Raw genomic sequence first — 144179 nt, forward strand, 5'->3', positions numbered from 1 at the left:
TACCATAGAAGGTAATCACTGAGGAGACATAGCGTAGAGCCTGCAATTCCCAGTGCTTGAAGTTTTGCTAAGAGGCCCTGGTGCCACACCCGGTCGAAAGCGCCAGCAATGTCCAGTGCTACCACACAGCTGACTTTGGATTCATCCAGTGACTGGTGCCACTTAGTGGAGAGGTTTAACAACAGATCAGCAGCAGAGTAACCTTTCCTGAAGCCATATTGACGATCACAAAGTAGTGAGTGGTAGTCAAAAAAATCTGTCATTTGTCTTGAGATTATTGTCTCAAGGATCTTACCAGTGATTGACAGGAGTGACACTGGTCTGTAGTTGCTGATTTCTGCTCTGCTCTTCTTTTTGTGAACAGGGACTACATTTGCCTCTTTCCATGGAGAGGGCCATTTACACTGTACTAGGCAGTGCTGAAAGATGCGAGTTAGAGGTGCTGCTAGCTGGTCTGCACATCTTCTCAACAATCTTGGGCTCAACTTGTCTGGGCCCACAGCCTTTTCTTGGTCAAGTGATTTAAGAAGGAAATGCACCTCCTCCTGCCTTATTGTCACCACTGACAGTTTTGACACAGTTCTTGCAGCTAGCCAAGGAGGGTCCCTTGCTGGATCAGGAACTTGCATTTTGGTAGCAAAGTGTTCAGCAAAGAGGTCTGCCTTCTCTTGACTACTAGTAGAGGTGGTCCCATCCTGTCGATTTAGAGGTGGAATAAGTTCATCAGGCAGATAACCTTGTCTGTCCTTGACCAGGGACCACCAGGTTTTGGAGCCTACCCTACCTGATGCTAACTTTCTTTTAGTGTCCACCTCCCATTTAGTAATGGCCCACTTTTGAACATCACCCATATGCCTACAGGCTTGCATGTGCAAGTTCCTGTTATAGGTGGTAGGATGTCTCTTATACCTTCGCCATGCTTTGTACTTAGCAGTAGCAGCCTCTCTACAACGAAAGCCAAACCAAGGCTGATCTGTAGGCTTTGTCACATATTGCCGGTGAGGAATGTGTTCTTGTTGCAGATTAAGGATGTGTCCAGTGAAGGCTTTCACTTGGTTGTCAACATCCCCCTGGAGAAGAGCATTCCAGTCGGTGGTGGCGAGCTCAGAGCAAAGGGCTGGCCAATTACCTCTTTCCCATAGCCAGGTTGTGCGTGTGGACTCCTCACCTCGTTCTGTTGGGATCTTAAGTGTGGTAAAAACAGCCTTGTGGTCAGACGATCCAACGTAGCCGAGGGGTTGACAAGTGACTATGCCTTCTGCCAGATCACTCACTACTGGGTCAAGGGAGGAGCCAGAGATATGAGTAGGGAAATCAACAAAGTTTCTCATGTCAAACACTGCAAGAAGGTCATCAAAGTCCCTCTGTATAAGGTGCTGGTTGAGGTCACCAACAATTATAATATGTTGACAGTTGTGTTGTAGCAGAAGGGAGTCAATATTTTCCATTAGGAAGTTGATAGGGTCTGCATGTTGCCACTGAGGTCTGTACATTGCACATGCTAGTACAGAGGTACTAGTGTTTATACAGAGCTTGAAGAACATCATTTCAAGATGTGTAGGGGTGGCAACATCTATGTGCTGGGCATGAACACTTTTAGAGAAGCACACAGCAACACCACCTCCTTGCCCTTGCCTGTCTCTTCTCATCCATGAGGTGTAGCCAGCAATTCTTGCAAAATTTTCTGGAGTCCTGTCATCCAAAAATGTTTCAACAACAGCTATCATGTCGGGACGTCGAGTGTTCACAAAGCTATGTGTGAGCTCTCCAACATTAGTAATGAAACCTCTAATGTTGGCCGACAGGATGCTGATAGACTGGCTCCTCATGATGAAGTGGTCAGCTTGAGGTGGTGGGTGTGTAGGGAATGTAAGGTGCCTGCCTGCTCTCTCTTTTTCTCTCTCTCTTTCTCTCTCTCTTTCTCTCTTTCTCTCTCTCTTTCTCTCTCTCTGCTTCCTGAGCTTTCTTATACCTTGCCTTAAGGCTATGTATGGTTCCTGCCTCCACTACAGTACTTGCTAGGCTATTCCACTTCCTGACGACTCTATGACTGAAGGAATACTTCCTAACATCCCTGTTACTCGTCTGAGTCTTCAGCTTCCAATTGTGACCTTGTTTCTGTGTGCCCTCTCTGGAACATCCTGTCTGTCCACCTTATCTATTCCACGCAGTACTTTGTATGTCGTTATCAAGTCACACCTTGACCAGGTGTGAGTTCCAAACTGGTGCTGTATACTCCAGTATGGGCCTGACGTACACAGTGTACAGTGTCTTGAACGATTACTTACTAAGGTATCGGAACGCTATTCTCAGGTTTGCCAGGTGGCCATATGCTGCAGTAGTTATCTGGTTGATGTGTGCCTCCGGAGACGTGTTCGGTGCTATGGTCACCCCATGATCTTTCTCCTTGAGTGAAGTTTGCAGTCTTTGCCCACCTAGCCTATACTCTGTGGTCTTCTTTGTCCTTCCCCAATCTTCATGACTTTGCATTTGGAAGGGTTGAATTCAAGGAGCCAGTTGCTGGACCACGTGTCCAGCCTGTCCAGGTCTCTCAGTAGTCCTGCCTGATCCTCATCTGATTTAATTCTTCTCATTAACTTCACATCATCTGTGAACAGGAACACTTCAGAGTCTATCCCTTCCATCATGTCATTCACATATATAAAAAATAGCACTGGTCCTATCACTGACTCCTGTTGGACCCCACTAGTCACAGGCACCCACTGTGATACCTCTTCACGTACCATGACTCGTTGTTGCCTCCCTGTCAGGTGTTCTCTGATCCACCGCAGTGCCCTTCCTGTTATACACACCTGATCCAGCTTCTGCACTAATGTGAGGAACCGTGTCGAAGGCCTTCCTTTAGTCCAGGAAGATGCAATCAACCCACCCCTCTCTCTCTCGTGTCTTACTTCTGTTACCTCGTCATAAAACACCAGAAGGTTTGTCACACAGGATTTGCCTTCCATGAATCCATGCTGGTTGTCGTTTATAATTTTGTTCCGTTCCAGGTGCTCCACCACTCGCCTCCTGATAATCTTCTCCGTGACTTTGCTTACTATACACGTTAGTGAAACAGGTCTGTAGTTTAATGCCTTATGCCTGTGTCATTTTAAAAAAATTGGGACTACATTTGCCATCTTCCATACCTCAGTTTCAATGGATGTGTTAAGATCTTTGTTAATGGCAGAAACACCATCTCTGCTCCCTCTCTAAGGACCCACGGAGAGATGTCTGCTTTCATCGCCTTTGAGGTATCATGTTTACATAGAAGCTCCTGTACTTCCTCCTCGGTTATGTATACCTCATCCAGCACTTGTTTGTGTACCTCCCTGTTCAAGTTTTACCTGTTTCCACTGTAAATACTTCTTTAAATCTTATGTTGAGCTCCTCACATACCTCTTGGTCGTTTCTTGTGAACTCCCCACCATCCTTCTTCAGCCTGATAACCTGCTCCTTGACTGTTGTTTTCCTCCTGATGTGTCTATACAACAGCTTCGGGTCAGACTTAACTTTCAATGCTATGTCATTTTCGTATTGTAGTTGAGCTTCCCTTCTTATCTGTGCATATTCGTTTCTGGCTCTAACATGTTGATGCATGAGGTTTTCCAGTACCACATCCATCATGGCTCTCCTTGTTTTGGGACCCCCATGGGGCTTGAGGTTTTCCCAATCTCCTTGTGATTGAAATCACCCATAGCTAGTAACTTCGCTCCTCCCCATGCGAGCTCTTCTGGCCACATTGGCTAGTGTGTTAACCATTACTCTGTTGCTCTCGTCGTATTCTTCTTTTGGCCTCCTGCAGTTCTGTGGTGGGTTGTACATTACTGCAATTACCACCTTATGGCCCTCAGACTGGATTGTTCTTACTTTCCCAAATTCCATCCATTCCATCCATTTCCTCAAATACCCACCGGTTTTAATGAGCAGTGCAACGTCTCCTCCCCCTCTCCTCCCTCTATCTTTCCTGCGGATTTGATATCCAGTTGGGAAGATTGCATCTGTTATCTTCCTGGTGATTTTCGTTTCTATGAGTGCTATCATGTCTGGGGATGTCTTCTTGATTCTTTCATGGCACTCCTCGCACTTATTTGTTATTCTGTCTGCATTTGTATATCAAACCTTCAACTTCTTTTCTAAAACTGTGGTCTGGGGGTTCCGTTGGGGTTGGGAAAGTGGGAGATCTTATAAGGAACTGAGTGGTTGCTGTGAAGGCGGAGTTTGTAATGAGGTGGGTGGGGGAATTGGATATGGCATGTGTTTTTTTTTGGGGGGGGGATTAGAATGTTTGGTTTTACCCCCTGGACCTCTATAACTTCGTATTGAAGGGAAATACACCTGTTGAATATACTAGGTAAAGAGTTTGGTAGAATAATTATGGAAAGAATGTAGAGTATGACGACTGCCTGAAGCACCGCATTATGGAACTTGAGGGAATTTCAAGTCCCGGTGAGAGGCACGTCTGTGTGATCCTTCAAGTATAATTAAATGAGAGATCTAATCATGTGTACTTATAAGCCTCAACAGTATATAAGTATGAAAATATATATTGTTACCATGTTAGTGGTATTCGAACCTACTATTTTATATCACTAAAAATATGTGAAGGATATGGTAATATTAAAGCTGTGGTAAACTAATGTAGTAAATTAAAAGAACTAACCTGTATGTCCACCTTCTGAGCTAGTTTGAGGAGAGCCAGGTCATGGTATGCCTGTGGAAACGTATAGTCAGGGTACAAAATAGTTTCAGCCACCTCAAAGTCCATAGGTTCTGCACTGTCATTGTTGTTGTTGTAGTCGTGTTCACCAAGACGCACAATATTTGCCTCTCTGAAAAATTAGCATCAATCAGTGACTCGCAGAATTTGTTCCATAAACATGGAGCATGTTGTGAGTGCAAGAGAAGAGAGTGGTGAATCAGTGTAAAAGGAAAGTGAAAGAGAGTATACCTGGAGCGGGTTTAGGGGGTCAACGTCCCCGTGGCTTGGTCTGAGACCAGGTTCTTTGTACATATTTTAGTGAGTATAAGAAAAAGGTCTTGGAGTGAGATAAATAAGTTGAAAAAGCCCAAGGAACGAAAGAATTTAACCATTAAAAAAAAACAGTTATTAGATGAAGAGATGAAAGTATAAGAAAGATAGAGGGAGGTATCGACTTTATGTAGTGGCCAGGAAAGTATAACATACTTTAGGAGTGAGGAAGAGCCAGATATGAGTGTGGGAGAGGTGCACGATGCAGTTGATAAAATAAAACGGGGTAAAGATGCTGGGATTGAATGGATCGAGACAGAAATAATAACAGAGGGTAAAGATATAGAATTTGAATGGTTTTGTGCTTTTGTTCAATAAATGAATGAAAGAGGGAAAGGTATCTATGGACTGGCAGAAAGTGTACATAGTGTTAGCGCAAAGGAAAAGAAAGATCAAGAATTATAAGGCGTATGCAGGCTACTGCCTAATTGTGATAAATTATATTATAAAGTGTTTATTGTGTGAGAAAAAGTGGTCTATAATTTTGTAAATCATATCGGTTTTTTGTGGACGTTTTTAGTGAGTGGTCGCACCTTACATGATGAGATCTGGGACACATCGCAAGTGAGGATGCAGATAAGTAGTGTTCGGTGTTTTTTGCTCAAGCAGTAGGTTGTTTGAGTGCTGTTTTGCACTTATGTGGGTCCTGGACCTATTGTTCGAGTGGGGGCTGTGTGAGGTGCAAATATACATAAATAATAGCGTATTTATCTGCTGGCTGGAAGCCGACCTTGGAGTATGGCGGCACACTGGCGTCATTAACTAATAATTTCTAGCGTATTAACTATGGTTTTGTAACATGTGCTGATGGCATTCTCAGTGTATCTATACCGCTTGTACAATATATATGTTTATTTTTGTAAAGGACAGTTTCACTGGTCTTTCTGAAGGACCAAACCTAAGATGATTAAGAAATAAGTGTTAACCACCTGTTTAGCACTCTGAGTTTACGAGCCTCTGGCCATACGGTGGTTTATTTTAATAATTTTCTGTTTACCTCAACGCAAGTATTTTACCCCCTGAACCTCTATAACTTCGTATCAAAGGGAAATACACCTGCTGAATATACTATGTAAAGAGTTTGGTAGAATAATTATTGAAAGAACGTAGAGTAAGTAGGAGAGCAGGATCGTAGATGACCAAGGAAGTTGAGGGAAGGGCCATGTGTTTGCACTGAATCATGTAAGGAAGTTTTCTTTCTATTTATGAATTTAGACAAGGCATATATAAGGGTGAAGAGGGGAGTAATGTGGCAAATATATGGAAAAGATGGTAGGTTACTTAAAGCAGCTAAGAAATTTTATGAGGATAATGAGGCTCAGCTGAGGGTATGTATGAGCGAGGAAGATTATATACCAGCAAATGTAGACCATAGACACAGATGCATGATGTCATAATGGTTAGTAACATATTTATAGATAGAGTTGTAAATGAAGTAAATGGTATGGTGTTGGGGAGTGATGTGGGATAAAAGATAAATAATCTAATACAAAGTGAGAGTTCTCACAGCTGCTTCTCACTGATGACATGGAACTTTTTGGAAGATTCTGATGAGAAGTTTCAAAGGTCGATGGAAGAATTTGGGAAGGTATGTAAAAGAAGGAAATTAAACGTGAACATATGAAAGATCAAGGAGATGATGGTAACACAAAATTTAGGTCATGAAAGATTAGATACCAGATTGTGTTCATATATTCAGCGTTAACTTGTCAGTAAATGAGTTAATGAAAGACGAGGTGAATCATAGAAATGATGAGACAAAGAACGTTGTCCATGGAAGCAAAAAGGGGAATGTCTGAGAGTATGATGTACTACCAGTTTTTTATGGGTGTGAAACATGGGTTTTGAATGATGTCACCAGGAGTAGACTGGAGGCAGTGGAGACATCGTGTCTGAGGGCAATATGTGGTGTGAATATTATGCAGAAAATTTATTGTATTGAAATTGGAAGGAGGCATGGAGTTATTGTAAATAGTTTCCAGGAGGGATGAGGAAAATTGTTGAGGTGGATTGGACATTTAAAGAGGGTGGGGGAAAAGAAGATGACTTAGGGTGAAGGGAAGGATAAAGGAGGATTTGTATATGTGGAGCTTCGACATCCAACAAGCATGTGTATGCGATCGTGTTAGATAGGAGTGGAGGCAAGCAGTTTTAATGACCTGTTTTCCCTGGACACTCAGGGAAAACAGCTGAACTTGAGTCCTGGAAGTGGAAAGTACTGTGGCTGCACTCTGAAGAAGTCACCTGAACTATAGTATCGGCGTGTCTCCGGCAAGGCAGTGATTGAGTGATTGTGAAATTGTTTCTTTTTTTTAGGGTCACTAGCGTGGTGGGAGATGGTTGTTGAGTTACAACAAAATACACGCATTGAGCATTAGAATAAAAGTGGGATATGAAAAGTGGGTTATAGTAAATGTTTATGTATCTCGCAGCTAGAAAAATCTAAGAGAGAGAGAGAGAGAGAGAGATTTGAAGGAGTTTTGAACTAAGTGAAAGTGCAACTAATTGTTTTGAGTGACAAATGCTAAAATCGGAGCTACTGTTACAGGCATCAAAGGTAAGTTTGGAGTGCCTGGAGTGAATGATAAAGGAAGGCCTCTTAATGAATTATGTATATGAAAATGTTTGTTTAAACAAAACTCTTTTTTTTTTTAAATGAAACGCATAAAATATTTATGATGTAGTGCACATTGGAAGCGGTTTTGTAGACATTGTATTGAAGCATAAAATATTGGCGAGTTAACTAGCGTTAAGAGGAAAAGAAGGATTGCAGAGGAACGAGCAGGATTTAGGAAGGGTAGATGAGGTATATACCAAGTATTTACCTAAAAACTTTATAAGTACATAATAATAATGGTAAGAAATTGATTATCTCATGAATTAAGAATAAAACAATTGAGAGGTCTGATGGGGATTCAAAGTGGAAAATGATGCAAATGTATGGACCCCTCAAGGAAGGTTCCTTGATGTTGGTGAGGGGCTCTTGATTTAGGGAATTGGATCTGTGCTCCAGTTCCCCGAATTAAGCCTGAATGCCTTCCACCTCCACCCCCAGGCGCTGTATAATCCTACGGGTTTAGCGCTTCCCTTTGATTATAATAATAATGTATGGAAATAGTAGTAGGTTATTACAAGCAGTAATAATTATAATGGAGAGTATATAGCTCAGGTTAAGGTACAACACTGAGAACGGAACAATTTTCCAGTAAAATTAAGCCTTGAGCAGATGTGTGTTAGGTTAGGTTAGGTAAGGTTCGTCAGGAAACAGGACAAATGTTTCCTGACGCGGGTCTTAGTCAGATGATGACCCGCCTTTGGAGCTTTTGGTCATCTGACCGAGGCCTTCCGCTGGCTTACCGGTCCACCCCTTTAAAAATTATGGTCATTTATAACCATTGTTATAACAGATGTGTGTGATGGTGGGGCGTAGCGGCGAAATATCTTGGAAATATATCAAGACAAGATGAAATTTTGCAAATGTTAGTGGTCGAGTTTGGAAGATGTGTAAAAGAAAAACAATGAAAAGAGTGAGGTGATTAATTAGAAACAATTACGTAATGAAAAACTGAATATGAGACCGGGAGGAGGAGGGAGCATAAATTTAGAAAAAAAAAATACATTCTTTTAGGTAAGTAACTATGTTCATAATTAGATTTTCAAATTAACAGATCCAAAGTAGAGAAAAAGTATGAGGGTCAGCCTAGGCAAACTTACGAATATAATAAATTAGTATCTAACACTCAACGTCCGACTTATTATGTAAAAGAGTATATGGAACTAAGAATATCCTCAGAATTTCTTATAATGGACCTGATCTGGCCAACTAACACTTTAGTTTTCTCTCATTACAAATACTCCATCAGAATCTGTGTTGTTCTACCGCAGTTGTCTTCCTTAAGTCAATTATCACAACCAAAGGAAATTATCAAAACTATCGCATACTGTAATATAAGGATAAACACTTTATTCTTATTCTAGTCACTAAATTCAATAAATATTAAAGCTATAAATGCCTCTAACTATTCACTCCACATATTTAAAACTCTTCACTGTAATATTGTGGCTGATGGAAGACACTGTTAGGAAAACTATTTAATAACACAAAAACATCACTTAAAAAAAAAGTCTCTCATATTGCTAGTGATAGTCTAAAACGCTATAGAAAAACAGCATAGATAAAAGGGCTAACAATATAGAACAGTTTGCATAAGAAATATAAAAATCACAACTTAATGAATTTAAGAAATTAAAAAACTTAACGAAATTTCTTAGCGTAATGTACTTCCTTTGAATCATTTTCTACATTGATCTTATACCTTTATGTCCACGTTAAAAACTGCACTGTGTTCCTTGGTATTTTTAATGTCAATGATATATCTCCAACCATTATTAAATTATTATTACTTTATTTGCTTTATAGTTCTCCTAAAGTTAAGTTTCAGTTTAGTAATAAATAGTTATTAACGGCTTCATTTAAATGCTAGAATTTCACTAAAATTTGTTTTATAATATTTCGTAATTTTATGTTTAAATTTCAGTGTGTACTACATATATACATATTGTCTACTTTTAAATTCTTCTACTATTAGTTCTAGCTTAAACCTATGCTAGATATGTCCTAGTAAGACTTAAACTTGTATTTCAGAAGTGTATAACTCTAATGCATCTTCTTGAAAAGTAAGTTACCACATTACATCCTGAGAGCAAGTGAGGGTTTGTTAAGGTGGTTTAGGTATTTAGTGAAGATGGATCATAATAGGATGACTGAGAGGGCACATAAATCAGTGTTGGAAGAAAGAAGGGGTAGGGAGTCGCCTCAGGAAAGGACGGAGCAATGCTGTGATGGTTTGAAATGACAGGTGTTTGATCATCAAGTAGGTGTGTGAGTCTGGTTGATCGGGTTGAAAGAAGTGGTTTTAGGGATTTGGCGTATTGTTGGAGTGTTAGAAAAGTAACATTTTGAAGGGATTCAGAGAAAACCAGTTAGCCGAGTCTTGCAAGTGAGAAGTGGTGTCTGGACTCTTCCAGAGGGATTGGAATGTTCCAGTTTAGATGCCAATTTGAGTTGTGATGTTTACACACTTCCAGCAAGTGTGTTATTGAATGAATAACGGTCGTCTTTTTTTAATTTCCGTAATTTGACTGGAGATGGACGATGCGTTAAATTCACTAAAAAATAGAACTATTATACCTAATAGCTAGAATCTTAAGGTTACTTAGAATATCTCATTATGACTTCTAACTAACCTGCGTAATCTTCATAACGTGTTGTACATATCGGTCAGTTCTTAATACACAATGTAAGACAAAGAAGAGAACACTCGCTGTCGTTTGCTTAACAGTAGGGAAGAGAAATCGTGTACACATGAATCATTATCCTTGCCTCACTCTCGTAGGGAAGAGAAATCGTGTACACATGAATCATTATCCTTGCCTCACTCTCAAAGCAAGTACAATACTTGTCCCTTCCTCTCCTTCCATATTTCAACAAACTCAAGTTGGAGCTGCCCCTTCTCCTGAACGCCTTCATGGGTATTACCATGATCTTTCAAACTTGAACATCACGTTAAACCAATGGACCGTTTACCTTCACTTATTACAATCTTGGCAGTCACATGTGCCTGCTCAAGGTCTCGCAGCAACCCTTTCTTTTATATGCAGGTGTCTAGTGAAGGGCTCTTCTCCCTTACTTACCTTGGATCAAACCTTATTCTTCCTTTCCAGAAAAGACAATATATTCTCTGCTGGATATTCGTACAAATATAATCTACAACATTCTTTACACCTTTCCACTCATCCTCGGTGAGGTAGAAGGACAACCAGTAGAAATGAAGATGACAAAAACAAAATTAGTGTAGGCCTACAAACAGTCTGAGAATATTTCATTCACAAAGACCAATAAGACAACACTAGATTTTTTATTTTCTTTCTCCAATTTCTCAGATTTTATTTCGTTGGTGACACGAGAACGTCTCGTCCAGTCAGCTTCAAATCCCCAATTTGTGTCAGGAAACGAGAAGAAAATTCTTGTAACAAATGTGATGCTCCCGTGCCCTTGTAGAACTCATTCTCTGCATCTTGTAATGACTCATAACTTCCAAAATCCCTCAGTGTTTTAACGTCATTCAAAAAATAGTGTCAAAATATAAGAAGATGGAGGAGAGTGAAATTCAGATATGTAGTTAAAGATTTTACCTGTGTAAATTGTGAAATTTTCCGTAAAACACCAATAATTTTCACTTTACAGAACGGCTTCAATATTTAATGGTACATGCATCTCAGGCTCTACTACTGCTGTAGTACAAGAGTAAAAAAAATTAAAATCCTTGGAATACATAACTGGTAAATGACTCATTTGATCGGCTGTAAATTTTCACTTTAGTGGCTCCTGAATACAAGGTCGGGAACCACTTAAGTGGAACCACTTGAGTGGCTCCTGAATACAAGGTCGGGAACCACTTAAGTGGAACCACTTGAGTGGCTCCTGAATACAAGGTCGGGAACCACTTAAGTGGAACCACTTGAGTGGTTCCTGAACACAAGGTTCACCACTTGAGTGGTTCCTGAACACAAGGTTCACCACTTGAGTGGTTCCTGAACACAAGGTTCACCACTTGAGTGGTTCCTGAACACAAGGTTCACCACTTGAGTGGTTCCTGAACACAAGGTTCACCACTTGAGTGGTTCCTGAACACAAGGTTCACCACTTGAGTGGTTCCTGAACACAAGGTTCACCACTTGAGTGGTTCCTGAACACAAGGTTCACCACTTGAGTGGTTCCTGAACACAAGGTTCACCACTTGAGTGGTTCCTGAACACAAGGTTCACCACTTGAGTGGTTCCTGAACACAAGGTTCACCACTTGAGTGGTTCCTGAACACAAGGTTCACCACTTGAGTGGTTCCTGAACACAAGGTTCACCACTTGAGTGGTTCCTGAACACAAGGTTCACCACTTGAGTGGTTCCTGAACACAAGGTTCACCACTTGAGTGGTTCCTGAACACAAGGTTCACCACTTGAGTGGTTCCTGAACACAAGGTTCACCACTTGAGTGGTTCCTGAACACAAGGTTCACCACTTGAGTGGTTCCTGAACACAAGGTTCACCACTTGAGTGGTTCCTGAACACAAGGTTCACCACTTGAGTGGTTCCTGAACACAAGGTTCACCACTTGAGTGGTTCCTGAACACAAGGTTCACCACTTGAGTGGTGACATGAACATGAACACTGGTCATAGAGCACTCACAAATACCAGTAGTCACATGAACACTGGTCATAGAGCACTCACAAATACCAGTAGTCACATGAACACTGGTCATAGAGCACTCACAAATACCAGTAGTCACATGAACACTGGTCATAGAGCACTCACAAATACCAGTAGTCACATGAACACTGGTCATAGAGCACTCGCATATACCAGTAGTCACATGAACACTGGTCATAGAGCACTCACACATACCAGTAGTCACATGAACACTGGTCATAGAGCACTCACATATACAAGTAGTCACATGAACACTGGTCATAGAGCACTCGCATATACCAGTAGTCACATGAACACTGGTCATAGAGCACTCGCATATACCAGTAGTCACATGAACACTGGTCATAGTGCACTCACATAAACCAGTAGTCACATGAACACTGGTCATAGAGCACTCGCATATACCAGTAGTCACATGAACACTGGTCATAGAGCACTCACATATACCAGTAGTCACATGAACACTGGTCATAGAGCACTCACCTATACCAGTAGTCACATGAACACTGGTCATAGAGCACTCGCATATACTAGTCACATGAACACTGGTCATAGAGCACTCACATATACCAGTAGTCACATGAACACTGGTCATAGAGCACTCGCATATACCAGTAGTCACATGAACACTGGTCATAGAACACTCACACATACCAGTAGTCACATGAACACTTGTCAAGCACGTCAAGAAGTTAGAGAAAGTACAAAGGTTTGCAACAAGGCTAGTCCCAGAGCTCAGAGGGATGTCGTACGAGGAAAGTGAGGGAAATCGGACTGACGACACTGGACGACAGAAGGGTCAGGGGAGACATGATAACGACATACAAGATACTGCGGTGAATAGACAAAGTGGACAAAGATAGGATGTTCCAGTGAGGAGACACAGAAACAAGGGGTCACAACTGGAAGCTGAAGACTCAGACGAGTCACAGGGGGGTTAGGAAGTACTTCTTCAGTCATAGAGTCGTCAGGAAGTAGAATAGCCTAGCAAGTGAAGTAGTGGAGGCAGGAACCGTACATAGTTTTAAGAAGAGGTATGACAAAGCTTACGAAGCAGAGAGGGAGAGGACCTAGTAGCGCTCAGTGAAGAGACGGGGCCAGGAGCTGAGTCTCGACCCATGCAACCACAATTAGGTGAGTACAATCAGGTGACAACACACATATACCAATAGTCACATGAACACTGGTCATAGAGCACTCGCATATACCAGTAGTCACATGAACACTGGTCATAGAGCACTCACATATACCAGTAGTCACATGAACACTGGTCATAGAGCACTCACATATACCAGTAGTCACATGAACACTGGTCGTAGAGCACTCGCAAATACCAGTAGTCACATGAACACTGGTCAGAGCACTCACATATACCAGTAGTCACATGAACACTGGTCATAGAGCACTCTCATATACCAGTAGTCACATGAACACTGGTCATAGAGCACTCGCATATACCAGTAGTCATATGTATGAACACTGGTCATAGAGCACTCGCATATACCAGTAGTCACATGAACACTGGTCATAGAGCACTCACCTATAGCAGTAGTCACATGAACACTGGTCATAGAGCAATCGCATATACCAGTAGTCACATGAACACTGGTCAGAGCACTCGCATATACCAGTAGTCACATGAACACTGGTCATAGAGCACTCGCATATACCAGTAGTCACATGAACACTGGTCAGAGCACTCGCATACACCAGAAGTCACATGAACACTGGTCATAGAGCACTCACAAATACCAGTAGTCACATGAACACTGGTCATAGAGCACTCACATATACCAGTAGTCACATGAACACTGGTCATAGAGCACTCACAAATACCAGTAGTCACATGAACACTGGTCATAGAGCACTCACATATACCAGTAGTCACGTGAACACTGGTCATAGAGCACTCACAAATACCAGTAGTCACATGAACACTGGTCATAGTGCACTCACATATACCAATAGTCACATGAACACTGGTAATAAAGCACTCGCATATACCAGTAGTCACATGAACACTGGTCATAGAGCACTCGCATATACCAGAAGTCACATGAACACTGGTCATAGAGCACTCACAAATACCAGTAGTCACATGAACACTGGTCATAGAGCACTCACATATACCAGTAGTCACATGAACACTGGTCATAGAGCACTCACATATACCAGTAGTCACATGAACACTGGTCATAGAGCACTCACATATACCAGTAGTCACATGAACACTGGTCATAGAGCACTCACATATACAAATAGTCACATGAACACTGGTCATAGTGCACTCACATATACCAATAGTCACATGAACTGGTCATAGAGCACTCACATATACCAGTAGTCACATGAACACTGGTCATAGAGCACTCACATATACCAATAGTCACATGAACACTGGTCATAGTGCACTCACATATACCAATAGTCACATGAACTGGTCATAGAGCACTCACATATACCAGTAGTCACATGAACACTGGTCATAGAGCACTCACATATACCAGTAGTCACATGAACACTGGTCATAGAGCACTCGCATATACCAGTAGTCACATGAACACTGGTCATAGAGCACTCACAAATACCAGTAGTCACATGAACACTGGTCATAGAGCACTCACATATACCAGTAGTCATATGAACACTGGTCATAGAGCACTCACATATACCAGTAGTCACATGAACACTGGTCGTAGAGCACTCGCAAATACCAGTAGTCACATGAACACTGGTCAGAGCACTCACATACCAGTAGTCACATGAACACTGGTCATAGAGCACTCGCATATACCAGTAGTCACATGAACACTGGTCATAGAGCACTCGCATATACCAGTAGTCACATGAACACTGGTCATAGAGCACTCACATATACCAGTAGTCATATGAACACTGGTCATAGAGCACTCGCATATACCAGTAGTCACATGAACACTGGTCATAGAGCACTCACATATACCAGTAGTCACATGAACACTGGTCATAGAGCACTCGCATATACCAGTAGTCATATGAACACTGGTCATAGAGCACTCGCATATACCAGTAGTCACATGAACACTGGTCATAGAGCACTCACATATACCAGTAGTCACATGAACACTGGTCATAGAGCACTCACATATACTAGTCACATGAACACTGGTCATAGAGCACTCGCATATACCAGTAGTCATATGAACACTGGTCATAGAGCACTCGCATATACCAGTAGTCACATGAACACTGGTCATAGAGCACTCACCTATAGCAGTAGTCACATGAACACTGGTCATAGAGCAATCGCATATACCAGTAGTCACATGAACACTGGTCATAGAGCACTCACATATACCAGTAGTCACATGAACACTGGTCATAGAGCACTCACACATACCAGTAGTCACATGAACACTGGTCATAGAGCACTCACATATACCAGTAGTCACATGAACATTGGTCATAGAGCACTCGCATATACCAGTAGTCACATGAACACTGGTCATAGAGCACTCGCATATACCAGTAGTCACATGAACACTGGTCATAGAGCACTCGCATATACCAGTAGTCACATGAACACTGGTCATAGAGCACTCACATATACCAGTAGTCACATGAACACTGGTCATAGAGCACTCACACATACCAGTAGTCACATGAACACTTGTCAAGCACGTCAAGAAGTTAGAGAAAGTACAAAGGTTTGCAACAAGGCTAGTCCCAGAGCTCAGAGGGATGTCGTACGAGGAAAGTGAGGGAAATCGGACTGACGACACTGGAGGACAGAAGGGTCAGGGGAGACATGATAACGACATACAAGATACTGCGGTGAATAGACAAAGTGGACAAAGATAGGATGTTCCAGTGAGGGGACACAGAAACAAGGGGTCACAACTGGAAGCTGAAGACTCAGACGAGTCACAGGGGGGTTAGGAAGTACTTCTTCAGTCATAGAGTCGTCAGGAAGTAGAATAGCCTAGCAAGTGAAGTAGTGGAGGCAGGAACCATACATAGTTTTAAGAAGAGGTATGACAAAGCTTATGAAGCAGAGAGGGAGAGGACCTAGTAGCGCTCAGTGAAGAGACGGGGCCAGGAGCTGAGTCTCGACCCCTGCAACCACAATTAGGCGAGTACAATCAGGTGAGAACACACACATACCAATAGTCACATGAACACTGGTCATAGTGCACTCACATATACCAATAGTCACATGAACACTGGTCATAAAGCACTCATATACCAGTAGTCACATGAACTGGTCATAGAGCACTCACATATACCAATAGTCACATGAACACTGGTCATAGAGCACTCACATATACCAATTGTCACATGAACACTGGTCATAGAGCACTCACATATACCAGTAGTCACATGAACACTGGTCATAGAGCACTCACACATACCAGTAGTCACATGAACACTGGTCATAGAGCACTCACATATACCAATAGTCACATGAACTGGTCATAGAGCACTCACATATACCAATAGTCACATGAACACTGGTCATAGAGCAATCACATATACCAATAGTCACATGAACACTGGTCATAGAGCATTCGTATATACCAGTAGTCACATGAACACTGGTCATAGAGCACTCACATATACCAGTAGTCACATGAACACTGGTCATAGAGCACTCGTATATACCAGTAGTCACATGAACACTGGTCATAGAGCACTCACATATACCAGTAGTCACATGAACACTGGTCATAGAGCACTCGTATATACCAGTAGTCACATGAACACTGGTCATAGAGCACTCACATATACCAGTAGTCACATGAACACTGGTCATAGAGCACTCACATATACCAATAGTCACATGAACACTGGTCATAGAGCACTCACAAATACCAATAGTCACATTAACACTGGTCATAGAGCACTCGCATATACCAGTAGTCACATGAACACTGATCATAGAGCACTCATATACAAAGAGTCACATAAACACTGACAATAGAGCACTCTCATATACCAATAGTCACATGAACACTGGTCATAGAGAACTCACATACCAAGAGTCACATGAACACTGGTCATAGAGCACTCACATATACCAATAGTCACATGAACACAGGTCATAGAGCACTCACATACCAAGAGTCACATGAACACTGGTCAAAGAGCACTCACATATACCAATAGTCACATGAACTTGTCATAGAGCACTCACATATACCAATTGTCACATGAACACTGGTCATAGAGCACTCATATACACAAAGAGTCACATAAACACTGATCATAGAGCACTCACATATACCAATAGTCACATGAACTGGTCATAGAGCACTCACATATACCAATTGTCACATGAACACTGATCATAGAGCACTCACATATACCAATTGTCACATGAACACTGGTCATAGAGCACTCACATATACCAATAGTCACATGAACTGGTCATAGAGCACTCACATATAACAATTGTCACATGAACACTGGTCATAGACCACTCACATATACCAATAGTCACATGAACACTGGTCATAGAGCACTCACATATACCAATAGTCACATGAACTGGTCATAGAGAACTCACATACCAATAGTCACATGAACACCGGTCATAGAGCACTCACATACGAATAGTCACATGAACACCGGTCAGAGCGCTCACATATACCAAGAGTCACATGAACACTGGTCATAGACCACTCACATATACCAATAGTCACATGAACACTGGTCATAGAGCACTCACAAACCAAGAGTCACATGAACACTGGTCATAGACCACTCACATATACCAATAGTCACATGAACTGGTCATAGAGAACTCACATACCAATAGTCACATGAACACCGGTCATAGAGCACTCACATACGAATAGTCACATGAACACCGGTCAGAGCGCTCACATATACCAAGAGTCACATGAACACTGGTCAAAGAGCACTCACATACCAATAGTCACATGAACACTGGTCATAGAGCACTCACATATACCAATAGTCACATGAACACTGGTCATAGAGCACTCACATATACCAGTAGTCACATGAACACTGGTCAGAGCACTCACATACCGGTAGTCACATGAACACTGGTCATAGAGCACTCACATACCAGTAGTCACATGAACACTGATCACAGAGCACTCACATATACCAGTAGTCACATGAACACTGGTCATAGAGCACTCACATACCAATAGTCACATGAACACTGGTCATAGAGCACTCACATATACCAATTGTCACATGAACACTGGTCATAGAGCACTCGCATATACCAATAGTCACATGAACACTGGTCATAGTGCACTCACATATACCAATAGTCACATGAACACTGGTCATAGTGCACTCACATATACCAATAGTCATATGAACACTGGTCATAGAGCACTCACACATACCAGTAGTCACATGAACACTGGTCATAGAGCACTCACATATACCAGTAGTCACATGAACACTGGTCATAGAGCACTCACATATACCAGTAGTCACATGAACACTGGTCATAGAGCACTCACATATACCAGTAGTCACATGAACACTGGTCATAGAGCACTCACATATACCAGTAGTCACATGAACACTGGTCATAGAGCACTCACATATATCAGTAGTCACATGAACACTGGTCATAGAGCACTCACATATACCAGTAGTCACATGAACACTGATCATAGAGCACTCGCATATACCAGTAGTCACATGAACACTGGTCATAGAGCACTCACATATACCAAGAGTTACATGAACACTGGTCATAGTGCACTCACATATACCAATAGTCATATGAACACTGGTCATAGAGCACTCACATATACCACAGTCACATGAACACTGGTCATAGAGCACTCACATATACCAGTAGTCACATGAACACTGGTCAGAGCACTCACATACCAGTAGTCACATGAACACTGTTCATAGAGCACTCACATATACCAGTAGTCACATGAACACTGATCACAGAGCACTCACATATACCAGTAGTCACATGAACACTGGTCATAGAGCACTCACATACCAAGAGTCACATGAACACTGGTCATAGAGCACTCACATACCAAGAGTCACATGAACACTGGTCATAGAGCACTCACATATACCAATTGTCACATGAACACTGGTCATAGAGCACTCGCATATACCAATAGTCACATGAACACTGGTCATAGTGCACTCACATATACCAATAGTCACATGAACACTGGTCATAGAGCACTCACATATACCAGTAGTCACATGAACACTGGTCATAGTGCACTCACATATACCAATAGTCATATGAACACTGGTCATAGAGCACTCACACATACCAGTAGTCACATGAACACTGGTCATAGAGCACTCACATATAGCAGTAGTCACATGAACACTGGTCATAGAGCACTCACATATAGCAGTAGTCACATGAACACTAGTCATAGAGCACTCACATATACCAGTAGTCACATGAACACTGGTCATAGAGCACTCACATATACCAATAGTCACATGAACACTGGTCATAGTGCACTCACATATACCAATAGTCATATGAACACTGGTCATAGAGCACTCACATATACCAGTAGTCACATGAACACTGGTCATAGAGCACTCACATATACCAGTAGTCACATGAACACTGGTCATAGAGCACTCGCATATGCCAGTAGTCACACGAACACTGGTCATAGAGCACTCACATATACCAGTAGTCACATGAACACTGGTCGTAGAGCACTCACATATACCAGTAGTCACATGAACACTGGTCATAGAGCACTCACATATACCAGTAGTCACATGAACACTGGTCATAGAGCACTCACATATACCAGTAGTCACATGAACACTGGTCATAGAGCACTCGCATATGCCAGTAGTCACATGAACACTGGTCATAGAGCACTCACATGTACCAGTAGTCACATGAACACTGGTCATAGAGCACTCACATGTACCAGTAGTCACATGAACACTGGTCATAGAGCACTCACATATACCAGTAGTCACATGAACACTGGTCATAGAGCACTCACATATACCAAGAGTCACATGAACACTGCTCATAGAGCACTCACATACCAGTAGTCACATGAACACTGGTCATAGAGCACTCACATATACCAGTAGTCACATGAACACTGGTCATAGAGCACTCGCATATACCAGTAGTCACATGAACACTGGTCATAGAGCACTCACATATACCAAGAGTCACATGAACACTGGTCATAGAGCACTCACATATACCAAGAGTCACATGAACACTGGTCATAGAGCACTCACATATACCAAGAGTCACATAAATTTTGCCCCTGATCCAGTACATCAGAGTTGAAAATTTAACCTGACCGAGTAAGACTTTCTCTAGTTATAAACAAAATTTTAGGAAAAAAAAAAAGCCTAAAAAATGTAGATTAGAATGTTTGGAAAATGTGAATGTATCCTCGTTAAATTTTAAAAATGCTTTAATTTTTTATTTTTTTTTTTTAATTTTGTTTTGTCATCTTTATTGTATTCAAAATTATTTATAATCTTTAAGAAAAAAAAACACCTGATTTTGAGAGAAAATAGAATTTGATATATTTTCCATAATAAATTGGCATTTTGGTACCTTCGCAGCCAAATGTCAATATAAAAACACTTCAAGTAAAAAAAAAAAAATACTAGTGGTTAGGAAACCATACCCCCGGCCGGGATTGAACCCGCGGTCATAGAGTCTCAAAACTCCAGCCCGTCGCGTTAGCCACTAGACCAGCTAGCCACAATAAGATTCATCCAACTAGGTATATTTCTACACCATAGGAAGGTTAGCACAGGCACCACTGTGACCACAAATGCAAGTTTTTACAGACGAATCTCCAGGTAGCGTGGCCGTGACGAACTCTTGCATTTGTGGTCACAGTGGTGCCTGTGCTAACCTTCCTATGGTGTAGAAATATACCTAGTTGGATGAATCTTATTGTGGCTAGCTGGTCTAGTGGCTAACGCGACGGGCTGGAGTTTTGAGACTATGACCGCGGGTTCAATCCCGGCCGGGGGTATGGTTTGTTTGCAATCGTGTCATTACGATTTCTTGAGTCACTAGTGGTTAGGGTTTGATGCCGATCAGAAGGTTGATTCTCTAGTTTTACAGGAGAAATAATTTATTTTTCAAAAAAGCAAATTAAAATTTACACATTGAACGTCAACTGCTTCAACAAATTTCCTGTAATTATATGCAACTTGAGCAAAGTTCAGCCATGATGTATTGAAGAATTTGACACTATTACACAAAATGGTCGAATTTGCCCCTACACACTTGAATGTCAATTTCTGCCATTCTCTATTATTTTTGACACGTTTTAGAGCGTTAGAAGCTGCACTACAGATAATTTTGAAGTTATTAGAGCTATTGCAAAATGTTGGGAATGAGTTGAACAACTTAGGTCATATCGCACGTCAAAATAATTGTTCCAAGAATTTGGCGACCATTACTGTATAAATTGTTGATACTTAAGGCGACTTTATGAGCCATTCTCGAGTTATGCGAGAAATATAATCGAAAAGTTAAAAAAAAAAATCCATGCATCATTTTATGGTATCCCTTCTTATGGTATCCCTTCTTATGGTATCCCTTCTCATGGTATCCCTTCTTACGGTATCCCTTCTTACGGTATCCCTTCTCACGGTATCCCTTCTCACGGTATCCCTTCTCACGGTATCCCTTCTCACGGTATCCCTTCTCACGGTATCCCTTCTCATGGTATCCCTTCTTATGGTATCCCTTCTTACGGTATCCCTTCTTACGGTATCCCTTCTTACGGTATCCCTTCTTACGGTATCCCTTCTCACGGTATCCCTTCTCACGGTATCCCTTCTCACGGTATCCCTTCTCACGGTATCCCTTCTCACGGTATCCCTTCTCACGGTATCCCTTCTCACGGTATCCCTTCTCACGGTATCCCTTCTCACGGTATCCCTTCTCACGGTATCCCTTCTTACGGTATCCCTTCTTACGGTATCCCTTCTTACGGTATCCCTTCTTATGGTATCCCTTCTTACGGTATCCCTTCTTACGGTATCCCTTCTTACGGTATCCCTTCTTACGGTATCCCTTCTTACGGTATCCCTTCTTACGGTATCCCTTCTTACGGTATCCCTTCGAGGATACCTAATAAAAGTAAAGATGTAGAAGTAAAAATAATAAAAATTAGAGGAATAAAAAGTAGAAAATTAACAATTAGAAAAACAGCGACAGTAATAGTATTTTTATGGGAATAATAACCGCGGAGGTTAACAACTCTGCATAACAAAAGGACATCGATGAACGTGACAATTTTCCTCGGGACTTCAAGGTCTTTTCAGATCTTCTTTACGACAACCATTTAACTTAAAAAGATCAGCAACTGTGTAACGTCAGTAAGAAATATTTTCAACGTTGTTTTGATAAAAGTACACCCATCGACACCATGCCTAACCCTTCTAGGGTAGGGTAGGTGCCTGAGCCCGAGCCTTTAGCTCATAAGACTGTCATTCCCATTAGCCCCCTTGGGGCGGGGATGGCAGACCAGAGAGGCCTAGCTTGTGGCTAGGCCTGGGGACAGTTGGTCCCAAAGATGAGGAGGTACTTGTGCCTCCTCCCATGGGAGACTTAGGTCTCAGACACTCCCTAAAGAGGGAGCCAAGGCCGGGCCACCACTTGGAAAAGGCCCGGGCCGGGAGAATACCGGCTAATCTTTAATAATAATAATAAAGTACACCTGACACCCAGGTAGCAAATTTGTTAAACAATAAAACTGAACATTTCTGCTGATAATCTCAGGGTAACACTGGCATGCGCGCGCACACGCACGCACGCTTAGTCACTTATTCTATACAGGCCAAGTGTCTATCGACAAGTAACTGACAACGAGTAACTAATACTGGATTATATGGTATTTGGATGAACGATCCAAAATTGAGTTCAACATTTTAAGCTGTTTGTTGACAATGTGTCAACCCAGGAGACATTATTCATCAATATTACTCACATTTACTACTTCATCCATTATGAGTCATTTAAAAAGTGTTTTTTGAATAACACGAAAAATAATTATTATCACTTACTTATAATGAAAACAGTGGAGAGCTGTCAGGACCCATTGTTGGTTGATAAGAACACCAGCACAGAACCAGTTAACTGAACCCTGGACAGTCCGCTCTCCCAGCAGTGCCTAACATAAAGCTTTAATTAATTATAAATTACTAAAGTGGACTCTGTGATTCGCGTATTATCAAATATAAAAATTACATTCTTATCAGCATCTCCTAGTTTATGGTGTTGGGAGAGTTCTTTATATGAGCAGAGACATAAGGCGCAACTAAGTTCCCCTGTCTTCTAAAAACATGTTCATTATTTCGTAAGGTGAAGTCTAGGGTCTTTACTTAATTCATGGTATAACTTAACAAATCTTTGATGACAGTTGTGTTGCAGAGGTCTGAGTTGTGCTCAACCTCTACAACACAATTGATCCTAGACTTCACGTGGACTTCACCTTACGAAAGCAGACAATGCAAATGCGATAGTAATTATTGATGAGTTAGATTATAGGGAAAAAATGAGCATGATATTAGAAGACAGGGGAAATGACTTGCCCCTGAATCTTGTTTCAATATGAATCAGATAGAGGACCGAGGGAAAAAATGCTGAATGATTTGAGTAAAAAAATTGGTTGCAAAATAAATATGACTGGTAAATCACAAGGAAAAATGGCAAAATTGGGGGTAATGAACCGTTATATTAATGTAAAATACCATCTGGGAGACAAATAAAACTTGTGGAATGATATGATGATCTGGTGTATTATGTAATGGAAATTAGCTTCGAAAATAATTTTTACAAGCAATGGTTAGTTCAATAAGGATTTTGATGCTAATGCATAAGTAATTTAAGAATGAACTTTCTGTTGAGATGAGAATGGTTAGATTAGCACTTTTAAGGGCATTAAAGTCACTAAATTTAGTAATTTTAAAGATATAATGAAATTATAACTTTAAATTTTCTAATGGGTAATGCACAATGACTCAATCTTTTTCTCCTAAATCAGAGATTCTGGAGATTTTAATTTTTTTTAATGCAAAATAGTCAACCCTCCTTTAAGGAAAATCGAGCTAATGACTAATTTGAGAGAGTTGGTTATGGTCCAAGAGCTGGAACGCGAGGGAGAGGCATGGTCTTAGCTGTAATCTTGATCCAAGGTGTTGGAGGAAGATGGTGTTCTTGACGTGGGAATTGTAGGTTGATTTGTATTGTTCTAACTGACAGAGAGACAAAGTTCAAGAGGGGGGCTAAAAGACTTTTTTTAGTTAACCTATTTGAATGAAATTTTTACTACGATTTAAACAGCATTTCAGACGTGGACGCCATGTTTGTAGTGACTTTTGCCTCAAAAGATAAAGAAAAAAAAATAATTTCCTATTAAAATAGGACATTATAATACAAAAATCATATTGCAAAATTGGTAAGTATAAAAAAACACAAATTGGCATCATGTCCTCTTGGTGATAGCAAAGAAAAAAAATACATTTTTATTTTTGGAAAAAGATACTTAGAAATATGATACAAACAAGTTGATTGCATCAACTTGTTTGTATCACATTCTGGCAACAAGTTGATTGCATCAACTTGTTTGTATCACATTCTGGCAACAAGTTGATTGCATCAACTTGTTTGTATCACATTCTGGCAACAAGTTGATTGCATCAAGTTGATTGCATCAACTTGTTTGTATCACATTCTGGCAACAAGTTGATTGCATCAACTTGTTTGTATCACATTCTGGCAACAAGTTGATTGCATCAACTTGTTTGTATCATATTCTGGCAACAAGTTGATTGCATCAACTTGTTGCCAGAATTATGCACTAATTTGGGTAAGAAAACATTTTTTCCCAATTTTTTTTCTTGTAAAAGCCCTCTCCTCTCAAGGCGGATCTTGCTTCAAGAAATTGGAGCTTGGATATTTAAGATGAGAAAGATCTAGATCCAAGAAAATGCATTATGGTCTTTGATGTGGTAAAGGGACTGGAGATGTAAGTGGAGGATGGTATGCGATGGGATCATGATCATAGGAAATGGAGCTAGGTTAGTCATGATCCAAGAACTGGAGCATGTGTGATGGAGAATGGGAATGAACAAGTGGTTTTAGGCAAATAACATTATTACAACTAGCCGGGGATCGAACCCCCAATATTTTAGCATGCCGTACATGTAACACGACCCACCACACACTGTAGTCAGTTATGCAACACCTTAGCAAAATGTTTATAACTTGCCCATAAGAGTGAAATAGCACGATAATGACAACTTCCCACCTGTGTTTTATTTTTAGATTGAACTCTGTTAACTTCAACTGTTTTTCCTTCTAACAAGCTCTACAAACAAACCTAAGAATGGGGTCCCCAATAATCTATTCACCTAGAGTTTCGCCAACACATCGTCATTCAGGAGATGTCCTGTAATACAAAACGTTTTGATGTAAAAATCAACGCCCAGCATTCAGTTTAACTTCCAATGACAAGCTACCTCCTGACACAAAGTCCTAAATTTCTGAAACCCACCAATAAAAATGATCTCACACACTTCTACAGTCAAGATCAATCATCCCTAAGAGCATACCGAATTTGTACCTTGACGAGGAATGTACTTACATTCACCAAACATTCACTGTCATCAAAGACTGCAAGAAAAGAGCTCTGATATTCTCCACGCATCAACACCGCTCCCAACAAAATAATTCTTCAGGTTGCACTAAACGTCTCAAAAGTACTTTCACAAGCTCGCCATCGCTTCTACCACTTCAATAAAGGATCTGTCAATGCCCTCTTCTTAAGATTACACAAAATTCCCTTACAAACATCGGACACAGCTCCTCAGAGACGCCCCTCCGCACACGCGCTACCTTCTGTTTCGAATTTCCAATATTTCCTCATATCACAGTCTCTCCTGTCAAAGCACAGAGAAAATACCCATCTCATCTGTGGTCTGCAGAACTTTTGCTACCCTACCACTAGTGAACTGAACCTCACTAGTATTCACCCACTTGACAATGCACATCTAGACATAAAATAGTCACCCGCCTCCACTGCTGCTGTGCTAGTAACACACACGCAGATGGTTTGTCACCCCATAATGCCTCCTCCACCGCCGCCTGTACCCTCAATGCATCATACTGCTCATTATGCAAGCCCCTGATTAAGAACTTCAAACTCTTCATTTCATCCATATGGTACATCCCGTTAGCCGCCCCTTCCCTATCATATTGACGCAGTCTACCTTCATAATAATTCATTAACCCATATCTCATAGTTTAAGCCTCCTACCATCTCCCACATAAAACTTATGGATCGCAGGTTTTGCCACCTTGTCTCACTAACACACCAATCCCTCTTCACCCACCCCATATTGTTTTACCTCCCACCATCCCTTAAAACCCACTACCACTTCCTCACTGCCAGTGTATCCCACTCCACCTCCATGAGAACTGCCTGACCTGATAAAGCAGCTGTCACGGTGTTTACCGAACGCGCTGTAACGGATGATGTAACAAATTTTATCCATTCTATCCATTCCCTCCTCAAATACGTGTGGGCTGGTACCACCTCTGGCATGCAGCACACATCCTGCAGGTGTATATCGCGTAACAACTCTCTCAAAACCTGGGAATAATTCCCCGCCTCTCCTGGGGTCACATGCTTTTTCCTAACCACACAATTCCCCTTATTGACCCCAGTATTGACCTATGGAAAAACTAAAACTTCCCTAATAAAACCGTTATTAACCTGCACATTCCCATTCACTGGCGCATACACAGATGGGAGAGACATGGGAATTCTGTGAAGTTCCTTCTACAAGTATAATGCGACTATCCACCTCCATTTTCACAACAATGATACAAACGGGCATGACTTCCCCACTAAGAGGGACACATCTCCTTTTAAACAAACAGTAGGCAACGCATCCACTGCATAACCTGGGATCTCCAAATCCCATACATTTTTAAGGTCTAGCAAATAACTAAATCCACCCTATACCTGCCAATGAACCTGGCAAACCTGTGCCTCTTTGCTACCACACACAGTCCATTAACATTAATAGTCATGCAACTAAGGCCTAGGTAAAAGGTGGTTTGCCCCACTGACCGACTCGATCCTTATGTTGTCAGCAATACCCCTATTACCTACTTTACTACTGATCATGAGCCCTGGTTTCACAGGCCCATTGGCACTATGTTGTTTGTTCCTCACAGCCGCAGAACCAGTGCCCATTTCTACCCATGACTTTTTACAAGGCCGTTGAGCAGGTGTCAAAACACCATCTGAATCTGAAGCTGATGCTTCAAGTTTCCGGGCAAGCTTGTCCTCTACCACACACATTTCAATTGATGCATCCCAACGCACATTCACATCTGCCTCCGCAACACTGATCCCATTCCTCAGACTCATCGCTCAGCACAGGAACAATGGATGGTTCCGTTTTCGTAGTGCAGCCTCTTCACACAATTGGGCCTTAGGGCCCTCCTCTAATATTGGTGATACCCCTTCCGACTGCAGGAAGGATGATGTTCACTAACACTTTTTCCAATTCGTCCACCAGCGCCGGGCGTACTCGAACTTTATCATGCAACATGGTAACAGATGCCTGTCTTTTCCCTTGTAGGGTCTGCATCATCCACCACTACAACACTCTCCTGCTCGATGTTGTTGGGCTCCCTATTTTTATGGCTGCAACACTCGCCCCATGGCCTCAATTCTCGCTCCTTCTCAGAAAGGTCTGTCCTGTCCACACACTGTTGGTTCTTTCTACGAGGACACTACATTATTATAATCAAAACTAAGCGCTAAACCCACCAGGGTCATACAGCATTTAGGGCACTCTACAGCTATTTGATCATACCCCTCGCAAAAAGAACACTTGCGTCGCTGTCCATCACCTGCGTTCGGAAATCCGCCAGGATTACATATGACGGCACTGAGTACTTTAACGACATCGTGAGAGAGTACGTCCCTTCAGTAACCCATCTTAAACACCAGTCACCCATGTATCTTGTTGGGTCACATATGACCCAACAAGATACATGTGGCTCAACAAGATACATGCATCTTGCTAGGTCACATGTATGGTACAAGTTTAGGGAACATATGACGTAAATCTGCTCCATCAGCCTCAAAAGGCACATTGCATAGTTGGATCCATGTGTATCGCTTTGATATGTAAATTAGGCTGACTCTGATGTCATTAACCATCATTGCTATATCTTAGCAAAATTGGATGCATCTACAATGTTCTCCTAATCTATTATCTATGACAATTACAGAGTAAGAATTAAAGGTAATTATGTTTTCCTGTTTTTTTACATCAGGTTTTATAGCATTAATATACAGTGTTGTAATCTATCATCAGAGTCTTGTGTGTGTGTGTGTGTGAGAGGTAATGTGTGTGAAAGTGTATGTTGTCAGCATAGTTGCTGATCCCTGTGTTGTATAGCATATCAGTATCATCCATGTGCTTTAGATAGGAGATCCCTAGGCCTGTGACCGTGTGACGTCACGGGATGCACATGTGTACGTTCGTACCTCTGCCACTCTCTCAGTTGGCGTTTGACATAGGCTAGGACAGGCAGAGGCTGGGCTCCATTTCCCATCATCACAGTCTGACAATATATCGTTACCATCCAACAAGTGTGTCTACCTTCAACCCTCGATATCTCCATTTAAGAACCCCTACGATAAATGGTGGCAGCGGTGTGGGCGTAAAATTGATAATTATGCCGATGTACAGAGATTTCTTTCGACCAGCAAGACGGCCATTTTGTGTCGCCAGTAGGCCGACCTAGCCAAGCCTGCTACCTCAAGTCAGCTACTCTCTCAAGTTCCTACCAGGTACTACATTATTCACAGGTCAGTCTCTTTGTATTAGTGTTTATCTGCTTATTTGCATCACTCCCGAGGGGTTGACCCGAGTTTGCAAAATAAGCCAGCTTCCAGTCTGTGGTGGGGGAGTCAGAACAACCGAGTCCAGTCTAGCCTAGTCTACTCCATCCAGTTCCTTTGCTTGCCAAGCCAGTTTTCCACCCCTGCTGTGCTCACCGTGAGAAGTTCTCAAGCCATTCTGTGTGAAGGGTTAAGATAAGCCAGCTAGCAACTAACCCAGGTGTCTTAACCCAGTACTCAAGTAAGCCACATCAGTAGTCTTCATTGCTTGTGATTCAAGCTCCAAGCCATTCTGAGTGCTCTTTCATCCTTGTGGTGTTGTGGTATTTCGTGGGTATATTTTAAGCCAGCTGGCTTAGAATATCTTCGCGCCTGTGTGGGTGTCCGCAGTGAAGCTTAATGCCGTTCAACCCATAGGCCCACGACCACGTGTCTCACCACGTAGTCTCGGTCTTAGCCCTGCTAACCCCACTAACTCACCAAGCAGTCTCAGATGCCTTAGCCCTGTTTACCCACAAACCCAACCACTACCACTGTTTGGTAAACTACTAGGGGTTATAGCACCATATTTTAAGGACCACATAGGGGGTCAAGAGCTAGAGTGTGTCTTCAACAGTGGTGCCACCGTTAAAAGCCTCCTGTGTGAAGTCTATCGTCGATGTAAGCGCAATTCTACGATCACGTGTGCAGAGGACAGCAGCAAGACGACATAAACAATCCTCCAACCTTCCACCATCTACCTCATTCTACACCAAGTCGTTACAGCGATAATATTTTTCATAGACACATTTGCGAGTGTCGAGACATTTCTTTTGTGTTCCAGTAATTTTCTTAGTGACATTCAGTGACTCTCGATCAGACTCAGTGTTTGTTTGCAATAATTTGATAATCTCCTTAATTCAGTGTTAATTTTCATGCATTGTCTTATGTCTGTTGTGTTGTGTGTCTTTTTATACACTTGAAGTAAGTACTTAATGTTTTTCCTTTGTTGTGTGTGCAACATGAGCAGTATAGAACTTGTGTTTACACTTCATAATCACCTTGTGTTCTCAGTATTCCAGTGAATTAATTCAGTAATTTACTTAGTTGTGTCCTGCATCACAACTCAGTGTTGACTGTTGCATTTTTTTTTCCTAGCATTTGTGTATTCTTGTTTTGTTCCCTGTGTGTTGAACATTTTTTTTTTTGTGTTCATATTCTTTCATTTAGCCAGTGTCTAATTTGTCTTATTTCCACAGACAATAGTGCCATTATTTTGTGCAAGCAAGAAATCATTATTATCAAAAGTTTTCACACATCAAGTTTCATTGCAAGAAAATTCTAGTATTGTGTTTATGTTGATGTGTTGTGTTCTGCATCACTAAGTGTTCAAACCTTTTTGTTCTGTGTTTTAGCACCTATTATTTTTCACGTTTCATTGAACAAATTCACTCTTAGTGCAATTTTTAAGTTCTTCTTTTAGAGTAAATTGTTCTTTTGCTTGTTAAGTGGTGCTTGAGTGCAGTTAAGAGTTAAAGTGTTCCCACAGTTCATTCCTTGATATATTTCTTTTCTTGTGTGTGTAATAATTTTTTTATTATTGCACATTGACTCATTTTGCAATAATTCTTGTGCAAATATTGTGTTGCCATTAAAGTTTTTCTTGCACAGATTTTATGCAGTATTGTGCAATACTTTTTGATTAGCAATTGTCATTTGCAATATTGCTACAGTTTATTTCAGTGCAGTTTCATATGCTCTGTTCTGTGCATAATATTTTATTCTTTCTGTGCCGTTTTATTTTATTTCAGTGAATTGTGTCCCAGTTTGTTTTATTTTTTGCACAAGCTTTGAGTCCATTTTATCATTTTATTGTGTATTTCCCTGTTGAATTGAAAGTAAAGACAACTCACTGTGCCATTCATTCAATTTAAAGTAAAAATTGAGCAAATCAGATTTGAGTAAATTACAAGTTCTCTTGATTTCCAAAGTGTTGTTCATTCAGTTGCATATTTTTCTTGTGTGAGTTCTTTGCTTACTGTGTGACTGTCAATTTTTAATTACTTATGCAGAATAGTTAAGCATTTTTTTTCCCCATTTAAGTTCACTGTGTTGTGTGTGTTCCTCAGTTACATTTTCTTTAGTTTCTCTAAATTCTTGTTTTACATTTTGCAAACATGTCTCAAGTTTTCTCAAGCGATGTCTCAGCACATGCTGCTAGTACAACCATTAATGCGTCAGCCCAAAATTCGAGTAACTCCTTATCAAACGATAGACATACTCAGACTTCTAGCCTGCGTAATTTTAGTCGTGATCCATATGATGCTATGCCATTGTTCAATGGTAATCCAGACAACCTTGAAGGTTGGTTTTCTGCTATTCGAGCCAGAGCTGATGCTTCAGTTGATGGTCTTCCATCTGAGAGTTGTTTAATCAGTATCGGAAAGACGAGTCTAGCCTGTTCTTGAGCCGCCTCACATGTATTTAACTTAATTTGTATGAAGGACTTTCAAGATCTAACCAGGTGGCAAGATTATAAACAGTTAATTCGTAACTATCTTGAACCAGTGCGAGAAACCGATCCGTTTGTCGTTCTCAAAGAATTAGTTTGCACAGCTCTGAGGCCAGAAGAGTCATTAGATGAGTTTGCTCTTCGTCTTAATAACCTAATGTCCTCATTCATTAAAGCAGGTCAAAATTCCAAGTACCTTAAAGATAGTGATAAACCAGCCCTTGAGGGGTTTGCCAAATTAGCCGCATTCGGAGTTATTAAACAACTAATGCCACTGACATCTAAGTATGTGTACAATTCAAGTCCGCTAGATGCTACTATGGGACCGCTCACAGCTCTCATTCATGTACAAATTTTGTGTCCCGAGGGAACCTTCCCTTATCGTAAGTCTATGCCAAGCATTTTGTCTACTCCTGTACCTCCTCTAGTTTGTGCTACTACCATAACTCCCAACCCTAATCACTCGCGTCCATCATCCAAAGCAAGTGTTAAGAGCCATCATTCCCGTAGCACCCGTAGTATGTACAGAACCCACAGTCAAAGAATTTGCTACAATTGTGGTTACCGTGGCCATATTGCTATTAATTGTCATGATAGTAACCCTAAGAAGCGTCGTACTGATGAGTACCAGTCAGATCTTCCCTACTGTACTAATCATAGAATTCATGGACATGACACATCTGAGTGCAATGCTCTCTACAACCTGCAGTACTCTAGATCTTTCCGTGGCAGTTCCAACCGCAGAGCCAGGAGAGGAAACAGACATCGTGGTTCACTAACTAACCAGAACGAGGCTCATTCTTCCAATTCGGGGAATCCAAGCGCCCAAGTCTACTCGTCCAGTTGTGACAGTAGTAGGTGATAACGAGTACACCATCCCAGTTCAAAATTCCTATGAAGCCTTAGCCAGCCTTGAGAATGACAACCCTGCTGTTGATGTTGCTTCACACGTCTCTGACAGAGGAATTTGGGGATGAAGTAGAAAATGCCTTCTCCGATGACAACCCACCTTTCTGTTTGCATATAACTCCTAACGAAACGATTGGTCCTTTAATACAAGCTTCTGTCCATAATGCGCCCGTTCATGTGTTCATGGACTCTGGTGCACAAGTTAATATCATCAGGTCTAGCTTGTTTAAAGAGAAGCAGTTACGATGTGTCCTCCTCGTTGAACCAACTACTGTAACCTCCCTTAGTGGAGTGGCTGGTTCCCTTCTGCGAGTCCGAGGTTAGACTTCGCTCACCTTTACTATCCAAGGCAGAGACTTTACTGCTGCTTTTCTTGTTGTCGACCAGATTACTTTCCCTGGTGACCTACTGGGATTTGCTTCCATGCGAGACTTACGCATTGTGCTCGACCCGTACCGATGGCATGCCCAAATTGACGACTTGATCGTTCCATTCTGGGGTTACCAGCTTGGATCAGAAATCTGTCATACTGCTGCAGAGTATGATGTACGGATTAAGTCCTTACAAGCCAATGCATTCTCCAGTAGCGTACCCAAGCGGTCAGGCACTGGTAACTGTCACTCCCATCTGTGTTCCACCTACACCTTCAGACTTGCAAGATAGTGTTCCGTTGCCTGAAGTGTCCGGGGACACTCAGACTGCCTTTAGTGCACAGCCTATCCCTGCAATGACTGCTAGTTCGAGTAGTAGTTTCTCCACAGGGGATGCCTTGTCAGAAAACGATTACTTAAAACTAGTAATGCCATCTCTTGTTGATGTCACATGCCGTCTGCAGAAAGACGTCTCTGTTGCGGCTAGTGCTCTCACTAGAGTGTCTGTTGTTGTTCCTAATGTTCCAGATGGTGATAACGTCCTAGTTGACAGTGATTCCTGCAAGGTCAAGGGTTTATTTGTTGAACCTTCCTTACACATTGTAAGAGACAGTAAGATCCATTTATTCCTTGCTAACACTTCGGGTCACAGTGTTCGTCTCAGAGCAAATACCAACCTCGTTGACCTAGTTCACTATTCTTACCCTGTTCAAGTACAGGATGACGTGTCACCTGACCAGTAGGTCAGTGCTATTTCAACAGTGGAGACCTCATCCACTCCGCTGGATCAATCCATTCCAACAGTTGAGGAGAAAGACTTAGCTCCCACCGACTTCCCAGACGAAGTCAAGCGTTTGTTGACTTTGTTGAACAAACATCATAACGCCATTTCCTTACCAGGTGAGAAGATGGGTATAACGAACTTATTGTCCCATCGTATTCTACTTGAACCTGGTACTAGACCTATTTATATACCTGTGTACAGAATGCCCCATTCCCAAGTTGCTGTCGCAGAAGAACTGATCAATCAAATGCTTAATGATGGAGTTATTGCATGTAGTAATTCACCCTGGAATGCACTCTTGATCCTAGTGCCTAAGAAGGATGGCACTTGGCGCCCGGTGATTGGCTTTAGGAAGTTAAATGCGAAAACTATTCCAGATCGCTTCCCACTTCCTGTACTAGGTGACCTTTTACGCAATATCGGAGGTAAAGTCTTTTCGACCCTGGACTTGTTACAAGGGTTTTGGCAAGTCCCTCTTCATGAGGACAGCCAAGAGTTAACTGCATTCTCTACTCCCACAGGTCATTATCACTTCCTACGAATGGCTTTTGGATTACGATCGTCTCCTATCACGTTCTCAAGACTCATGACCAACATCTTTAGAGGTCTTATAGGTAAAGCACTTATGGTGTACTTAGACGACGTAATCGTCATGTCCGAAGATGTGGATACACACCTGAAAAGACTTGATATAGTACTTGGCAAGCTTGAAGAAGCCAATTTAAAGATCAAACTGTCCAAATGTCAATTTTTCAGATCAGAAATTAAGTTTCTGGGTCACGTAGTCACTCCTAGAGGGGTTACGACTGATCAAAGTAAAGTAACTGCAGTACTAAATTTTCCAACTCCCAAAACTGCTGATGCTGTAAGATCCTTTGTGGGTCTACCAGGTTTCTACAGATCTTTCATTGTAAATTTTTCTTCAATAGCAGCTCCGCTAACTGAATTGCTTAAGAAAGATGCTCCTTTCGTTTGGACCTTCCGTCAAGAAAGAGCATTCCAAACTCTAAAAGAAAAGCTAACATCTGCTCCAATTTTGAAATTCCCAGATTTTTCTAAGCCCTTCTATCTGACAACTGATGCTAGTTCAATTGGCATAGGTGCCGTACTAGCTCAGAAGACTGATGGCAAGTACAACGCAGTTGCATTTGCTAGCCGAGTCCTTACGAAAGCTGAACGTAATTATACAGTAATGGAGCAAGAAGCTTTAGCAATAGTATGGTATTTAAAGCACTTCCAAGACATTATTTACCAGTACCCTGTTCATGTCTTGACAGACCATGCACCACTGATACCTTTATTCCAGAACAAACAACCTACTGGAAGGTTAGCCAGATGGACCTTGATTATCCAAGAGTTTAATCCCACTTTTGAACATTTACCTGGCAAGTCAAATGTAGTCACAGATGCTTTACCGCGACACGTTAGTGTAGTTACTGCAGATCCTCCATTTACTGTCGAGGATGTCAAAAATGCCCAAAGAACAGATTCCATGTGGTCTGGTGTGATTCGATTCCTGCTCCAGGAAGATCTTATTCTTACTGTGAAGCCACCAGCACCCATTAGTGACTTTGTAATGAGCCAAGAATTACTGTATCGAACAGCCGAGTTGGGTACTCCAAGCAGAAGAGTGTACCAGTTAGTAATTCCACAGTCACTAGTGAACGTAGCTCTACAGCTAGTTCATGATGCACCAGGTGTTGCACACCCTGGTATGGATCGTTCTGTGAAACAAGCCAGAATGAAATACTTTTGGCCACGTATGGCAACTGACATTTCAGAGTATGTAAAGAAATGTATGGAATAGGTTGTAAGTTACTAAATGCTGTAAAGAATTTTTATGAGGATAGTGAGGCTCAGGTTAGGGTGTGTAAAAGAGAGGGAGAATACTTCCCGGTAAAAGTAGGTCTTAGGGATGTGTAATGTCACCATGATTGTTTAATATATTCATAGATAGGGTTGTAAAAGAAGTAAATGCTAGGGTGTTGGGGAAAGGAGCGGGATTAAATTATGGGAGACTAAAGAAAAGTTGCAAACGTTAGTTGACGAGTTTGGGAGTGTGTGTAAAGGTAGAAAGTTGAAAGTAAACATAGATAAGAGTAAGGTGATAAGGGTATCAAACGATTTAGATAAAGAAAAATTGGATATCACATTGGAGAGGAGTATGGAAGAGGTGAATGCTTTCAAATATTTGGGGGTTGACGTATCAGTGGATGGATTTATGAACGATGAGGTTAACCATAGAATTGATGAAAGGAAAATTGTAGGAGGTGCATTGAGGTATCTGTGGAGACAAAAAACATTATCTATGGAGGCAAAGAAGGGAATGTATGAAAGTATAGTGGTACCAACACTCTTAAATGGGTGTGAAGCTTGGGTTGTAAATGCTGCAGCGAGGAGGCGGCTGGAGGCAGTGGAGATGTCCTGTCTAAGTGCATGTGTGGTGTAAATATTATGCAGAAAATTCGGGGTGTGGAAATTAGGAGAAGGTGTGGAGTTTGGCCATTTAGAAAGAATGGATCAAAGTAGAATGACTTGGAGAGCATACAAATCTGTATGGGAAGGAAGAAGAGTCGTCCTTGAAAAGGTTGGAGGGAGGGGGTAAAGGTCTTGTGGGTGAGGGGCTTGGACTTCCAGCAAGCGTGCATGAGCGTGTTAGATACGAGTGAATGTAGACAAATGGTTTTTGAGACGTGACGAGCTGCTGGAGTGTGAGCAGGGTAACATAGTGAAGGGATTCAGGAAAACCGGTTATTTTTTTAGTCGGACTTGAGTCCTGGAAATGGGAAGTACAATGCCTGCACTTTAAATATATAAGGAGGGGTCTGGGGTAGTGACAGTTTGGAGGGACTTTATGGAAACTAACAAATCAAATTTCTTATGAAAAATAATGTAATGTTTCTGAACTGTTATATCTGAGCGCCTCTGCGAAGAGGTGAAGTGTTGAATGATGAAAGTATTTTCTTTTTGGGGATTTTCTTTTTTGGGTCACCCTGCCTCGGTGGGAGATGGCAGACTTGTTGAGAGAAACATATATGCGCGGAGAAATAGGGTCGATAAGGTGTATGAAATTATTTAACTTTATGGGAAAAAAAATGGTGGAAATAATTTGTTCTCTTATTCTACAGAACCGAGAACTTAACATTTTCAGTTGTCTTTCATGATGTTAAACATCTTAGTTACAGCCCTTAGACAGGACAGTTGTTTACATCTTGCTCCAAGTATTGAGTTGTATACTTTGAGAGAAATAAATAGGCCTTTATTTTTGCTTTTTGGTTCATATTTGTCAACGAAGATTTTGACAAATTTACTTGAATATAAACATACTGTGAAAAACTGTTTAGAAAGTATTAATTACATCAGTGCAATGTTTCTGTCAGCATTTTTTTTTTGTTCACTACTGGCAATCATCGAGAGAAACTTCAGAAAAAAATTATAAAGTAACAGCCATGAAAAGCCTTGGCCACTCACCATCCAAGGCCAAGCGTTTATCTTTGATGTAAATCCACCGACCACTGCAACCTTATTATCGAACCTTCTGTATTGAGCGTGATGGTCTTCGTTGAGCTTCGGTTTATGTATCACGTCAGAGACAGATCTTGATAAACTGTCGAAGGGAACATGAATGATCCTGGGATTACTCAACCCACACTCTGAAAGACAAAGTTGTTTGTTGTTCGTGCCGAATAGGTAAAACTGGTAAATTAGCAATAACAAATTTAAAATTAAATCCTATCTAAAATTTTCTCTTATACGTTTAAAGAGATTTTTTCATTGATGTTAAAGTGAAAATGAATAATTTTGTACCAAAAGAACCTTAGAAAACTTACCAAACCTTATTATAAAAAGCGCAAATAAATTTAGCCTAATCCAACTATATTTTATATAAGTTTACAGTAATTTAATAACAAACCAACACAATGAAATATATTTTTTTAGATAGATTCAGAATGTTTTGCGAAATTATTGCATACACAAATTTTTGCTTGCCCTATTTGGAAAAAAGTGTATAATTATATATATTTTTTAACACACTGGTCGATTCCAACCAAGGCAGGGTGGCCTGAAAAAGAAAAACTTTCACCATCATTCACTCCATCACTGTCTTGCCAGAGGTGTGTTTTACACTACAGTTCATAAAACTGCAACATTAACACCCGTCGTTCAGAGTGCAGACACTGTACTGTAGACAGCAACCACCCAGGGAAGTAGTACCATCCTGCCACATGACAAACAGAAACCTGTAACTGTAAACATTTACTAAAAAAGAAAAACATTATATATATATATATATATATATTTATATATTTATATATATATTTATATTTATATATATATATATATATATATATATATTACCATATCGGCCGTTTCCCACCAACCACGTCCACTCCTAAATATCTGAATACATTCACCTCCTCCATACTCTCTCTCCAATCTGATATCCAATCTTTCGTCACCTAATATTTTTTACACTGCTCATCATCTTACTCTTTCCTATATTCAATTTTTATTTTCTTCATTTAATTTCCCTACGAAACTCATCCACCAGCCTCTAGAACTTCTCTTTAGAATCTCCCAAAAGTACAGTGTCATCAGCAAAGAGCTACTCTAACAACTCCCACTTTGTGTTAGATTCTTTGTCTTTTAACCCCAGACCTCTTGCCAACACCTGCGCGTTCATTTCTCTTTCAACCCCTTCTATAAATATATTGAACATCCACAGTGACATCACACATCCTTGTCTAAGGCCTCCTTTTACTGGGAAATCTCTATCTCCTACATATTCTAACCCGAGCCTCACTATCCTGGTAAAAACTCTTCACTGCTTTCAGTAAACTACCTCCTATACCATACACTTGCATTATTATTATTATTATTATAATAATCAAGGAGGAAGCGCTAAACCCAGAGAACCATACAGCGCCTGGGGGGGGGGATGTGGAAGGCATTCAGGCTTAATTCGGGGAACTGGAGCACAGATCCAATTCCCTAAATCAAGAGCCCCTCACCAACATCAAGGAACCTTCCTTGAGGGGCATACACTTGCAACATTTGCCACATTGCCCCCCTATCCACCCTGTCATATGCCTTTTCCATATCCATAAATGCATGGGTTCGGCTCCTTGGCTAGTGCAGTGTTATTGATCAATACCATTCGTTTCGTGGGTACAAAAATATAATGTTTGTTGAGCTAGTACACAAACAGGGAGTAGAATGAAATTAGTTCAGAGTCGTCCACACCACCGTATGTCCTTCGATGGTGGGTACAACATCTAGCTTGGCTGGTTGCACCATTGTTAAGGATTGTGTGGTCTAGTGGTTTTACGACTTTGAAGTCGTAACTTAAATAAAATATTCCTGGATCCTAAAGGCTGCTTACACTGTTGTATAGGGGTTATAAAATTATTCTGAAAACACAGCAAACATTGGGCCAGCATGTACTCATATTAAACAATATTAATTATTATTAGGAAGGAAGGACAAAAACTCACCTATATATATATATATATAAACAATATATATATATATATATATATATATATATATATATATATATATATAAATAACTTATATACAACTTATAACTACTACAAAAAACCACCACACTCCAGTTCATATTAGCTCACTAGCACACTGCTGCTAATGAGTTAAACAAAATAAATCATCAGGGAGGCACCATGACATACACACCCCCGTCTTCACTTCTGTCTGGTAGACTAATTACCAGCAGGCAAAACACCATACAGTACTCTCGCATAAACAGGCCTCTGCATACTAGGGCCTTACAAATAAACATGAGAGCACTTAAACACCAACACCTATATTATACACTAGAAAAATATTACCAAAATTACCTACTCAAACTACCGCCCAAACATGACGACTTTACCTCCGTCACCACCCGTCTGGTACTGAACTAAAAACACTTCATCTGCCCCTTTCCTGGCCACTGCCTGACTGACAGGAATAAAACGCGTTCACTTCCAGTTCAATCCCGGAACTATGTTACACGGAAAATGACATATATGGAGCGTTATTTTATATAAATATTTTTTCACAGTACTCCCTAACAAGTAGTCTAAAGCGTCATGTGTTTTCTCTCACCATGAGGCGGGCCAAAACAGCATGGGTTCGACTCCTTGGCTAGTTCAGTGTTTTTATTGATCAATACCACTCGTTTCGTGTCCTCGGATCACGAGAAAAACACGTAGCTCAGTTGCATGCGTGATTCTTGTAGGATCGCTGGCTCAAGTGGTAAGGCGCTGTGTACATTGTGCTGTCTCTGGAGGCGGTATAAGGTTCGTAGGGTCGAGTCCTGGCCTGCCGCAGTTTGGTAAATGATGTATATAAATATTTTTTTTTCTTTTTTAAATTATATAGGGAAGTACCACCTCTATAGCTGGAATGGGGACCCTCATCCTCAGAGAAGACAAACGTACCTCAGGAAAAACTCAAGGTTCTCCCCGGAGCTGTTTGAATATTTTCTTCTACCACCCCCTATATATTTTATATTCTATATGAACATTTATTAATAAACAGAATACATTTACAGAATACATTTACAGAAAAAAAAAACATGAATACAATGGCACAATGTATCAAAGATCATGAATTTCCTCCAGCTCCTCCGAGGCTGGACGAGAGCCAAGTATGCAGCAAGTATTTCCCCTCTGGATGGCTACGCTGAGGCGCTGGAACATGAAAGTGGCTGCCCTTGGGTCCTTGGTGGTGTCGATGAGTCTGGAACCCAATTCTTTAAGGAAACGCGAGGCATTTTTTCCCCATGATCCCAATGTCTCTGATCCCACTGGGACAAATTGATACTGTTGGCTAATATCCCTGTACTTGCTGGCCCGGTGGTCTGGTGGCTAAAACTCCCGCTTCACACACGGAGGGCCCGGGTTCGATTCCCGGCGGGTGGAAATTCCGACACGTTTCCTTACACCTATTGTTCTGTTCACCTAGCAGCAAATAGGTACCTGGGTGTTAGTCGACTGGTGTGGGTCGCATCCTGGGGGACAAGATTAAGGACCCCAATGGAAATAAGTTAAACAGTCCTCGATGACACACTGACTTTCTTGGGTTATCCTGGGTGGCTAACCCTCCGGGGTTAAAAATCCGAACGAAATCTTATCTCTTATCTTATCTTATCTATCTTTTACTCCTCCCTGTGGTCAGTAGCTCCTCCCTGTCGCCCCACACTGATGGATATAGGTGTCAGCCAGTGTGGACACACAGGTATAGTCCCATGCTAAGACCTTGCCATTCTTCCAAGGATAGATGGTGATCCCGTCAGGGCGGTTTGCTGGGTTGTGGGTATTGTTGGCTGCTAGTGATCGGGGCTCCCTCTCGGCTGGGCATCCAGCTGTAGCAAGGGTTCTCTTTATGATGTCGTTTACCTCATTATGTCTTGCATGCCAGCCCTTGGTTTTGGAACAGTTAACACCATGTAGACCATATTGGTCTGCTTGCACTTCGCCGCAAATACACGTATATTCTGTGTGAATTGGGGCAGCAAGGCGCAGAGCCACTGCAATACGGAGGGTCTTAGGGTCGAGTCGCGTTCCCATTGCAGATATGGGAACTGTTTGGAGGAAGTCCCCGGAGTGAGGTGCGCTCACAGCCTGGAGACGGACAATCTCCCTATCTGATGTTGCAGCCCTGAGCATGTTGGCAAACACCTTTTCAGCAATCGGGCCATCCCAGCTTGACTGTTTATGAGCCAGTGCTGCACTAGGGTTTGGTGCTGGAGCCGCAAGAGTCTCCCATTCGGTGATGGCACTGGCATAGCTAGGGTCTTCTATTCCTGCTGAGTCACTGAGGGTATCGGGAAGAATTTGTCTTATCAACTCGTTTGATGCTATGGAAGAGGATAGGAAAGCTGGTAGAGCAATCTGGGAGGATCTGCGTGCTCCTAGCCCTCCAAGCCTGACCGGAAGCGAGGCTTGCAACCACTGTCCATCGTCAAGGGAAAGATTCAATACACTCTCTAGCATGGTCTTCAGGAGAGAGTCATATTCCTTGAGTTTTGGACTGCTGAAGGCTGGGGAGCATCTCAAAAAGTAGTAAGTTTTGGGATTGACAGGCACCTGGTGAGTAGGTAGAAGGCATCGTGTGTGTCAATGTCTTTCATCCTGCTTTCCATCGTCCGGAGGTCTGAGACCTTTTTTTCTAGGATCAGATCGATGGCATTGGACCCAAGAGGAGCACCAAGGAGAGTGCTATTGGCTGGGTCAATGGCTCGTACTACTGGTAAAATGGCGCTGATATTCTGGATCATCTGTTGATTGGTAGAAACTATTTCACATTTGGTGGGGTTTAAAGAAAGGCCCAGGCTTTCTCCCATATCTTTAATTTTACTGATGTCCTCTAGGAGAGATTCTGTTGTGCCAGCTAGGGTACCGTCGTCCAGGAACCAGATATTGAGCTCGCTGGAGAGTGCTTCTGTGACTTCCATGATGACCAAACAGAATAGAAAGGGGGCGAGAGGGTCCCCCTGTTGCACGCCCTCACACGAGTCAATTTAAAGGTCCCCAAACAATAGTTTGGGAGTAACACTAACACGATTCTACGAAGGGATGAAGGGAAGGGAAATTTCTATAAACTGCTTGGAGAACAGCATCCCTTCTGACTGAATTGAAAGCATTGGCAAAGTCCAATTTGACCAAGGCTTTTTCATCGGACATGTTTTTGATATATACTCGTGCTGCATGGGCAGCTGCTTCACAGCCCTGTTGAACGCCGAAACCGAGCTGAGTTGCCTTCAGCATTGCAGCAGCCTCTTGACTCACCCTTCTTACTGCAGCCTTGGTGACTAAAGGAGTCTGATGGCCTCTGGAACACTGCCAGCCAGGCACAGGTTGGAAAATTTGGGGAGTTCAGACAGCAGCCTCTCTGAAACCTCACCAAGTGCTGGATTGAGTATTTGTTTTAAGTGTTGAGGCCTTAAACCGGTGAAACCTCCTGCTGAGCCATGTGGAAATGACATAGCAGCTTTATACACATCAGCATCCTGTAAGGTTAGATGTTCTTTGCCTGCTGCAATGTCAGGGAGGTCAGTGTTGGTACTGGGAGCCCTGGGTGGATGTTTGCCCTTCAGAGCTTGCACGGTGCTGACGTCCTTGGGAGCGATGGTATCCTCACTGGTTATAAGCCTCTGAGCTCCAATAATATTGCCCTCTATTTTTTTTGCTAATTTGGGCTCTAATTTTTGAGGCGTCGGGTGTCCTGTTGTTGGCATTTGCCCGGCGGGTGTTTGTCGCCCTAGGGGGTAGACGGACGAGGTTGTCATCCCTTGGAAATGCATTTATTGCCCTAATAACATGTGTTGCTACTGACTTGTCCCTCCTTCGTGGGACAGCCAAACAGGTATTGCCAAAAAGCAGCAAGTTGTGCCAGGATCTGTTGTTTGAAGGAGTATCGTTGACTTTCTTCAGAAGGTCAGTGAATTTGCTAGCAACTTGAGGGCGAGCTGCTTTGGGGATGTGTGTCAGAGTCTGGTGGATGTTAATTTGATTGCAGATTTGAGGTCCTCTGTAGAGGTGAAGTCAGGGCAGTTGTCAGTGCTGTCTGCTGGGAGGGGCTGTTGATTGTTCTCATTTGTAGCTCTCCTGGAGCCTAGACATCCATTGTGTGCACCGATGCTGCCACTTGAGGGATTGAGTGCACAATCCATGTAGCACACCCGGCAGATGCCTTGTGAACGACGGCTTTGGCTCTGTCGTGAAGATTCCTGGGAACTCGCGACTACTTGTGACATTGCTGATATCGTGAGGGTGGGAGGGCGCCAGCTGTGGGGTAACGGGTGAAGGACAGCATGGAATCATGGGGGATGAGGGTGGGGGAGTAGCGAGCGGCAGAACTTGTAATCAGTGGGACACTAAACGGCAACAACCTTGGTCAGGAAGTCAGTGGGCCTACGCTGGGATGAGGGGAGGGGATCCGGGAGGGGGGGCGGAGGGAGTGGCTCTGTATTCGCTCAAGATGCACATCACTAACTTTTGCTAATTGTTCCAATTAGAAAAAGCCCTCGCCATTTGGCAGACTAAACATATATATATATATATATATATATATATTTTTTATTATCACACCGGCCGATTCCCACCAAGGCAGGGTGGCCCGAAAAAGAAAAACTTTCACCATCATTCACTCCATCACTGTCTTGCCAGAAGGGTGCTTTACACTACAGTTTTTAAACTGCAACATTAACACCCCTCCTTCAGAGTGCAGGCACTGTACTTCCCATCTCCAGGACTCAAGTCCGGCCTGCCGGTTTCCCTGAATCCCTTCATAAATGTTACTTTGCTCACACTCCAACAGCACGTCAAGTATTAAAAACCATTTGTCTCCATTCACTCCTATCAAACACGCTCACGCATGCCTGCTGGAAGTCCAAGCCCCTCGCACACAAAACCTCCTTTACCCCCTCCCTCCAACCCTTCCTAGGCCGACCCCTACCCCGCCTTCCTTCCACTACAGACTGATACACTCTTGAAGTCATTCTGTTTCGCTCCATTCTCTCTACATGTCCGAACCACCTCAACAACCCTTCCTCAGCCCTCTGGACAACAGTTTTGGTAATCCCGCACCTCCTCCTAACTTCCAAACTACGAATTCTCTGCATTATATTCACACCACACATTGCCCTCAGACATGACATCTCCACTGCCTCCAGCCTTCTCCTCGCTGCAACATTCATCACCCACGCTTCACACCCATATAAGAGCGTTGGTAAAACTATACTCTCATACATTCCCCTCTTTGCCTCCAAGGACAAAGTTCTTTGTCTCCACAGACTCCTAAGTGCACCACTCACTCTTTTTCCCTCATCAATTCTATGATTCACCTCATCTTTCATAGACCCATCCGCTGACACGTCCACTCCCAAATATCTGAATACGTTCACCTCCTCCATACTCTCTCCCTCCAATCTGATATTCAATCTTTCATCACCTAATCTTTTTGTTATCCTCATAACCTTACTCTTTCCTGTATTCACCTTTAATTTTCTTCTTTTGCACACCCTACCAAATTCATCCACCAATCTCTGCAACTTCTCTTCAGAATCTCCCAAGAGCACAGTGTCATCAGCAAAGAGCAGCTGTGACAACTCCCACTTTGTGTGTGATTCTTTATCTTTTAACTCCACGCCTCTTGCCAAGACCCTCGCATTTACTTCTCTTACAACCCCATCTATAAATATATTAAACAACCACGGTGACATCACACATCCTTGTCTAAGGCCTACTTTTACTGGGAAAAAATTCCCCTCTTTCCTACATACTCTAACTTGAGCCTCACTATCCTCGTAAAAACTCTTCACTGCTTTCAGTAACCTACCTCCTACACCATACACTTGCAACATCTGCCACATTGCCCCCCTATCCACCCTGTCATACGCCTTTTCCAAATCCATAAATGCCACAAAGACCTCTTTAGCCTTATCTAAATACTGTTCACTTATATGTTTCACTGTAAACACCTGGTCCACACACCCCCTACCTTTCCTAAAGCCTCCTTGTTCATCTGCTATCCTATTCTCCGTCTTACTCTTAATTCTTTCAATTATAACTCTACCATACACTTTACCAGGTACACTCAACAGACTTATCCCCCTATAATTTTTGCACTCTCTTTTATCCCCTTTGCCTTTATACAAAGGAACTATGCATGCTCTCTGCCAATCCCTAGGTACCTTACCCTCTTCCATACATTTATTAAATAATTGCACCAACCACTCCAAAACTATATCCCCACCTGCTTTTAACATTTCTATCTTTATCCCATCAATCCCGGCTGCCTTACCCCCTTTCATTTTACCTACTGCCTCACGAACTTCCCCCACACTCACAACTGACTCTTCCTCACTCCTACAAGATGTTATTCCTCCTTGCCCTATACACGAAATCACAGCTTCCCTATCTTCATCAACATTTAACAATTCCTCAAAATATTCCTTCCATCTTCCCAATACCTCTAACTCTCCATTTAATAACTCTCCTCTCCTATTTTTAACTGACAAATCCATTTGTTCTCTAGGCTTTCTTAACTTGTTAATCTCACTCCAAAACTTTTTCTTATTTTCAACAAAATTTGTTGATAACATCTCACCCACTCTCTCATTTGCTCTCTTTTTACATTGCTTCACCACTCTCTTAACTTCTCTCTTTTTCTCCATATACTCTTCCCTCCTTGCATCACTTCTACTTTGTAAAAACTTCTCATATGCTAACTTTTTCTCCCTTACTACTCTCTTTACATCATCATTCCACCAATCGCTCCTCTTCCCTCCTGCACCCACTTTCCTGTAACCACAAACTTCTGCTGAACACTCTAACACTACATTTTTAAACCTACCCCATACCTCTTCGACCCCATTGCCTATGCTCTCATTAGCCCATCTATCCTCCAATAGCTGTTTATATCTTACCCTAACTGCCTCCTCTTTTAGTTTATAAACCTTTACCTCTCTCTTCCCTGATGCTTCTATTCTCCTTGTATCCCATCTACCTTTTACTCTCAGTGTAGCTACAACTAGAAAGTGATCTGATATATCTGTGGCCCCTCTATAAACATGTACATCCTGAAGTCTACTCAACAGTCTTTTATCTACCAATACATAATCCAACAAACTACTGTCATTTCGCCCTACATCATATCGTGTATACTTATTTATCCTCTTTTTCTTAAAATATGTATTACCTATAACTAAACCCCTTTCTATACAAAGTTCAATCAAAGGGCTCCCATTATCATTTACACCTGGCACCCCAAACTTACCTACCACACCCTCTCTAAAAGTTTCTCCTACTTTAGCATTCAAGTCCCCTACCACAATTACTCTCTCACTTGGTTCAAAGGCTCCTATACATTCACTTAACATCTCCCAAAATCTCTCTCTCTCCTCTGCATTCCTCTCTTCTCCAGGTGCATACACGCTTATTATGACCCACTTCTCGCATCCAACCTTTACTTTAATCCACATAATTCTTGAATTTACACATTCATATTCTCTTTTCTCCTTCCATAACTGATCATTTAACATTACTGCTACCCCTTCCTTTGCTCTAACTCTCTCAGATACTCCAGATTTAATCCCATTTATTTCCCCCCACTGAAACTCTCCTACCCCCTTCAGCTTTGTTTCGCTTAGGGCCAGGACATCCAACTTCTTTTCATTCATAACATCAGCAATCATCTGTTTCTTGTCATCCGCACTACATCCACGCACATTTAAGCAACCCAGTTTTATAAAGTTTTTCTTCTTCTCTTTTTTAGTAATTGTATACAGGAGAAGGGGTTACTAGCCCATTGCTCCCGGCATTTTAGTCGCCTCATACGACACGCATGGCTTACGGAGGAAAGATTCTTTTCCACTTCCCCATGGACAATAGAAGAAATAAAAAGAACAAGAGCTATTTAGAAAAAGGAGAAAAACCTAGATGTATGTATATATATATATATGCATGTGCGTGTCTATGAAGTGTGACCAAAGTGTAAGTAGGAGTAGCAAGATATCCCTGTTATCTTAGCGTGTTTATGAGACAGAAAAAGAAACCAGCAATCCTACCATCATGCAAAACAGTTACAGGTTTTTGTTTCACAGTCATCGGCCGCCTCCCACCGTCGCAGGGTGACCCAAAAAGAAAAAATCCTCCAAAAGAAAATACTTTCATCATTCAACACTTACACCTCACTCACACAATCACTGTTTTTGCAGAGGTGCTCAGAGTACAACAGTTTAGAACCATATACAGATAAAGATGCACAACATATCCCTCCAAACTGCCAATGTCCCAAACCCTTCCTTTAAAGTGCAGGCATTGTACTTCCCATTTCCAGGACTCAAGTCTGGCTATATTAAAATAACCAGTTTCCCAGAATCCCTTCACTAAATATTATCCTGCTCACACTCCAACAGCTGGTCAGATCCCAAATACCACTCGTCTCCATTCACTCCTATCTAACGCGCTCATGCACGCTTGCTGGAAGTCTAAGCCCCTCGCCCACAAAACCTCCGTTACCCCCTCCCTCCAACATTTTCGAGGACGACCTCTACCCCGCCTTCCTTCCCTTACAGATTTATATGCTCTCCATGTCATTCTACTTTGATTCATTCTCTCTAAATGGCCAAACCACCTCAACCCTCTTCAGCCCTCTAATACTTTCATTAACTCCACACCTTCTCCTAATTTCCACACTCAAAATTTTCAGCATAACATTTACATCACACATTGCCCTTAGACATGACATCTCCACTGCCTCCAGCCACCTCCTCGCTGCACCATTTACAACCCAAGCTTCACACCTATATAAGTGTGTTGGTACTACTATATTGTCATGATTGTGACCAGACTTACCTGGAGTTCATTACCTTTGTAAATTGTGAGTTCATTACCTTTGTAAATTGTGAGTTCATTACCTCTGTAACTTGCTCAGCTATCAAAACTTTGGAGTCCAGTCCCTGGACCAATTATGTACCTCTGTAATCTTTTGACTACCGCCCACAGGATGGGTATGGGGTGCATAATAAACATATTAAACTAACTGCCTCCATAGATAACGTTTCTCGTCTCCACATATACCTGAACGCACCACTCACCTTTTTTTCTTCATCAATTCTATGATTAACCTCATCCTTCTTAAATCCATCCGCTGGCACGTCAGCTCTCAATTATCTAAAAACATTCACTTCTTCCATACTACTCCTCCCCAATTTGACATCCAATTTTTCTTTATCTAAATCATTTGATACCCTCATCACCTTACTCTTTTCTATGTTCACTTTCAACTTTCTACCTTTACACAAACTCCCAAACTTGTCCACTAACCTTTGCAATTTTTCTTTAGAATCTTCCATAACCACAGTATCATCAGCAAAAAGTAACTGTCAATTCCCATTTTGTATTTGATTTCCCATAATTTAATCCCACCTCTCTCCCGAACACCCTAGCATTTACTTCTTTTACAACCCATCTATAAATATATTAAACAACCATAGTGACATTACACATCCCTGTCTAAAACCTACATTTACCGGGAAGTAATCTCCCTCTGTTCTGCACACTAACCTGAGCCTCACTATCCTCATAAAAACTCTTTACAGCATTTAGAAATTTACAACGTATTCCATATACTTGCAACATCTGCCACATTGCTCCTCTATCCACTATCATATACCTTTTCTAAATTCATAAATGCAATAAAAACTTCCCTACCTTGATCTAAATACTGTTCACATATATGCTTCAATGCAAACACTTGATCTACACATCCCCTACCCACTCTAAAACCTCCTTGCTCATCTGCAATCCTAAAGTCTGTCTTACCTCTAATTCTTTCAGTAATAACCATACCGTACACTTATTCTCGCTATCTACCCAATACCTCCATTTCCCCATCTACTAACTCCCCTACTCTGTTTTTAACTGACAAATCCATTCGTTCCCTATGCTTTCATAACTTGATTAACCCACTCAAAAAATTTTTCTTATTTTCATTAAAATTTCTTGACAGTGCCTCTCCCACTATCTGCTCTCCTTTTGTACTCTCACCACTCTCTTCACCTTTCTTCTACTCTCCATATACTTTACTCTTCTTGTAACACTTCTGCTTTGCAAAAACCTCTCATAAGCTATCATTTTCTCTTTTATCACACCATCTACATCATTCCACCAATCACTCCTCTTTGCTCCTGCACCCACCCTCCTATAACCACAAACTTCTGCCCCACATTCTAATACTGCATTTTTAAAACTATTCCTACCCTCTTCCACCCCCCTCCCCCACTACTCATACTTGCACCAGCCCACCTTTCTGCCAATAGTTGCATATATCTCACCAGAACTTCCTTCTCCCTTAGTTTATACACTTTCACCTCCCTCTTACTTGTGGCCATTTTCCTCTTGTCCCATTTACCTCTTACTCTAACTGTAGCTACAACTAAATAATGATCTGATATATTGGTTGCCCCTCTATAAACGTGTACATCCTGGAGCCTACCCATTAACCTTTTATCCACCAATACATAATCTAACAAACTACTTTCATTATGTGTTATATCATACCTTGTATATTTATTTATCCTCTTTTTCATAAACATCTTTTACTTATTACCAAACCTCTTTCTACACATAGCTCAATTAACGGCTTCCCATTTTCATTTACCCCTGACACCCCAGACTTACCTACTACTCCCTCCACAACATTTTTACCAACTTCAGCACTGAAATCCCCAACCACAAGTACTTTCACACTTGGTTCAAAACTCCCCACGCTTTCACTCAATATTTCCCAAAATCTCTCTCTCCTCTACACTTCTCTCTTCTCCAGGTGCATATACACTTACTATAACCCACTTTTCACATCCAACCTTTATTTTACTCCACATAATCCTTGAATTAATACATTCATAGGCTCTCTTTTCCTGCCTAGCTTATCCTTCAACATTGCTACTCCTTCTTTAGCTCTGTTTGAAATCCCTGACCTAATCCCATTTATTCCTCTCCACTGAAACTCTCCCACCCCCTTCAGCTTTGTTTCACTTAAAGCCAGGACATCCAGCTTCTTCTCATTCATAACTTCCACAGTCATCTCTTTCTTATCATTCACACAACATACACCCACAGACATCACACTTTGACAATTCTCCTCTTCTTATTCTTTTTAGTAATTATTACAGGAAAAGGGGTTACTAGTCCATTGTTCCCGGCATTTTAGTTGACTTTTACAACACGCATGGCTTACGGTGGAAAGGTTGTTATTCCACCTCCCCATGGATATAAAAGGAAAAATAATAAGAATAAGAACTATTAAGATAAATTCAAAGAAAATTAAGATTAGTGTGTATAACTAAACGTGTACTAGTATGTGTACTGTGACCTAAGTGTAAGTAGAAGTAGCAAGACGTACCTGCAATCTTGCATGTTTATGAGACAGACAAAAGACACCAGCAATCCTACAATAATGTAAAACAATTCGTTTTACACTCATTTGGTAGGACGGTAGTACCTCCCTGGGTGGTTGCTGTCTACCAGCCTACTACCATATATATATATATATATATATATATATATAACTATAGCTTGAATCTGAAAAAACTGACATCATTTAATTAAGATAAAATACAGTTACATTATACTTTATCACATGATCTATTTCAGCTTGAGAAGACCATGTTAAATGCCGTAGTCAAAACGGTTCTTTGTTGAATAAGTAGTACAACTGTCCACAGTACATATTGTTAAATTATCAAGTTGAATAATTAATGGAAGAATATCAGAAAGTGTAATTGTTACTCACCGAAAGTAACGGTTGGAGAAGAAATATCCAGGATGGGATCAGATACCTTGTCAGTTGTCTTAGTTACACTCTCTGCAAACACAACATTGCCTTAGATATTCTTAATATTCACTATATTTATAATTATGATGTAATTCACTGTAATTTAAATTAAAAAAAAATATAATATTGCTCATATTTTTTTGTGTAATTCAAAATTAATGAAATCGGTTATAATAAAATCATCATTATATGTTTAGCACTGACGTGTATTTATAATAAAAAAATCCACGTAAACTGTTTACGTGAATTTTTTTTAAAGTATTATAATTTTATAATTATATTTTTTTATAAATATAATTCTTCACATGAAAATTTATGCTTAGTTTAAGTTTTATTTAATTTTAGTTGGAGTTCAGCATTCTTGTTAGTAAGTTTATTCAGGTACAGATAATAATAATAAATAATAATAATAATAAATAATAATAATAATAATAATATCTTTATTTACTACATCAGAGTTTGTGCAGTAAATCAGTTGCTGTCAAAAAGTTAACGAGGGAAGGTAAAGTAAGGGCAGTAGATTATTATTATCAAAAGGAAGCGCTAAACAGCAAGGGTTATACAGTGCAGCAGGGCAGGGAAGGGAAGGATACATGGGTGGCAAGAGGAAAAGGGATGATTATTAGCATATGGAGTACAGTGGGGCAGTGGACAGTGCAGGGGTAGAGGGTAGCAAGAGAATGAGGTACAAATGACGTAGGAGGGTGCTAGAGGCATCAGAGTTTATGTAGTAAATCAGTTGCTGTCAAAAAGTCAATGAGAGAGTCTAGATTACAGGAGTGTCCATCAGCAAGTAGGGAAGGTAGAGAAAGGGCAGCAGAGTGGAGACGACGGTGGTGGTAAATTGACATTGGAAGTAAATTTTGCTTGCTAGTTGATAGTGTGGACAGTTCAACAGAATGTGGCTAACAGATACTGGAACTTGACATTTCTCACAGAGGAACAGAAAGCCTCTCCATGAGATACCTGTGAGTAAGACGAGTGTGGCCGATGTGAAGAGGAGAGATTAGTCCCCCAACCTCGACACTGATGACAAGATGATGGTCAGAAACTTATACTCAGTTTAATAGAATGAAGTTTGTTATGGAGCAGATCAGACCAACATTGTTGCCAACAGGTGCAAAGGTGGGTAGCAATTTCAGCAAAATAGTCTGTGAATGAAACATCTCTATATGAAACTCCATTGAAGACACTGCAAGGCTACAAGTGGATGTCAACCAAATCTTTAAATAGGCTGCACAAAACAATATGAAGTTCGACGATAAGAAATTTTAATTATGCCGATATGGATAATGAGAACCTTCAAAGCCAGGGATGCCAAGCCCATGATAACACTCTTCAGGTCACTTGTTCTATCTACGCTGGCATATGGCTGCACACTAACAGCACCTTTCAAGGCAGGTGAAATTGCTGACCTAGAAAATGTACAAAGAACCTTCACGACGTGCATAACGGAGATAAAACACTTCAATTACCGGGAATGCTTGAAGTTCTTAAACCTGTACTCCTGCAGGCGCGAGAGATGCATGATTATATACACCTGGAAAATTCTAGAGGGATCAGTAGCAAACTTGCAAACGAAAATCACTCCCTACAAAAGCAAAAGACTCGGCAGATGATGCAACATCCCTCCAATGAAAGCAGAGGTGTCACTAGCACGTTAAGAGACAACAAAATAAGTGTCAGGGGCCCAAGACTGTTCAACTGCCTCCCAGCATACATACCGATAGACCCCTGGCTGTCTTCAAGCAGGCACTGGACAGGCACCTAAAGTCGGTACCTGACCAGCCGGGCTGTGGTGTGTATGTTGGAATGCGTGTGGCCATCAGTAACAGCCTGATTTATCAAGCCCTGATCCACCATGAGGCCTGGCCACAGACCGGGCCACGGGGGCGTTGACCCCTGGAACTCCCCCCATGTAAACTCCAGGTAAACTCATGTACTGCTGACCGTGCAGCAGTGTCTGCCTGTTCATTGCCCTGTATGTCACCATGACCATGGACCCAGCAAAAAAAAAAATATATTTGTGTTTACTAGACATACGGCATAACCCAAGTTGCATACGAAGAACTAGGGGGTGAGGTGTATCAAATTTTTGTATAGGCTGTAAAGCACTAAGGGAGTCTGAAACGACCACAAATAGTAACACAGGCATAGATGCTATACGGATAAGTGCTACAAGAATGGCTTACAGTTCAACCGTAAAAATGTTAGCCGAGGATAATAAATATCCTTGCCCAACACTGTCCAGAAACACTGCTGCGAATCTGACACCGTCAGAAGACTTAGAACTATCTGTGTACACTGCGATGACATGAGAATGAGAGCCGAAGTGGTCAAGAAAAAGAGAGCGGGAAGCCACTGAAGGTAGTGGGGTTTTTGCACATGTCTGTGGAAAAGAACTGACACGAACAGCTGGAACTTCCCAAGGGGGCAGGGAAAAGCGAGTTGTTACATGAACATAGAAAGATGGTAACTGAAGAGAAGACAAGAATGAATGGAGGCAGAGAGAAAAGGGGCAGAGTAAACAGGGGCGATGAACAGATAAAGAACATTTACTAACTGATATAAGTATACAGAAGGGTAGTGGAGGTCATGAGATCGAACATATTACTGAAGGCAATGAGCATCACGGCGATCAGACAAGGATGGAATATTCGCTTCTGCATAGAGACTCAACAGGGGATGAACGAAAGGCACCAATGCACAGACCTTGGTGATGAATGGGATCTAACTTAGAGTTGCAGGAGACGCCACAGAATCAATTTGGTCACCATAATCCAGCTTGGACAAGACAAGGGTGGAATGCAAACGGAAGAGAGTGCGAAGATCTGCTCCCCATGAATGTGCGAAAACTTTAAGGAGATTTAGCCGACCATGGCAAGTTGTCTTTAAAGAAGAAATGTGTGGTCTCCACGTCAGCCGGCTCTCAAAGAGCAGGCCCAGAAACTTGACCGTATCACTTGCCAGAATATGTGAACCGTGCAAGTACAAGGGAGTATCCGGAATAAGAGGATGTCTAGCAAAAGTATTATTATTATTATAATCAAAAAGAAGCACTAAGCCACAAGGGCTATACAACGCTGAAGGGTAGGGAAGGAAGCGAGGGTATTGGGTGGCAGATGGGGAGAGAGATGATCAGTAGGTTACAGAAAACAGTAGGGCAGGGGATAGTGTGGGGGTAGAGGGTAGCAAGAGATTGAAGTAGAAAGGGCTGAAGGTATCAGAGTTTGTGAAGCAAGTCAGTTGTTGTCAAAAAGTCAATGAGAGAGTCCGGATGAAAGGTGGGTCCATCAGCGAGAAGGGAAGGAAAAGAGAGAGCAGCGGAGCGAAGATGAAGGTAAATTCTGCGTGCTCGTTGATAAAGTGGACAGTCTAACAGAATGTGGCTGACCGATAATGGAACATGACAATTCACACAAAGAGGAGCAGGGCGCCTCTCCATGAGATATCCATGAGCAAGACGAGTATGGCCAATGCGAAGACGGGAGAGAGTAGTCTCCCAACCTCGACAATGGTGACAAGAAGACGGCCAGTAACCTATACTCGGTTTAATAGATTGAAGTTTGTTACCGAGCAGAGTAGACCAACGTTGTTGCCAACGGGTGTGAAGGTGGGTAGCTATTGCAGCAAAATAGCCCATAAATGGAATACCTCTATATGAAACTGGTAGGTCATGTACTGCTGACCGTGCAGCAGTGTCTACCTGTTCACTGCCCTGTACATCAACATGACCAGGGACCCCAACAAAAAACAATATCTTTATGCTTGGTAAAGATGCGACGTAGCCAAAGTTGGATACGGAGGACTAAGGGGCGAGGTGTATCAAATTTCTGTATAGCCTGTAAAGCACTAAGGGAGTCTGAGACAACCACAAATGACACAGGCATAGATGCAATACGGATAAGTGCTGCAAGAATGGCATACAATTCAGCAGAAAAAATACTAGCCGAAGATAATAAATGCCCTAGTACGACGCTGTCCGGAAACACTGCTGCGAATCCTATGCCATCAGAAGACTTAGAGCCATCTGTGTACACTGCAATGTCATGAGAATGAGAGTGGAAGTGGTCAAGAAAAAGAGCGGGAAGCTACGGTAGACAGTTGGGCTTTCGAGCAAGGGAGAGAGAAAGAACAGACTCGAACAGCTGGAACTTCCCAGGGGGTAGGGAAAAGTGAGATGCTACATGAACATAGAAAGGTGGTAACTGAAGAGAAGACAAGAGTGAATGTAGGCAAAGAGAGAAGGGACGGAGCAAACAGGGGCGGCGAACAAATAAAGAATGTCTACTAATATTGGTGACCATTCTATAAATGGAAGGATTGCGGAGATCATGAGAGCGTACATAGCAGCGAAGGACATGGGCATCACGGTGATCGGATAAGGATGGAACGTTTGCTTCTGCATAGACGCTCTCAACAGGGGAAGAGCAAAAAGCACCAAGGCATAAACGTAATCCTTGGTGATGAATGGGGTTAAGGCTAGAGAGAGTAGCAGGAAAGGCCGCTGAATAGATCTGGTCACCATAATCAAGTTTCGATAAAATGAGGGTGGAATGTAGGCGAAGGAGAGTTCGACGATCAGCTCCCCATGAAAGATGAGCAAGGGTTTTAAGAAGGTTCAGCCGGCTGTGACAAGTTGCCTTCAGAGAGGTAATGTGAGGTTTCCAGGATAACCTACGGTCAAAGAGGAGGCCCAGAAACCTGACTGCATCACGTTCAGGGATACCATAGAGGTACAAAGGATGATCGGAGATGACAGAGCGCCTAGTGAAAGTAAAGTAATTTGGAGAGTTTTGGTACTGGAAAATTTAAACCCATGTGTGGTGGCCCAATTGGAAACACGGTCGACCGCATGCTGGAGAGAAACTGTAATGAGGTGACAGCCAGCGCCTGCACAGGCAATAGCGAAGTCATCAACATAGAGTGAGGACCAAATATTGGTTGGAAGACTAGAGGCCAAATCATTTATAGAAAGGAGAAAAAGTGTTGTGCTCAGAACACATCCCTGGGGGACACCTTCAGCTTGGATAAAGTCCGGGGAGAGCACATTATTAACCCCAACACGGAAATGTCTGTTAGTTAAAAAGTTCTTAAGGAAGGATGGTAGATTGCCTCGGAGGCCTAAGGAGTGGGCTTGGGCCAAAGTATTATACCTCCAAGTTGTGTCATATGCCTTCTCAAGGTCAAAAAATATGGCAATAACTGAGTGGTTATTCGCAAAGGCATTACAAACATAGGTATCCAAGCGTAGTAAGGGGTCTATGTTAGAACAGCCCTTACGAAAGTCATATTGACAAGTGGAGAGACTGTTGTGTGTCTCTAAATACCACACTAAACGTCTATTTACCAGGCGTTCCATCACTGTGCAAACTGCTCTGGTAAGAGCAATGAGACGATAGTGGGAGGCTTCATGTCCCATAGTACCTGGCTTGGGGAAAGGGAGAACAATGGCAAATATCCACGGCTGTGGAAGAACTCCTTGTGACCAAATAAGATTGAAAAGGCGTAATAGGACTGCAAGGGCTGACTGATGTAAATGTTGTAGCATACGAATATGAATGTCGTCGGGCCCAGCTGCCGATGATCGGCAAGCTGAGAGTGTTGCCGCCAGTTCCTGAAGTGTAAAAGGCACATTATACTGTTCTTCTCTGAGAGAAGAAAAGTCCAAGGATGCTAACTCTCTGGCAGACTTTTAGAAAAGAAACGAGGGGCACAGATGGAGCCCCTGAGAAATACGAACCAGATGATTGCCAATTTCATTGGCAACATCTAGTGGGCTTGCTATATCAACACCGGCAACCCACAGAACAGGAGCCGGGTCAGGAGAATATTTACCACTCAATTTTCGTACTTTTTTCCAGACTGAACTCAGAGGAAGCAGAGGTGATGGTGGAGAATCTCACCAGCAACTGCGTTTAGCGTCTCTCCATGGTTCTATTGTATTGGTACCTGCCCCACGCAGCGCGTTTCAAACGTACTGCACGATCACAAGCAGGAGACCACCAAGGCACACATTTCTGAGAATGCCTGACAGAAGTTTGGGGTATAGAATGAGAAGCTGCGGTTAAAACTGAGGACGAGAAGAGGTGTAAAAGCTCATCAATGGAGGACAAAGAAGGAACCTCACTAAAAACAGTTGTGAGTAAAGGTTCCAATTTGCCCGATCAAATTGCCAGTGTGGGTTACAAAGAGGTGGTAAATATGAAGAGGAAGTAAGAATGATTGGGAAATGATCGCTGTCGTGTAAATCCGGGAGAACAGACCAGGTGAAGTCTAATGCGGCAGAGGAAGAGGAGACAGAGATCGATGCAAGAGAGTGCGAGTCCGAGGATAAAAATGAGTTTGAGTACCTATATTTAAAACATGGAGGGGGTGGGAAGCAAAAAAAGCCTCTGACTGAATGCCACAGGAATCACAGCGAGACCCTCCCCAGAGGAAATGATGGGCATTAAAATCGCCAAGTAACAGAAGCGGTGGTGGCAATGACGAAACAAGAAAGGCAATATCTGGGATAGATAATGCCTGAGGAGAGAGATATAAAGAACAGAGCGTATACCACCTATGCAAGTGGATACGGGCTGCTGTGTAATGCAGCGAAGTACGAACAAATAGCTGATGGTATGGAATATCAGTGCGTAGAAGAAGGGCACTTTCATTAAAGGTCCCATCAGGAAAAGGATCTGAAGAATACAATAAATTATAGCCTGAGATGGGATAGATAACAGTAGAGTGTAATTCTGGTTCCTGTAAGCAAACACCAACAGGGGAAAACTGGGAGAGCAACATCTGAAGCTCACCCCGATTACCCCTGAGGCTGCGTATATTCCACTGTAAATAGGCCATGATTGGCAATGACAATGATACCTGAAATTCGTAGTTAAGGGTTCCTATGGACTAGAGGGGTTAGAAAAGTCCACATGCGGTGGCAGCGGAAAACGTTCTAGCAGGGAAGGAAAGGTGCGCTGTGAAGAAAGGAGTTGCACAGACTGAGGAGAGGAGAGAGAAGGAACAGAGGGTGGATCAGTGTCCATTGATGGTTTGGTCTCTGCAATATATTCAGAGATTGCTTCAAGTGTTTCGGAATTCAAAGACGTCGTATGGGAGACAATACTGTAGATGGAAGGGAGAGGATGACTAAAGATTGGAACTGTAATGGACTGTACCAAGGTAGAGGGGGAGCAAAAGGGTGGAGGGAACTGGAGAAGAGTGGAAGGCGACAGAAGAGGCAGAAACCTGGGAGGTGGAATTAGAGGAAGAAACTTGGGATGGAACAGGGGAGGAAGACACAGTATGAGGAGGAGGGTGAACCTCTACACTTGTAACAGAGCCAGTGAGAGGGGAAGAACCAGATACAGAGACCGGGAAGGTAAAATGAGGAGGTGGAAGTGAAGGAGGGGTTAAAGGAGCTTTTTTGACTTCTGAAAAGTAAAAAGATTGGGAGGAGGTGTCGTACAAGATCTCGTCGATACCGAGGATTGAGGGAGAACACGATGAAGCGAGAACAGACTGCGGTGTTGAAGTAGGGACGTCTGAGCCCAGGACAGCAAAAGAATTAGAGACAGGAGTGACTGTGGGAGGGGTAACCACAGAGGAGGCTGCAGAAGATGGAACCCCAGAAGTGGGGGGACGTTTTGAAACACGAGAATAAGAAACACTGGGTAGTCTCCCTTGGAGGCGGAGATGAGAAACTGCCATAGCATAAGGGAGACCTTCTGCCTCTTTGAGGTAATGGATTTCCAGCTCATTTAAGTAGACTTGGCAATGGCGAGAGTACGAAGGGTGAGCTTCATGACAATTAAGGCCAGAGGGAGGTCGATTGCAAGACGTATTAGAATGGTCATCGGCACCACAGACTGGGCATTCTGCTATAGATCTGCAATATTTCGCTGGGTGGCCAAATTGCCAGCAATTTCTACACTGTTGCAGTGTAGGGATCACCTTTCGAACTTGTAGCCGATCTGCTACATAAACTAAGGATGGGAGTTCACGGCTGTCAAAAGTTAAACGAGCCACATTGCTAGGGTATCGTCTCTGCCCGTGGGCAGGAAGAACATAAGTGTCTACCTTGAGGATTGGGAGATCTTGAAGTTCCAGCTGTTCAAGAATGTCATTGCCACATGTCTGGAAATTTTGTTGAACTATGGTATGGGGCAGAATGACGGTACCACTACAAGAATTGAGGGAATTATGTTTTTCAATAGTGACAGAAATAGTATCGATATGGAAAAGAAGAGAAAGATCATGAGTTTGGGTAGCATTCTGGACAGTGATGATGCATGTACCACTCTTAAGAGCATGAAAAGAAATATCTTTACCAACATGGCATAGGAGTGCCTTGCCAATACTATGGTCGGAAAGAGGCAATAGAGGAAATCAGTCATAAACTGAAGAATTTAGTCCATTGTGCATTCTGAAACTGAGCGTGGAAAGGAAGTGCATGACGTGTCGATCTTTTCTGAGAAGAACGAGAAGGTGGAGAAGTATCATCAGGTAATTGTCGTTGGTGTTTAGGAATGGGACCGGAGTTGGTCTGATGTGGAACAGGCTGGCGATTCGAAAACTGCCGCACTGTAGAGGGAGAGGCTGGAAGCATAGTCAAAGGAGAGCAGAGGTCAGACAAATCAAAGAAGTCAGTCAAGACCTCAGTACCTGAAGCGGGTGAGGAAACAGCACTGGCAAGAGGTACAGAGACATTAGGAGTGTCTGAAGAGCGGTCCAAAGATGAGGCGGGGTCAGAATGGGGTGCAGTATCAAGAAGGGGCCCAGGGGTAGCAGGTTCATGGACTAGGGCTTCCATGGTTAGGTTACTTCTTTTTGTTTTTAAGAAAAAAAAGAAAAAAGAAAATAAAAAAAAAAAAAAAAAAAAGGGACTGGGGAGGGATAGTTCCTGGGAGGAATGAAAGGGCCAGAAATCTCCCTTCACACCCAAGAGGACCTCAACACCGCAAGTAGCACAGATGCGGCATGGAACCCGTCCATACCCTACCTTTCATGCCAGTAAACCTCGCATCTGCCGAGCTCCTCGGTGGACAAAAGAGAGGGCGGCCGAATATCCACCGCAAAGCATACCTCCTTTGTCCACCACCCCTGGAATCCGAAAAGCGGCCTCCAGAGATACGCCCGTCGCCTGACAGACACTCAAAGCCACCTCACGGGAGACCGGAGAAGGATTGGTATATCCCCAGGCAATCCATATTCCACAGCAACTACACCACCGCCAAGAACCTCAATGGAAAAAGATGGACCCCGGTACCCTTCCCCCTACCTAGGAATCGGTGTGCCTGTGGGAAGAATCCCATAGGCCAAAAAGAGGAAGGGAATAAGGGAGGGACAGGGAGGAGGAGGAGGGAAGGGAAAAGGGAGGATGAGGAGGATGGGATAGGGAAAGGGGGAATGGGGGGTAATTAGGTTCGGTTTGAGGAAGGAGACCAACAGGCCTAATTCCTCCGACCAAGAGCCTCTTCACCATGCCAAGGAGCCCCCCTGGAAGAGGAGGGCCAGGATAGTACCGTTTAATACCTTGTGTATGTTAGGGCCAGGATAGCACCATTTAATACCTTGTGTGTGTTATGGCCAGGATAGTACCATTTAATATCTTGTGTATGTTAGGGCCAGGATAGTACCATTTAATACCTTGTGTGTGTTAAGGCCAGGATAGTACCAATTAATACCTTGTGTCTGTTAGGGCGAGGATAGTACCGTTTAATACCTTGTATGTATGGACTTCAGTAAGGCTTTCGATAGAGTTCCACATCAGAGGTCTTTGAGGAAATTTAAGGCACACGGAATAGGAGGAGAAATATTTTCCTGGGTAGAGGCATGGCTGACAAATAGGCAGCAGAGAGTTTGCATAAACGAGGAGAAATCAGAATGGGGGCATGTCACAAGCAGTGCTCCTCACGGGTCAGTGTTGGGCCCATTGTTGCTCACAATTTACATAAACGACATAGATGAGGGAGTAAATAGCGACATAAGAAAATTTGCTGATGGCACCAAAATAGGCCTTTCAATTCATTCTAATGAGGACACTAGAACACTGCAGGATGATTTGAATAGACTGATGCAATGGTCGGAGAAGTGGCAGATGCAGTTTAATATAGACAAATGCAAAGTTCTAAATGTTGGACAGGAAAATAACCATGCAACATATAAACTAAATAATGTAGATCTTAATACTACTGATTGCAAAAAGGATTTAGGAGTTCTGGTTAGTAATAATCTAAAACCAAGATAACTGTGCATTAGTGTTCGCAATAAAGATAACAGAATTCTTGGCTTCATAGCAAGAAGTATAAATAGAAGTTCTCATGTTGTTCTTCAACTCTATATATCCTTGGTTAGGCCTTATGTAGACTATGCTGCTCAGCTCTGGTCACCATATTACAGAATGGATATAAATGCTCTGGAAAACGAACAGAGGATGGCAAAGATGATCCCATGTATCGGAAATCTTCCGTATGAGGATAGACTGAGGGTCCTGAATCTGCACTCTAGAAAGGCGTAGAATTAGGGAGAAGATATGATCGAGATGTATAAATGGAAAACAGGAATAAATAAAGAGGATGTAAATAGCGTGCTTAAAATTTCCAGCCAAGACAGGGCTCGCAGCAATTGTTTCAAGTTGGAAAAATTCAGATTCAGGAAGAATATAGGAAAGCACTGGTTTGGTAATAGAGTCGTGGATGAGTGGAACAAACTCCCGAGTACAGTTATTGAGGCTAAAACGTTGTTTAGTTTTAAAAATAGGTTAGATAAATACACGAGTGGGTGTGGGTGGGTGTCAGTTGGACCTGACTAGCTTGTGCTGCTGGGTATGGTGCCGTGCTCCTTCCTCGAGTGGAAGTGACCAGACTTGGTGGGTCATTGGGCTTATCCGGGGGTGGGGGGAAGGGACATGGACCTGCTCCGCATGGGTGAGTAGGCCTGTTGCAGTGTTCCTTCTTTATTTTCTTATGTCTGTTAGGGCCAGGATAGTGCCGTTTAATACCTTGTGTCTGTTAGGGCCAGGATAGTACAGTTTAATACCTTGTGTATGTTAGGACCAGGATAGTAAAGTTTCCTTTCATCTTGTAAAAAATAAATGACAATTAAAATCCCTGGACAATGACTTATTTAATTAACTTCAAGTTTTCCTGAACACAAGACAGGACCGAATTTGCCAGTTTTACTGAATACTGACAATTTATAATCAATAACGAATACTTCTAATGATTGACTTCCAAATAATAATGATGTTTTCTATGAGGATGATACCTGCAAATTTGAACTTTTACTAAAATTAAAAAAAAAAAAAAAAACTTTCAATTGTTAGAATCAGATCAGTTACTGGAGAATGACTTTTCTAGTTGGCTTCAAACTTTTGCATTAGGCGACCTTTAATAAACCACAACTTGTCACTCACTTTAAACTGTGTAAATTTCAATTTGCCAGGTTTTATTATGGGAATCGTTTCAAATGTCATAAAAATATGCATCTATAATGGTCAGCAAATTATAACTAGTGAACCTTAATGGTGAGTATTAGTGTATTAATTTTAAGTATTTTGGGTGTCAATTTGTCATTCTTTTGCCAATTTTCCAAACTGGATTTAAATTTTTGTTTTCTTACAGGATTATAGAGAATTTTAAGTAGAATAGTAATTAGAAATAAATGCTGGAAAAGAAAAAAATATCCCAGGTTTTAAGGCGTTTTTAAGTTTATTGATGGGAAACTGTCCTATTTTTCGGCCCATTCCCAATACAATTATTCTTATCATTATCAACTCTTTGGTCATTACACGAGAACTTCTTATTTAGTCGGTTTCCAGGACTTATGTAATGAATCTTAGGCAAGATTCATGGGTAAACTTGCATACGTGGGTGACATGCATCATAGTGCTGCAACCATCATTGATGTTTTCTTTCCATGTGAGAGGTGGAGACTGGTTGTTCTGATCGCCTTCAAAAATTCAACACATATATACAGCCCAGTAGAAGGTTATCATACGAGTTTGCAACTGTTAATATCTTAATAGTATAGTAATTTAACAGGGTGTTGAATTATCATGCCTGGGTGCTAGTAAGGGATCCTGGGTGCTGGTAAGGGATCCTAGGTGCTGGTAAGGGATCCTGGGTGCTGGTAAGGGATCCTGGGTGCTGGTAAGGGATCCTGGGTGCTGGTAAGGGATCCTGGGTGCTGGTAAGGGATCCTGGGTGCTGGTAAGGGATCCTGGGTGCTGGTAAGGGATCCTAGGTGCTGGTAAGGGATCCTGGGTGCTGGTAAGGGATCCTGGGTGCTGGTAAGGGATCCTGGGTGCTGGTAAGGGATTCTTGATACAAGGAACTGGTCTTTTGTTTCATTGTATTCATGGAAAGTTGTGTTTTAGTTTTAATTTGTATAATGGAGGATTTGTATTGTTCAGAACACAGTAGAAAAATTCCTGGTTATTAGTGTTCCGTGAAGAAAGAGTCTTAATTATTAAACTTCAGTGAATGAAGTGTCTAAGATATCAGAGAACAGTGGAGGAAATGCGTGGATTATCAGAGAACAGTGGAGGAAATGCGTGGATTATCAGAGAACAGTGGAGGAAATGCGTGGATTATCAGAGAACAGTGGAGGAAATGCGTGGATTATCAGAGGACAGTGGAGGAAATGCGTGGATTATCAGAGGACAGTGGAGGAAATGCGTGGATTATCAGAGGACAGTGGAGGAAATGCGTGGATTATCAGAGGACAGTGGAGGAAATGCGTGGATTATCAGAGGACAGTGGAGGAAATGCGTGGATTATCAGAGGACAGTGGAGGAAATGCGTGGATTATCAGAGGACAGTGGAGGAAATGCGTGGATTATCAGAGGACAGTGGAGGAAATGCGTGGATTATCAGAGGATGATGGAGGAAATGTGTGGATTATCAGAGAACAGTGGAAGAAATGTGTGTGGATTATCAGAACAGTGGAGAAATGGAACAAAACAGTATCACAATGAAGGAGGTTCATAAGTTATCAGCACAGTGAAGGAAATATCAGTGTTATCAGCACAGTGAAGGAAATATCAGTGTTATCAGCACAGTGAAGGAAATATCTGTTATCAGCACAGTGAAGGAAATATCAGTGTTATCAGCACAGTGAAGGAAATATCAGTGTTATCAGCACAGTGAAGGAAATATCTGTGTTATCAGCACAGTGAAGGAAATATCAGTGTTATCAGCACAGTGAAGGAAATATCTGTGTTATCAGCACAGTGAAGGAAATATCTGTGTTATCAGCACAGTGAAGGAAATATCAGTGTTATCAGCACAGTGAAGGAAATATCTGTTATCAGCACAGTGAAGGAAATATCAGTGTTATCAGCACAGTGAAGGAAATATCTGTGTTATCAGCACAGTGAAGGAAATATCTGTGTTATCAGCACAGTGAAGGAAATATCTGTGTTATCAGCACAGTGAAGGAAATATCAGTGTTATCAGCACAGTGAAGGAAATATCTGTTATCAGCACAGTGAAGGAAATATCAGTGTTATCAGCACAGTGAAGGAAATATCAGTGTTATCAGCACAGTGAAGGAAATATCTGTTATCAGCACAGTGAAGGAAATATCTGTGTTATCAGCACAGTGAAGGAAATATCAGTGTTATCAGCACAGTGAAGGAAATATCTGTTATCAGCACAGTGAAGGAAATATCTGTTATCAGCACAGTGAAGGAAATATCTGTGTTATCAGCACAGTGATAAAAGTATCTACATTATCAAGTTCGTACAATTCAAAAATGTAAACTGAAAACATGATAGAACTAGTTTATAGTTAGAAATTCTCAATAAATTTACCTGTAACATTGTTACAGCAGACGAGAGGAACTGTTCCAGCGAAGCCGCAGTTTTCTGGTGGATTAACACGGAATGACTCCAGAGCTGATGGACACGAGGTAATACTGACACAGCGGCGCCTCTCTCCATTTTTCATGGTACAATAATCTTTATCCTTTTCGAAGACAAAATCTGTAGCACAAGATAAGAAATATTTAATATATGGATGCTTAGGTTATTTATAACTTAATCTATTAGTTTTATTTCTATGTTACAGCTTCACTGTCTTTGCAGTGAATGTCAGTATAGATAAGATTTTGAATTTAAATGTTAACCAAGCCCAAAAATAAGCATGTAAAAATTTCTTTCATATTAGGCGTGAAAGATTTTCAGTGTCGAAGGACCTAATGAAATACTTTCAATGCTTCAGTAAAAAATTAATCAGGTTCATCAGAATTCACTTCTGAAACTTATTGCAATAATAATGTACAATAAAATAAAGTAGTTACTGTGGGAGTGTTACAATAATGTACAAAGCATAACAAGTGGGTTGATACCGATTATAATTTTCAGACAGCAACTTTCTTAAGTTCATGGAGAATATTTGTACAGTCATTGTCCTCACTCCAGAACAACAGATATTAATACCAGCAAAGTCCCCCTAAATTCAATCAATATAACAAAATTTATCTTTGCGACCATACAGGGTCTAAAGCTATCAACAAATAACAAAATACCTTACATCAAGGGCTGCTCACAGAGTCAAATGCAATGTTTGCGGCTTTCACAGAGACCCACATACAGGATCATTTTGACAGTGAAATATTGATCAAAGGTTATAACCTATCTGCCACTCTGTTTCCTTACTTTTGTCCAGACTGCACTCGTAGAGGAAGACTAACAAGCTTCACGAATATTTTGTCACTGCGAGGAGGCTGAAGGTGGGGGAGGTCGAAAAGGCTACCAGAAGTGAGGTGCAGTCCAGCACCTGCTACAATTGCAAAGTGGTTCCCAGTAATGGGAGAAATATGAAAATAAGGAAAGCAAATAGAGAAGATTTGAAGGTAGGAATCTGCTTCTCTGTTCCTCAGGATGAGTACTTCAGTGGTCAGTTAAACTAAAGGTACTACTTCCCATGCTTGTAGAGGTAAGCGAATTCTTATGGTTGGTGACTCACAGGTAAGACATTTGGACCGTGCTTTCTGTAATAGGAATAAGAAGGCGATAGAGTGTGCTTCCTTAGAACTGGTGTTGGTGACATAGTCAACAGGTTGGATAACCTGTCAGGTAATGGGAACAAGCCCATTATCTATATCAGTGCTGGTGGAAATGATATCGGGAAGGGTAGGAGAGAAGAATTACTAGATAAGTACAGGTCAGCTATAGATTCAATTAGGTCTAAGGGAGAGGTCCCAATCATATGTAGCATCTTGTCTAGAAGGGGAGTAGGCAATGAATGGTTGTCTAGGGCAATTGGTGCAAATTGCTGGCTAGACAGATACTGCAAGGAACTTGCAATCCCTTTTATTGTCAACTGGGACAACTTTTATGGCAAATATGATACGTATGCAAGGGATGGGATACATCTCTCTGGAGCAGGAGTTGTAGCACTTGCCAACTCAATCGAGAGAGCCATTGCCGACATGTCTAGGATTTTAAACTGATAGAAGATAGAGCTATGGGTGTGTGTGGGAAAGTCAGGTTGCAACACTAGAGTTGAAAACAGTAAATGTTTAATAAAAGACATTCATCATAAAATTACAGATAAAGACAATGGATCAGTTCAGCAAAGGGAGACAGCAGAGGGCAGCGAGAGACGAGCTCACTTAAGGTTTACTATACTAATAGCAAGAGTTTAAGAAATATGATAGATGAGCCAAGATTAATTGAAAGTGCAGGATTCTATAACAAAGACCTGGCTCAATCTGAAAGATAGAGAAATGCCTTCTGAATGTCATTGTCAAGGCTATAAATTATTCCACACTGATAGGGTCAACAGGAAGTGTGGTGGAGTAGCGATGTATGTCAGACTATTTAAATAGTTATGTTAGTCGAGATATAAAGTTAGAAGCATCAGCCACTGAATCAATTTGATTACAGGTTCTCGACGGCCGTGAAAAACTAATCTTGGGTGTGACTTACAGGCCCCAAAACCTTGACAGGGAGTACAGTAAATCGACTGGATCAATTTGACAGAAAAATTAGAGTCCAGTGAGGTTTTTGATAAGATTCATGATTGTGTTTTTTAAACAGTGTGACAGAACCAACTAGAGGAAATTACCTGCTTGACAGGTTCTTGCCAGCAGAGCATTGCTAATTAATAATCTTGAGGTTAATGATGAACTTGGGGAAAGTGATCACAAATCACTCAGATTTAATATATCATGGAATTACCCTAGTAATGGCAATCAAGTCTCTGTCCCTGACTCCCGCTTGGCTGATTTCATAGGACTGAAAATTACCTGGGTGGACTGAACTGGAATGACCTGACTGTGGGTCAGGTAGGTGGTGATGGTTGCCAATATGACGTTTTCCAGAGCATAGTCCTAGCTGCTCAGAAAACTTATGTTTCAAATAGAGAAATCAGATCAAACAAAAATGATTCTAAATGTATAAACAATAAAAATATCTCACTAAGAGATAATGAGGTTCATGTTGCAAGAGAATCGAAGACTAACTAAAAGGATTCTTTCAGGTATGCAGAAGTAGGATTAGGGACAAGATAGGCCCACTCAAAAGTTACTCAGGTCAGCTCATGGACAGTGATAAGGAAATGTGTAGAATTTTTAACACATACTTCCTCTCAGTTTTTTTTTTACACAGGAAGATACTAGCGATATTCCAGAAATAATAAATTATATATAACAGGAAAATAAACTATGAATGCATGATTAGGGTCACAAGTGACATGGTCCTTAGACAAATAGATAAATTATAAACTTAAATCCCCAGGCCCTACTGAACTGTACACAAGGGTTCTAAAGGAATGTAAAGAGGAGCTTAGCAAACCTTTGGCTAATCTTTTCCACATATTACAAACTGGTATAGTGCCAGATAAGTGGAAAATGCCAAATCTGATACTTATTTTCAAAGCAGGTGACAGTTCCTTAACTTCGAACTATCATCCAATAAGACTAACCTCCATAGTTGGAAAATTTATGGAAATAATAATTGCCGAGGCAATTCATAGCCATCTTGAAAAGCATAAACTGATCAACGAATCCCAACGCGGTATTATGAAAAGGCGTTCCTGCCTTACGAATTAACTATTTTCACTAAGGTATTCGAGGAGGAAGATCATGGTAATGAACATGATATTGTGTACATGGAAGGCTTTTGATAGAGTCCCTCATCAGAGCAAGTGACAGATCCACACTGTGCTATTCTGAGAAAACTTCCCTCACTCCTTCAGTTGCAGCTTGCAACATTGCATAGCTCCTGATGACGCACTGAGAAGTATGAAAGTAGTTGAGCTAAAGATTTCGACCCACGTGGCTTGTTTTACAAATTGCATGTATATAATTATATATAATATAATTATAAAATGCAATTATCCTACTTTAACAGATTGGTTAATACATCCCACAGGATACCTAAAGTGTACTTCAATCACCACACGCTTAACTTCACACTAAACTTTACTTCTCACTACTCTTATACACACTTTCCCCTGTCACCACATTTCTGACACCACTAATCCTAACATCACACAATCATCCTTGCATGATCACTTATTTCACTTATCCAAGCATCATGCAGGTATCCTAGTACTTATTCCTTTAAACTTATCCAGCTGTCACATACACACACTTGTCCTAAAGTTATTCTATTATCCTAACATCTCAACCGTATTCCAGTGCAATATTCTTTTCCTATCACCATTTAATCTGGCACTAAACACTTTCCCTGGCATTACACACTAATCTTAACACTTATTCTAGGATATGCTGTGAATGCATAATATTCACCACTAGTACAAGACGAATATTTTGTCATGCATATTGTGACAATTCATTCATATCTGGGCATCGTATCTTGCTATCATATTTTTACTTGACCTGCCCACGATTATCCTAGCACCAAACCATATCTCGTAACACTACTTATCCTAGTATTACAAACTAAACGAACACCACACATGTATTCTAGCAGAGAGGTGGCTCGTGCCCTGGTAGGCAATGCTCTCGCTTCACACGCTGAGTGTCCGGGTTAGATTCCCGGCAAGGGCACAAACATTGAGCATGTTTCCTTACACCACTCGTCCATGGTCACCTATCAGTAAAATAGGTACCTGCGTGTTAGTTGACTGGTGTGGGTCGCATCCTGGGACAATATTGCCCTAATTTGTCAGAAATGCTCTGCATAACAATGGGCTTTCTATATAGTAATATGTCATTGATGTCAACAAAGTCTATTTATCTTGTACTTGTAGAAAATAAAGATATTATTACTAAGTAACTTATTTTGAAGATATATACTCATCCTGGCACACCAGTGACACACTGACAAGTTACATTATACTTCTGATTACCCGCAGATTTAATGGCTTCAGCACCTGAAGAAACTAAAAATATTTCTTTGAAGAAGTTTACATTTCAAAGATAATACCCATACTGTTGGCGTATACCAACAGCCGCACTGTTGGCGTATACCAACAGCCGCACTGGTGGCGTATACCAACAGCCGCACTGGTGGCGTATACCAACAGCCGCACTGGTGGCGTATACCAACAGCCGCACTGGTGGCGTATACCAACAGCCGCACTGGTGGCGTATACCAACAGCCGCACTGGTGGCGTATACAAACAGCCACACTGGTGGCGTATACAAACAGCCACACTGGTAGCGTATACAAACAGCCACACTGGTAGCGTATACAAACAGCCACACTGGTAGCGTATACAAACAGCCACACTGGTAGCGTATACAAACAGCCACACTGGTAGCGTATACAAACAGCCACACTGGTGGCGTATACAAACAGCCACACTGGTGGCGTATACAAACAGCCACACTGGTAGCGTATACAAACAGCCACACTGGTAGCGTATACAAACAGCCACACTGGTAGCGTATACAAACAGCCACACTGGTAGCGTATACAAACAGCCACACTGGTGGCGTATACAAACAGCCACACTGGTGGCGTATACAAACAGCCACACTGGTGGCGTATACAAACAGCCACACTGGTGGCGTATACAAACAGCCACACTGGTGGCGTATACAAACAGCCACACTGGTGGCGTATACAAACAGCCACACTGGTGGCGTATACAAACAGCCACACTGGTAGTGTATACAAACAGCCACACTGGTAGTGTATACAGCCACACTGGTAGCGTATACAAACAGCCACACTGGTAGCGTATACAAACAGCCACACTGGTAGTGTATACAAACAGCCACACTGGTAGTGTATACAAACAGCCACACTGGTAGTGTATACAAACAGCCACACTGATCACTGGTGGAGTATTATGATAACCACACTGGTCACTGGTGTATTTTGATAGCCACACTGATCACTGGTGGCGTATTATGATAGTCATACTGGTGGTATATACCGATAGCCACATTGGTATTTTATAAGGATAGTTATACTGATTGTGTATAGTTCTAGCTACGTTTGAGTACACTCACCCTGCGTCTGTGTGTTGGTTACTGTGGTCCACACAGCAGCAAGCAGAAGGATCAACCCTGAGCAGCCTCTCATTGTGGCTGTGTCCTGCCTCACTGAGAGTCACACAATAACTGAGGCTCGTGACGCTGCCAGCCTTACGACATCACCGTTACTTAGGTCACCTACAAGCTTATAAGGTTCACTGTAGCTGGGGTTACACATAAGTAAGTTTTTTTCAGGTATACACAAAAACAGTTACATAGATTATTATATATAGCAGCATATGTGTAGAAAATGTATGATAACCCAAAAAAGGCAAAGTGACTTTTTTTTCACTGGGGTCTTTGTCAATTTTGCTTACACTACTGAGATTCACTATTTTTTTTTTTGCTTCCCAGCTACTCATGTCCTCTACACTTGAAACCTACACAGCTGCTGAGGCTTCTGCACCTGTTGCTACGAGGACCCCACTGGAAATAAGTCACTGTCTAACATTTTTTGGGTTATCCTTGGTAATGTACACTCTCTATGATAATTATACCTCAGTGTATATGTACCTAAATAAACTTACTAAGATAATCAAATTCACTAAACTTATGGCCACGTAGGTATTCACCTGTAGCTTCACCGGTACATAGTTCCACAAAACTTTAGTTTATACTACTAGTCAACTACATTTGTAGTTACATGGTAACACAGGTTAACTGTGCCTGTGTCTGCACCTCAGATACACAACAACTGGGGCAGTTGTCTTGGCTGTTATAATGTATATCTCTCATTATCATCAATGCAGTTATCCTCAGGGGTTAATTTTCATTATTGTTACTTATATTCTTATGCTCCATTATAAAATGCCAACCATAAGATCACTAAATAGAAATTATGAAATGACGTTTTACAACTAAAGTGATAACATCAGGATCCAGGAAAAACACATTGCTGCCGCCCCTGGATAACTTAGATGACTTGCAACACCAACACCTGCCGGGAAATCCTTGTTGCAAGTTGTTGCTTTCACCTGACGTTCATATATATTCATTCTGACTCGGAAGCAACGTTAGTGAAAACGATGCATTGCATTTTAACTTCATAATGTTGGTAAACGGTTACATGAAGAATGAAGTTACCATTATTATTATTATTATTATTATTATTATTATTATTATTATCAAAATACTTAGGAGGGTCATACATCTCTGGAAATAGGAGTCAATCAAGTTTAATCCGAGGATGATGAGGGAAGTTTCAATTCCTTGAATCAAGATCCCTCCACCAGCATCAACGCTCTTCTCTTGAAAGGAAGCAGCTACTGACGGTCATGCTTGCTGCCTTGCCTCCGTACAATATTATTATTATTATTTATTATTATTAGCACACTGGCAGATTCCCACCAAGGCAGGGTGGCCCGAAAAAGAAAAACTTTCACCATCATTCACTCCATCCCTGTCTTGCCAGAAGGGTGCTTTACACTAAAGTTTTTAAACTGCAGCATTAACATTAACAGGTTTGTCTGTAGATACAATATATAAAACAAGCTTTTACTGGGACTAGGTCTGGCTCAAGGCTGAGTTTCAAGTCATAACTCGACGAAGATTAACTCTAATCAAAATATAGTCCTAATAAAAGCTTCTTCAATATTTTGCATCTTTATATCCATAACTCTCAGTGTAGAATTTCACTAACATAGTCACTTGCTCTACATTACTAGGAATTATAACCTTTTCCTCTATGACGAGAGTCATCAGTTCCTGAAATTATGTCCTTTCGAAATAACAAGAAAGAATTATGAAACTGCAGTGGCATCACTAAGTTTTTATTTTCCTAATTATGTTTTCATGTCCTTCCCTGCGTGTAATTATATGTGCTTAAGTAAACGTGTTTACCTGTACTTTCCAAAGTGTGTATGAATGTATTTCCGTAAATGTGGTTGAATGTGTGTTACTGTTTCTTAGCCAGAATATGTTTACACGAGCTTCCCTAAATATGTATGCAGATTCGCTGCCTGACTGCGGTGAAGCGCGGTTGTGCGCTGCACCCCTCTGCTGTTTTCAGGGGAGCTCTCATAGCAACAACATGGCACTGAGTGTCCGGCGTAGAGTGAATACTGTCGGCGTTGAGCTGCTGCGTGGAGCGATTTCCCCCTCTACGGCACAGGTGTTGCTTCCGACGATCATAAGAGAGACGTACGGAATACAAGATAATGAGGTATATGGTGTGGCCCTGAATGGGGCCTATCGGATCTTTGTTAAGTTAAATTCGATGGCTGTGTATGAGTCGTTGGTGAAGAAATTCGAGCATGTGAGTATAGATGCAACCCCAGCTGTAAGAGTGCGTCTCATAGACGTCTCTCGCCACTATACGTGGGTGAAGTTGCGCAACGTCCCCTTCGAGGCTGACGAGGAGGCCTTAAGGAACGTGTTTGAGGCATTTGGTACCGTGCATCTGGCAAACCAAGGCAAGTGGGCGGCAGGTGCATACATGGGACGTCGGAAGGGTACTTTCTCCCTCAAAATGAATCTGAGGCATCCGATCCCGTCCTACGTTGTGATGACAGAGTTCGGGACCCAAATTTTTGTGTCTTATGCTGGGCAGCGACGTACATGCAGGCTGTGTGGGGAGTGCGATCACATGGCGGCGACGTGTGTGCAACAGAGGAGGGGGATGGCGCAGGCTGGTGGAGCACCAGTTACAGGTGTGGATGCCGTCGTGGAGAGTCCCAAGGGCAAACGAGGAGGTGGCCGTCTGTGGAGTGAAATTGTTGAGGATTCCATTGTGGTGAATGATGGGCGAGCCATAAGTTGTGTTGAGCCAGAAATGGCCACTTTGCCGGTGACAGGGGAGGAAGTGCTAGTCCAGCAGGAGGTGCTGGAGCTGGAGGAAGAGCTCGACGAGGTTTTGAAAACTTTACCTCCATCTGGGGAGGATGACGTCCTTGTCTGGGAGTCTGTCCCTGAGTTGCAAGGAGAGAGTGTCGGGACATGCAAAGGAAGGAAGGAGGAAATCAGCAGGCACAGAGAGGAGTCACCGTGCTCTGTGCAACATGAAACAGTAGCGGTTGAAGTTCACTGTGAGGAATCATCGGAAGACGGTATGGCGGTGGAGGAGGTCACGAGGAAGAGAGCGGCGGCGTCAGACTCAGATGACTTCCTGACACCAGCGCAGAGGTCTGGGAGGAAGGATGAATATTCTCGAGGTAGCCAGGATAAAAGGCATCGAAAGAAGGGGGGTGGGGTGGATGGTGCGAAATCATGTGTTGACCCTGGGGCAGGAGGCCCTGGGAAGGCTGAGAGGAGGAAGGGTTGGAAGCCTTAGGTGTATGACTGTGAATGTGAATGGACTGTGTAATAAAGTGAAGAGGGAATGTTTTCGTATGCTCTTAAGTAAATATAGAGTGGACGTCGTATTTCTACAGGAGCATATTTTCAGGGAGGGAAGAGTGCTAGAGGTGGCAGGGTTTAAGGTTTTGACTTTGCTGCCTGCACGTTTCAAAGGTGGTGTGGGTTTATTGATAAAGGAGGCGAGCCCGTTTGTGTTGATACGACGTGAGGGGGGAGGGGGTAGGGTGTTGCGTGTGGATGGGTGGTGAATGGGGCAGAGGGTAACCTTTGTAAGTGTGTATGCGCCAACGGAAAACGATATGAAAGTAAAGAGGGATTTTGTATGTGATGATCTAGTTTTCGCCTTACGTGGTTTACCTGCAGTGGCCATCGTTGGTGGGGACTGGAATTGTGTCATCAGGAGAGCTGATGTGGAACCACGAGGGGCGGGGGCACATGTTGGCAGCCTTACGAAATCTCTTGGTGGATGTTCAGTTGAGGGATGTGGTAGGTGGGGGGGGCGTGGGAGGTAGAGCACACTTTCGTGAGGAGAGGATATGCAGCTAGGTTAGATAGGTTGTACATATCTCACGTAATTTAACCATTTTTGGGGGGTAATGGAGGGGTGACAGAAAAAAAGTTATGAATTCTGAAAATCAAGAAAACAATGCAGTACCCGGTATGAGGATTATTGTTAACTTTGTCTTAGTATATAAAGTTGTAAAGTAAACCTATTATAAGTAAGTAATAAAGTTAAACCAAATAACAATAAACATCAAAAACTAATATACAGTATTAGAAAAGAAGAAATATATAGCTAAGTGTGTGGAAACCCAAAAGTATTTTGACAAGTATGCTTCAGGACAAAAGTCACTCAGTAGCCCAGATCGACCTGTCCAGTATGCGTCACTCACTTCCTGAGGCTGCCTCTATTTCACACTCAGTTTATCTGTGAGCATCAGCCGAGGTAGACATAAGCTGGTATGTATGTGTACTGCCCTGTGCAGTATATAGTTAGTATTTACCCACTGTTACTGTGAATTTGTAGCTATTATTAATTTTATATATAATGTATGTGTGGTTCTTACGTTTTCAATGGTTTTGCTAGGATTAGCAGAGTATGCGAGGCTGTATACGTTCACTGTTCACTGTAGTCTCGCGCTACACAGTGCTCTTGTGCTGACAAGCATGATACTTGCAGCCTGACAATTTTGAATGTATGCGTGTGTGCTTGCATCAGTGAACTTGTGTTAGCTGCCATGCGAGAAATTATGTACCTTGCGTTTTGCAGTGTATGCATGGATATTCATCTTTTTCTGCAGATTGAACAAGAAAATGTCCAAAAAGTGGACCTACACTGACGCCTTTCTTCGCCATGGCTTTGTGAATTTAACTTCTGGTGGAGAGGATCGGCCACAATGTGTGGCATGTCACAAAGTGTTGACAAATGAAAGCCTCAAGCCATCAAAACTCTCAGCTCACCTCCAGAAGTGCCATCCAAATCTTCAAAATAAGGATCAGGCTTATTTTCAGCGCCAGGCTGTAGCACTGAAGAATATCCAGTTCGGCTCATCTGGAATTCAAGCCCAAAAGCTTCAAGCTGCGGTCGAAGCATCCTACTGTGTTGCATATAAAATTGCCGAACAACAGAAATGCCACACCATTGCAGAGAATCTGATTATGCCTTGTGCATACGAGATGGTAAGCAAGGTATGTGGGGAGGATCAAGCGAAGAAACTGAGTGTCATATCTCTATCAAACAACACCATCCGCCGACGAGTCGATGACATGGCATCAGATATCCTGTTCCAAGTTACAACAGAGATCAAGGAAAGCTCATATGGCAAATTCTCCTTGCAATTTGATGACTCGTGTGACGTAGCCAGTTGTGCTGTTCTCCTTGGGTTCGTCCGTTACGTCCACCAGGACAAGATCAAAGAAGAGTTCCTATTATGCGAGGATCTGCTGACAACCACAAAGGGAGAAGATGTCTTCAATATCATCAACAGTTTCTTTACCAAGAATGGATTGGATTGGAACAGCGTTCAATAGGTAGGAAACGATGTTTATATAAAGTCTAAATTAGTATAAATACAATGAATTACACGGCATATAGTCATATACAGTTTTATTTATTGTACAAGTAACTGTAGTGTAGCTAATATTTTGTACATGATTCACACAAAAAATATCGTGCCTGTCGTACTGAAATACTCAAGTACCGAAATAATTAATTAAAACCATATAATTATAACGCAAAAGATAAGTAACAATGACTAACTGACGCAGTCTATAATAATTTTTCTTTTTATTCCAGGTCTCCGTCGATGGAGCACCGTCGATGATGGGTGGTCATCGTGGATTACGGGGCCTCATACAAGCTATCAATCCAGAAATTTCTGTAGATCACTGCATCATTCATCGGTACTCTCTTGGATCGAAAAGCCTGCCTGGCAATCTGAAGTTAGTGTTTGAAGATGTGTTGAAAATCGTCAACTTCATCAAGTCCAGAGATGTGAATTCGCGCATATTCAAGGAGCTGTGCAAGGAAATGGGAGAGCAGTATCAAGTTCTGCTCTACCACACCGATGTTCGCTGGTTGTCACGAGGCAAGGTTGTACGTCGAGTCATTGAGCTCAGAAAAGCTGTTCAGGAATTCCTGGAACAAAAAGGATCTCCTTTTGCTACCAAGTTCACCGATAAGGAGTGGCTTGCTCGACATTGTTACTTGGCTGACATATTTGCGGAGCTCAACAGTGGTAATCTGCAACTCCAGGGCCGAAACACGACTGTCATTGATGCCCATCACACTGTGACTGCATTTCTGGGGAAACTGAGACTCTGGATTCGGCGCTTGGAGAAAGGAGTGATCGCCCAGTTTCCCACCCTAGACCAGTTTGTTGAGGAGAATAGTCATGATACTGGATCACTTCTACAGACCATCAACAAAAAAATGAGCGACCATTTGAAGGGGCTTGAAACAAGCATGCATCACTACTTTCCAGAGAGTGACCAAAAAACAGCCACTCTTCAGTGGATCATTCATCCCTTCTCTGTACCTGATGATGCCATTCATGATGATGATTTCCCTGCAAAGGAGGAGTGGATCACAATGCGAGCCAATGAAGCCTTGAAAATCGAATTCCAAAACCAAAATGCAGATTCCTTTTGGATTTCACGACTACCTGACTCGCCAACTCTGTCCAAGAGAGCCTTGAAGTTGTTGGTATCATTCTCAACAACGTATTTGTGCGAGAAGGGCTTCTCAACTGTGCTGGGTATGAAAACAAAAAAGAGGACTAGCTTGAATGTTGCAAACGATGCCAGGCTGGCACTTTCAACCACGAAGCCAAGAATTCCTAAACTAGCTTCAAGTATGCAACTCCATCCATCCCACTGATGTTCTTGACATCTTTGGTAATAGTCATTAGAGATGCACAATGTTCAAATGCAATAAATAAAAGAAAATATCTCAAGTGTTTTAATTTAGCCATATATATCAATAATAACAACATTTTGTGAAAGGGGTAACATGCTTTATGTGGCATGTTAAATTGGGTAACAAGCTGAAAAAGTTTGGGAACCACTGCTCTAGGGCATACTGGAAGTTAAATACGAGTGTGTTAGAAGATGAGGGGTTGGAAGGTTTTACAGCATTGTGGGAGGGGTTAAATGAGGAGGTAAAAGGGGTAGAGGATGTGGTGATATGGTGGGATGGCGTGGCTAAGGAGCGGATTCGGGATTATTATGTGCGGGAAGGGAAACGGATCAATTCTTTAAAATATGGGCTTACTAACTTTTTGGAGGACAGGTTAAGGGGTTGTTATGTACGGGGAGCGGTGGAGGGTACCTATCCTATGGACGACTTTATGGTACTTAAGGAGAGGCTGCGGGAAATCCAGGACGAGAGGTTCCAAGCGGTGAGAGTAATGGTGGGGGTCGAGGAGGTGTTATGTGGAGATAGGCCGTCGTCATGTGTGTTGCGTAGGCAAAAGCAACGTCAGCAGGCAACAGCTATTCCATGGATGGAGGTTCATGAGTCGGTGGGTGGGTATAGGGTGGGTCAGGTTATACAAACTACAGATGGGATGGGGTTGTTTGTGGATAAGTGGTATGAGCAGTATTGGCAAGAGGAAGAGGTAGGAATTGGGGATTTAGAACAGGTGTGTGGAAGTGTGACATGTCGGGTGGGAAACAGTGATAGGGAAGCACTGGGTGGGGAAATAACTGAGGAGGAAATATGGAGAGCTTTAAGTGAAATGCATAAGGGCAAACTGCCGGGAATCGATGGACTACAGGCAGAGTTTTATCAACAGCATTGGGAGCTAATAAAGGTTTTTTTGGTGAGGTTATTAAATTTGATGAAGGAGAGGAGCACGTTGGGAGAAAAGCAGGTAACAGCTGTAGTAGTCTTGGTACCGAAGGGTAAGGGACAGCATACGCTTAGGGACTACTGGGCAATATCGTTGTTATGCGCGGATTATAAGTTGTTTGCTAAGATTTTAGGAAATAGGATTAAGTGTGTAGTAGGGTGGGTTGTATCGGAAACCCAGTTTGGGTTGCCAGGTAGGTCTATGGGGGAGGGGCATGGGTTACTATGGGATTTCGTGGAAGAAAAAGGGGGGAAAGGGGTTGCTTGGTTGCTCTAGACTAGCAAGGAGCATATGATAGAGTGGAGCGAGAAGCATTGAGAGCTATCCTTAGGAGACAGGGTTTTGGGGAAGAAATAGTGGGATGGGTAGATGCGTTATATCGTGGGGCAATGGCGAGAGTACAGATTAATGGAAGATTAGGGGGGAGGATTGTAATGGGTAGGGGACTTAGACAGGGGTGTCCTATGTCACAGCTTTTATTTGCGTGCATACAGGACCCCTTTTATAGAATAGTGGAGCAGCAAATGGGAATTAGTGAGGGGGAAGGGAGTGGAGTTGGGAGGGTTTGGCCAGTTCTAATAGGGTATGTAGATGATACTACTGTTCTGGTTAGGGAGGGGATGCCAATGAACTCCTTAGATGGGGTAGTCGACACGTTTGCAGGTGCAACTGGAATTTGAGTGAATTCAGAGAAGTCCATGGTCATGGAGTTAGGAGCTTGGGCGGGGAGGGTTGAGTGGGGTAGTGCAGTTGTGACGAAGCGGGTGACTTCGTTAAAAATTTGTGGTCTTATCTATGCAGATGATCTGGATGTTGCACATGTGGAAAACTCGATTAGGTTGGTAGACAGGATTCTGGGTCGCTTGGGAGCCTTATCATTTGACCCTTGTGCAGAGTGCCATTGTTATTAACGTCTTATTGTATAGTAAGGTTTGACACGTGGCAGCCGTGTTCCCTTTAACTGGGACGGCAATTGCAAATATACTTAGACAGGTTTTTAAATTCTTGTGGGGTTCGGGCTGTGATTGGCTTAAAAGGGATGTGGTAATGTTACCTGTGCATCAGGGGGGGGTTGGGTTTAATGAATTTAAAGCGGAGGGTCAAATGTATCTTCATTAAGAGGGAGGTGATGAGGGAGGGTGTGGGGGGGCTCAAGATACACAGTAGATTGAAACATATGTATTCTGGAGTAGAGTTGCGTGAGTGTGAAACTATTTTGAGGGCATTGGTGTTGGTTAGGGATCTGGAGAAGGTAAAAATAAGTAGGCTGTGTAGGATTTTAGTGGGGAGGGTTGTGGCACTGGTGGAGGGGATTTTCCCCGTGTATGACTGGGGAAGTATATGGAGAAGGTTCAGTAGGTTAAGGTTACAACCCCATGGGCGTGAGGTGATGTATCGTTTTTTGCATGGGATTTTACCGTCGGGTGTGGTTTTACGGGCTAGACGGGTGGTTGACGGGGGGTCTGTGGAATATGTGGAGGGGAGGATTCTGCATTCCATGTATTGTATTTTTGTGAGGGGATGGGGAGCGTCAGGGGTTGGTTGAGTAGGGTGCTGCATAGGATAAGAGGTAAAAGCATTTCTGTTCTGTGGGCATTAAGTCTTGACGTGGGGGGAATGGATGAGAGTATTATTAGGGCTGTGGTGTACATTATGGTAGATTATGTATACATACACACACACACACACACACACACACACACACTCACACACACACACACACACACACACACACACACACACACACACACACTCACAGTTGGAGAGGGAACTGACAGGAAAACCAGTACAAGAAATGATGGACTATGTGACAAAATGCAGTGAGGCAGAGGAGAGGTTTGTTCCCAAGGGAAACAGAAATAATGGGAAGAAGAGAACGAGTCCTTGGATCACCCAAAGGTGCAGAGAATGGAAAAGGTACAGAAGACAGAGAACTCGGGAAAATAAAGAGATTAGCCGAAGAGCCAGAAACGAATATGCACAGATAAGAAAGGAGGCTCAGCGACAATGTGAAAATGACATAACGTCGAAAGTCAAGTCTGACCCAAAGCTGTTGTATATCCACATCAGGAGGAAAACAACAGTCGCTGCTGGGCAGCGACGTACATGCAGGCTGTGTGGGGAGTGCGATCACATGGCGGCGACGTGTGTGCAACAGAGGAGGGGGATGGCGCAGGCTGGTGGAGCACCAGTTACAGGTGTGGATGCCGTCGTGGAGAGTCCCAAGGGCAAACGAGGAGGTGGCCGTCTGTGGAGTGAAATTGTTGAGGATTCCATTGTGGTGAATGATGGGCGAGCCATAAGTTGTGTTGAGCCAGAAATGGCCACTTTGCCGGTGACAGGGGAGGAAGTGCTAGTCCAGCAGGAGGTGCTGGAGCTGGAGGAAGAGCTCGATGAGGTTTTGAAAACTTTACCTCCATCTGGGGAGGATGACGTCCTTGTCTGGGAGTCTGTCCCTGAGTTGCAAGGAGAGAGTGTCGGGACATGCAAAGGAAGGAAGGAGGAAATCAGCAGGCACAGAGAGGAGTCACCGTGCTCTGTGCAACATGAAACAGTAGCGGTTGAAGTTCACTGTGAGGAATCATCGGAAGAAGGTATGGTGGTGGAGGGCGTCATGAGGAAGAGAGTGGTGGCGTCAGACTCAGATGACTTCCTGACACCAGCGCAGAGGTCTGGGAGGAAGGATGAATATTCTCGATGTAGCCAGGATAAAAGGCATCGAAAGAAGGGGGGTGGGGTGGATGGTGCAAAATCATGTGTTGACCCTGGGGCAGGAGGCCCTGGGAAGGTTGAGAGGAGGAAGGGTTGGAAGCTTTAGGAAGGCCTTAGGTGTATGACTGTGAATGTGAATGGACTGTGTAATAGAGGGAAGAGGGAATGTTTTCATATGCTCTTACGTAAATATAGAGTGGACGTCGTATTTCTACAGGAGCATAATTTCAGGGAGGGTAGAGTGCTAGAGATGCATGGTTTAAGGTTTTGACTCTGCCATCTGCACGTTTGAAAGGTGGTGTGGGTTTATTGATAAAGGAGGCGAGCCCGTTTGTGTTGATACGAAGTGATGGGGGAGGGGAGAGTGTGTTGCATGTGGATGGGTGGTGGATGGGGCAGAGGGTAACCTTTGTAAGTGTGTATGCACCAGCAGAAAACGATATGAAAGTAAAGAGGGATTTTGTGTGTGATGATCTAGTTTTCGCCTTACATGGTTTACCTGCAGTGGCCATCGTTGGTGGGGACTGGAATTGTGTCATCAGGAGAGCTGATGTGGAACCACGAGGGGGGGGCACATGTTGGCAGCCTTACGAAATCTCTTGGTGGATGTTCAGTTGAGGGATGTGGTAGGTGGGGGGGGCGTGGGAGGTAGAGCACACTTTCGTGAGGAGAGGATATACAACTAGGTTAGATAGGTTGTACATATCTCACGGGGTATTGTCAAAGTCTGTCCATACAATTGAAGTAGCTTTTTCCGATCATTGGGCGGTAGTGGCAGAGGTCGAGTGGGATTCATTAACTAGTATCTCTAGGGGATACTGGAAGTTAAATACGAGTTTGTTAGAAGATGAGGAGGGGTTGGAAGGTTTTACAGCGCTGTGGGAGGGGTTAAATGAGGAGGTAAAAGGGGTAGAGGATGTGGTGGCATGGTGGGATGCCGTGGCTAAGGAGCGGATTCAGCATTATTATGTGCAGGAAGGGAAATGGATCAGTTCTTTAAAATATGGGCTTATTAACTATTTGGAGGACAGGTTAAGGGGTTGTTATGTACGGGGAGCGGTAGAGGGTACCTATCCTATGGACGACTTTATGGTACTTAAGGAGAGGCTGTGGGAAATCCAGGACGAGAGGTTCCAAGCGGTGAGAATAATGGCGGGGGTCGAGGAGGTGTTATGTGGAGATAGGCCGTCGTCATGTGTGTTGAGTAGGCAAAAACAACGTCAACAGGCAACAGCTATTCCATGGATGGAGGTTCATGAGTCGGTGGGTGGGTATAGGGTGGGTCAGGTTATACAAACTACAGATGGGATGGGGTTGCTTGCGGATAAGTGGTATGAGCAGTATTGGCAAGAGGAAGAGGTAGGAGTTGGGGATTTAGAACAGGTGTGTGGAAGTGTGACATGTCGGTTGGGAATCAGTGATAGGGAAGCACTGGGTGGGGAAATAACTGAGGAGGAAATATGGAGAGCTTTAAGTGAAATGAGTAAGGGCAAAGCGCCGGGAATCGATGGACTACCGGCAGAGTTTTATCAACAGCATTGGGAGCTAATAAAGGGTTTTTTGGTGAGGTTATTAAATTTGATGAAGGAGAGGGGCACGTTGGGAGAAAAGCAGGCAACAGCTGTAGTAGTCTTGGTACCGAAGGGTAAGGGACAGCATATGCTTAGGGACTACCGGGCAATATCGTTTTTATGCGCGGATTATAAGTTGTTTGCTAAGATTTTAGGAATTACGATTAAGTGTGTAGTAGGGTGGGTTGCATTGGAAACCCAGTTTGGGTTGCCAGGGAGGTCTATGGTGGAGGGGCATGGGTTACTATGGGATTTTGTGGAAGAAAAAGGGGGGGAAAGGGGGAAGCTTGGTTGCTCTAGACTGGCAAGGGGCATATGATAGAGTGGAGCGAGAAGCATTGAGAGCTATCCTTAGAGGACAGGGTTTTGGGGGAGAAATAGTGGGATGGGTAGATGCGTTATATCGTGGGGCAATGGCGAGAGTACAGATTAATGGAAGATTAGGGGGAGGATTGTAATGGGTAGGGGACTTAGACAGAGGTGTCCTATGTCAGAGCTTTTATTTGCGTGCATACAGGACCCCTTTTATAGAAGAGTGGAGCAGCAAATGGGCGTTAGTGAGGGGGAAGGGAGTGGAGTTGGGAGGGTTTGGCCAGTTCTAATAGGGTATGTAGATGATACTACTGTTCTGGTTAGGGAGGGGATGCCAATGAACTCCTTAGATAGGGTAGTCGACACGTTTGCAGGTGCAACTGGAATTTGAGTGAATTCAGAGAAGTCCATGATCATGGGGTTAGGAGATTGGGCGGGGAGGGTTGAGTTGGGTAGTGCAGTTGTGACGAAGCGGGTGACTTCATTAAAAATTTGTGGTCTTATCTATGCAGATGATCTGGATGTTGCACGTGTGGAAAACTCGATTAGGTTGGTAGGCAGGATTCTGGGTCGCTTGGGAACCTTATCATTTGACCCTTGTGCAGCGTGCCATTGTTATTAACGTCTTATTGTATAGTAAGGTTTGACACGTGGCAGCCGTGTTCCCTTTAACTGGGACGGCAATTGTAAATATACTTAGACAGGTTTTTAAATTCTTGTGGGGTTCGGGCTGTGATTGGCTTAAAAAAGATGTGGTAATGTTACCTGTGCGTCAGGGGAGGTTGGGTTTAATGAATTTAAAGTGGAGGGTCAAATGTATCTTCATTAAGAGGGAGGTGATGAGGGAGGGTGTGGGTGGGGGGGGTCAAGATACACAGTAGATTGAAACACATGTATTCTGGAGTAGAGTTGCGTGAGTGTGAAACTATTTTGAGGGCATTGGTGTTGGTTAGGGATCTGGGGAAGGTAAAAATAAGTAGGCTGTGTAGGATGTTAGTGGGGAGGGTTGTGGCACCGGTGGAGGGGATTTTCCCCGTGTATGACTGGGGAAGTATATGGAGAAGGTTCAGTAGGTTAAGGTTACAACCCCGTGGGCGTGAGGTGATGTATCGTTTTTGCATGGGATTTTACCGTCGGGTGTGGTTTTACGGGCTAGACGGGTGGTTGACGGGGGGGTCTGTGGAATATGTGGGGGGTAGGATTCTGCATTCCATGTATTGTATTTTTGTGAGGGGATGGGGAGCATCAGGGGTTGGTTGAGTAGGGTGCTGCATAGGATAAGAGGTAAAAGCATTTCTGTTCTGCGGGCATTAAGTCTTGATGTGGGGGGTATGGATGAGAGTATTATTAGGGCTGTGGAGTACATTATGGTAGATTATGTGTATATAACGTGGGGAATGAGGGGGAAAGGGGTCAGTGAGGTGAAGAGGTGGGTATTGGCAGTTACATTTTATAAAACGTTGTGCCGTAACAGAGAAATTTATGGGAGAAGGTGGGAGCGGGCTTTCTCAGAGGGATATAGAGAACTTACATTAGAGGTTTTATTAAATTTGTAAATTAGGTGGGAGGGGCAGGGTAGGGATGGTAAATTCTAATGTAGGATGGGCTGTCAGGGGTAGAAACGGGGTCGTCTCCTTGCATAATGTAACGGGCGAATGTGTATGAACCTGTGCGTATGATGTGTAATCACAGTCTGGTGAGTGTAATACCACTGTAATGTGTTTTACTTGGCCATGTTTCCCTTATGTTAATATTTTTATTCATTGTACTGTGTCTTTGGTGTTATTGTTTCACCAATACTTATGTAATTACCACTTAGTTTATTCATATATGTCAAGTTCGGATGTTAAAGTTACCATGTTGGTGATAACGATCATATTCATTTCGGGGTGAAAGGGAAGGGGGGTAATTAATGTGTAATGAGTTTAAGTCATTACCGGTAATACCAACTTTATTGGTAGTGTTTGGCATGTAATATTTCACATTGTGTTAGTATTATTTAATGTCTTGTGACATTTTAGTATACTTATCTTCGCTTGTATTTGTAGCAATGTTTTATATTTTGTGGTGATGTTAGTTTCATTGGTAAATAAACATGTACATAGGTAGCCTTTGAGCTCTGTTGAACTTCAGTGTTACAGTGTTCTATGTAATATTAATCTTTTGCATGTATTTAGACGACCTGGTTGAGGTGTCACTGTGTTGGATTCTTGTGTATTAATCTGTTCTGTGTTTTATATCAACTTGTATTTGCATTGCATGTTTCTACAGTTGGAGAGGAGCATACACTCATTTTATGTTTGAAAGTGCCTCTCAAACGTTTTTAAATGAACTTTAAGTGTGAAGGTTGTCTAAGGTTGGTTGTGTGAAGGTTGTGGGAGCACCTGACTGTATGTCCACCCAGGCCACTGAAGGTTGTGGGAGCACCTGACTGTATGTCCACCCAGGCCACTGAAGGTTGTGGGAGCACCTGACTGTATGTCCACCCAGGCTACTGAAGGCTGTGGGAGCACCTGACTGTATGTCTGTTACAAAAAACGCGATTCTAAAAGCTTAGAGATCTCCAGTGAATACTAGAAAGGACTGCCCTTCTAGCATCCAGCATGTTACTGGGTTTTCGTAACAAGTAGTCAGTATCCTTGTCCAATTATCCATTAAAATTCAGTATGGTTCAATAGTGCTTTAGGATTACAACTGGTAGGCTACTAACTAGAGAAATTAAAATTTAATAAATTTATTAAGTAGTAAGTTGTCTAGAGGTATATTATCAAAGTAAATTAAATCACAGCAATCAAAATAAAATCAATCTCTCGAGTTCAATATTATTGTGCTGAAAGCACATATCACATTTATAATTCTTAAGTACCGTCAGGTACATTAACATTTAATAAGATATTACAAATATGTACAAGTATGTGTATGCGTGTAAGTGCTCTTAAGTAGTTAGATATGTCTCAAGACTCGAATAAGACTTAAACAAGTGACTGACAAAGTCCTCAAATAAACTAACTTCTTGACCGACTGGCAACCCGAACAGTCTGCTTGAACAACAAAGAATGCTAAGCCCAATAGCAATACAATATCAAGCGACTGCGACACAGAATCAGGAACAAGGAGATAATATAACGACACTAAGTAGGGACCATCTGCAGATCCTCCACAAAAGTTACAAACTCCCATAATACTGAATCTAAGTTCAGCATAGGTAAAACTATGACTGTGACAATACACAGGAACCAGTACAAAATTAGGTCAGAAGCTATAGCTCGGGACCTGAGATGTTCAGAGTGTCAATGTGACACACAACCTCAGTACAACGTCGAAAATCACAAAGTCTATACAATGTTCTGTGAACAAAGTTCTACAGAACTAACAAGAATAATGAGACAGACAATCTGTCCAACCAGCAAGCGAGTCTCCAGCAGACTGACAATTTCACGAGAGGTGAGGACACCCCCCCTCGATCACGTGATAGCTACGTGGACAACTGCAGCTCAGAAGCCGGCAGTATAACGAGCGACAAGTGATAATTACAGTAGTTTGACAATCAAGACTAACTGAGCACATTTTATGTACATCCTAACAACATAAGTCAATTAAGAATATAACAGTCAAATAATAATATAAAGTCATACATTTACGATTTAGCTATTATCGCAAATATAAGCAATATATAATTAAATGAAAAGGTAATATACATTATATATACATGATAATCATTGTAACCCATTCAGGGGTTGCAACAATGTCCACCCAGGCCACTGAAGGTTGTGGGAGCACCTGACTGTATGTCCACCCAGGGAACTGAAGGTTGTGGGAGCACCTGACTGCACGTCCACCTAGGCCACTGAAGGCTGTGGGAGCACCTGACTGTATGTCCACCCAGGCCACTGAAGGCTGTGGGAGCACCTGTCTGTATGTCCACCCAGGCCACTGAAGGTTGTGGGAGCACCTGACTGTATGTCCACCCAGGCCACTGAAGGGGGCCGTCGGGCAAAATCTGTAACTCCGTTGTTTACTGTCCGATTTTCTCCAGTTTTGGTACACAAGACAAAGTCGTTTCACTCTTTCTGGAAAATATTTATCAAAAATATACCTCAAACAACAACTGAGAAATGACTGATTTACTGAAAATGCCCTTGTGGCCAAACTTTCTCTTATATGGGACTACGTAAGGTTGTTTGGACACTTGGTGCCGAGAGAACAATGCTTATTCTTATTTTCTGTGACCACTTGTCTTTAAATGAACGTATCTTTATTTAACAAAAAAATAAAGTTTGTTAGTTCCTGGAATATTGCAAAAACATCTGCCCTTTACTCCCACATAACTCCCAAAGTATTTGGAATATTTCCAAAATTTGGTCACAGAATAAAAGCGAAATCATTATTCTACAACTTTTGTGAGTATTATATTCCATTTAATTCAGTAATAAAGGGAGAAAGTTGAACAATTGTTGAATAAGTTACTTCCGAGATATCGGCCGAGAGCGCCGGCCGGCCCCCGTCTCAAAAAAAAAAAAAAAAAAAATTCGCGAAAATCGCGTTTGTTTGGGTGTATTTCTTAGTAAACTGATGTTCTAGTGCAGTTACCCTCTAAACACCGTTTTCTCTTACTCAGAGACGACAGGATGACCAGTTACACTTTTTATATCGAAATATTCCCGATAATCTCTGGGCCATATTATGGCCTATTTTATTCAGTCTAGAGTATATAACATGTTTGTATGTTAATTAGAGTGTTTCTTATATCATATTAGATCAATTCTGATAGACAAATAAGCCGTAGGGTTGATATATAAGCTGATATAAGCGTAATAATGGGCGATTCCTTGCTGGCACCTCGAGCGCTGGAACACTGCCAAGCGTTCCCATCTGGTTCCCAGCTGTCGCTCAGTCTGCGGATAAGTCCCGCCTACTGTTTTATGATGCCAAATAGTCAGTTATTATATTAGAAAGAATAATGCAAGAAAAGGCGATAAAAAACAAGAAAACAACTCCAAAAAATATACGGGCCGTGAGCAGACTCGGTACCAACATCGCCGTCACCATACCTGATATAAATGACTATAATTTCTTGTAGAAACGTCGTAGAACATTCATTCTGGTACCATTGTGTTGCCAAAGAGTTGAGCTATTTTTCAGTATATATAACTCAATATCCATATTTTTTCGATTTTTGGGTGAGCGCGCGCGGAAAATTGCCCTACAGCCCCCTGAAGGTTGTGGGAGCACCTGACTGCACGTCCACCCAGGCCACTGAAGGGTGTGGGAGCACCTGACTGTATGTCCACCCAGGCCACTGAAGGGTGTGGGAGCACCTGACTGTATGTCCACCAAGGCAGCTGAAGGTTGTGGGAGCACCTGACTGTATGTCCACCCAGGCCGCTGAAGGTTGTGGGAGCACCTGACTGTATATCCACCCAAGCCACTGAAGGTTGTTGGAGCACCTGACTGCACGTCCACGCAGGCCACTGAAGGTTGTAGGAGCACATGACTGCACGTCCACCAAGGCCACTGAAGGTTGTAGGAGCGCCTGACTGTATGTCCACGCAGGCCACTGAAGGTTGTGGGAGCACCTGACTGTATATCCACGAAGGCCACTGAAGGTTGTAGGAGCACCTGACTGCACGTCCACGCAGGCAACTGAAGGTTGTAGGAGCACGTGACTGCACGTCCACCAAGGCCACTGAAGGTTGTAGGAGCACCTGACTGCACGTCCACGCAGACCACTGAAGTTTGTGGGAGCACCTGACTGTATGTCCATCCAGGCCGCTGAAGGTTGTGGGAGCACCTGACTGTATGTCCACCCAGGCCGCTGAAGGTTGTGGGGGCACCTGACTGCACGTCCACCCAGGCCACTGAAGGTTGTGGGAGCACCTGACTGTATGTCCACCCAGGCCGCTGAAGGTTGTGGGAGCACCTGACTGCACGTCCACCAAGGCCACTGAAGGTTGTAGGAGCACCTGACTGCACGTCCACGCAGGCCACTGAAGGTTGTGGGAGCACCTGACTGCACGTCCACCCAGGCCACTGAAGGTTGTAGGAGCACCTGACTGCACGTCCACCCAGGCCGTTGAAGGATGTGGTAGCACCTCTCCTCAAGGGAGGTTCCTTGACCCTGGTGATGGGCTCTTGATCTAGGGAAATGGATCTGTGCTCCAGCTCCCTGAATTGAGCGAGAATCCTCCCATCCACCCACATGTGCTGTATAATCTTAGGGGTTTAGCGCTCCCCCATGGATGTAATAATAATAATGTGGGAGCACCTGACTACATCCACCCAGGCCACTGAGGGTTGTGGGAGCACCTGACTGTACGTCCACCCAGGCTGCTGAACGTTGTGGGAGCACCTGACTGTACGTCCACCCAGGCCGCTGAGGGTTGTGGGAGCACCTGACTGTACGTCCACCCAGGCAGCTGAAGGTTGTAGGAGCACTTGACTGTACGTCCACCCAGGCAGCTGAAGGTTGTGGGAGCACCTGACTGTACGTCCACCCAGGGAGCTGAAGGTTGTAGGAGCACCTGACTGTACGTCCACCCAGGCAGCTGAAGGTTGTGGGAGCACCTGACTGTACGTCCACCCAGGCCACTGAAGGTTGTGGGAGCACCTGACTGCACGTCCACCCAGGCAGCTGAAGGTTGTGGGAGCACCTGACTGTACGTCCACCCAGGCAGCTGAAGGTTGTGGGAGCACCTGACTGTACGTCCACCCAGGCAGCTGAAGGTTGTAGGAGCACCTGACTGTACGTCCACCCAGGCCGCTGAAGGTTGTATGAGCACCTGACTGTACGTCCACCCAGGCAGCTGAAGGTTGTAGGAGCACCTGACTGTACGTCCACCCAGCCCGCTGAAGGTTGTGGGAGCACCTGACTGTACGTCCACCCAGGCAGCTGAAGGTTGTACGAGCACCTGACTGTACGTCCACCCAGGCCGCTGAAGGTTGTAGGAGCACCTAACTATACGTCCACCCAGGCCGCTGAAGGTTGTATGAGCACCAGACTGTACATTCACCCAGGCCGCTGAAGGTTGTAGGAGCACCTGACTGTACGTCCACCCAGGCCGCTGAAGGTTGTATGAGCACCTGACTGTACGTCCACCCAGGCCGCTGAAGGTTGTTGGAGCACCTGACTATACGTCCACCCAGGCCGCTGAAGGTTGTATGAGCACCTGACTGTACGTCCACCCAGGCTGCGGAAGGTTGTGGGAGCACCTGACTGCACGTCCACCAGGCAACTGAAGGTTGTAGGAGCACTTGACTGCACGTCCACCCAGGCCGCTGAATGTTGTGGGAGCACCTGACTGCACGTCAACCCAGGCCGCTATACGTCCAGCAAGGCCACTGAAGGTTGTGGTAGCACCTGACTGCACCTCCACCCAGGCCGCTGCACGTCCACTAAGGCCGCTGAATGTTGTGGGAGCACCTGACTGCACGTCCACCCAGGCCGCTGTACGTCCACCAAGTCCGCTGAAGGTTGTGGGAGCACCTGACTGCACTTCCACCCAGGCCGCTGCACGTCCACCAAGGCCGCTGAAGGTTGTGGGAGCACCTGACTGCACGTCCACCCTGGCCGCTGTACGTCCACCAAGGCCACTGAAGGTTGTGGTAGCACCTGACTGTTCGTCCACCCAGGCCGCTGAAGGTTGTGGAAGCAACTCTCCTCAAGGGAGGTTTCTTGACGCTGGTGAGGGGCTCTTGATCTAGGGAATTGGATCTGTGCTCCATCTCCTTGAATTGAGCGTGAATCCTCCCATCCCCCACATGCGCTGTGTAATCTTAGGGGTTTAGCGCTCCCCCATGATTGTAATAATAATAATAATGTGGGAGCACCTGACTGTAAGTCCACCCAGGCCGCTGAACGTTGTGGAAGCACCTAACTGCACATCCACCCAGGCCGATGAAGGTTGTAGGAGCACCTGACTGTACGTCCACCCAGACCACTGAGGGTTGTAGGAGCACCTGACTGTACGTCCACCCAGACCACTGAAGGTTGTGGGAGCACCTGACTGTACATCCACCCATGCCGCTGACGGTTGTAGGAGCACCTGACTGTATGTCCACCCAGGCCGCTGAAGGTTGTGGGAGCACCTGACTGTACATCCACCCAGGCCGCTGAAGGTTGTAGGAGCATCTGACTGTATGTCCTCCCAGGCTGCTGAAGGTTGTGGGAGCACCTGACTATACGTCCACCCATGCCGCTAAAGGTTGTGGGAGCACCTGACTGTACGTCCACCCAGGCTGCTGAAGGTTGTGGGAGCACCTGACTGTATGCCCACCCAGGCCGCTGAAGGTTGTGGGAGCACCTGACTGTATGTCCACCCAGGCCACTGAAGGTTGTGGGAGCACCTGACTGTACGTTCACCCAGGCCGCTGAAGGTTGTGGGAGCACCTGACTGTATGTCCACCCAGGCCACTGAAGGTTGTGGGAGCACCTGACTATACGTCCACCCAGGCCACTGAAGGTTGTGGGAGCACCTGACTGTATGTCCACCCAGGCCGCTGAAGGTTGTGGGAGCACCTGACTGTATGTCCACCCAGGCCACTGAAGGTTGTGGGAGCACCTGACTGTATGTCCACCCAGGCCACTGAAGGTTGTGGGAGCACATGACTGTACGTCCACCCAGGCCACTGAAGGTTGTGGGAGCACCTGACTGTACGTCCACCCAGGCCGCTGTCAGGGCTGCCAATCAATTATTATATCGAAAATTTAGCAATGATTTTAAAAAATTTAAATTTTTAAACATATGAAAATAATTTAATTAACTGTCTATTGTAATTATATTAATTATTTTGTAATTTTTCTGTTCAGTTAAATGAAATTATAATCGTAATTAAAAATCTGAAAGAGTAATTGAAAATATATTTGTAATTGTTGTCTAATCAATGTTCATACTCTATCTACTTACTAATTTATCTCTACCCACAACACTCACACATCTCACTCACTACACTCACACTAATCAATGCTCATCTGCCCCTTACACTATACACACACACTAATACACACACACACACACACACACACACACACACACACACACACACACACACACACACACACACACACACACACACACACACACACACACACACACACATACACACACAGAGGGAACTGACAGGAAAACCAGTACAAGAAATGATGGACTATGTAGCAACAAAATGCAAGGAGGCAGAGGAGAGGTTTGTTCCCAAGGGAAACAGAAATAATGGGAAGAACAGAACGAGTCCTTGGTTCACCCAAAGGTGTAGGGAGGCAAAAACTAGGTGTACTAGAGAATGGAAAAGGTACAGAAGACAGAGAACTCAGGAAAATAAAGAGATTAGCCAAAGAGCCAGAAACGAATATGCACAGATAAGCAAGGAGGCTCAGAGACAATATGAAAATGACATAGCATCAAAAGTAAAGACTGACCCGAAGCTGTTGTACAGCCACATCAGGAGGAAAACAACAGTCAAGGACCAGGTAATCAGACTGAGGAAGGGTGATGGGGAATTCACAAGAAACGACCGAGAGGTATGTCAGGAGCTCAACACAAGATTTAAAGAGGTATTTACAGTGGAAACCAGTAGGACTCCAGGAAATCAGAACAGGGGGGCACACCAGCACGTGCTGGATGAGGTACATATAACCAAGGAGGAGGTGAAGAAGCTGCTATGCGAACTCGACACCTCAAAGGCGGTGGGACCAGACAACATCTCTCCATGGGTCCTTAAAGAGGGAGCAGAGATATTGTGTGAGCCATTAACAAAGATCTTCAACACATCATTTGAAACTGGGTAACTCCCTGAGGTATGGAAAATGGCAAATGTAGTCCCAATTTTTAAAAAGGGAGACAGACATGAGGCACTAAACTACAGACCTGTATTACTAACGTGTATAGTATGCAAGGTCATGGAGAAGATCATCAGGAGGAGAGTGGTGGAGCACCTGGAAAGAAACAAGTGTATAATTGACAACCAGCATGGTTTCAGGGAAGGAAAATCCTGTGTCACAAACCTACTAGAGTTTTATGACAAGGTGACAGAAGTAAGACAAGAGAGAGAGGGGTGGATCGACTGCATATTTTTGGACTGCAAGAAGGCCTTCGACACAGTTCCTCACAAGAGGTTACTGCAAAAGCTAGAGGATCAGGCACACATAACAGGAAAGGCACTGCAATGGATCAGAGAATACCTGACAGGGAGGCAACAACGAGTCATGGCACGCGACGAGGTGTCAGAGTGGGCGCCTGTGACAAGCGGGGTTCCACAGGGGTCAGTCCTAGGACCTGTGCTGTTCTTGGTATATGTGAACGACATAACGGAAGGGATAGACTCAGAAGTGTCCTTGTTTGCAGATGATGTGAAGTTAATGAGAAGAATCAAATCGGATGAGGATCAGGCAGGACTACAAAGAGACCTGGACATGCTACAAGCCTGGTCCAGCAACTGGCTCCTTGAATTTAACCCTGCCAAATGCAAAGTCATGAAGATTGGGGAAGGGCAAAGAAGACTGCAGACACAATATAGTTTGGTTTAGAAAGACACGTAAGCAAACACTATAACATATTTATTAGAAAACGTTTCGGTCCTGGGACCCTGATCAAGGTCCCAGGACCGAAACGTTTTCTAATAAATATGTTATAGTGTTTGCTTACGTGTCTTTCTAAACCAACTTGTCGGTATTTATTACCAAGGTTTATACCACAATATAGTTTAGATGGCCAAAGACTGCAAACCTCACTCAAGGAAAAAGATCTGGGGGTGAGTATAACACCGAGCATATCTCCTGAGGTGCACATCAATCAGATAACTGCTGCAGCATACGGGCGCCTGGCAAACCTATGGATAGCGTTCCGATACCTCAGTAAGGATTCGTTTAAGACTCTGTATACCATTTACGTCAGGCCCATACTGGAGTATGCAGCACCAGGCCCGGTGGCCTGGGTGTGGCCCGGTGGCCTGGTGGCTAAAGCTCCCGCTTCACACACGGAGGGCCCGGGTTCGATTCCCGGCGGGTGGAAACATTCGACACGTTTCCTTACACCTGTTGTCCTGTTCACCTAGCAGCAAATAGGTACCTGGGTGTTAGTCGACTGGTGTGGGTCGCATCCTGGGGGACAAGATTAAGGACCCCAATGGAAATAAGTTAGACAGTCCTCGATGACGCACTGACTTTCTTGGGTTATCCTGGGTGGCTAACCCTCCGGGGTTAAAAATCCGAACGAAATCTTATCTTATCTTATCTTATCACCTAGTCAAGCACGTCAAGAAATTAGAGAAAGTGCAAATGTTTGCAACAAGACTAGTCCCAGAGCTACGGGGATTGTCCTACGAAGAAAGGTTGAGGAAAAATCGGCCTGACGACACTGGAGGACAGGAGGGTCAGGGGAGACATGATAACGACATATAAAATACTGCACGGAATAGACAAGGTGGACAAAGACGGGATGTTCCAGAGAAGGGACACAGACACAAGAGGTCACAATTGGAAGTTGAAGACTCAGATGAATCAAAGGGATGTTAGGAAGTATTTCTTCAGTCATAGAGTAGTCAGGCCGTGGAATAGCCTTGAAAGTGACGTAGTGGAGGCGGGAACCATACATAGTTTTAAGGCGAGGTATGATAGAGCTCATGGGGTAGGGAGAGATAGGACCTGGTAGCAATCAGCGAAGAGGCGGGGCCAGGAGCTGTGACTCGACCCCTGCAACCACAAATAGGTGAGTACAAATATGTGAGTACACACATACACACACACACACACACACACACACACACACACACACACACACACACACACACACACACACACACACACAAGGGAATGTCGTACGAGAAAGGTTAAGGGAAATCGGACTGACGACACTGGAGGACAGAAGGGTCAGGGGAGACATGATAACGACATACAAGATACTGCGGGGAATAGACAAGGTGGACAGAGATAGGATGTTCCAGAGAGGGGACACAGGGACAAGGGGTCACAACTGGAAGCTGAAGACTCAGACGAGTCACAGGGACGTTAGAAAGTATTTCTTCAGTCATAGAGTTGTCAGCAAGTGGAATAGCCTAGCAAGTGAAGTAGTGGAGGCAGGAACCATACATAGTTTTAAGAAGAGGTATGACAAAGCTCAGGAAGCAGAGAGAGAGGATCCAGTAGCGACCAGTGAAGAGGCGGGGCCAGGAGCTGAGTCTCGACCCCTGCAACCACAATTAGGTGAGTACAATTAGATGAGTACACACACACACACACACAAACACACACACACTCCTTCACTCCCTCTTCAACTTTCTTCTCCTCTTCCCCCTTGCCTAGCCATCAATTCTTTTCCCTCTCTCTCCTTATACCCACTTGCATCCCCTCCTCCTTATTCTCTCCTTATATCCCCTTACATCCCTTTGCATCCCCTCCATACCTCCCTTCTCCTTCCCCCCCCACAACACACACCCATACATACTCACTCCTGAAAATTCATAAAAGTTTTCTGTGGTCAAAAAAAATGGGTTTTCAAGGAGCAAGGCAGAGAACCAGGGGTCTGGTGGAAGTATCTGGGAGGGAAGATTGGGAGGCAGAGCTCACAAAAAGGCAGGAAGAGTGGGGAAGGAAGCTAGAAGAGCTTGACAAGAAAATGGAGGAGAGGATAGCTGCAGAGAGCAGGAAATAGGAGCTACAAGCCAAAGCAGCAGAAGCTAAGGTACAGGGCTTGAAAGAGAAACTGAAAAACCTCAAACAGCCTGAAGAACCAAAGGACAGTGCAACAATGACATCAAGGCTTCTAGATCAGTCACAGACAAGGGGCCTGTTGGGAGCAAAGGAGCTATACTGTATGTGAAGGTCCTAGCAGACCCATTGGGGCCCAGGACAAGACGAGGAGCACACTAAGAACAAATGACGGGTCTGAAGGCAATGAAAGAGCTATGCTCTATGCAGAGACTGTAGACAACTGCAGTGGCCAGGAACAGCTGAGCAGGAAAGACAGCCCACTGAGCATGGGGGTTTCGGCCAGGGAAGGAATCGAAGGCAGGAACGCTTCAATGGGAGGAACTAAAACACCTCAGGGGATGCAAAGAGAGACACAGTGGAAGGAAGAAAGGGAGGGGTCAGTTTTTGTCTAGGAGCTCCAGGAAGCCAAGGGAAAAACCTATGATGAAAGAAAACAGGAGGAGAGTAAAGCAATTGCAGGCATCATGAGAGCAATAGGCGAGGAAGACATGATCCAGGTGACAAATTTTCGGAGAATTGGGTGGTTTGCAAGTGGAAGAAAACGGCCTGTCAGAGTAATCTTCAAGGCAGAATCAGCTTGAACCAGGATCCTGGAGGAGAAAGTATGACTGAGGGACAAACCAGAGTACCAGGGAATTTACCTCTATCGAGACTGAACACAGGAGGAAAGAATGATACTGAAAGAAAGGGTACAAAGATGAAAGGAGGAACTAGAGGCAATGATGAAGATGAGCAGAACCCAGTCATAGGCAGAAGAGCAAACTCACCCACGAGAAACACCCACAGAAGGACTCCAACTACGACAACCCTAATACAACTGAACACTCCAAACCAAAACCCACACACTGGTCCCTCTGTCCTCACCTCCACATCACAAAAACCACACCTACAGCAACCCTCTATGAGCACTCTTCCCTCACCCCCATCACAAACCCCACCCCCACCACAACCCCTCATAGGCCCCCACCAGGGCTCCCACTCCCCCAACTCCAATATTCTCCCAGGACCACAGTTTTAGAAAAGAAGTTGAAGGTTTGGTGCATAAATGCGGATGGAATAACGAATAAATATAAGGAGTGGCATGAAAGAATCAATGAGAAGTCCCCAGACATAGCAGTCACAGAAACGAAACTCACCAGGACAATAACAAACGCAATCTTCCCACCAGGATATCAAATCCTGAGGAAAGATAGAAGGAGCAGAGGGGGAGTAGGGGTTGCACTGCTTATAAAAAAACGATGAGGATTTGAAGAAATGGAAGGCATGGATGAGATTGGAGAAAGAGATTACATAGTAGGTACAATCCAGTCTGGGTAACATAAGGAAGTCATAGCAGTGATGTATAACCCACCACAGAACTGCAGGAGGCCAAGAGAGGAATATGAAAAGAGCAACAGAGTGATGGTGGACACACTGGCAGAGGTGGCAAGAAGAGCTCACGCGGGCAGAGCAAATTTACTGATTATGGGCAATTTCAACCACAGGGAGATCGACTGGGAAAACCCGACCCAACCAGATAACTGCTGCAGGATATGGGCGCCTGGCAAACCGGAGAATAGAGTTCCGATACCTCAGGAAGTCAGTAAGTAGTCGTTCAAGACACTGTACATCGTGTACGTCAGGCCCATACTGGAGTAAGCAGCATCAATTTGAAACCCACAGCTGGTCAAGCACGTCAAGAAATTAGAGAAAGTACAAAAGTTTGCAACAAGGATAGTTCCAGAGCTAAGGGGAATGTCCTACGAAAAAAAGGTTGAGGGAAATAGGCCCGACGACACTGGAGGACGCGACGGTTAGAGGAGACATGATAACGACATACAAAATACTGCGTGCAATAAACAAGGTGGATAGAGACAGGATGTTCCAGAGACGGGACGCAGAAACAAAGGGTCATACTTGGAAGTTGACGATTCAGAGGAGCCAAAGAGATGTTAGGAAGCATTTCTTACGTCATAGAGTAGTCACGACGCGGAATACTCTAGCAAGTGAGGTAGTGGAGGCAGGAACCATACATAGCTTTAAGACAAGGTATGATAAGGTCATGGAGGAAGGAGAGAGAGGACCTAGCAGCGTTCAGTGAAGAGGCGGGTTCAGGAACTGAGTCTCGACCACTCTAAGCACAATTAGGTGAGTACACTACCCATCACTACTCACACTATGCACTTACTGCCCTTCACACTAATCACACAACCCGTCACTACTCACAGTATGCACTTACTGCCCCTCACACTACCCATCACTACTCACACTATGCACTTACTGCCCTTCACACTACCCATCACTACTCACACTATGCACTTATTGCCCCTCACACAACAGTTCATTATTCACACTATGCACTTACTGCCCCTTACACTACCCATCACTACTCACACTATGCACTTACTGCTCCTCACACTACCCATCACTACTCACACTATGCACTTACTGCCCCTAACACTACCCATCACTACTCACACTATGCACTTACTGAACCTCACACTACCCATCACTACTCACACTATGCACTTACTGAACCTCACACTACCTATCACTACTCACACTATGCACTTACTGCCCCTCACACTACCCATCACTACTCACACTATACACTTATTGCCCCTCACACAACAGTTCATTATTCACACTATGCATTTACTGCCCCTTACACTACCCATCACTACTCACACTATGCACTTACTGCTCCTCACACTACCCATCACTACTCACACTATGCACTTACTGCCCCTAACACTACCCATCACTACTCACACTATGCACTTACTGAACCTCACACTACCCATCACTACTCACACTATGCACTTACTGAACCTCACACTACCTATCACTACTCACACTATGCACTTACTGCCCCTCACACTACCCATCACTACTCACACTATGCACTTACTGCCCCCACACAACACTTCATTATTCACACTATGCACTTACTGCCCCTCACACTACCCATCACTACTCACACTATGCACTTACTGCTCCTCACACTACCCATCACTACTCACACTATGCACTTACTGCCCTTAACACTACCCATCACTACTCACACTATGCACTTACTGCCCCTCACACTACCCATCACTACTCACACTATGCACTTACTGAACCTAACACTACCCATTACTACTCACACTATGCACTTACTGAACCTCACACTACCCATCACTACTCACACTATGCACTTACTGCCCCTCACACTACCCCTCACTGCTCACACTATGCACTTCTTCTCACACTACCCATCACTACTCACACTATGCACTAACTGAACCTCACACTACCCATCACTACTCACACTATGCACTTACTGCCCCTCACACTACCCATCACTACTCACACTATCCACTTAGTGCCCTTCACACGACCCCTCACTACTCACACTATGCACTTACTGAACCTCACACTACCCATCACTACTCACACTATCCACTTAGTGCCCTTCACACTACCCCTCACTACTCACACTACCCCTCACTCCTCACACGATGCACTTACTTCCCCTCACACTACCCATCACTACTCACACTATCCACTTAGTGCCCTTCACACTACCCCTCACTACTCACACTATGCACTTACTGCCCCTCACACTACCCATCACTACTCACACTATGCACTTACTGAACCTCACACTACCCATCACTACTCACACTATGCACTTAGTGCCCTTCACACTACCCCTCACTACTCACACTATGCACTTACTGCTCCTCACACTACCCATCACTACTCACACTATGCACTTACTGCCCCTCACACAACCCATCACCACTCACACTATGCACTTACTGCCCCTCACATTACCCCTCACTACTCACACTATGCACTTACTGCCCCTCACATTACCCCTCACTACTCACATTATGCACTTACTGCCGCTCAAACTACCCCTGACTACTCACATTATTCACTTATTGCCGCTCACACTACCCATCACCACTCACGCTATGCACTTACTGCCCCTCACACTACACGTCACTACTCGCACTATGCATTTCCTGCCCCTCACACTGCCCCCACACTGCCCCTTACACTACCCCTCACACTACCCGTCACTACTCACAATATACACTTACTGGCCCTCACACTGCCCCAACACTGCCCCTTACACTGCCCCTCACACTGCCCAACACATTGCCCCTCACACTGCCCCTCACATTGCCCCTCACACTACATCTCAATACTCACACTATGCACTCGCTGCCCCTCATATTAACCCTCACACTGCCCCATACACTGCCCATCACACTGATCCTCACACTGCCCCTCACACTGCCCCTCACACTGTCCCTCACACTGCCCCTCACACTGCCCCATACACTGCCCATCACACTGTCCCTTACACTACCCCTCACACTACCCTCACACTGCCTCTCACACTAGCCCTCACACTACCCCTCACACTGCCCCTCAAACAACCCCTCACACTACCCCTCACACTACAACTCATACTACACGTCACTACTCACGCTATGTACTTAATGCCCCTCACGCTACCCCTCACACTGCCCCTTACATTACCCATCACACTGCCCCTCACACAACCCCCTCACACTACGCGTCACTACTCGCACTATGCACTTACTACCCTCACACTGCCCTTCACACTACACGTCATTACTCACACTATGCACTCACTGCCCCTCACAGTACACGCCACTACTCACACAATGCGCTCACTGCCCCTACAATAAACGTCATTACTCAAACTATGCACTAACTGCCCCTCTCACTGCCCCTTACACTACCCTTCACTCTGCCCCTCACACTGCCCCCTCACACTGCGACTTACACTAACCATCACACTGTCCCTCACACAACCCCCTCACACTACCCGTAACTACACACACTATGCACTCACTGCCCCTCACACTACACGTTATTACTCACAAAATGCCCTCACTACCCTTCAAATTACCCATCACTACTCACACTATGCACTTACTGCCCCTCACACTGGACCTCATACTACCCCTCACACTGCCTCTCACACTGCCCCTCACACTGCTCCTTACACTGCCCCTCACACTGCCCCTTTCACTGTTTCTCACACTACCCCTCACACTGCCCCTCACACTACCCCTCACACTGCCCCTCACACTATCCATCACACTATCCCTCATACTACACGTCACTACTCACACTATGCACTCACTGCCCCTCACACTACACGTCAGTACTCAAACTATGCACTTGCTGCTCCTCTCACTGCCCAACACACTACCCCTCACTCTGTCCCTCACAATGCCCCCTTGCACTGCCCCTTACACTACTCATCAAACTTCCCCTCACACAACCCCCCACACTACCCGTCACTATTCACACTATGCACTTACTGCCCCTCTCACTGCCCCTCACACTACCCCTCAAACTGTCACTCACACTACCCTTCATACTACACGTCACTACTCACACTATGCACTCACTGCCCCTCACACTACACATCACTATTCAAACTATGCACTCACTGCCCCCTCACACTACCCCACCAGGCCTGGTGGCCTGGTGGCTAAAGCTCCCGCTTCACACACGGAGGGCCCGGGTTCGATTCCCGGCGGGTGGAAACATTTCGACATGTTTCCTTACACCTGTTGTCCTGTTCACCTAGCAGCAAATAGGTACCTGGGTGTTAGTCGACTGGTGTGGGTCGCATCCTGGGGGACAAGATTAAGGACCCCAATGGAAATAAGTTAGACAGTCCTCGATGACGCACTGACTTTCTTGGGTTATCCTGGGTGGCTAACCCTCCGGGGTTAAAAATCCGAACGAAATCTTATCTTACTGCCCCTCTCACTGCCCATCACACTACCCATCACTATGCTCCTCACACTGCCCCTCCCACTACCCCTAACACAACAAGTCACTACTCACAAAATGCACTCACTGCCCTTCACACTACCCATCACTATTCACACTATGCACTTACTGCCCCTCACACTGCCCCTTACACTGCCTCTCACACTGTCCCTCACACTGCCCCATACACTGCCCCTCACACAGCCCCTTTCACTGTTTCTCACACTACCCCTCACACTGCCCCTCACACTACCCCTTACACTGCCCCTCACACCACCCCTCACACTACCCGTTACACTGCCACTCACACTACCCCTCACACTACCCCTCACACTGCCCCTCACACTACCACTCACACTGCCCCTCACACTACCACTCACACTACCCCTCACACTACCCCTCACACTGCCCCTCACACTACCACTCACACTGCCCCTCACACTACCCGTCACACTACCCGTCACACTACCCGTCACACTACCACTCACACTGCCCCTCACACTACCCGTCACACTACCCGTCACACTACCCGTCACACTACCACTCACACTGACCCTCACACTGCCCGTCACACTACCCGTCACTACTAACACTATGATCATACTACCACTCACACTGCCCCTCACACTACCCCTCACACTGCCCCTCACACTACCCCTCACACTACCCCTCACACTCTCCCTCACACTACCCCTCACACTACCCATCACACTTCCCCTCACACTCCCCCTCACACTACCCCTCACACTCTCCCTCACACTACCCCTCACACTCCCACTCACACTGCCCCTCACACTACCCGTCACTACTCACACTATGAACATACTGCCCCTCACACTACCCGTCACACTACCCGTCACTACTCACACTATGAACATACTGCCCCTCACACTGCCCCTCACACTACCCGTCACACTACCCGTCACTACTCACACTATGAACATACTGCCCCTCACACTGCCCCTCACACTACCCGTCACACTACCCGTCACTACTCACACTATGAACATACTGCCCCTCACACTGCCCCTCACACTGCCCCTCACACTACCCGTCACTACTCACACTATGAACATACTGCCCCTCACACTGCCCCTCACACTACCCGTCACTACTCACACTATGAACATACTGCCCCTCACACTGCCCCTCACACTACCCGTCACTACTCACACTATGAACATACTGCCCCTCACACTGCCCCTCACACTACCCGTCACTACTCACACTATGAACATACTGCCCCTCACACTGCCCCTCACACTACCCGTCACTACTCACACTATGAACATACTGCCCCTCACACTGCCCCTCACACTACCCGTCACTACTCACACTATGAACATACTGCCCCTCACACTACCCGTCACACTACCCGTCACTACTCACACTATGAACATACTGCCCCTCACACTGCCCCTCACACTACCCGTCACTACTCACACTATGAACATACTGCCCCTCACACTGCCCCTCACACTACCCGTCACTACTCACACTATGAACATACTGCCCCTCACACTACCCGTCACTACTCACACTATGAACATACTGCCCCTCACACTGCCCCTCACACTACCCGTCACTACTCACACTATGAACATACTGCCCCTCACACTGCCCCTCACACTACCCGTCACTACTCACACTATGAACATACTGCCCCTCACACTGCCCCTCACACTACCCGTCACTACTCACACTATGAACATACTGCCCCTCACACTACCCGTCACACTACCCGTCACTACTCACACTATGAACATACTGCCCCTCACACTACCCGTCACACTACCCGTCACTACTCACACTATGAACATACTGCCCCTCACACTGCCCCTCACACTACCCGTCACTACTCACACTATGAACATACTGCCCCTCACACTGCTCCTCACACTACCCGTCACTACTCACACTATGAACATACTGCCCCTCACACTGCCCCTCACACTACCCGTCACTACTCACACTATGAACATACTGCCCCTCACACTGCCCCTCACACTACCCGTCACTACTCACACTATGAACATACTGCCCCTCACACTACCCGTCACTACTCACACTATGAACATACTGCCCCTCACACTACCCGTCACTACTCACACTATGAACATACTGCCCCTCACACTACCCGTCACTACTCACACTATGAACATACTGCCCCTCACACTACCCGTCACTACTCACACTATGAACATACTGCCCCTCACACTACCCGTCACTACTCACACTATGAACATACTGCCCCTCACACTACCCGTCACTACTCACACTATGAACATACTGCCCCTCACACTACCCGTCACTACTCACACTATGAACGTACTGCCCCTCACACTGCCCCTCACACTACCCGTCACTACTCACACTATGAACATACTGCCCCTCACACTGCCCCTCACACTACCCGTCACACTACCCGTCACTACTCACACTATGAACATACTGCCCCTCACACTACCCGTCACACTACCCGTCACTACTCACACTATGAACATACTGCCCCTCACACTACCCGTCACACTACCCGTCACTACTCACACTATGCACTCAATGCCCGTCACACTCCACGTCAGTACTCAAACTATGCACTTACTGCCCCTCTCACTGCCTCTCACATTGCCCCTCACACTACATCTCACTACTCACACTATGCACTCGCTGCCCCTCATACTAACCCTCACACTGCCCCTTACACTGCCCCTCACACTGATCCTCACACTGCCCCTCACGCTGCCCCTCATACTGCCCCTCACACTGCCCCTCACACTGCCCATCACACTGTCCCTTACATTACCCCTCACACTACTTTCACACTGCCTCTCACACTACCCCTCACACTACCCCTCACACTACCCCTCACACTACCCCTCATACTACACGTCACTACTCGCACTATGTACTTACTGCCCCTCAGGCTACCCCTCACACTGCCCCTTACATTACCCATCACACTGCCCCTCACACAACCCCCTCACACTACACGTCACTACTCACACTATGCACTTACTACCCTCAGAGTGTTCCTCACACTACACGTCATTACTCACACTATGCACTCACTGCCCCTCACAGTACACGCCACTACTCACACAATGCACTCACTGCCCCTAAAATACACGTCATTACTCAAACTATGCACTAACTGCCCCTCTCACTGCCCCTTACACTACCCTTCACTCTCCCCCTGACACTGCTCCCTGACACTGCCCCTTACACTAACCATCACACTGTCCCTCACACAACCCCCTCACACTACCCGTAACTACACACACTATGCACTCACTGCCCCTCACACTACACGTTATTACTCACAAAATGCCCTCACTGCCCCTCAAATTACCCATCACTACTCACACTATGCACTTACTGTCCCTCACACTGGACCTCATACTACCCCTCACACTGCCTCTCACACTGCCCCTCACACTGCTCCTTACACTGCCCCTCACACTGCCCCGTTCACTGTTTCTCACACTACCCCTCACACTGCCCCTCACACTGCCCCATACACTGCCCATCACACTGTCCCTTACACTACCCCTCACACTACCCTCACACTGCCTCTCACACTACCCCTCACACTACCCCTCACACTGCCCCTCACACTATCGTAGGGGTTCTTAAATGGAGATATCGAGGGTTGAAGGTAGACACACTTGTTGGATGGTAACATATATTGTCAGACTGTGATGATGGGAAATGGAGCCCAGCCTCTGCCTGTCCTAGCCTATGTCAAACGCCGACTGAGAGCGAGGATAGCTAGCTTCACAATCAAGCTGCATCCCATGACGTCATACAGTCACAGGCCTAGGGATCTCCTATCTAAAGCACATGGATGATACTGATATGCTATACAACACAGGGATCAGCAACTATGCTGACAGCTCGGTCATGTTACTTATGTCGTCTCGACATACACTACTATCTATAGGCTGAACAGGCAGGTGGTTCTGGGCTGATTCTATACAATAACAAATTCATATATAACTTAGAATTAATGGATGGTATCATACTGGATGTTAACAAAATGAGTTTTACATAATGTGTGTTAACGTAATCACTTTTAACGTAATGATTTTAAACGTAATGCATTACAAACTATAAGAACAAATCATTGTACAATATGGATGGAATTGATCGATCGATCTGTATTCATGCACTCTACGGATTCTGAGGAAGAATAAATACATATATACAAGGTGAAATTAACAGTAAAGGTATCTGGTGCACTCAGATCATTACTGTCAAATTCTCAGAATACGGAGGGAACGTGAATACGAAAAAAAAAATCTGAAAAACTAATCAGTTAATAACAAACAGTTGACAATTTACTTCATCTCGGACATCTAGTTATACAGACTATGTACATTTAAACCCAATTCTGCGAGGGTGAGGTTTACATATGCAGAATGGTTATCATCTCTGGGAGGATCGAATTCCTCTGCAATGGCTAACTGATGCCTTGACTGAGGGAGATTTGAACGAGTATCTACAAAAGATACTTGTGGGTTTCTCATTACTTGTCGAGTACGCAAGGAGTAACGACATTCAGGTTGATTATCTGACTGAGTATCTGAGGTAGAGGGTACAGAGTCAAGAGGATTTTCAGCATCTGTCACATTAGTCTGGGTAGCAATATCATCAACATGGCATACTAATTTCATATGATCTAAATGCGATTCTTTGTACTTACCAGTACTAATTTCTCTAACCTTATACTTATTACCAGAGATATGTTCTACAACTCGATAAGGGCCAACAAACTTTTGATCGAGCTTAGGCATTGCGGATGTTTTGTTGAAATTTGTCAGCATTACTCTCGAACCTACTTTTACTTTTGATGGCTAAGCACGGCTATTAGTTACTCTAGTAAATTCTGCTGTTGATTTATGAAGTGTTTCACGGATTCTTCTAAAAACACTTTGAGCCATGCTTGTACGAGTTGCTACGAAATCATCAGGGTTGTAATTAGGTTTCGGAGTGGAATATAACAACTCATAGGGTAAACGCTTGTCTACACCATACAATGCATAATGTGGAGTATCACCTATGGAAGCATTGTAAGCAGAATTTATGGCACATTGAACATCTGGTATGACTTCATCCCAAGTTTCACTATTGGGGTTAATAGTGGCTCTCAGGATATCAAGTACTTTCTTATTGGTTCGTTCGGCTAACCCATTGCTGGCAGGATGATGAGGAACAATGGTGGATTTAGAGATCTTGTATAAAGTACACAAATTTTCAAGAATCTCATTACAGAATTCACCTCCATTATCTGTTACTAAGGACTTAGGGGTGGTATGCCTGCAGATAATGCGTTCTTTAAAGGCTTTAGCTACTGTCTCTGCAGTCTTATCTGCAATAGGAACTAACAATATCTGGTGAAATGGTCTACCATAACACACAGATGTTTGTTGCCTTGGAGGGAACATTTAAAATTGGTTAACAAGTCAAGGGCAACTCTTTCCCACGGTTCGCTAGTGGTTGGGTACACTTTTGATTGGATTAGGACCATTGACATTTCCTTTATTTTGTATACAAACACTACATTTCTTAACATACTCTGAAATGTCAGTTGCCATACGTGGCCAAAAGTATTTCATTCTGGCTTGTTTCACAGAACGATCCATACCAGGGTGTGCAACACCTGGTACATCATGAACTAGCTGTAGAGCTACGTTCACTAGTGACTGTGGAATTACTAACTGGTAAACTCTTCTACTTGGAGTACCCAACTCGGCTGTTCGATACAGTAATTCTTGGCTCATTACAAAGTCACTAATGGGTGCTGGTGGCTTCACAGTAAGAATAAGATCTTCCTGGAGAAGGAATCGAATCACACCAGACCACATGGGATCTGTTCTTCCTTACTGGAGGAATGAACAAACTCGGTGGAGTGGATGACTCCCCCCGGTTGAAAAAATTAACGCTATAACACGCAATATGAGCAAGGGAGAACGAATCTACTATCTCATACTGCAAGCACAGGAGAAAATAAATGAACACGGTCAACAATGCTGATATCCGATCTGAGTCGCACACAGTGACACGAGGTATCAGCTATAAAGAAACTACACTAACAAACGTTAGCAACACGTGAAAGTTAATCGAGAAATAACTTCTTACAATGCACTGATTACTGTCAACTAGGATGGGATCACAATCTGAAACACAAGGGACAACAACAACACTCAAGTGAGCACACTAGCCACAGAAACGTCTTTCTGCAACGGCTTGTGGCATCAGCAAGAGATGGCATAACTCGTTGCAAGTAAAGTTCTTCTCAAAGTGTCCCCTGGGAAGGAACGAGTACTTGAACAAGTTGCCATCGCAAGGATAGTCTCAGCACTATCCTGCGTGCATGATATTGTGGCTGGAGTCCAGACAGGAGTGACAGTATTACTAGTGCCTGATCGCTCGGCTACGTTAATAAGTAATTCACGGATCTATAGGAACTTAATCTGAACTTCACATTTTGCAGCACTTTAACAAATCTCAGATACAAGCTGTGAGAACAAACACATTGCTCAAGGGCTAGGTATTGTCTTTCAGTCAGTAAGGGAATGTTGCTACTGTGGACTGATTCATATTGACTTTGACTGGCATGATACACTAAGTGAACGTTCAAAAGTGACTGGGACATCTCAGTGAACTTACTGAAGGACATAAAGACAAGAAAAATGGAGAGAATGACACAATAAGCTTAAACGGGAAAAATGGTGGCAACGGAGGGCCTGTAATTCTGACGATTACAGCGATTTCTGGAGATAAATTTCGACCGAGCCTGCCATCTTGTGAGTAGACCTGCCGAGCAGGGTACGCTCGACCTACCTCAAGCCAGCTACCAAGCTTCTACCAGCCACTACATTATTCACTGGTCAGTCTCTTTGTATTAGTGTTTATCTGCTTATTTGCATCACTCCCAAGGGATTGACCCGAGTTTGCAAAATAAGCCAGCTTCCAGTCTGTGGTGAGGGAGTCCAGTCCAGCCTAGTCTACTCCATCCAGTTCTTTTGCCTGCCAAGCCAGCTTCCACCCCTGCTGTGCTCATCGTGAGAAGTGACATTCAGTGACTCTCAATCAGACTCAGTGTTTGTTTGCAATAATCTTTTTATCTCCTTAATTCAGTGTTAATTTTCGTGCATTACCTTATGTCTGTTGTGTTGTGTGTCTTTTTATACACTTGAAGTAAGTACCTTAGTGTTTTTCCTTTGTGTGTGCAACATATGAGCAGTATAGAACTTGTGTTTCCACTTCACAATCACCTAGTGTTCTCAGTATTCCAGTGAAGTATTTCAGTAATTTTTCACCTCATATTCTGCATCACAACTCAGTGTTGTCTCAGTTATATATATTTCTTTCATCCCAGCATTTGTGTATTCTTGTTTTGTTCCCTGTGTGTTGAACATTTTTTTTTTTTTGTGTTCATATTCTTTCATTTAGCCAGTGTCTAATTTGTCTTATTTCCACACACAATAGTGCCATTATTTTGTGCAAGCAAGAAATCATTTTTACAAAATTTTTCACACATCAAGTTTCATTGCAAGAAAATTCTAGTATTGTGTTTATGTTGATGTGTTGTGTTCTGCATCACTGTAAGTGTTGTGTTCTGCATCACTGTAAGTGTTGTGTTCTGCATCACTGTAAGTGTTGTGTTCTGCATCACTGTAAGTGTTGTGTTCTGCATCACTGTAAGTGTTGTGTTCTGCATCACTGTAAGTGTTGTGTTCTGCATCACTGTAAGTGTTGTGTTCTGCATCACTGTAAGTGTTGTGTTCTGCATCACTGTAAGTGTTGTGTTCTGCATCACTGTAAGTGTTCAAACTTTTTTGTTCTGTGTTTTAGCACCTATTTTTTTCATGTTTCATTGAACAAATTCACTCTTAGTGCAGTTTTTAAGTTCTTCTTTTAGAGTAAATTGTTCTTTTGCTTGTTAAGTGTTGCTTGAGTGCAGTTAACAGTCAAAGTGTTCCCTCAGTTCATTCCTTGATATATTTCTTTTCTTGTGTGTGTGTAATAATTTTTTATGATTGCACATTGACTCATTTTGCAATAATTCTTGTGCAAATATTGTGTTGCCATTAAAATTTTTCTTGCAGAGATTTTATGCAGTGTTGTGCAATTGTCATTTGCAATATTGCTACAGTTTATTTCAGTGCAGTTAAACATGGCTGACCGGCATCCAGACAGCTGCTACTGCCAGACGTACAACTAGCGAAGTGAAATTCTCATCTTTACTGACGTTCATCTGTTGACAGTAGCATCATATCTGTACCACCATCATATCACCTGTACCAGTGCTAACGAGAGGGAAACACAGGAGACATCGTCAAATCAACAGTACAAAACTCCAAGGTTATAGGTCGGATATCCCTCAGTGCTAGTCGTGAGAAAGAAGTGAATAGTTAAACAGTCAAGGTTAATGTTTTAGTAGCTGACCTATATTCAGCTGACCAGTGTACAGTGAGAGAATCATAGCAGAAAACGCCAAATATATCTATAAACTCAAGGAAAGTCAGGTTGTAGGTGGCGTTACTCCCCTCAGTGTTTTAAAAATGGCTGAGTCATTGTGCAGAGGCAAAACAGACAGATAAATAACGGCAATAATGACGGTCTAGTAGCTAGGAATGATAACCTTAACTCCATATGTAATGCATACATAGGTCAATGTGAGACAATACAGCCATTATTATCTCAAACACTACCAAACAGGTGCATACACTGTACTAAAGTACGCATGAAAAACAGAAAAGGCACCTTATGTAAAATGTGTAAGGGGTGGGTGCATGATGGATGTATGTACAATTATAGCAACGGTGCCAGAATTCATTTTGTGTGTAACAAATGCACTTTGGCACAGTTACCCTTTAGCAGTGATGACATTGATTTACCTAATTTTAATACAAATGACCCATTGCCATATATTGATGATTATGATTGTTTTATGAAAACAGGCCTTCACTTTATTCATGTCAATGCAAGATCACTTCTTCCTAAATTGGCAGAGATTAGGATTCCAGCTAACAAAATTAGGGCGGCAGTTATAACCATCTCTGAATCTTGGTTGGATGATACGGTGACTGACGACGAGGTCAAAATAGATGGTTACAATATAAAACGCTTAGATAGGAACAGAAAGGGTGGTGGAGTATGTGCCTACATTAGAAATAGCTTACAACCCAAGACCTGATTTAAATAACAATAAACTGGAGATTCTATGGTTTGAAGTGCTGCTTCCTAAGACCAAACCCATCTTAGTAGAAACTAGTTACCGCCCTCCTACCCAGGACCAGTTCTTAGAAGACTTTTCCAGAGTCTTGTCCGGAGTTGAAAACAATTGCGAGACAATAATACTGGGCGACTTCAATATCTGTTTTCAGCAGCAAAATAACGGGCTATGCAAAAGGTATAAGCAAATTCTAGGATTAAATAGTTACACTCAACTAATTAATACTCCAACCCGGATCACACAGTTCTCAGCCACCCTAATTGACCACATACTTTGTAACCGCAATGAGAACATTAGTCAGTTAGGCGTCATTACCACAGGTCTTAGTGATCATTTCATCATTTACTGCACCAGGAAAATCACTAGGGATAGGATAGGCCTACACAGGACAATAAAAATGAGGTCAACTAGAAACTACAGTAAAGAAACACTGGTAAATAGGCTACACAATTGTGACTGGACAGAGATAACAAGTTGCACGGACGTAAACGATGCCTGGGAAAAATTCAAAACAACGTTCACTACCATCCTTGATAATATTGCACCAGTTAAAGAGGTTAGGATTAAATGAAGAACTGAACCCTGGATGAATACCGAGATATTAGATAATATGAAATTTAGAGACCAGCTGCTAAAAAGATTTAAAGCAAACAGACAGGATATTGCAGCACTAAATGAATTCCAAAGGGTGAGGAACAGAGTACAGAGACTTATAAAAGGAGCAAAGGCAAAGCACTACTGCTCAAAAATTGAAGAGTATAAGCATAACTCCAGAAAGCTCTGGCAACAACTAAAACAGTTAGGGTATAGCCATAAGCCAGTAGATAGGTCTAACATAGTACTCACTATTGATAATGAGGTATGCCACGAAACATCTAAGGTGGCAAATTGCTTTAATTCATACTACACATCTGTTGCATCAACACTAGTAAGTAAACTACCAGCTGCATCAAATACCTTTAACACAGACTCTGATAAGTTTCAAACTTACTATACCAATAAAGGGGTAACCCCAAACAGTTGTCAACTAGTAAGTGTATCTCATGACTTTATTCAAAAAGAACTAAGCAGGTTAAACCCAACTAAGAGCACAGGCCCTGATAACATCCCGTCTAAGTTCCTAAAAGATGGTGCTTCTGAACTGTCAATCCCTATTGCTCACATAATAAATCTATCAATCACCACTAATACCATACCAGAGGGGTTCAAGGAGGCCAGAGTTACTCCTATCTTCAAGAAAAATAGTAGGTCTGATGTAAGCAACTATAGGCCTGTTAGTATACTCAGTATAATATCTAAAATTCTAGAGACGGCGGTGTATTCTCAAGTAGTTAAGTACCTTTATGACAACAACATTCTCCATAGCTATCAATCGGGATTTAGAAGATCCTACTCAACCGACACCTCCCTTATTAATCTGATAGATTACCTGAGAACTGAAATGTCAAAGGGGAACCTCATAGGTACGGTAACCTTAGACCTGCAAAAGGCCTTCGATACTGTCAACCACAATATATTATGTAATAAACTTCAAGCTATCGGTATAGGTTCTGTAGACTGGTTTAAGTCCTACCATAGCAACAGGAGACAAATAGTCAAAATCAACAAAACAGAATCAGAACCTCTGCCAATAACATGTGGAGTTCCCCAAGGTAGTATTCTGGGTCCCTTATTATTCTTATGTTATGTCAATGATATGCCTATCAGTGTCAAGTACAAACTCCTACTGTATGCAGATGACAGTGCTCTGTTAGTGTCAGGTAAAGACCCACAAGATATTGCTAATGTTTTAACACTGGAACTAGAGTCCTGCAGCAAATGGTTAGTAGACAACAAACTATCATTACACCTAGGGAAAACTGAAGCCATCCTCTTTGGCACGAAACATAAACTGAGAAGGGTAAATAATTTTAATGTTCAATGTAATAGGAAGCCAATCACTTTGGTTTCATCAGTAAAATATTTGGGAATCCCCTTTGACCCATGCATGTCAGGAGAATTGATAGGAACAGTGTAGTAAAGAAAGCGAATGCCAGACTGAAGTTCCTGTATAGACAAGCACAGTGTCTACCTACTGAGGCTCGCAGGACCCTATGTCTAGCCCTTATACAATGCCATATGGATTATGCTTGCTCTTCTTGGTACTCTGCCTTGACAAAAAAACTGAAAGATAGAGTGCAAATCACCCAGAACAAAATTGTACGATTCATCCTGGGGCTGGGACCAAGAGAACATGTAGGCCAGGATGAATTACAGCAGTTGGATATGCTGAATGTTGAAGACAGAGTAAAACAACTGAAGATAAATCATGTTTATAAAATTGCTCACAAACAATGTCCAGAATATCTTGCTGTCAATTTTGTCAAGGTTGGGAACCAAAGCAATCATAGTACTAGGGGGAGGAGAGCACAACTTTGTAGTACCCACAGTCATTGGCCAGGCTTCAAACACCTTTTATTGTACAGCAATAAAGGAATGGAACAGACTGCCCACACATGTGAAAGCCAGTCATAGCATGAACCAGTTCAAGAAGAGTGCCAAAAGGTGTCTGATGAATGTAGCTACAGAAAGGGAGGGGAATGATTTTCTATTTTTTAGCTAACATACGTGTAAATTTTACCTTATTCCTAGTAATGACCCTCGTATTGTAGATAGTCTTAATGACCTTGGTGTAGTAGATAGTCTTTTTAGTATGATAATAAGATGTTATCTTCATTGTAGAATAATAAGAAAATATTATAACCTTTATATTATAATAAGGTAAAAGGACCCCAATGGAAATAAGTCACTCTGTATGACTTTTTTGGGTTATCCTAGGTTCTCTACATATATGCTGCTATGTATGATAATTCTATGTAACTGTATTTGTGTATACCTGAATAAACTTACTTACTTACTTACTATGCTCTGTTCTGTGCATAATATTTTATTCTTTCTGTGCCGTTTTATTTTATTCCAGTGAATTGTGTCCCAGTTTGTTTTATTTTTGCACAAGCTTTATTGAGTCCATTTTATCATTTTATTGTGTGTTTCCCTATTGCATTGAAAGTAAAGACAACTCACTGTGCCATTCATTCAATTTAAAGTAAAGTTGAGCAAATCAGATTTGAGTAAAGTACAAGTTCTCTTGATTTTCAAAGTGTTGTTCATTCAGTTGCATATTTTTCTTGTGTGAGTTCTTTGCTTACTGTGTGACCTGTCAATTTTTAATTACTTATGCAGAATCGTTAAGCATTTTCTTCCCATTTAAGTTCGCTGTGTTGTGTGTTCCTCAGTTACATTTTCTTTAGTTTCTCTAAATTCTTGTTTTACATTTTGCAAACATGTCTCAAGTTTTCTCAAGTGATGCCTCAGCAAATGCTGCTAGTACAACCATTAATGCGTCAGCCCAAAATTCGAGTAACTCCTTATCAAACGATAGACATACTCAGACTTCTAGCCTGCGTAATTTTAGTCGTGATCCATATGATGCTATGCCATTGTTCAATGGTAATCCAGACAACCTTGAAGGTTGGTTTACCGCTGTTCGAGCCAGAGCTGATGCTTCAGTTGATGGTCTTCCATCTGAGAGTTGTTTAATCAGTATCGGAAAGGAGAGTCTAGCCCGTTCTCCAGCAGCCTCACATGTATTCAACTTAATTCGTATGAAGGACTTTCAAGATCTAACCAGGCGGCAAGATTATGAACAGTTAATTCGTAACTATCTTGAACCAGTGCGAGAAACCGATCCATTTGTTGTTCTCAAAGAATTAGTTTGCACAGCTCCAAGACCAGAAGAGTCATTAGATGAGTTTGCTCTTCGTCTTAATAACCTAATGTCTTCATTCGTTAAAGCAGGTCAAAATTCCAAGTACCTTAAAGATAACGATAAACCAGCCCTTGATGGGTTTGCCAAATTAGCCGCATTTGGAGTTATTAAACAACTAATGCCACCGACATCTATGTATGTGTACAATTCAAGTCCGCTAGATGCTGCTATGGGACCGCTTGCAGCTCTAATCCATGTACAAAATTTGTGTCCCGAGGGAACCTTCCCTTATCGTAAGTCTATGCCAACCACTTTGTCTACTCCTGTACCTCCTCTAGTTTGTGCTACTACCAAAACTCCCAACCTTAATCACTCACGTCCATCATCCAAAGTAAGTGTTAAGAGCCATCATTCCCGTACCACCTGTAGTATGTACAGTATCCACAGTCAAAGAACTTGCTACACTTGTGGTTACCGTGGCCATATTGCTATTAATTGTCATGATAGTCACCCTAAGAAGCGTCGTACTGATGATGAATACCAGTCAGATCTTCCCTACTGTACTTATCATAGAATTCATGGACATGACACATCTGAGTTCAACGCTCTCTACAACCTGCAGTACTCTAGATCTTTCCGTGGCAGTTCCAACCGCAGAGCCAGGAGAGGAAACAGACGCCGTGGTTCACAAACTAACCAGAACCAGGCTCATTCTTCCAATTCGGGGAATCCGAGCGCCCAAGTCTACTCGTCCAGTCGTGACAGTAGTAGGTGATAACGAGTACACCATCCCAGTTCAAAATTCCTATGAAGCCTTAGCCAGCCTTGAAAATGACAACCCTGCTGTTGATGTTGCTTCACACTTCTCTGACATAGAGGAATTTGGGGATGAAGTAGAAAATGCCTTCTCCGATGACAACCCACCTTTCTGTTTGCATATAACTCCTAACGAAACGATTGGTCCTTTAGTACAAGCTTCTGTCCATAATTTAGTTCATGGACAAGTTCCCCTCTTCTGTCTCTTGATTTAGGGAATGATCGCCCAGTTCCCCGAATTAAGCCTGAATGCCTTCCACATCCCCCCCCCCAGGCGCATCCTGGACTCTTGATTATAATAATAATAATGGTGCGCAAGTTAATATCATCAGGTCTAGCTTGTTTAAAGAGAAGCAGCTACGACGTGTCCTCCTCATTGAACCAACTACTGTAACCTCCCTTAGTGGAGTAGCTGGTTCTCTTCTGCGAGTCCGAGGGCAGACTTCGCTCACCTTACTATCCAAGGCAGAGACTTTTCTGCTGCTTTTCTTGTTGTCGACCAGATTTCTTTCCCTGGTGACCTTCTACTAGGATTTGCTTCCATGCGAGACTTACGCATTGTGCTCGACCCATACCGATGGCATGCCCAAATTGACGACTTGATCATTCCATTCTGGGGTTACCAGCTTGGATCAGAAATCTGTCATACTGCTGCAGAGTATGATGTACGCATTAAGTCCTTACAAGCCAATGCATTCTCCAGTAGCGTACCCAAGCGGTCAGGCACTGGTAACTCTGTCACTCCCATCTGTGTTCCACCTACACCTTCAGATATGCAAGATAGTGTTCCGTTGCCTCAAGTGTCCGAGGATGCTCAGACTGCTTTGAGTGCTCTGCCTATCCCTGCAATGTCTTCTAGTCCAAGTAGTAGTTTCTCCAAAGGGGACGCCTTGTCGGAAAACGATTACTTGAAACTAGTAATGCCATCTCTTGTTGATGTCACATGCCGTCTGCAGAAAGACGTCTCTGTCACGGCTAGTGCTCTCACTAGAGTGTCTGTTGTTGTTCCTAATGTTCCAGATGGTGATAACGTCCTAGTTGACAGTGATTCCTGCAAGGTCAAGGGTTTATTTGTTGAACCTTCCTTACACGTTGTAAGAGACAGTAAGATCCATGTATTCCTTGCTAACACTTCGGGTCACAGTGTTCGTCTCAGAGCAAATACCAACCTCGTTGACCTAGTTCACTATCCTTACCCTGTTCAAGTACAGGATGACGTGTCACCTGACCAGTGGGTCGGTGCTATTTCAGCAGTGGAGACCTCATCCACTCCACTGGATCAATCCATCCCACCGCTGCCACCATTTATCGTAGGGGTTCTTAAATGGAGATATCGAGGGTTGAAGGTAGACACACTTGTTGGATGGTAACGATATATTGTCAGACTGTGATGATGGGAAATGGAGCCCAGCCTCTGCCTGTCCTAGCCTATGTCAAACGCCGACTGAGAGCGAGGTAGCTAGCTTCACACTCAAGCTGCATCCCGTGACGTCACACAAACAGTCACAGGCCTAGGGATCTCCTATCTAAAGCACATGGATGATACTGATATGCTATACAACACAGGGATCAGCAACTATGCTGACAACACTGCCCCCTCACACTGCCCCTTACACTAACCATCACACTGCATCTCACACAACCCCCTCACATTACCCATAACTACACACACTATGCACTCACTGCCCCTCACACTACACGTTATTACTCACAAAATGCCCTCACTACCCCTCAAATTACCCATCACTACTCACACTATGCACTTACTGCCCCTCACACTGCCCCTCATACTACCCCTCACACTGCCTCTCACACTGCCCCTCACTCTGCTCCTTACACTGCCCCCTCACACTTCCCCTTTCACTGTTTCTCAAACTACCTCTCACACTGCCCCTCACACTACCCCTCACACTGCCCCTCACACTATCTCTCACACTATCCCTCATACTACACGTCACTACTCATACTATGCACTCACTGCCCCTCACACTACACGTCAGTACTCAAACTATGCACTTGCTGCCCCTCTCACTGCCCAACACACTACCCCTCACTCTGCCCCTCACAATGCCTCCTTGCACTGCCCCTTACACTACTCATCAAACTTCCCCTCACACAACCCCCCACACTACCCGTCACTACTCACATTATGCACTCACTGCCCCTCACACTACCCCTAAGTACTCTATGCACTTACTGCCCCTCTCACTGCCCATCACCTTAACCCTCACTCTGTCCCTCGCACTGCCCCTTACACTGCACCTCCCACTACCCCTCACACTACCCCTCACACAACACGTCACTAACTCACAAAATGCACTCACTGCCCCTCACACTACCCATCACTACTCACACTATGCACTTAATGCCCCCACACTGCCCCTTACACTGCCCCTCCAACTGTCACTCACACTGCCCATCACACTGCCCCCACACTGCCCCTTACACTGCCCCTCCAACTGTCACTCACACTGCCCATCACACTGCCTCTCACACTACCCCTCACACTGACCCTCACACTGCCCCTCATACTGGCCCTTTCACTGTTTCTCACACTACCCCTCACACTACAACTCACTCTGCCCCTCACACTACCCCTCAAACTGCCCTTCACTCGACCCTTCACACTTCCCCTCACACTACCCATCACACTACCCCTCACAATGCCCCTCACACTACCCCTCACACTGCCCCTCACGCTGCTCCTCACCCTACCAATTACACTGCCCATCACACTGCCCCTCACCCTGCACTTAACGCTGCCCTTTACACTGCCCCCTCACACTACCCCTCACTCTGCACTTCACACTGCCCTTTACACTGCCCCTCACACTACCCCTCACACTACCTCTCACACTACACGACACTACTCACTCTATGTACTCACTGCCCCTCACACTACCCATCACTACTCACACTATGCACTTACTGCCCTTCAGGCTTCCCCTCACACTGGCCCCCACACTGCCCCTTACACTGCCCCTCACACTGCCCATCACAATTCCCCTCACACTACCCCTCACTACTCACACTATGCACTCGCTGCCCTTCATACTAACCCTCACACTACCCCTTACACTGCCCCTCACACTGGCCCTAACACTGCCCCTCACACTGCCCCTCACACTGCCCCTTACACTGCCCCTCATACTACTTCTCTCACTACCCCTCACACTACCACTCACACTGCCCTTCACACTTCCCCTCAAACTGCCATTCACACTACCCCTCATACTAAACGTCATTACTCACAATATGTACTTACTGCCCCTCACACTACTCCTCACACTGCCTCCTCACACTACCCATCACACTGACCCTCACACTACCCATAACGCTACCCCTCACACTGCCCCTCACACTACCCCTCACACAACACGTCACTACTCACACTATGCACTTACTGCCCCTCCCACTGCCCCCACACTGCCCCTTACACTGCCCCTCCCACTGCCACTCTCACTGCCACTCACACTGCCCATCACACTGCCCCTCACACTGCCCCCTACACTGCCCCTTACACTGGCCCTCCCACTGCCACTCACACTGCCCCTCACACTACCCATCACTACTCACACTATGCACTCAATGCTCCTCATACTACTCCTCACACTGCCTCTAACACTACCCCTCACACTGCCTCTTTCACTGCCCCTCACACTGCGCCTCATACTGGCCCTTTCACTGTTTCTCACACTTCCCCTCACACTACCCCTCACACTGCCCCTCACACTACCCCTCACACTATCCCTCACGCTGCCCCTCACACTACCCCTCACACTACCCATCACTACTCACACTATGCACTCACTGCCCCTCATACTGCATGTCACTATTCACATTATGCACTCACTGCCCCTCACACTACCCCTCAGTACTTTATGCACTTACTGCCCCTCTCACTGCCCATCACACTGCCCCTCACTCTGCCCCTCACTCTGCCCCTTCCACTACCCCTAACACAACAATTGAACATTAAAATGGTATAAAATACCGACAGGTTGTTAGGTAAGACACATATGCAATAGTTAGGTATCTTTATTTCGAAACGTTTCGCCTACACAGTAGGCTTCTTCAGTCGAGTACAGAAAAGTTGATAGAAGCAGAAGAGACTTGAAGACGATGTAATCAGTCCATCACCTTTAAAGTTTTGAGGTGGTCAGTCCCTCAGTCTGGAGGACTGAGGGACTGACCAACGCAACAATTCACTACTCACACTATGCACTCAATGCTCCTCATACTACTCCTCACACTGCCTCTAACACTACCCCTCACACTGCCCCTTTCACTGCCCCTCACACTGCGCCTCATACTGGCCCTTTCACTGTTTCTCACACTTCCCCTCACACTACCCCTCACTCTGCCCCTCACACTACCCCACACACTATCCCTCACGCTGCCCCTCACACTACCCCTCACACTACCCCTCACACTACCCCTCACACTACCCGTCACTACTCACACTATGCACTTACTGTCCCTCACACTGCCCCAACACTGCCCCTTACACTGCCCCTCACACTGCCCATCACGTTGCCCCTCACACTGCCCGTCACATTGCCCCTCACACTATCCCTCACTACACACACTATGCACTCGCTGCCCCTCATACGAACTCTCACACTGCTCCTTACACTGCCCCTCACACTGGCCCTCACACTGACCCTCACAGGGCCCCTTATACTGCCCCTTACACTTCCCCTCACACTATCCCTCAAACTGGCCCTCACACTACTCCTCATACTACCCCTCACACTGCTCCTCATACTACCCCTCACACTGCCCCTCACACTGCCCCTCACACTGCCAATCACACTACCCCTCATACTACACGTCACTAATCATTTTATGTACTTACTGCCCCTCACACTACTCCTTACACTGCACGTCACACTACCCATCACGCTGACCCTCTCACTACCATTCACGCTACCCCTCACACTGCCCCTCACACTACCCCTCACACTGCCCCTCACACTGCCAATCACACTACCCCTCATACTACACGTCACTACTCACACTATGCACTCACTGCCCCTCACACTACACGTCAGTACACACACTATGAACTTATTGCCCCTCACACTGCCCCTAACACTACCCCTCACACTGTCCATCACACTACACCTCACACTGCCCCTCACGCTGCCCCTCACACTACCCGTCACTACTCACTATATGCACTTACTGCCCCTCGCACTACCCCTCACACTGCCCCTCAGACTGCCCCTTACACTGTCTCTCACACTGCCCCTCACACTGCATCTTACACTGCTCCTCACACTGCCCCATACACTGCCATTCACACTGTCCCTTATACTACCCCTCACAGTACCCTCACACTGCCTCTCACAATACTGCTCACACTACCCCTCACACTGCCCCTCACACTACCCCTCACACTACCCCTCATACTACACGTCACTACTCACGCTACATACTGCCCGTCACGCTACTCCTCACACTGCCCCTTACACAACCCCCTCACACTACCCATCACTACTCACACTATGCACTTACTACCCTCACAATGTAAGTCACTACTCACAAAATGCACTTACTGCCCCCTCACACTACTCCTCACACTGCCCCTCACACTACCCATCACACTGACCCTCACACTACCCCTCATACTACCCTTCATACTACACGTCACTACTCACACTATGCACTCACTGCCCCTCACACTACCCCTCAGTACTCTATGCACTTACTGCCCCTCTCACTGCCCATCACCTTAACCCTCACTCTGTCCCTCGCACTGCCCCTTACACTGCACCTCCCACTACCCCTCACACTACCCGTCACACTACCCCTCATACAACACGTCACTAACTCACAAAATGCACTCACTGCCCCTCACACTGCCCATCACTACTCACACTATGCACTTACTGCCCCTCACACTGCCCCCACACTGCCCCTTACACTGCCCCTCCAACTGTCACTCACACTGCCCATCACACTGCCCCTAACACTTCCCGTCACTACTCACACTATGCACTCAATTCTCCTCATACTACCCCTCACACTGCCTCTCACACTACCTCTCACACTGCCCCTCACACTGTCCCTCATACTGGCCCTTTCACTGTTTCTCACACTACCCCTCACACTGCCCCTCACACTGCCCCTCATACTGCCCCTCACACTACCCCTCACACTGCCCTTCACACGATCCCTCACACTACCCATCACGCTACCCATCACACTACACCTCACAATGCCCCTCACACTACCCCTCACACTACTCCTCACACTACCCATTACACTGCCCATCACACTGCCCCTCACTCTACCCGTCACACTACCCGTCATTACTCACGCTATGCACTTACTGCCCCTCACACTACCCCTCACACTACCCCTAACACTACCCCTCACCCTGCACTTAACGCTGCCCTTTACACTGCCCCTCACGCTACCCCTCACTCTGCACTTCACACTGCCTTTTACACTACCCCTCACACTACACGACATTGCTCACTCTATGTACTCACTGCCCCTCACACTATCCATCACTACTCACACTATGCACTTACTGCCCTTCAGGCTTCCCCTCACACTGGCCCCCACACTGCCCCTTACACTGCCCCTCACACTGCCCGTCACAATGCCCCTCACACTACCCTTCACTACTCACACTATGCTCTAGCTGCCCCTCATACTAACCCTCGCACTACCCCTTACACTGCCCCTCATACTACCCCTCTCACTACCCCTCACACTACCACTCACACTGCCCTTCACACTTCCCCTCAAACTGCCCCTCACACTACCCCTCATACTACACGTCATTACTCACAATATGTACTTACTGCCCCTCACACTACTCCTCACACTGCCCCCTCACACTACCCATCACACTGACCCTCACACTACTTCTCACGCTACCCCTCACACTGCCCCTCACACTACCCCTCACACAACACGTCACTACTCACACTATGCACTTACTGCCCCTCACACTGCCCCCACACTGCCCCTTACACTGTCCCTCCCACTGCCACTCTCACTGCCACTCACACTGCTCATCACACTGCCCCTCACACTGCCCCTCAAACTGCCCAATACAGTGCCCCTCCCACTGCCACTCACACTGCCCATCACACTGCCCCTCACACTACCCATCACTACTCACACTATGCACTCAATGCTCCTCATACTACTCCTCACACTGCCTATAACACTACCCCTCACGCTGCCCTTTTCACTGCCCCTCACACTGCGCCTCATACTGGCCCTTTCACTGTTTCTCACACTACCCCTCACACTGCCCCTCACACTACCCTTCACACTGCCCCTCACACTACCTCTCACACTACCCCTCACGCTGCCCCTCACACTACCCCTCACACTACCCCTCACACTACCCCTCACACTACCCCTCACACTACCCATCACTACTCACACTATGCACTCACTGCCCCTCACACTACACATCACTACTCACACTATGCACTTATTGCCCCCTCACACTGCCCCTCACACTACCCCTCACACTGCCCCCTCACACTACCCCTCACACTGCTCCTCACACTGCCCCTCACACTGCCACTTATACTGCCCCTCACACTACGCCTCACACTACCCGTCACTACTCACACTATGCACTTACTGCCGCTCACACTACCCCTCACACTGCCCCTCACACTGCCCCTTACACTGTCCCTCACACTGCTCCTCACACTGACCCTCGCACTACCCCTCACTACTCAAGCTATGCACTCACTGCCTTTCATGCTACCCCTCACACTGGCCCTCACACTGCCGCTCCCACTGCTCCTCACACTGCCCCTCATACTGCACCTATCTCTGCCCCTTACACTGCCCCTCACACTACCCCTCAAACTGGCCCTCACACTGCCCCTCACACTACCCCTCACACTGCCCCTCACACTACCCATCACACTGCCCATCACACTACCCCTCACACTACCCGTCACTACTCAAGCTATGCACTTACTGCCCCTCACACTACCCCTCATAGTACACGTCTCTACTCACATTATGCAGTCACTGCCCCTCACACTACGCCTCACACTACCCGTCACTACTCACACTATGCACTTACTGCACCTCACACTACCCCTCACACTGCCCCTCACACTGCCCCTTACACTGTCCCTCACACTGCTCCTCACACTGCCCCTCACACTACCCCTCACTACTCAAGCTATGCACTCACTGCCTTTCATGCTACCCCTCACACTGGCTCTTACACTGCCCCTCCCACTGCCCCACACACTGCCCCTCATACTACGCCTAACATTGCCCCTTACACTGCCCCTCACACTGCCCCTCACATTGCCCCTCACGCTACCCCTCACACTACCCCTCACACTGCCCCTCACACGACCCCTCACGCTACCCCTCACACTACCCCTCACACTGCTCCTCACACTACCTCTCAAACTGCCCCTCGAACTACCCATCACACTGCCCCTCACACCACCCCTCTTAATACGCTTCTCTACTCACATTATGCAGTCACTGCCCCTCACACTACACGTCAGTACACACACTATGCACTTATTGCCCCTCACACTACCCCTCACTCTGCACTTCACGCTGCCCTTTACACTGCCCCTCACACTACCTCTCACTCTGCACTTCACACTGCCCATAACACTGCCCCTCACACTACCCCTCACACTACACGTCACTACTCACACTATGCACTCAATGCCCCTCACACTACCCATCACTACTCACTCTAGGCACTTACTGCCCTTCACACTTCCCCTCACACTGGCCTCCACACTGCCCCTTACACTGCCCCTCACACTGCCCATCACAATGACCCTCACACTACCCCTCACTACTCACACTATGCACTCACTGTCCCTCATACTAACCTTCACACTACCCCTTACACTGCCCCTCACACGGGCCCTCACACTGCCCCTCACACTGCCCCTTACACTACCCCTCACACGGGCCCTCACACTGCCCCTCACACTGCCCCTTACACTACCCCTCACACTGGCCCTCACACTGCCCCTCGCACTGCCCCTCACACTGTCATGTAGGAAGGTGTTGGAATGAAAGGGCATAATTGGAGAATATGTGAGTAATCGCGAAGTATTCCGGAGGGAGTAGGTAGGAAGGAGACAGTGATCGGGAAGGAGGCATGTAGGTAGGTATGACAGGTCAGTGGTGACCACTATGACACTCTCATTAACTCTACACTACTCACTACTTTATGACTCGTCCACTCTTCACTCACTCCACATTATATAAACATATAAGAAATACAATAACAGAGACAGTGAATATTACTCTTCCTCTCAAACACAGTTTATTTTTAAGTCCTTGTACAGTAATATATTTGGGAACAGGATTACATTATTGTGTTTAGATAAATGGGGCGGTACATATATAAGCAGTGAGACAGGGAACACAATCAACTTGACGAAACTGAATATAACTTACAATATAGTAGAGGACAGCTCACCACAGAAACTAAGCCACGCACTAGCCACAGGTCCCAAGACCTACACAGCCCGAGTACTGCTCCAAGCCAGTACTCTGCCCAATGTCTCCAACACAGAGCCCCGTCAGCTCAGAGCTCTGCCCCACGCAGCAGCTCTGCTCGACTCTCCTGCTCAGAGCTGTGCACACAGCAGCAGCTCCGCTCGAAGTCCCCTTCCTCAGTTATTTCTTGGGCTTATATTGTCCCGAGAGCACCCCCCACAATGGAGTGTGCACCACGTGTTTTGACCTGACGCCGAGATCTGACACCCTCACGAACAAAAGACCTCAGACTTTAGCCAAAATGGCGTGGCTGACAGACATTTGCCAAGGCAAGGTGTGACCATATAACTGGTTAAATTAGGTCTCCTCAGAGTCCTCACAAGCCCAGTTGAACTACATCACAACACTACCCCTGATACTACACATCACTACTCACACTATGCACTTACTACCCCTCATACTACACGTCACTACTCGCACTATGCACTCACTGCTCCTCACACTACACGTCACTACTCACACTATGCACTTACTGCCCCTCTCACTGCCCCTCACACTACCCCTCACTCTGCCCCTTATACTGCCCCTCACACTACACGTCACTAACACTATGCACTCACTGCCCCTCTCACTGTCCGTCACTACTCACACTATGCACTTACTGCCCCTCACACTACCCCTCACACTACACGTCACTACTCACACTATGCACTCACTGCCCCTCACACTACCCGTCACTACTCACACTATGCACTTACTGCCCCTCACACTACCCCTCACACTGCCCCCACACTGCCCCTTACACTGCCCCTCACACTGCCCCTCACACTACCCTTTACACTGCCTCTCACACTGCCCCTCGCACTGCCCCTCATACTGCCCCTCACACTGCCTCTCACACTGCCCGTCACACTGCCCCTCACACTGCCCCTCACACTGCCCCTCACGCTATCCGTCACTACTCACACTATGCACTCACTGCCCCTCATACTACCCTCACACTACCCCTCACACTGCCCCTTACACTGTGTCTCACACTGCCCCTCGCACTGCCCCTCATACTGCCCCTCACACTGCCCTCACACTGCCCCTCACACTGCTACTCACACTGCCCCTCACACTGCCCCTCACACTGCCACTCACACTTCCACTCACACTGCCCCTCACACTGACCCTCGCACTGCCCCTCATACTGCCCCTCACACTGCCTCTCACACTGCCCGTCACACTGCCCCTCACACTGCCCCTCACACTGCCCCTCACGCTACCCGTCACTACTCACACTATGCACTCACTGCCCCTCATACTACCCTCACACTACCCCTCACACTGCCCCTTACACTGCCTCTCACACTGCCCCTCGCACTGCCCCTCATGCTGCCCCTCACACTGCCCTCACACTGCCCCTCACACTGCCCCTCACACTGCCCCTCACACTGCCCCTCACACTGCCACTCACACTTCCACTCACACTTCCACTCACACTGCCCCTCACACTGACCCTCACACTGCCCCTCACACTGCCCTCACACTGACCCTCACACTGCTCCTTACACTGCCCCTCACACTGCTCCTCACACTGCCCCTCACTCTGCCCCTCACACTGCCCCTCACACTGCCCCTCACACTGCCCCTCACACTGCCCCTCACACTGCCCCTCACACTGCCCATCACATTGCCCCTCACACTGCCCCTCACACTGCTCCTCACACTGCCCCTCACACTGCCCTTCACACTGCCCCTCACACTGCCACTCACACTGCCTCTCGCACTGCCCCTCGTACTGCCCCTCATAACGCCTCACACTGCCCCTCACACTGCCCCTAACACTGCTCCTCACGCTGCCCCCTCACACTGCCCCTTACACTGCCTCTCACACTGCCCCTCGCACCGCCCCTCATACTGCCCCTCACACTGCCCCTCACACCGCCCTCACACTGCCCCTCACACTGCTCCTTACACTGCCCCTCACATTGCTCCTCGCACTGCCCCTCACACTGCCCATCACACTGCTCCTCACACTGCCCCTCACACTGCTCCTCACACTGCCCCTCACACTGCCCCTCACACTGCTCCTCACACTGACCCTCACACTGCCCCTCACACTGCCCCTCACACTGCCCCTCACACTGCCCCTCACACTGCTCCTCACACTGCCCCTCACACTGCCCCTCACACTGTCCCTCACACTGTCCCTCACACTGCTCCTCACACTGCCCCTCACACTGCCTCTCACACTGCCCCTCACACTGCCCCTCACACTGCCCCTCACACTGCCCCTCACACTGCCCCTCACACTGCCCCTCACACTGCCCCTCACACTGCCCCTCACACTGCCCCTCACACTGCTCCTCACACTGCCCCTCACACTGCTCCTCACACTGCCCCTCACACTGCCCCTCACACTGCCCCTAACACTGCCCCTCACACTGCCCCTCACACTGCCCCTCACACTGCTCCTTACACTGCCCCTCACACTGCCCCTCACACTGCCTCTCACACTGCCCCTCACACTGCCCCTCTAACTGTAACAAAGCAGATTCTCTCCTCGAATCATCCCTATGTCAGTTTCTGATAAATATTCGTTGAGAATGTTTTAACAGTGTCCTTAAAGTGTGTCTTCCTAAATATTCCCTTTGTTCTGTCTTACGTATTATGTTCGTAATTCAGATGTAGTGAATAAATATACAGGATAGCGAAGGAATAAACAATGAAATATCAGTGACTCATTATTATTTTATTGAAAGAAACAATTGTAACAGGAAACAAATTATTAAAAATGCGTTAAAATACGAGATTAACTCTTGCCGATGCTTCCTCGTCGAGAATTTTCCATTGTGCTTTTCTCTAGATATTTAGCCTAAAATAAATTGCATTGTTTCTTTATTCAATATCTGGTTAATGATCTAATGTTGTAATTTATTGTTGTAAAATGTATTAGTATTAACTGAAGATAAACTGGGTTTAAACCACTGTTAAGAGTTTTAGAAGAGAGGTGAATAAGGTGAAAACTTTGGAGGGAGACATAGGAGACTGAGGCGTGGGTAAACACAAGGCGTAACCTAGTGCCTTCTGCTCTTCTGGACAATATTTGTTATCGGTATGTATTCCTGCTGCTAACAAGTGAGTTTACAACTGTTGTTTATATGTACTTCAGCTAGGAAAAAACATATATTGATGAACAGATGTTTTCTTAAAAAAATAGAAGTAAATAATTGCATGGGAAAACCAGGCCAAGCTGTAACGTTAATGCCATTTCATAAAAGTTGAATGTATGTGCCATAGTCAGCAGCTGCGTATTATTAAAAGTTAATACTAAATGTTGGATGTCGTTGAAAGAGCTCTTTCAATTTGACTGACAAATTAAAAAGTCCGTCAATCAAATCCACACTAGGTACCAGCAGTCTCATGCCCACTTATTAAATGGAAATCACCTCACTCGACAGGTCTGTACTTACCAGATGCGACTGTTGCATATTTTGGGCGAGCAGTCTAATAAGCTTCTCTCTGTTGTTTAGACCCACTAACAGACATAAGCCAAGTTAACCTGTACAGTACAGATCTGCGTAAACCCTAGTACATAGGCTAATTCGCCGCTTGACCTGAGCAGAGTGCGGACGTGTGACTACTGCCCTCTGCTGGCCATTGGAGGAGACATATATTTTCACAACATGGCAGTCTGTGAGAAGGCGTGTGCACACGGTGTGCCTTGAATTGGTGCATGGTGCAATATAGCCTCAGTCTGCACAAGTGCTTTTACCGCAAATTATCCGTGACACCTATGGTGTTGCGGATCAAGAACTGTATGGTGTGGCGCTAAATGGTGCCTATCGTATTTTCGTCAAGTTGAGATCAGCTGGAGTGTATGAACGGCTGGTTGACAAGTACCAGGACGGGAGTGTGGACGTTAATTCAGCAATATGTGTTCGACTCATCGACGTGTCTAGGCATTACACATGGGTGAAAGTCCGAAATGTGCCATTTGAGGCGGACGAGACTGACCTGCGGAATGTATTTGAACAGTATGGAACTGTACACCTGGCTATGGCTGGTAAATGGACGGATGGGGCGTATGCCGGCTTGCCGGATGGTACGTTCACGCTCAAGATGACGTTGAGGCATTCCATCCCGTCTTACGTCATACTGGACGCATTTAGGACGCAGGTAATGGTGTACTACGCTGGGCAGCAGAAGACGTGTAGGTTATGTGGTGCATATGACCATATGGCGGCCCAGTGTGGGAGATGGCAGCGGAGACAGGAACTAGGTAGTGAGATGGTGAAAGAGCCAGAACCGGAGGTGGGTCATGCTGATGAGTCACCTGTACATAGAAGTGGCACTTCCTGGAGTGGGGAAGTGGAGCGCGAGCTGCCACTGGTGGGTACCAGCCCATCACTGTCACAGTTAGTGGGATGTGAGGCATCTGCCTTGGAGACCGGGAAGACTGTGCAGAGTGGTGAAGTGCGGGTAGAGGGAGGCCTACTGGTGAACGTGAAGGAAAAATCCTTTGAGAAGAAGGTTTCTGAGGATAACTTGAGGATCGTGAGGAGTCCTGTTCAGATTGAAGATGAGCACTTGCAAGATTGGCAAACATGGCAGATGACTCACCAGGAGTGGTGGAAGTGATTGAGGTGAATGCTGAGATTCACAGGGAGGCATCCAGTGAGTTGGAAATGGATGCGGAGAGTGTCAACCGTAAGAGGGCGGCAACATATTCTGACTCAGATGATGTTTTGACCCCGGCACAGAGACCGGGGAAAAAGCCGTGGGTTGATGTGGTGCATGGGAGCTCTAAAGGTACGCCTGGTCCGGTGTTGGATCAGGGGAAGCCACAAGTGGGCAGTGGAGAGAAAAGTGGAAGAAGCAGACACACTGGAAGCGTGTCAGTGAAAGGTGAAATGTGGCAGAGGATGAAATCACATAAGTAGGTTTCCGGTGCATGACAGTGAATATTAATGGATTGTGCGAGTGAGAAGCGTCTGTGGGTAAAGAGATTTTTAATACGTTATGCTATAGACATTGTTTTTGTGCAGGAACATAATTTCAAGCTGGGAAGGGAATTGGAGGTGGATGGGTACAGAGTGTTTGTGATGTATTCGGAGCGAATGAAGGGAGGGGTGGGAATCCTGATCCGAGAGACGAGCCCGTTTGTTGTTCTTAGGAGTGAAGGGGGGGGGTCGTGTGTTAAGAATAGATGGGTGGTGGAGAGGTGAGAGGATGGCAGTAGTTTGTGTGTATGTGCCGGCTGAGAATGATGTAAGGGTAAAGAATGAATTTGTGAATAATGTATTGGTATATTATTTGTGGTCATTACCGTCAATGACAATAGTTGGTGGTGACTGGAACTGTGTGGTGCGAAGGAAGGATGTGGAACCGAGGGGGGCAGGGTGTTTTTTGGCAGGTTTAGGGGATCTATTGAGAGGTGTGGGATTGAGGGATATAGTTGATGGAGGGGATTGCGAGATAGAGCACACATTTCATAGAAAGGGCTATGCTGCACGACTAGATAGGTTGTATGTGACAAGGGGTGTGAGGGAGACGCGGGTGCAGACGGTGAATGTCGTTTATTCAGATCACAGGGCGGTTTATGCTGATTTAAATTGGGACGGTTTGCCTAAAAGATATTTGGGGTACTGGAAGCTGAATGTACGACTACTGGGTGAGGGGGTGGAGGGAGGGGATTTTGAAAGTTTGTGGGAGGACTTATGGGGTGGGGGTAAGAGTGCAAGCGATTTATTGGGGTGGTGGGATGGGGTTGCGAAGAGGAGTATCAAGCAATATTATGTGCGAAGGGGAAAGAATGAGGCATGGATGACATATGGCCTTCAACAGTATTTAGAGGGGCGGTTGCAGGGTTGTTATGAGAGGGGTGCTGTGGTAGGTGTGTATCCAATGGAGGAAATTGAAGCGTTAAAGTGGCAGATAAGAGATATGCACAATGAGAGATTTGATGAGGCGAGGGTGCAAGGTGGGTTAGAGGAGGCGATTTGGGGTGACAGGCCGTCAGCCTGTGTGTTACGGGGCCAGCGGAGACGCAGGTTGGCAATGGAGATTGATAAGCTGGTAGTACACGAGAATTTAGGTGGGTATACGAAGGGTCAGGAGTTGCAAACTACTGAGGGTATGAGAGGTTTTCTGGATAGTTGGTTTGGAAAATATTTGCGGAGTGTAGGAGTGAACGGTGAGGATTTAGAGAGATTGGGAGAGAATGTATCTTGTGTGCTGAGTGGAAGTGGTCGTATGGCATTGGGAGGGGATATTGAAGAGGGGGAGGTATGGAGAGCTTTGGAGAACATGGCGAGAGGTAAAGTGCCAGGTATAGATGGGTTACCTTGTGAATTCTATGTGAAGCATTGGAGTGTGTTGAAGGATTTTTTAGTAAACCTGATGAATGTGATGAAAAGTGAGGGGAGGATGGGTGAGTTGCAGCGTACTGCACTACAGTGCAGAACTACAGGGCGTTGTCGTTGTTATGTGCTGATTATAAGATATTCGCAAAAATCTTGGGGAACAGGCTGAAGTGCGTGATAGATAGAGTTGTTGCGAGAGGTCAGTATGGGGTGCCTGGGAGGACGATGTATGAGGGGCATGGAATAATAAAAGATTTTGTGGAAAGTATGGAGGGGGAGAATAAAGGTGGGGGAGGTGTCTTAGCATTGGATTGGCAGGCAGCGTATGATTGCGTAGAACGAGAGGCACTGTGGCATATCTTACGGAGGCAGGGTTGTGGGGAAGAGATGGTGCGTCGGATTGAGACTTTGTATAATAGGGTAGGTGTACGTGTGCAGGTGAATGGGAAAAGGGAGAGTGGGTTTCAATGGGTAGAGGCATAAGGCAGGGTTGTCCTCTGTCTCAACTGTTGTTTGCTTGTATACAGGACCCTTTTTACAGTGCAGTGGGGAAATGTTTAGGGGTGGATCGTGGTGTGGAGAATGGAAGGATGGGAATAATAGGGTATGTGGATGATACAACAATTCTAATGAGCAGGGAGGAAAGTTTACATGAGGTGGAGGATGTGATTGGTGGTTTTGAAGGAGTTACAGGTTTAAAAGTAAATGTGGAGAAATCGAAATTATTGGTCTTAGGGAATTGGGTAGGGAGGGCGAGATGGGAAACGGTTGTGCATTGGTGTGTAGTGGATAGACTAAAGGTGTGTGGGATAATTTATATGGGGAATGCCGGGGAGGCACGAATGGTTAATTCTGGGAGGGCAGTGGATAGGTTGGTGGGTAGGTTAAATGTTTTGAGACCCATGCATTTGACGATACATCAACGTGTAATAGTGGTGAATGTAATGTTATATAGTATGGTCTGGCATGTGGCAGCAGTATATCTGTTGGCAGGACCGGACATAACAAGAATGCTAAAAAAGGTTTTTCGTTATATATGGGGTTCTGGGTGTGACTGGTTGGGTAGGAGTGTTGTTATGCTACCGGTCGACAAAGGTGGATTGGATTTAATAGATATAAGATTAAGGGTTAAGTGTATATATCTGAAGAGGGGGTTTCTCCGAGTGGAAGGTCGTGTGGGGAAGGGTGTGCAAGCATTATATGAGGAGGCACGAAGGTGATGGGTAGGATCAGAGATGAAAGAGTGTGAGGATGTGCTGCGAGCCTTATTGTATGTTAGAGATCCGTCTAGGATACGGGTGGGTGTTCTGGAGCGTGCTGTAGGGGTGAGGGTGAGGGTGATTGCGAATTTTGAGGGCATATACCCAATGTATGCATGGGGAGACATTTGGGTAAGGTTGCGGTTGGTGCGCATCAGACCAAGAGTGAGAAAGGTAATGTTTCGTTTCCTTCATGGAATACTGCCGTCTGGTGTGGTGCTTAGGGAGAGAGGGTTGATGGTGGAGGACGTATGTAGGGTGTGTGGGGATAGGGAGACAGCTTTTCATGTAGTATATTTTTGTAAAAATTTGGAGTGTATACGGGAGTGGATGGGTGGGATTTTGAGGAGGGTGGGTGGGGGAGGGATATCGGTATTAAGGGCATTGAGTTTAGATGTGGGAGGTGTGGAAGAGTCTGTGCAGCGTGCTTTGGTGTACATCATAACGAATTTTGTTTTCGTATCATGGGCCATGAGGGGTAATGGGGATTGGGTGGTGTGAAAGAAAGCGTTGGCTGCAACAATGTACAAAACACTTAGTCGTAATAGGGGGATATACGGAAGTAGATGGGAAAGGGCTTTTCCTGAAGGAAATCGAAGTATGAATGTCAGAGGTTTGTTGGCGGAGTGAGGAAAAAAAAAAAAGGGGGGGGATGTGTTAGGAATTTCAGGGGCTGCACCGGGCTCGTCTCAGAATTTGGGAACGTATGAGGAGTTCCTTGATATGGTGTGAAATGGCAGCGTAGTTGTGGAGTGTGTTTTAAGTTTGTGGTGGTTCGTAAGGGAAAAGTTGTTAAGATTTTTATGGACATGGAAATGAGCAATATTTGTGTGAATGTGAAAAATATACGGTCATACTCAGGCTGGTTTACTGATGTATGTGATGGATAAGTTAAATTTGGAATAGGTTGTAATGTATTATCAGGACTGGTGGTTGTATTAAAGCAAAGGACATGCGGACGTGATAAATATGTCTGTGTACCAAATGTACTGCTAATAATGAGATAATGTAATGTGTGTGATTTTTATCATACATCAAGTGTATATAGCAGTATGTAAGAGAGAATTTCATGTACTCAGTATGAGTTATATATTAGTATTCGGTGAAGTTCAAGGAATATTATTGACGTGATGGGTATATAAGGACGTGTTGATGTACAATGTGTTAAGTAGTGTTAGGATGGTGATGCAAGTAATGCTGCGGTCTGTAGAATAGGAATATAGTACTTGTTTAAGTTAATGTTTAATAGTAATGACTATGTATATTTTATTATATGGTAGAAGAAGTTTGTTACTTAAAAATGAAAATTATATTTGAAAAATATTACTAAATATACGTGATTGTGTAAGTTCGCTTGTAGGATGATGTAGTGTTTGTTCGCTTGTAGGATGATGTAGTGTTTGTTCGCTTGTAGGACAATGTAGTGTTTGTTCGCTTGTAGGATGATGTAGTGTTTGTTCACTTGTAGGATGATGTAGTGTTTGTTCACTTGTAGGATGATGTAGTGTTTGTTCGCTTGTAGGATGATGTAGTGTTTGTTCGCTTGTAGGATGTAGTGTTTGTTCACTTGTAGGATGATGTAGTGTTTGTTCACTTGTAGGATGATGTAGTGTTTGTTCACTTGTAGGATGATGTAGTGTTTGTTCACTTGTAGGATGATGTAGTGTTTGTTCACTTGTAGGATGATGTAGTTTGTTCGCTTGTAGGATGATGTAGTGTTTGTTCACTTGTAGGATGATGTAGTGTTTGTTCGCTTGTAGGATGATGTAGTGTTTGTTCACTTGTAGGATGATGTAGTGTTCGTTCGCTTGTAGGATGATGTAGTGTTTGTTCACTTGTAGGATGATGTAGTGTTTGTTCACTTGTAGGATGATGTAGTGTTTGTTCACTTGTAGGATGATGTAGTGTTTGTTCACTTGTAGGATGATGTAGTGTTTGTTCGCTTGTAGGATGATGTAGTGTTTGTTCACTTGTAGGATGATGTAGTGTTTGTTCGCTTGTAGGATGATGTAATGTTTGTTCACTTGTAGGATGATGTAGTGTTTATTCACTTGTAGGATGATGTAGTGTTTGTTCGCTTGTAGGATGAGGTAGTGTTCAGTGGGCTGCAGAAAACAATATGAAGTTCAACGATGAGAAATTTCAATTACTCAGATATGGTAAACACGAGGAAATTAAATCTTCATCAGAGTACAAAACAAATTCTGGCCACAAAATAGAGCGAAACACCAACGTCAAAGACCTGGGAGTGATCATGTCGGAGGATCTCACCTTCAAGGACCATAACATTGTATCGATCGCATCTGCTAGAAAAATGACAGGATGGATAATGAGAACCTTCAAAACGAGGGATGCCAAGCCCATGATGACACTCTTCAGGTCACTTGTTCTATCTAGGCTGGAATATTGCTGCACACTAACAGCACCTTTCAAGGCAGGTGAAATTGCTGACCTAGAAAATGTACAGAGAACCTTCACGGCGCGCATAACGGAGATAAAACACCTCAATTACTGGGAGCGCTTGAGATTCATGAACCTGTATTCCCTGGAACGCAGGCGGGAGAGATACATGATTATATACACCTGGAAAATCCTAAAGGGACTAGTACCGAACTTGCACACGAAAATCACTCACTACGAAAGCAAAAGACTTGGCAGACGATGCAACATCCCCCCAATGAAAAGCAGGGGTGTCACTAGCACGTTAAGAGACCATACAATAAGTGTCAGGGGCCCGAGACTGTTCAACTGCCTCCCAGCATACATAAGGGGGATTACCAACAGACCCCTGGCAGTCTTCAAGCTGGCTCTGGACAAGCACCTAAAGTCGGTTCCTGACCAGCCGGGCTTTGGCTCGTATGTTGGTTTGCGTGCAGCCAGCAGTAACAGCCTGGTTGACCAGGCTCTGATCCACCAGGAGGCCTGGTCACAGACCGGGCCGCGGGGGCGTTGACCCCCGGAACTCTCTCCAGGTAATATATATATATATATATATATATATATATATATATATATATATATGCAAGGAATTCGCGAGAGCATGCGAAATATACACAAACACTGATCTCTGGCTGAAGGAGACTCGAACCTACGAACCTTAGGACAAGGTACGCAGTGCTTTACCAATCTACCCACACTGGACCAATACCTTGGCGTGTAGCAGAGCTACACGTTTGATCAAGGCAGCCAGCTTTCAGGGAGAAGGCTTACAGCTTTTCATCTCATCCCCTGCATGCATCAGCCTTACTAGAGATTTGAACAATGCAAGGAATTCGCGAGAGCATGCGAAATATACACAAACACTGATCTCTGGCTGAAGGAGACTCGAACCTACGAACCTTAGGACAAGGTACGCAGTGCTTTACCAATCTACCCACACTGGACCAATACCTTGGCGTGTAGCAGAGCTACACGTTTGATCATAGGCAGCCAGCTTTCAGGGAGAAGGCTTACAGCTTTTCATCTCATCCCCTGCATGCATCAGCCTTACTAGAGATTTGAACAATGCAAGGAATTCGCGAGAGCATGCGAAATATACACAAACACTGATCTCTGGCTGAAGGAGACTCGAACATACGAACCTTAGGACAAGGTACGCAGTGCTTTACCAATCTACCCACACTGGACCAATACCTTGGCGTGTAGCAAAGCTACACGTTTGATCAAACGTGTAGCTCTGCTACACGCCAAGGTATTGGTCCAGTGTGGGTAGATTGGTAAAGCACTGCGTACCTTGTCCTAAGGTTCGTAGGTTCGAGTCTCCTTCAGCCAGAGATCAGTGTTTATATATATATATATATATATATATATATATATATATATATATATATATGTCGTGCCGAATAAGTAAAACTGGTCAATTAGCAAGAACTCATTTAAAATTAAGTCCTTTCTAAAATTTTCTCTTATATGTTTAAAGATATATTTTTTTCATTAATGTTAATGTAAAAAAATTTAATTTTGCACCAAAAGAATCTTAGAAAACTTACCTAACCTTATTATAAAAAGAACAATTTATTTTAGCCTAACCCAACTAAATATATTTTAGATTTGTTTACAGTAATTTAATACTAAACAAACACAGTGAAATATATTTTTTTCGTTATGTTCAGAATGATTTTGGCGAAATTGTTGCATACACAAATTTTCACTTGTCCTATATGGCAAGATGAACGTTGCTATTTAAGCCAAGATCGCAAGTTCTGCCTATTCGGCACGACATATACATATATATAATATATAAATATATTTACATATATAATATATATATTTATAAATATATATATATTATATATATATATATATATATATATATATATATATATATATATATATATATATATATATATATATATATATATATATATATATATATATATATATGTATATATATATATATATATATATATATATATATATATATATATATATATATATATATATATATATTTATATATATATATTTATATATATATATATATATATATATATATATATATATATATATATATATATATATATATGCATATTATATATATATATATATATATATATATATATATATATATATATATATATATATATATATATATATATATATATATATATATATATATATATATATATATATATACATATATGTATATATATATATATATATATATATATATATATATATATATATATATATATATATATATATATATATATATATATATATATATATATATATATATATATGTATATGCAATAAGATAGATATATATGCAAAACAACCACTCTGAAAGAATAGAGAAATTCCAAGCGCTTTCGTGACTACTCACATTATCAAGGAACTATGAAAGTAAAGCATCCAAGGAAGCTATATAAGGGGTCTGGCCAACACCTCTCTATCAGATCCCACAATGGTTAAACACCTGACGCGCGCCGACCCAACTTGGATAGGTCCTTCGCTCACTCGCGCTTGCTAGAAGTCCAAGCCCCTCGTTCATGAAACCTCCTTTACCCCCTCCCTCCAACCTTCTCCAGGACGACCCCTACAAAACATTCGCAGACAGGCGATCTTAAACAATGCAAGATGATGATGGTAACAGTGGCGTTAAAAAGAAAAATTCAGGAATCGCCTAGTTATTATGAGAAAGAAAAGTCTGAATAGGAGAGATCATACAAACATAGTGACACTGAGAGTATTTCCTGAATATTTTAGAAAGTTTTGGGACATCTTGTATTACTCGTTGACAAAATGAGATGATTTATTCATTATATTTCATTATTTAGAAGATTGTACCCAATAGCTACATTCAGTATGTTTGTGATCCACTATTGTAATGTATCTTCTTAAGTCACGTGACCTGTTCCCAGTATTTAGAAGCTTAGTCCTGGCTATTAACTATCTCCCTGGCTATTACCTATCTCCTAGTTATTCTTTCTTGTGCTCTCTGCAAACTGTGGGGTCTACCGCACTCGATCCCCTATGGGGTTGGGTGTGGGTGGACCGGTTGTGGTCGGCATTCGGTCGGGCCTTCCCTCCCTCACTCAGAGAGGGAGATCCTGGCGGGTGCCACCCCTCATTTTCTCATGTTGCTGCCCTTATAACATTGCACAGCTCCTGATGACGCACTGAGAAGTGTGAAAGAACTTGAGCTTAACATTTCCACCCTCCGTGGCATAAACTATATATTTTTATATTAACGCATCGGCCGTTTCCCACCAAGGCAGGGTGACCTGAAAAAGAAAACCTGTCGTCATCATTCACCCCATCACTGTCTTGCCAGAGGCATACTTACACTACAGTAATAAAACTGCAACATTAACACCCCTCCTTCAGAGTGCCGGCACTGTACTTCCCATATCCAAGAACCAAGTCTGGCCTGCCGGTTTCCTTGAATCCCTTCATAAATGTTACCTTACTCACACTCCAAGAGCACGTAAAGTCATAAAAACCATTTGTCTCCATTCGTCCTATCTAACACGCTCACGCACGCTTGCAGGAAGTCCAAGCCCCTCACACACAAAGCCTCACTTGTACTGGTATTGCAATTGAATTTTAATTTTTCTTGAGAGGGTATTCCTTTCACTATGTTCCTTGAAGCACTGAGTTATTTTTGCCTTTTTGTAACGTGTTCCAGCTTCAGTTTTGAAGTAATTACCTGTTATTGTTAGTCTTATTTAAGGTATTGTGATTTTAGTAGTACTGTACCATCCATGGTTGTAAATAATGTTTCAAGTGACATGTGTCATAATAATCCTAAATTGAGGATAATTAATGTCATGATTATTCAGGTTGGTGATGGGATTAGTTTTCATTGTGTGTGTGTGAGTGGGGGGGGGGGGAGGATGATGGGTCACCTGTGTTGCAGCACAGGTTTCTTAATAAGGCATATTGTAGGTCTGATGTAATTTGTTGCGAGTTGTATTACGGGTGATTGTCATTAAGCTTGGTGCATTATTGTGTTGAGGTTGTAATTTTAGGAGTTTTATTTATAGCCATTTTGTGGCCTTTGTTATTATACCTTTATTCCTTCTTGAATTGTGATATGTTTTAAAAACTTGTATATAGTAGACTGTCAGATGTTGCCTGGATTGTTTTGTGTTTATATATTGTTTTATTGATGTTGTCCTTGTTCAAGTTTTTTTTTTAATTTTAAGTGAACAAGGGAATGTGGAATGTATTCATTGGTGGGAGTGATCATGTCGGAGGATCTCACCTTCAAGGACCATAACATTGTATCAATCGCATCTGCTAGAAAAATGACAGGATGGATAATGAGAACCTTCAAAACTAGGGAGGCCAAGCCCATGATGACACTCTTCAGGTCACTTGTTCTATCTAGGCTGGAATATTGCTGCACACTAACAGCACCTTTCAAGGCAGGTGAAATTGCTGACCTAGAAAATGTACAGAGAACCTTCACGGTGCGCATAACGGAGATAAAACACCTCAATTATTGGGAGCGCTTGAGGTTCCTAAACCTGTATTCCCTGGAACGCAGGAGGGAGAGATACATGATTATATACACCTGGAAAATCCTAGAGGGACTAGTACCGAACTTGCACACGAAAATCACTCAATACGAAAGCAAAAGACTTGGCAGACGATGTAACATCCCCCCAATGAAAAGCAGGGGTGTCACTAGCACGTTAAGAGACCATACAATAAGTGTCAGGGGCCCGAGACTGTTCAACTGCCTCCCAGCATACATAAGGGGGATTACCAACAGACCCCTGGCAGTCTTCAAGCTGGCACTGAACAAGCACCTAAAGTCGGTTCCTGACCAGCCGGGCTGTGGCTTGTACGTTGGTTTGCGTGCAGCCAGCAGCAACAGCCTGGTTGATCAGGCTCTGATCCACCAGGAGGCCTGGTCACAGACCGGGCCGCGGGGGCGTTGACCCCCGGAACTCTCTCCAGGTAAACTCCAGGTGGGGAGGGGGGAGTGTAAGTAATAATGGGTAGGTACCATTATATCTATGAACCCTTGTGTACTTGTGAAACAATGTACGTACGGCAGTCTGTAGGTTGTGTTAAGTTTATTTTAAGGGCCTTATGTATGTGCTTATTCAGTAGTGAATGTTATTGCTCATCATCAGTGTCAGTGTTACATATTGATATATGTACCTATATATATTTGTACATGAAGTTTTAAATAAAATATAAAAAAATTGTGCCATCAATCCTATACGATACATCCCTCTAGCACCTGGAACCAATCTTGGGCGGAAAACATTATATACTGAGTCAAAAAAGGAGAATTAGTGTGCACTGCGTAGCAGAGTTTACTGCCAGAGGGGAATCATAGGGCTGTGTCCCGTGTGAAAAAATAATAATAATTGAACTTTGTGTCAGAGGAAAGAAAGTCTCCCTGAAAACATTGAGTATACATAGTGTATAGTGTATACTACAGTGGCTCCCTAGTATATTGATGATAAAGGCTAAAGTGTCATTTGAAAACAGGTGAATTTGTAAATGAAGTGATAAGCCTATAGAGGCAGGTGCCAGAAGTCGCCAGAAACTTACCACAGGTCAGCTGTTTTTAATAATCTTCCTGGCTTGCTAGTGTACTCGCATATAATCTAGTGATACCAGTGATTAGCAGAATACAGTGTTGTAGTAGCAACTAACTAGTATTATAATGGTACTTAGTGGAGTGGAGTGACTTTCATTAGTTTCTTTTTTCTTGAAATACCAGACGTATACTGTGAATTTCATATAACCTGTAGTTACCAGCGGTCGCAAAATACACAACGAGAAGCAAATATTAATACAGAAAAAGCGTCCTTCCTCCAAAATTTGCACCAGTCAACTATAGTGATAATATAGCATTTATTGTGGTGGAGACGGAAAAAAAAAAAATAGAAAAGCTAGATACAGCGATTGATAAACAAGGGTTGAGGTCGACCGTTCGTCACTGTAGGAGTTTCCAGCAGTCACCGGCTCTTCAACACGCAAGTTATACTTTTGTATCAATCAAATCACATATTACTCGGGTAGATAATTTCCAGTAGATCCTTCATGTGTTAGCTCAAATCACCGACCAGTATGTTTTAAATAAGCGACCCACTGATCAGATCAGATCGACTGGTCCGAACCCTTGACTGGTCCGAACCCTTGACTGGTCCGAACCCGGGACTGGTTTCAAACGGTTTCGTTGGACAATAAAGCAGACTGTAAATGGATGGGGTTGTAGGCGCCCTTATAAACACAAACATTAAATATATACCAGGAACGTGCACGGTAAGCTGTCCAATATACAAAAACAGTTAGAAGCAGAAATACAAATAGCTAGAGCTTCATTTAAGGAGGTTATTAATAGAATATTCAAGAGGTTGCTAGTAGAATTGCAGTAAATCAACCATTCAAATCATTATGAGCTGTGTGTAGTCTGTGGTCAGTCAAACAAACGGGCTTCCACATGCATAAATTGTCATTTTTGTGGAAATTGGTGTCACGCTCCTTGTGCAGATATCCAAGAACTAGCTACAAGCAGTATTAAAACAGGGAAGTGTTTTTGGGTATGCCCAAATGAGATAAATCTGTGGACTAAAATCACAAGGGTATTAAAAGAGGTCAACATCAAAGCTGCTTTCATAGAAAACCTGGAAGCTTTCTACAACAGATGGGAACATAAAAAGTCTGGGCTGAATGGTACTGCCCTTGATACTGGCCATGTAGTCAGAAACTGTAAGGCTGGAGATGATGTCTGGTAGTCAGTAAATGTGGGGCTGATAGTGCTGTCCTGAGAGACAGTAATGGTGAAGCTGGAGGTGCTGTCCTGGGAGACAGTAATGGTGAAGCTGGAGGTGCTGTCCTGGGAGACAGTAATGGTGAAGCTGGAGATGCTGTCCTGGGAGACAGTAATGGTGAAGCTGGAGATGCTGTCCTGGGAGACAGTAATGGTGAAGCTGGAGATTTTGTTCAGGTAGTCGGGAATTATACGCAGGAAGGAATACGTATAAATGACCTCATAGGGGACAGGAGCCATAGTAGGGGAACAAGTGTAGTCAAAGATAAGATAAAACCAATATTGCAAACTAGAAATACCGCAGGAAATAGCAAACAAGAGGACTCCACTAGCTATAGGGAGGATATATTACCAAAAACAACTGGTGGGAGCTCCATTGTTGGTGCTAGGGAGGATAGAAGTAAGACAGGGAAACATGCACCAACAGGGAATACAGTCACAGAAACCCAAGGCAAACGGAAACCAAGCCTGTGCACATACTATGCACTCGGTATCTGCTGGCATGGGAAATCTGGAAAAACAGATGGGACGTGCAACTATGACCACCCTAGAAAATGCCATACTCATATGACAACAGGAAAATGCAAACTCCCTTCCTGTAAGCTTTTTCACCCTGAACTGTGTACCTCTTCAGTACAGGAAAGACTGTGCTATAACTTAAATTGCCAGGCATACCATCTAAAGGGGACAAAAAGATACAAAACATCCAGGCCATGGGAAAACCTGGGTAGCCACAGCCACTCAAGAGGGAGAGGTTTTTTAGTGCCAGGAAGGAAAAAAAACTGGCAGGAAATGGCAGAAATCGTACACCAAATCCAGTCATTCCTGGAGTGGAACCACAGTCGATGGCCTCCACTCCAAACCAACAGATACAGATACTAATGCCGGGAAAAAAATCCTCCCCCAGTACCAACAATACCACCAGTCCGATAACATTCTTCTTTGCAAATATACAGGGTCTAAAGCCAGCAACAAACAACAAAATACCTTTCATCCGTGGACTGCTTGCAGAGGCAAAGGCAATGTTCGGGGCTTTCACTGAGACCCACATAAAGGATCACTTGGACAACGAAATATGGATCCCAGGTTACAACCTATACAGATGTGACAGAGTGAACAGGCAAAAGGGGGGGGGGGTTGGCCTGTACATTGCAGAGTCACTTGTTTGCACAGAACTGCTAAATGCCTCAAATGATGTAGTGGAAGTTTTAGCAGTAAAGTTCGAGAACCAAAACCTAGTCATTGTGGTAGTCTACAAGCCTCCGGATGCAACATCCCAGCAATTCCAGGAACAGCTGTTAAAAATTGACCACTGTCTGGAAAATCTTCCAGCTCCTGCACCCAACATCTTGCTCCTGGGGGATTTCAACTTAAGGCACCTAAAATAGAGGAATATAGCAAAAAATATTGTTGCAGTAATAACACCAGGAGGCAGCTCTGATGAAAACTCACACTCACGCGAGCTTTTAAATCTCTGCACAAAATTCAATTTAAACCAGCAAATAATAGAGCCTACTAGACTGGAGAATACACTAGACCTCATCTTCACTAACAATGATGATCTGATAAAAAATGTCACCATATCAAAAACAATATACTCAGATCACAACATAATTGAGGTTCAGTCATGTATGCGCGGAGCCCCAGACCGACATAATGAGATTAGTCACGAGGGAGCATTCACCAAATTCAACTTCAATAACAAAAACATAAAGTGGGACCAAGTAAACCAAGTCCTAACCGATATAAGCTGGGAAGATATACTAAGCAACACAGACCCCAACTTATGCCTAGAACAGATTAACTCGGTGGCACTCGATGTATGCACAAGGCTTATTCCTCTAAGAAAAAGGAGGAGTAGATGTAAAACAGAAAGAGACAGGCGCTCCCTTTACAGGCGACGGAAAAGAATAACAGAGCGGCTAAAAGAGATCAATATATCTGAAATGCGTAGGGAGACACTGGTCAGAGAAATAGCAAGCATCGAACTTAAGCTAAAAGAATCCTTTAGGAGTCAGGAATCGCGGGAAGAACTAAAAGCCATAAATGAAATCGAAAGAAACCCAAAGTATTTCTTCTCCTATGCCAAATCAAAATCGAGAACAACGTCCAGTATTGGGCCCCTACTTAAACAAGATGGGTCCTACACAGATGACAGCAAGGAAATGAGTGAGCTACTCAAGTCCCAATATGACTCAATTTTTAGCAAGCCGCTAACCAGACTGAGAGTCGAAGATCAAAATGAATTTTTTATGAGAGAGCCACAAAATTTGAGTAACACAAGCCTATCCGATGTTATCCTGACGCCAAATGACTTCGAACAGGCGATAAATGACATGCCCATGCACTCTGCCCCAGGGCCAGACTCATGGAACTCTGTGTTCATCAAGAACTGCAAGAAGCCCCTATCACGAGCCTTTTCCATCCTATGGAGAGGGAGCATGGACACGGGGGTCGTCCCACAGTTACTAAAAACAACAGACATAGCCCCACTCCACAAAGTGGGCAGTAAAGCAACAGCAAAGAACTACAGACCAATAGCACTAACATCCCATATCATAAAAATCTTTGAAAGGGTCCTAAGAAGCAAGATCACCACCCATCTAGAAACCCATCAGTTACACAACCAAGGGCAACATGGGTTTAGAACAGGTCGCTCCTGTCTGTCTCAACTACTGGATCACTACGACAAGGTCCTAAATGCACTAGAAGACAAAAAGAATGCAGATGTAGTATATACAGACTTTGCAAAAGCCT

General features: G+C 44.0%; 1 protein-coding gene across 1 annotated transcript; it reads right to left on the reverse strand.

The window, feature by feature from the left end:
• Positions 1–4678: 4678 nt before the first annotated feature.
• Positions 4679–70692, reverse strand: LOC128694160 (venom serine protease Bi-VSP; the record flags this gene model as incomplete). The annotated part of the gene is given in 6 exon segments (XM_070080273.1): positions 4679–4832; positions 23341–23447; positions 37231–37412; positions 51067–51138; positions 64914–65084; positions 70535–70692. Coding segments are annotated over 6 exon segments (759 nt in total), but the record flags the coding sequence as incomplete, so codon positions are not given.
• Between the last annotated feature and the right edge of the window lie 73487 nt (positions 70693–144179).

Source organism: Cherax quadricarinatus, unplaced genomic scaffold, assembly GCF_038502225.1.
Source record: "Cherax quadricarinatus isolate ZL_2023a unplaced genomic scaffold, ASM3850222v1 Contig270, whole genome shotgun sequence".
NCBI lineage: Eukaryota > Metazoa > Arthropoda > Malacostraca > Decapoda > Parastacidae > Cherax > Cherax quadricarinatus.